Source organism: Osmerus mordax, chromosome 10 (assembly GCF_038355195.1).
Source record: "Osmerus mordax isolate fOsmMor3 chromosome 10, fOsmMor3.pri, whole genome shotgun sequence".
Taxonomy (NCBI): Eukaryota; Metazoa; Chordata; class Actinopteri; order Osmeriformes; family Osmeridae; genus Osmerus; species Osmerus mordax.
Window position 1 is genome coordinate 3,887,856 of NC_090059.1, and position 118,972 is coordinate 4,006,827.

At 41.3% G+C, this 118,972-nt stretch overlaps 2 protein-coding genes and 2 long non-coding RNA genes across 8 annotated transcripts; 3 read left to right on the top strand and 1 right to left on the bottom strand.

The window, feature by feature from the left end:
- Window positions 1-3,446: 3,446 nt before the first annotated feature.
- On the top strand, window positions 3,447-4,699 carry LOC136950436 (uncharacterized). The gene is made up of 3 exons (XR_010877490.1): window positions 3,447-3,668; window positions 4,508-4,558; window positions 4,670-4,699. It is a non-coding gene; the product is annotated as an uncharacterized lncRNA (long non-coding RNA).
- A 16-nt stretch (window positions 4,700-4,715) lies between these two features.
- Window positions 4,716-5,218, top strand: LOC136950438 (uncharacterized). The gene is made up of 3 exons (XR_010877491.1): window positions 4,716-4,747; window positions 4,911-5,101; window positions 5,195-5,218. It is a non-coding gene; the product is annotated as an uncharacterized lncRNA (long non-coding RNA).
- A 27,071-nt stretch (window positions 5,219-32,289) lies between these two features.
- On the top strand, window positions 32,290-78,591 carry si:zfos-911d5.4 (uncharacterized). 5 transcript variants are annotated; one of them, XM_067245543.1, is made up of 7 exons: window positions 32,290-32,387; window positions 32,840-32,974; window positions 33,149-33,249; window positions 33,456-33,604; window positions 35,199-35,427; window positions 35,659-35,879; window positions 67,460-68,637. In XM_067245543.1, exons 2-7 carry the CDS (start codon window positions 32,853-32,855, stop codon window positions 67,625-67,627), a joined length of 990 nt encoding a protein of 329 aa, XP_067101644.1. In that variant the 5' UTR covers window positions 32,290-32,387; window positions 32,840-32,852; the 3' UTR covers window positions 67,628-68,637. The 5 variants fall into 5 exon arrangements, with proteins under 5 accessions (XP_067101644.1, XP_067101646.1, XP_067101647.1 ...); XM_067245545.1 differs by lacking the exon at window positions 67,460-68,637 and adding an exon at window positions 78,487-78,591 and having other exon boundaries at window positions 32,318-32,400; XM_067245546.1 differs by having other exon boundaries at window positions 32,319-32,400; window positions 67,436-67,492.
- Window positions 78,592-91,307: 12,716 nt separating this feature from the next.
- Window positions 91,308-101,956, bottom strand: bub3 (BUB3 mitotic checkpoint protein). Its single transcript, XM_067244904.1, has 7 exons — window positions 101,840-101,956; window positions 100,942-101,136; window positions 100,712-100,781; window positions 99,506-99,657; window positions 97,272-97,430; window positions 97,018-97,195; window positions 91,308-91,872 (listed from the first exon to the last, which is right to left on the bottom strand). The coding sequence occupies exons 2-7, from the start codon at window positions 101,134-101,136 to the stop codon at window positions 91,652-91,654; spliced, it is 975 nt and encodes a 324-aa protein (XP_067101005.1). The 5' UTR covers window positions 101,840-101,956; the 3' UTR covers window positions 91,308-91,651.
- Between the last annotated feature and the right edge of the window lie 17,016 nt (window positions 101,957-118,972).

Sequence of the window (118,972 nt, forward strand, 5' to 3'; positions counted from 1 at the left end):
ACAGCAAATTCCCACTGCCTCCTCAACTCCTTCTCTTTGGGAAACCTTCAAAATGTGAAAAATGTTAGCTACAGTAGCCAGCTAACTACAGTCATATTCATAATATCAGTCGCCCAGCCGAAACGCACAGCAGGGATTCAAGTTTTCCCGTTGCAAACCATGTATGCTATATAATTAACGACATCCAAGTAACAGTAGATATATGTATATATATACATATATATATATATATATAGCCTATATTTTTTGTTAGGCCAATATTGTCTTCTTTTGACAAATGTTAGAATAACGTAACGTTAGGCTTGGCTCCCCATGTCTATTAGCTAATAGTCTGACTCTGGTAGCCAACTAACTGTCAGTTAGCTCTCAACATCGATCATGTTATAATGGCAAAATACAACCAGAAACAATTGTTCAGACTTACTTGTGAAAGGTTATTCCACGAATTCTTGTCGTTATTGTTCTGCTGTTTGTACAGCCCCAAGCTGCACAACACTGAGGCATCTTGACTTCATGAGTTTACGAATGTAGCAAAAATGTAACTCTACAGAGTAACGGTTTTGTGAGTGAGTTGAGTTCGTTTGTCTTTCTTTCTTTTTAAATTACCGGTCTCGCGAAATGACAGTTAAAGTTCAGATTCATAAAATGACATGAGAACACATCAAGAAGTGCACGAACCATAACTGAAACACTGTAGAACCATGAAATACCAATTTATTGCCATGTATCTTTTCCCGAAACTCCCATCCAGACACATTGTAACAAAAAAATTATTACCTTCCCAAGATGGCGGCGAGTTGACACGCAAGCCAAGGACCAATGGGGCGTCTATGTATATATGTCTATGATCATAGCTGCACCATCACCGTGGCAACGACAGACACGCACCACTCAGTCTCACGCAGGTGATTGGTATTAGCTGATTAGTGGAGACACAAGACAGAGTTTGATAGTATTTCAACTAATACAATTTACAAGAGGTGACTCTGCAGGTGCTGCTAATATCTTTTTTACTACTATTGCTAATGGAACTGTTTTATTCTACTACGCCACTGAGTGCGTTTACTTGACCATGAGAAACCCGATTACTAGCAATTGTCGGTTTATGCCATACGATTACTCCGTTTACATGTGTAATTAGTTATGCGATTACTCAATAAGCGCGTCTACATGATTCTTTTTATTAATCGTTGTATGCTCCACGGACAAAACTTGCACCATCATCCTTCAGCAACAAAGTGTCGCTGTGTCTTCCTGTATCGGCCCTACTGCTGTACGTTTCATTCAATCAACACATTGAATCCTACTAAGAAAGCCGAGTAAACGCACTCAATGCACACATCTGCTACTGCTATTACTATCCCAACTATAATTTCAGCTGTTAAGACTATAATATTCTTTTTATGACTAGCTAGCCTAGGCCTACTTCTTCTTCTGTTTAACAGTTCAGCTTTCAGCTTCTCCCGCATTGTATTTCAGCTCTTAGCGTTGTTAGATGATGCAATTCAGTTTCCACACTGCCTCTTTTGTGTGACTCACACATTTTTGACATTCATTTCAGCTTGCGGGTATTTTCTCATTTCTGTATTTTCTGCAATTTAAGAAAAATAATTTCTTCTTTCAGCATTCCAATGCATTTTCAGCAGGAAATGCCTTTAGTTCTCTCTTATAATCGAGCTAGCGCGATGGCTCTCCATAACTAAAAACGTTTCGACTTCTTTTCCACAATCGACCAAATTGGCCAAACAAGGTATGTACATTGAGTTTAAAGTGTACATAATCTAGCTAGATCGTTTTTATTTTAGCAAGTTTCACAGACATCTGCAAAAATCGAGGCTCAAGACTGTCATAGCTGACCGTCACGAACAGCCAAACCGAGGCTGGGGTAAGTGTTTTCTGCAGCTGCAATAATCCTACCAACAAACGCTTCGTAACTGGAAAGTTTTTACTTTTAATTGACGATATTGAACACAGATGTTAAGTAACTTGTCTTTACTCAAATATTTTCTCCGTTTTCAATTTGAAGCAGTAAATCTAACACAGTAGGAATTCTCCCACGACATCCGCTCGCTCTGCTTTGACTAACAAATATGTTCTCAGTCCACCATACATTAGACAAGCAAATTTTTGAGCACTTTCGATACAAGATGCAGGCCATGTTAGAGTTGATATATATATATATATATATATATATATAATTGTGTGGGCAATGTAGAACAGCAGACAGATTTGAAATATGATCTTTTGTTATGGCCATTCTAGTGACACTACTACTGTCATCATACGGCGAAACCAGGTCACATAGCTAGCTACGTTTTTCCAGACATAATATTCGTTACCTAGCTACAAACAAATGCTTTGTAACTGAAGAGTATTTACATTTTATTGGCGATATTGACAACAGCGGTTAAGGAACTTGTCTTTAATCAAAAGATGGTCTCCGTTTTCAATTTGAAGCAGTATATATGGCTTACTGTAGAAAGTCTCCTATTGCATCCTCTCTCTAGCTTAGCTTCGGCTACAGATGGACAACAATCACGATGCATGCATTATTCACACCTACGGTGTTAATACAGTCTGTAAAAATACCACTTTGACACACTTGCAAGATGATCCACTGGTTAGATGTAGCATGATCTTAATTACTACCCACAATAGTTCAGCTTTTTTTGCAGCAGCATTTTGATCAGTTAGCTCCAGCCCAGCTAACACATGACGTTGCGGCAACGTTGCCAGTAAGTGCTCAGTTGGTAACCCGCGACATTACCTTCTGGCAACGTCGTAGCAACGTTATAAAGGGAATGTTGCCAGTTGGTCCCATGGACAACGTTGCCACGACGTTGTACCTTGGTCGGCTGGTTACCTTATTTTTAGACCCGTGGACAATGTTGCCGCGATGTCGTACCTTGGTCGGCTGGTTACGTTATTTTTTGGTCCCGTGGACAACGTTGCCGTGACGTTGTACCTTGGTCGGCTGGATACATTAATTTTGGTACCATGGGTTAAGTCGCTCTTTGGTCGCAACGGATCTCGAGTGCAATATAGTGGTTTATCCAGAGATGGAGAGATCACACTGGACTGCTCTCAGTTCTGACACTTTTGCAATGTAGCCATAGTCTACATGAATTTCAATCACACACAATATTAAATGTTGCACCCAGCACGTATAAATGTAGACAATGCATGTAATTCATGTGCAGCTCAGCCCCAACATGTCATTGGTCATCAATTTTATCATATGCAGAAACATAGCTTTAATAAATAAAAGACTGAATTTGAAATAGAATTTAGTCTTTCATTCTTTACTATAAACATGTACAAAAGCAATCAATGTGTGATATGTAACATGATTAAGCAAACATTCTTAGCACACCAAAGCTGTATGACACACAATGCAAATTTGTGCTCCAATAATTTTTGTAATACAAAATTGTTAAATGTGACCAAAAGGTAAGCGACTCTTAAGAGATTCATTTCCAAAGACAAGTCATCACAGAATATTACAATTCTTCCTTAGCAAACCAGCCCCTCAGTCTGCCCCTGAGCAACAACTTTGCGCAGGCCCATTTCAACGCATCGTTGAAACTGGGGTTTCAGAAGAGATTTTGCAGGGGTTCAACACCGTCTTGTACGCATTGGATTTCAACTGGAAATTAGCTACTTCAAAGGTGAGTTTCTTTACAGAAATAGTTTTAAATATATAAACATATTTTCAGAAATTGGATGGGGCATGCTAATACGTATATGTTTGAAATTTAGGCTATTTAGCCTGTTTATGTGCTATCAGATTCACATTGTTTACGTTAGGATTTCGCTAGCTACAGTACAGTAGAGGTTAAACCCTCCAGAAAGTTATGTTGAAATACTGAAAATGCATAGGCTTACATGTTATCAAAGTTTAGCGTCTCACAAATCACCCACAAAAGAATCAGTGAAAATAAACGTTCAGAACTGTTAAAAAAACTGTTTGTCCCATAATAGTTTATTTAGCCCGGAATTTTCAAAGACTGTGGAGCTAGCGTGGCTGATCACGTTTTAATCACAGTCGGTCATGGCATGCACAGCAATGGCGTCTATAAAAGTATCATGTCAGTAATTTTTCCAATTTGTACATGACATCTGTTTTTGGATAAGTTTATTCGTTTTAACCTTTAGATGCGTGAGTTCTAAAATATTTCCAACGCTTCCACCAGTTATTTTTTCAAAACGGCAGCTAGGTAGCTTTAATTAGCTTCCGTTACCTAGCAACGTAGCATAATACTCGTAGCAATGCTACTACCTGCTAGTGTTGCTTGTTAGCCTACTAATTGTACATTTTGAAGCCATACTATAGCGTTTGTCCTATAGTTTTTGGAAAATAGTCAGTTGGAATGTTTAGAATCACACATGTGCGACGCTACGATGTGGGGCCCTGCTTTCGAACGATCACATGTGCAATGCTACCCCTTTAATATCAATATGCTAAAACTATGTACTTAAACTACATTCCACTTTCATTTCTGTACAGATTATCCTACCACCGTCACACGGCCTAGCACTGTGTCCCTGGGAAATGATGGTAAAGTAATGAATGACCGTTTAAAACAGTAACAATAATTGTATGAGCCATGGCAACCCTAAAGGCTATGTTTTGAAGCAAAAGCATGACTTAAAACTTTTGCATCACCAGATTCCATACCCCTAGATGTCAACTCTGGTCAGGTGGAGGTGAACTCATTGGGGGCCCAGGAAAACAGCTGGCAGCCAGGCAAGTGCAAATATAAGACACTCAAAAATATATATGCTTTGTATACAACCATTCAAGGTAACATTTGTTATTTACATCAATGTTACAGCTAATCTAGAAGAACCACAGTGTATGCCAATCATGCTAACTCTTGTAAACTTGTTTTAATTGTCTTTAATGACAGACACATTACAGGTTATGCTCCGGAAGATGGAGACATTGGAGGAGAACCAGCGAGAGGCTCTCCTATTCAGGCGACTACAGGGCAGACACACTGAAGAGGTGCCAGTGATGGAGCTACAGGTGGCCCAAACACAGGCTGAACTCCAAGACCTTGAGGAGCGCCTTAAGGTGCTGGAGTTGCGAAAGAGAGTGGTAAGTGTTTGGAGATGCCATGAACTATGGCTTACACGCAGCGTTCAACGTTCACATTGGTGCTGGCAATAAGTTCATGACTTCTAATTCCAGACGCTGTGATGAAGTGGAAGACAGGACTGGGAGAGAAAGCTGTGGAGCTCCTCATAGAGTAGACACTCAAACACACCCCGGCAGCACATTCAAAACAAGCCAGGTGAATGAATCATGATTGCAGGTTCCATATTCAACCTTTCACATGGCTATGTGACAAAAATCTAGAATCACATATTTTTTTGATGATGTATATTATTTTAGACGTGATTTTTTATGACTTGTATAGCGCCTTTTTACACGTGCAATTATGTTGATAGAACACTAACTTATTTTGTGCTTCATTGTCAGGGCCAACAGACAGGACCTGTAGCGGGGACTGGCAGAAGATTTTAATTCACTGTTTGGCACTTTGTCATTTTATTTCAAACAATGTTACATGGAAATGTTGCCTTGTTTATGATTAGCTGGAGTTAGGCTACACATCACACAACCATAGTCCTCCTAAAGTTGGCTACCATGTAGCCTATTATACAAGAACAAGTAGCATTTTGGGCAAATGAGGTCTGCATATGAACCGCCCCAATATAAGCAGTAGAATTGAAAAATATAGGTTACTTAGTTAACGTTGCAGTTACGGACTGGCAACGTCACAAAATTACGTTGCTAGGAGGTCGCGGTTACGGACTGGCAACGTCACAAGATTACGTTGCGGTTACCTTCTGGCGTCCCACAGATGCACGGTCCCACAACGTCGCAAAAGACGTTGGACGTTGCAGCAACGTAAGGGTATCGTAACTGTGTTAGCTGGGAGGTCCTCTCTAAAATACATTTCAGACCTTTTGAAACCTGAGCAAATGACTTTCTACTAAATTTTCAAATTCTTCAGAATTATTTCTCTTTTTGCATTTTTCTTCTCTTTTCTGTAGTTTTATGCCTTGTCCAGCTCCTGCCCCTTTCAAAAATACCTTTCGGGCGCTTTGAAGCTTCAGCTTATAACTTTCTACTAAATTTTCACTATTTTCAGCTTTTTTAGCATGGTCAGCTATCCCCATTCAGGTTTTAAGCATTCTCACTGCTGTTTCGCAGGAAGAGCCTTTTCTAGTTTCTTTTTGCCCCCCTAAATCTTTGTCAATATTTGGCCTACAAAGACAACCTAGGTGTCAAAAGTTTCGTCTTGGTAGCGATTGAGTTGCTTGTATTTTTATTTACATTCCGTTGCATGGTTTAGGCTCAAGTTAAGTTTTTGTGGCAAAAAGTGAAGCTAACAGTGGCTAATTTGCAAGCCACAGTCACTGACGTTACTAACGTCACGAAAACACGCGTGCAGGACATTCGTTTCACATCTGTTAACTTGGAGGATAGCTAGGCTAACTATAGCTTTACTGCAAGGCAGCTGCAGAAACGCCACAAGCAAAGAGGCCAGGGTGATAACTATTAACTCATTTTACTTTGTGATGTGAAACACTATTGTGAAATGTAATGTACAATATTAGCGGATATTATTAAGGAAGTAGGCCCACATCTACTTTCGAAAACGGTAGTCTACTATTTCACTGAAGCATAAGCATCATGATATTAGCCTCTGTTGCCCGGGCAACACATGCTACAGTGGTCTATGATGCATCTGTTTTCAATCGTTAAAATAAACATTCCTCACAAATACATTTTCGTTGTAGGATTTATTATGACATTACATCACAAGTAAACGATTTGTTGGTGAAATTATCATTACCTGTAGTTTCAAACCAGTGTTGCTCACTGCAACGCTGTAGCCTACGCGAGACACACTACAAAAACATCTACACAGCTGTTTAGGAAGTCAAACGGCGACAGAACATGTTCGGCACTCCCCTTACTTAAATCAAAAGTCTATCTAACTACTAACCTGAACTTCATTGCCACAGCCTAAACTTTGTCAATCTGTTCATGAAAATAATTAATTTCAGCCTAAACCGTACAACGGAACGTTAAGTCGAATTCAACCAACGCAATCGCTACCAAGACGAACACAGCAGTAGTCTAGTAATGTACCGTAGTAGTAGAATTTACCGGGGCAGCTTCTCCACACAGGGCTATATCGCATTTTGCGTTGTTACTGACAATGATCGCTACCAGTGAGCTTTTTATGAATGAGCGATTGTCCACTAAATAAATGTCAAGCTTATTTACGTCTTTGGGGGCATATTTTCAGTTAGCAGATGGTACTGTTTGAATCGCGATTCCATCTTCTACTGCCGGTAACGTCGTAGAATAATCTTAAAAGGGGGTTCTTTATTAATGAATGAATTCGATATGAGTAGGCTAAATGCCTGAAAATATCACGAGAAGGGAAACTTAAAAGGACGTTTAAGTCATAGAGATTAGGTCAATTTTTACACCGGTCTGCCAAATGTATTCGTTTTGATTCAGCTATGAGGCTGCCTCTTGCAGGGGAAATGAGAAGACATCATATTGCATTCTACACTTCACTCGTATTTTGAGTTGTAAATGAGTAGCAAAAAAAAGATGGTTTTAAATGTAATCTTTTATGTAATCTTTATAAATAATAAGTAGGCCCTATGCATTTTTATATAAAATATACAGAAATATCAGTTGTAAAAATGTTATTAAAAAACGGACCCCTGTGCAACCGACGCAAGCAAGCACACCCTACAATTTCCCCAGAAACTGTACCCTCTCTAGTTTCAAATTTCTGATCATATTCTGTCAAAATTCAACTTCTTCAAAGTCCAAAAACAGCACGGAGCAGCAACGAGAGGGTTCCCCGGAAAATCTGATTTCCTTTGTCTGTGTTGCACCTTTTATATCCAACAAATTACACCCCTGAACTTTAATGAAGTGCATTAAGGCAATCATTGAGCAAATCTTCCCTTTTTATTTATAAAAAAACATAATATTTTTTTCTCATGTAACTTTTGTTCAGTTTGGATTAAATGTAGAGTTAACTACATTTACAAACATTACATTTAAATCTATTCAATTTTGCAAAAGGCCATTGTAGTGACAATACAATTGTTGTCCTTACATCGATCAATGTACAACACGTTTTAGCCTACATCAATTCATTCCCTGTTATACACAATTTAAAAATGTCCTTTGAAAGAAAATTGCTGTTCTGCTTGTTATATTGGGGCCAGAGGATCTGTTAGAGGGGCCAGTTACATTAAACATAATTGTTGTCATATCGTTTTTTTCACTGCAGTGCAGGCATTAACAGGCAAAAGCAGTGGCACCCCTAGAAATGTTCTATAGGAGTGGCCAGATGGGGCCACTGAAATCCTGGGGTGGCTTTCCAAAATCAAAAGCCATAACTGAATTTCAGGAATTGTATTATGCTGTTGTAGTATATAGGTTAGTTGAAAACAGCAGCGGACTGGGGATGGGTGACAGGATCTGAGTGTGGAGATACGTGTATTTATATTTACATTTTACATTTAGTCATTTAGCAGACGCTCTTATCCAGAGCGACTTACAGTAAGTACAGGGACATTCCCCCGAGGCAAGAAGGGTGAAGTGCCTTGCCCAAGGACACAACATCAGTTGGCATGACCGGGAATCGAACTGGCAACCTTCGGATTACTAGCCTGATTCCCTCACCGCTCAGCCACCTGACTCCCTTTTATATGCCGGAATGTTTTATATACACAGTAATTTTTTGTGCAAAATACAGAGAGAATAGAGTATAGAGACTTGTTTAAACAATTGGAAAGCGTGAGAAGGTAAAGAAGTGAGTGGAGAAAAGAGAAGCAGAAAAGTGCAACACCCTCCGAGTACCATTATCTCGAATTCACTCTCCTGATTCTCATCTGTGTTGTATGTCTGCAAACTGCTATGTATGGGCCTACACGAAAGTTATTAAGTCATTGGACTTGTGTGGGGAGGGTTCGACAAGTGTGATGACTGTATTCCTCCATAGATACCATGGGCTTGGACATGGAGTTGGACCAGTTAATATTCACTTTGACTTGATGGGTGTGACCTGTGAAGAATGAATGGCACCATGCAATGGTGAAGGGCTATAACCCAGGGTTGATTGCAACTGGTGTTGGAAAACACATGTAGTAGGACAGAATAGAGGAACTGGGCACAAGGTACTGGTTTGGTCCCTTGTTAGTCCCCAAAAACGTGGCAGAAACAGCAGAAAATATTAGATGGCATTGCATCAAGGCCCAATTGGAGCAGAAGTCATTGGATATTTACAATTGTAGTAGGCCAATAGATCTGTTTCAAAAGTTCAGGGGTGTAATTTGTTGCATATAAAAGGTGTAGCACAGACAAAGGAAATCAGATTTTCCTGGGAACCCTCTCATTGCTGCTCCGTGCTGTTTTTGGACTTTGAAGAAGTTGAATTTGGACATCAGAACTTTGAAAAAAGTATCCACAACAGTGCCTCTGTCAGTTGTTTTTCTATGTAAACTGCAAAGGTAGCCCACATGACCTCAACTTGCTCACTATGATTGCCTCAATGCACTTAAAACGTACAACAGAGCTGAGGGTTGGGGAGTGTTTCTTGCACGGGTGTGTGATTGTCTTTTTCAACTGATACCGTCTGGCACTTTTGGCCTTGTTTGAACACACCCTGGAGCCCCGTCTTGTAATGTTTCTAATATATATTAACTAGCAACTAGCAAACGCGGTCAACATGTGCCTTCAGTTTGGTGTGTGTGTGTCTTCTACTAAAGAACCTGCTGCTATGTCGTCAAGATTGTAGGCCTACAGATCACAGGATAAAAAAAAAAGCTAGTCGATGCTGCCCTCTGGTGTTCGCAAGTAATAACACCCCCAATCATTACACGTCTCTCCCCCTCTCTCTTTTTCACTTGTGCCAGTATGCATAATACGGCTGATCAAACAAATGAGTAAATGGCTCGTTATACCGTTTGGGTTATATAGTTATTCCGTAATTCCTAAATGAAAAAAAAACAACATAAACCAAGCCTTTCCCCATAATCTGGTTCTGACATCCAAAATGGACAAAACGATATTACGAGCCTATTTTTCATTTTTTGCAGATACCAGCATAAAGGATATTCAATAATCAAACAAACGAGTAAATGGCTCGTAAAACCATTTGTGTTATATGGTTATTCCGTTATTCAAAAATGAAACAAAACAACGAAAACCACGCATTTCCCCATCATCTGGTTCTGACATCCGAAATGGACAAATCGATATTACGAGCCTATTTTTCATCTTTTGCAGATATCAGCATAAAGGATATGGAATAATCAAAACAACGATTAATGGCTCGTTATACCATTTGTGTTATATGTTTATTTCATTATTCCAAAAAAAACCGAAACAACCAAAAACAAGCCGTAATACTTAAATGTGTGTTTGAGTTACTAAAATGACAAAACGATCTTACGGCCCTATTTTACGTTTGTCATCACGGGTTGCAAAATAGAAAAACCAATGGCCACAAGGTACACGGACCCTTCTGCCTAAGGAAGGTCAAAGGTGAAGGGAGGACTGTTATCTTTAGTGGCATTAAATGCCAGACGGGGTGTGTTATGCCCATGATATGTTTTTGTTCTGCCCATAATATGTTTTATGTGTTGGGTAACTCTAACTTGAAACGTTTGTATGTTCACGTAATTTAATGTGTTTGATATGAGTGTCAACGGTGAATGGGACTTTTATTTTGACGCCCACAGAGATCGGGAAGCAAAGGATGTTTGGAAAGTACACAAACCAGGCATCGTCCACATAGCAACTGTCTACTGTCACATAGCAAACTGTCAAGTTTAATGTATTTTCAATCTGTCGTGTGAATCTTGTAGAAAGCAGTGACTGTAAGTTTTACACGATCATAATATGTATACTACTGAAATACAATGAATTATTGTTACTTTGATTATGTTTTTTTGATGTTTTAAATAGTCAAACGTAGGGCTGAACGATTTCGGAAAATAAGATAATCGCGATTAATTTGCAATTGCGATTTAATATGCAGACAACCCAACCTGCAGAGACTCATTTCATAGCCCCTCCCCCCCCCCCCCCCCCCCCCCCCCCCGGGACGCAATCCAGACGCATGGGTTGCCACCCGTCCCGTATAATACGGGACCGTCCCGTATTGAACAATACAATTTACCGTCCCGTACTGAGTCAATACGGGACGCAATATGTCCCGTATTTTCGTGCTAAACCTACGCTCATGCTTACGTCGTTTCACATGCTCCTACATGAGAAATAATATAATAAAACCAAGAGTTTCACGAGACATGGTAACAATGACGTTGAGTGACAGTGACTGCCTGTCATTCTGATACGTCTGTCTCGTGAAACTCTTGAATATCAGAATGACAGGCAGTCAGTCAAGCAACGTCATTGTTACCATGGTTACGCAGACTCGACGCGGGGCTTTTAAAAATGTCGGCTAATAACCCTACCTTCGGCCCATGTCTATGGAAGCAAATCGTTACCAAAATTCAAATGCAAATGCATTTCCAGAAATGCATTTGCATTTTAAGAATGTGGCTGCATTATTTGACTCATAAATGAAATTAGTAATCAATCATCCTATTTGCATTTTAATTTTCTTCTTCAAGAGTGCTCAATCTTTCACTTAATTAAAATGAAAAAGAAATAGACATTTGAGATTTAATTTTCAAAACATGCCCCAGCAAATAGATACCAAAATTCAATTTGAAATGTAAAATTTGAAAATTAAAATGCATTTCCAGAAATGCATTTTCATTTTAAGAACGTGGCTGCAAAATCGTGACCACAATTCAAATTCAAATGCATTTCCAGAATTTCATTTTCAAGAACGTGGCTGCAAAATCGTGACCACAATTCGAATTCAAATGCATTTCCAGAAATGCATTTTCATTTTAAGAACGTGGCTGTAAAATCGTGAACACAATTCAAATTCAAATGCATTTGCAGAAATGCAAAATGAACGAAAAAGCATTCTGAGCGGCGCAGCAGAGTGACGTCAGTAGCCGCTCTTCTTCAGCTCCCTGCTGACCGAGCTATCCATCTTGTTGGGTAGGGGGCGTTGTGCACATCTGCATTGCATTACATTGCAAATGTTCCGGGAAATTGATTGAATTGCCGGGTCTTTAGAGCAGCGTTCCCCAACCGGTGCCCACCGGTCCGTGGGTCATTTCGTACCGGGCCGCACAAAAAAGAATTAATAACATTATTTCCTTTTAATTGATTATCAGAGTCTGAAAGACGTTTTATTCTGAAAAATGACCTGATTCTCTCCTTCTCCGCGGGCCTTTTCCCCTGAGCAAAAAAGCTCTGCAAAGACGTGTGTTTACTCATTTTTTAGCAAGTTTGTGGGCTTTATTGAATGGTATCATGTGCGTCTCTTCCTCTTGACACATGACAAGTGATAGTTACCACTCAATGAAGCCTGTTTGAGACAACAACTCTATCGGTGTTTTGGATGAAGGCTATCCTGAGATCGCCACTAAAGCACTGAAAACCCTGCTTCCATTTCCAACATCAAGCGGGATTTTCTGCCGTGACAGCAATCAAACAAAATTATGGAATAGGCCTGAACTGGATATCAGAATCAGAATCAGAATCAGAAAGGGATTTATTCGCCATGAAAGTTTGCACAGACAAGGAATTTGCTTTGGCAGGAAGGTGCATACAATAAACATATACCTAAAATTTAAATATGTGGACTAACTATACTAAGGGTACATAAACTAGCAGTACTAAGTGGGATAAATATAAGTTGCCGTAAATTACAATATAAAAATACAAAAATACAAATATTACAAAAAATACAAATGTACAAGATACCATGTTGTGGTGCAGTGCAAAAGCAGTGTGTTTTAAGCAATAAGTCATTTGAGTCAGTGTGGTCCCTTGGCCTTGTTGAAGAGGCCAACAGCGGAAGGGAAGAAACTGTTTTTGTGGCGTGAGGTATTGGTCCTGATAGACCGCAGCCTTCTGCCGGAGGGGAGTGACTGAAACAGGGAGTGTCCAGGGTGGGAGGAGTCGGCCACAATCTTCCTCGCTCGCCTCAGGGTCCTCGAGGTGTGCAGGTCCTCGAGGGTAGGCAGATTGCAGCCAATCACCTTCTCAGCAGTACGGATGATACGCTGCAGTCTGCTCTTGTCCTTGGCAGTGGCAGCAGCGTACCAGACGGTGATGGAGGAGGTGAGGATGGACTCAATGATGGCTGAGTAGAAGTGCACCATCATTGTCTTTGGCAGGTTGAACTTCTTCAGCTGCCGAAGGAAGTACATCCTCTGTTGTGCTTTCTTGATGAGGGAGCTGATGTTCAGTTCCCACTTGAGGTCCTGGGAGAGGATAGTGCCCAGGAAGCGGAAGGACTCCACAGTGTTGACTGGGGAGTCACACAGGGTGATGGGGGTGAGTGGGGCTGTGTTCCTCCTGAAGTCCACAACCATCTCCACTGTCTTAAGAGCATTGAGCTCTAAGTTGTTCTGGCTGCACCAGGTCACCAGGTTGGCCGCTTCCCACCTATAATCAGACTCGTCTCCACCAGAGATGAGCCCAATAAGGGTGGTGTCGTCCGCAAACTTCAGGAGTTTGACGGACGGATGACTGGAGGTGCAACTGTTGGTGTACAGGGAGAAGAGCAGAGGAGAAAGGACGCAGCCCTGAGGTGATCCGGTGCTGATGGACCGGGAGTCAGAGACTTGTGTTCCCAGCTTAACGCACTGCTTCCTGTCAGACAGGAAGTCTGTGATCCACCTGCAGGTGGAATCAGGCACGTTCAGCTGGGAGAGCTTGTCCTGAAGCAGGGCGGGGATGATGGTGTTGAAGGCAGAGCTGAAGTCCACAAACAGGATCCTGGCATAGGATGCTGGGGAGTCCAGGTGCTGTAGGGTGAAGTGGAGGGCCATGTTAACTGCATCGTCCACAGACCTGTTGGCTCTGTAGGCAAACTGCAGGGGGTCCAGTAGAGGGTCAGTGATGGATTTAAGGTGTGCCAGCACCAGGCGCTCGAAAGACTTCATTACCACAGAGGTCAGGGCGACGGGTCTGTAGTCATTATGTCCTGTTGGCCTTGGCTTTTTGGGCACAGGGATGATGGTGGAGGACTTGAGACAGGCTGGCACATGGCATGTCTCAAGGGAGGTGTTAAAGATGTGGGTAAACACCGGAGACAGCTGGTCAGCGCAGTGCTTGAGGGTGGCTGGAGAGACAGAGTCCGGCCCAGCTGCTTTGCGGGGGTTCTGCCTCTTGAAAAGTCTGTTAACTTCACCCTCCTGAATGGAGAGAGTCGTCACTGTAGAGGGGGGGAGGTGGGAGGCCTCCTGGGTGGGAAGGGGTAGTTCAAGACTGTCCAATTGTCTTTCAAATCTGCAGTAGAACTCATTCAGGTCGTTGGCCAGGCGGGAGTCGTTAGTGGAGTGGGGGGCTCTGGGCTTGTAGTTGGTAATTTGCCTGAGCCCTCTCCAGACAGAAGCAGAGTCGTTTGCAGAGAATTGGTGTTTTAGCCTCTCTGAGTACAGTCGTTTAGCCTCCCTCACCGCCTTGCTAAACCTGTTCTTTGACTCCTTGAAACTGTCTTTGTCCCCACTCCTAAACGCGGCCTCTTTCTCTGACCTCAACCTTCTGAGTTTAGCTGTAAACCAGGGTTTGTCGTTGTTGTAGCTTACCCTGGTGCGTGTTGGTATACAGCAGTCCTCACAGAAGCTGATGTATGATGTCACAGCCTCTGTGAGCTCATCCAGACTATTGGTAGCAGTCGTGAACATGTCCCAGTCAGTGCAGTCCAAGCACGCCCGCAGATCCTCCATAGCTTCACTGGTCCACTGTTTTGATGTCCTCACAGCAGGCTTACAGCGCTTTAGCTTCTGCCTGTATGCAGGAATCAGGTGGACCATGGCGTGGTCAGAGTGACCCAGTGCTGCTCGGGGGACCGCATGGTATGCTTTGCTGATTGTAGAGTAGCAGTGATCCAGGGTGTTTCCTTCTCTGGTAGGGCATTTGATGAATTGTCTATATTTTGGGAGTTCTTGAGTGAGATTGCCTTTGTTAAAGTCGCCTAGCACAATAACCAAGGAATCCGGATTTTCATGCTCCACACTCAGTATCTGGCTGGCGAGCACACGTTGAGCCTCGTTAACGCTAGCCTGCGGAGGCATGTAGACGCCAACCAGAATGAATGATGCAAACTCTCGTGGCGAGTAAAAAGATCTACAGTTAATAAAAAATGATTCCAGATCAGGAGAACAGTGCTGCAGAATCACTGTCACATCTTCACACCAGCCACTGTTAATGTAAAAACAAATACCACCGCCTTTCGTTTTGCCAGAGAGCACAGGGTTACGATCCGCTCTCAGCAGTTTGAAACCTGCTAGCTGTAGCGCAGAGTCTGGGATCAGTTCACTCAGCCATGTCTCCGTAAAGCACAAAACGGAAGATGAATGAAAGTCTCTGTTTTTCCACACCAGTAGCTGAAGTTCATCCAGTTTGTTGCTCAGTGAACGCACGTTGGAGAGAAATATCCCCGGTAACGCTGTGCGTGCCCCACGCCGACGGAGTCGCACCAGAGCACCGGCTCGTTTGCCTCTCCTACGGCGCTTCGCTGCTAGGACAAAGCCGAGGGTGGCTTTGACTATAATTCCCACTAATTCCGCCGCTGGAAGCAGAAAAGTGGGAAATAAATCCACAGGAGTTGTAGTCCTGATGTTTAGAAGTACTTCTCTAGTTAGAGAACCCCGGAAATCTTGGCAGAACACTGAATTAACAGACAAAACAAGACAAAAAAGAGCGCACCTAACGACCGAGGCAGCCATCATCGGCGCCATCTTGGATCTATGAGGAACGCACTTCGGGTGTCACTGTCGTAGCTTATAGTCACACGCAACAGTGGGACTGACACATCGAAAGCTAGCTAGTAACAATATAACGATGGAAAACCAGGCTAAGAAACTTAAAGATGGGTCAATTGAAAAAACGGCTGTTTATTTTAGGCTACATAAAACTCCAAAAACTATTTTTCGCTCAAATCAGCTAAACTATTTTTCTCGCGCGCTCCGCGCGCTCGCATTAGCTGTGGAAGTCACTAACTAGGATCACATCAAACCCAGAATGTACATGCATTAGCAGCGCAGCTGTCCAGGGCCTATCTTTCCTCCCAGTCCGTTCTGCCTGTCCGTGAAAATATGTCTAACATGAAAGCGGTCCGTGGCGCAAAAAAGGTTGGGGACCGCTGCTTTAGAGGACGCATCACAGACCATGGCGCTCCCTCAAATTGTGCAAACACTGTTAGAATTAGCTGAACAGGTAGAATCTAATAATATATCTGAGTCTGATGCCCGTGACCGAGTAGAACAAGTCATAGAGAGCTTGGCTGCATACTCTGCCGTCACAGATTTACACATTAATAGTAGCTCTGCCACTGTTTTAGTCATTGTTTGACATCAAGTTGCTCAGTCTGTGATGCGTCCTCTAAAAACCCGGCAATTCAATCAATTTCCCGGCACATTTGCAATGTAATGCAATGCAGATGTGCACACCGCCCCCTACCGAACAAGATGGGTAGCTCGGTCAGCAGGGAGCTGAAGAAGAGCGGCTACTGACGTCACTTGCTGCGCCGCTCAGAATGCTTTTTCGTTCATTTTGCATTTCTGCAAATGCATTTGAATTTGAATTATGGTCACGATTTTACAGCCACGTTCTTAAAATGAAAATGCATTTCTGGAAATGCATTTGATTTTGAATTGTGGTCACGATTTTGTAGCCACGTTCTTGAAAATGAAAATGCATTTATGGAAATGCATTTGAATTTGAATTGTGGTCACGATTTTGCAGCCACGTTCTTAAAATGAAAATGCATTTCTGGAAATGCATTTTAATTTTCAAATTTTACATTTCAAATTGAATTTTGGTATCTATTTGCTGGGGCATGTTTTGAAAATTAAATCTCAAATGTCTATTTCTTTTTCATTTTAATTAAGTGAAAGATTGAGCACTCTTGAAGAAGAAAATTAAAATGCAAATAGGATGATTGATTACTAATTTTATTTATGAGTCAAATAATGCAGCCACACTTAAAATGCTAATGCATTTCTGGAAAAGCATTTGCATTTGAATTTTGGTAACGATTTGCTTCCATACATGTCCGCCTGTCAAACGAAAGAGGCTTTCAAAATATAGAAGTGAATGGCAGACGGAGAACGAGTGGGTGAGTCCCGTCATGGGAAACGAATTCAAGGCAAACTGTAAAGTTTGCCACAGGATATTTTCTGTCGCCCATGGTGGCCTGTCAGACCTGAAACAGCACTCAGAAGGGGACTATCACGTCAGGGCAACGCAAGGACAGAGGATGCAGAGTGGAATCGCTCAATTTATGTTACCTCAGACTTCCCCAGAGATAGATACGGTAAGTTGTGGGCAAATGTGTGTACTCTTATTAGATACATTAGTTAGTCATCATGTAATAACATTAGTTAAATTCTATTTAATTTGTAAAGCTAGCATACAAATGACAAGATTACTTTAGTATACTGGCCTAGCTAGCAGAGGGCACCTGGCTCGACCTAAAGTTGTTCATATTTGAAGGATGGTGAGTCAACACTTGACAAAAATAATTTATTAAATCACAACTGAAGAAAGTACAGCAACATAACAACTAAAAACATGGTGTGTGGAGAAGGGTCTCCCAGATGTCTGTGACCAGCACTCTCTTAAAGTGTATGGGACACACAGAGCCAGATCACAGTAACACCCTCCTCACCTCTACCCACAATTCTGCAACAAGAGAACAAGGAAAGCAGAGGATAGCAGACAGAGAGAGGAGTCACAAACAGTTATTATTAGCTATTTATTAAAACTGGCTGTATACCTAAGTCCTAGAATAAAGCCTATATTGTTACAGCAATAGCCATACATCTCTGAATATTATGAGCATACATTTCCAGTCTGTGCCTAAATATGATCATATATAAGTACAAACAATTATTTAATAATATATATTTTATATTTAATTGTTTCTTTCATACTTCCTTCCTCCCAGGTAACAGCTGCAGAGCTGACTCAGGTTTACCACACTGTAAAGCACAACCTGAGCTACAATAGTAGCGATTGTGCACAGAAGCTCACCTCAAAGATTTTGCCAGACTCAAAGATTGCCAAAAAAATCTTCTGTGGGAGAACCAAGGCAGAGTCATTAGTAAAGGATGTGCTGGCACCAAAGGCAGTGGAAGACGTAGTCAGGATGTTGAAGAAGGATGAAACACCTCTACCTTTCTCCATCCAGACAGATGCCTCCAACAAAGGCAACAGAAAGATGTTCCCAGTGGCAGTCCAATTCTTCACACCAGAATGTGGTGTGGTGAATAAGATGATCGACTTTGTCGAAAATCCAGATGAATCAGCAGTGTGGATCGTGGGGTGTCTGCTGGACTCGTTGGAAGCTGTTGGCTTGAAAATAGAGCAAGTTTCTGCTTTCAGCGCAGACAACGCAAATGTGAACTTTGGGGTCCACAACTCTGTCTATACAATGCTGAAACAACAAAATAACCACTTACTTCAGGGTAACTGCCATGCACACATTGTCCACAATACGCTCAAGCATGCTCTTGACAACCTAAGTGTAGATGTAGAAAATGTGGTTCTTAAAGTTTACAGCTTCTTCTCCATATCTGCAAAAAGAAGAGAGGCTTTAAAGGAGTTTTGTGAGTTCTGTGACCTTGAGTTCAGAGAAGTCTTGCGGCATGTCACTACCAGATGGCTGTCCCTCAACCCTGCCATCTCACGACTCCTGCAAAGCTGGTCGGCATTGAAGTCCTTGATGAGAGATGAGTGCCCCAAACAAATCAGGACTTTGCTGAAGCTCACCACTGAGGCCGGAGTACAGGAGAATGATGGCGATGTTGTGGAGGTACAGTTAGGTCCATAAGTATTTGGACATTGACACAATTTTCATCATTTTGGCTCTGTATACCACCACAATGGATTTGAAATGAAACAATCAAGATATGCTTTAAGTGCAGACTTTCAGCTTTAATTTCAGGGTATTTACATCCAAATCAGGTGAACGGTGTAGGAATTACAACACATTTTATATGTGGCCCCCCCCTTTTTAAGGGACCAAAAATAATTGGACAAACTAACATAATCATAAATCTAATTGTCACTTTTAATACTTGGTTGCAAATCCTTTGCAGTAAATGACAGCCTGAAGTCTGGAACCCATAGACATCACCAGACGCTGGGTTTCGTCCCTGGTGATGCTCTGCCAGGCCTCTACTAAAACTGTCTTCAGTTCCTGCTTGTTCTTGGGGCATTTTCCCTTCAGTTTTGTCTTTAGCAAGTGAAATGCATGCTCAATTGGATTTAGGTCAGGTGATTGACTTGGCCATTGCAGAACATTCCACTTCTTTGCCTTAAAAAACTCTTTGGTTGCTTTTGCAGTATGCTTCGGGTCATTGTCCATCTGCACTGTGAAGCGCCGTCCTATGAGGTCTGAAGCATTTGGCTGAATCTGAGCAGATAATATTGCCCGAAACACTTCAGAATTCATCCTACTGCTTTTGTCAGCAGTCACATCATCGATAAATACAAGGGAACCAGTTCCATTGGCAGCCATACATGCCCACGCCATAACACTACCTCCACCATGCTTCACTGATGAGGTGGTATGCTTTGGATCATGAGCAGTTCCTTCCCTTCTCCATACTCTTCTCTTCCCATCATTCTGGTACAAGTTGATCTTGGTCTCATCTGTCCATAGGATGTTGTTCCAGAACTGTACAGGCTCTTTTAGATGTTTTTTGGCAAACTCTAATCTGGTCTTCCTGTTTTTGAGACTCACCAATGGTTTACATCTTGTTGTGAACCCTCTGTATTTACTCTGGTGAAGTCTTCTCTTAATTGTTGACTTTAACACAGATACGCCTACCTCCTGGAGAGTGTTCTTGATCTGGCCAACTGTTGTGAAGGGGTTTTTCTTCACCAGGGAAAGAATTCTTCTGTCATCCACCACAGTTGTTTTCCGTGGTCTTCCGGGTCTTTTGGTGTTGCTGAGCTCACCAGTGCGTTCTTTCTTTTTAAGAATGTACCAAACAGTTGATTTGGCCACACCTAATGTTTTTGCTATCTCTCTGATAGGTTTGTTTTGATTTTTCAGCCTAACGATGGCTTGCTTCACTGATGGTGACAGCTCTTTGGACTTCATATTGAGAGTTGACAGCAACAGATTCCAAACACAAATACCATACTTGAAATGAACTCTAGACCTTTTATCTGCTCCTTGTCAATTAAATAACGATCTCCCTTTATGAGGGAATAACATACACCTGGCCATGGAACAGCTGAGCAGCCAATTGTCCAATTACTTTTGGTCCCTTAAAAAGGGGGGGGCCACATATAAAATGTATTGTAATTCCTACACCGTTCACCTGATTTGGATGTAAATACCCTGAAATTAAAGCTGAAAGTCTGCACTTAAAGCACATCTTGATTGTTTCATTTCAAATCCATTGTGGTGGTATACAGAGCCAAAATTATGAAAATTGTGTCAATGTCCAAATACTTATGGACCTAACTGTATATCTCCTCTTCTGCAACAACATTCTCTCTCTCTTTGAAGAGGTTGTCAAGAAGCTTGATACCAGTGTTACTACATGTGTAGAGCTGTATCCAATCATGCATTCATTCAAAGCCAAACTAAGGCAGAGGCGGGATGACCAGTTCTACGGTTACCTCACAAAAACAAAGCTGCAACGTCTCTCTCTAGTTGATGCAGGCAAGGCAAGGGAGGAGTTCACTGCATTCATCAACACTGCCCTCAGCTACATCGAGAAATGGTTCGACTTCTCTGACAGCAATTGGCTTCACTGTCTTCTACCCCTCTCTCTCTCCATGGCAAGCTCACCTTCAATGACCTGGAGAAGATCTGTGAGAAGCTTCACCTCATGGCCAGAGTGAACATGGACCACCTCTACGATGAGTGCACCACACTGAACATCGTTGTGGAGAAGTTCCTTGAGGGGGATCAATGGAACAATAAATGTTTGGTAGGCAAGTGGATGGCTGGATTTCAGGCAGCTGATCTCCCAAATATGCTCAACATAGTCTCATATGTTCTGAGCATACCAGCCTCCACAGGGTTTGTGGAGAGAATATTCTCCAAGATGAACAGCAAGTGGAGTGACGCACGGAACCGGTGCTCGGTGGATCTCATGAAGTGTGAGCTACTCGTCTCAGTGAACTTCGACCTGTCCTGCAACGAATTCCACACAGTGGTTTTAAAGGACAAGGCATTGCTTCAGGCAGCAAGGAGCAACAACAAGTACACGTGGAAAAAAGGTAGAGAGGGTGGGGGATAGGGTAGGTTATGGTTAGAACTAGTATTTACACCAACATAATGATACAGTAATGCTGGGGGTAGAACGGGAATGATTTACACAAGTTCGACTGTTATTGGTTAATTGGGGGAGATGTCTAGCCTGGTTTGGGAATAGGTGGAAAGATTGAAAGGACCAAGGGATAGGAAAGGGAGGGGAGGGTTAAACTATGCGGGCTTTTGAACTTGACGAGTAGGCAGACAGTTGGGTTTGGTTCTGAACGGGTCTCACCAACCTGGTTATTTGTTTTGGCGGACATCTCAACCCCGGGGTAGCTGTCGTGTCCGCACGAGGAAATATATCTGGGCTCTTGAGCTATCAAACTGACAATGTGATCCCTGCCTCTTTTGTCCTGAGTTCTGTCTGTTTCCCCTGCACGCTACAATACTTACATACTGATATGTAATGTACAAAATTCGTGTTTTCTGTACAAAAAACGAAACATACTTGCACGATTACAACTTGGCATTATTATATCAAGCCATATTTAACGCGACCTGTAAACGTCCAGTGCAGTTACAAACCCAGTATGATGAATTAGATAACTAGCTAACCATTAATTCCAAACAGTATGCAACACAGTATTTTTTTTACTCAATGTGGCATATAGCTACTAAGAACACTTAATACATAACATTTAACTTACTGATTGGATGCATGCAAACATTTAACTAAACGGACACATTTGAATACGGTAAACCAAAATAAGAAGTCCCACGTGTAGCACGGTCGATGATGATTGTAATGACTTGGCATTCTAATAACTGCCTCGATCTCTTAAAGGAGCCCTGCTCTTTTAACAATTGTTCTGATCGGCTTGACAGCAAAAAATATTCTGAACTTAATGCATTTATCTTCACAACTAATTGTATTGTTGATTTAATTTCACAAATAAATTAAATATCCATCATAGTGGTCTTTGGTGGTCTACCAGGTCATTTGCTATTTCTGAGTTTATCAATGGTTTCTTGCTTCTTCCAAACTAAATAGTTATTTTTGACAGACCAAACATGTCCAGGATCTGATGTTTTAATCCTTAAAGCCCCCACAAATAAATAAAAAAAATACTTTACTGTGATTCATATTTTGTTCAAGAGTAGACTTCCAGTATAGGATTCAGTATAGGACTGTGAAAGCAAACTCTTCAAACTGCACAGATGCCAGTTTAGTTACGTTTAGTCATAACTAAACTGGGGGTCAGATGGCTGAGCGGTTAGGGCGTTGGGCTATTAATCAGAAGGTCGTTGGTTCGTTTCCAAACCGTGCAAATTGACGTTGTGTCCTTAGGCAAAGCACTTCACCCTACATACTAGGGGGGAATGTCCCTGTACTTACTGTAAGTCGCTCTGGATAAGAGCGTCTGCTAAATGTAAATATAGTCAAGATCAAACATTTTAAGGCACATAAATGTAAGAAAAACAACATTTTCCATTTAGGGCGTCAGGGAGCCGCTATTGAAATGCAGGAGACTCCCCGGGAGACTTGGGATGTCTGAATATGCGATTATTATGATATATTATTAATATAGATATATACTAGCCTACTGATCTCCAGTCAGCAACATAACACACAAAGTTCAGAAAAACTAAGGAGAACATACCGCCTGTAGCCTACCTCATCGAAAATATTTTGGTAAATCAAAGCTAAACTAGAAACGTAAGCTTAAGTTGCACTTTCTTAACTAAAGCTAGCTAGCTAGCTACCGTTTCGGAAAAATTACTTGCGCTGTGGAGACAGTCGGAAATATTTAGAACTTACGCATCTAAAGGTTAAATCTTAAAAGAAAAATGTATTTGTATAGCCCTTTTTACACTCAAGCATGTCACAGAGGGCTTCACATACGCCCATAGAACTGACCCTCAACCAACCTAAACCCTCAAGGATAAACCCTCCAGTCAGTAGCCTAACAGAAACAGTATGGCACCGTCAGCCATAGTGATCCTACTGTATGTGTATCACCGAGGGGTATCATATATTTCTATGAACGCTTACTGCTTGAGTAATTTTGTGGTAGGCTACATTGAGTTAGGCTTTGAAACATTTCGATCAGTGATAATGTCGGGTGTTATTTGGCTTATTTGACACACTAGTGTTCAGAATTTTAGCTATGCATAGTACATGGCTTGTGGTGTTTTTTTTAGGGCCGAATTAGGTTGGTGGTGTTGCCCCGTGAGGTAGCAACGTTAGCCAGGCAGGTTTTGCACAATACTTGACACTGCGCAGCATCTTTTTTTTAAAGGCAAAATTGATAAAGTGACTGTAGTCTCAGGTTCTGTCGAGCCTGAGGCCATGATCGTACAGGTCAAGGTACAGTGTAGCGTGCAAAGTTGATCCTTTGTCTGCAAACTGTGTTACTCTCGCTTGTCACGTGACCAAAGTAAAATCGCAGCCTTTGCGATTACAAAATCGCGTTCTGTCCCATCGCGATATTAATCGCAAATGCAATTAATCGTTCAGCCCTAGTCAAATGCAATCGCTGCAACTGCACGATACAACTGTCGCATACGTTAGCATGTGTGCTAATAATGTCAGTTATGTAATGTATTTTATTATTACGCACTTTTTCTACTTTCTCTTTTTATTCGTAGTTTCACTCCATTTCAATGTTGTCAGCTTGACTGATAAAATAGGAAGTCAATAAAGGAGCAAGAAGGCTCGTTTTTCCTGGCTCTTGGAAAGGAGTTTGGCTCCTTTCCAAGAGCCTCCTTTCCTCCTCTTAACGCAAGGAAGCACAACACATAGACAGAGCAGTACACTCCCATTTACATTAACTGTGCACTACGCACAAGCCACCTTTTGCCCACTCATGCTGCTCATGCAAATTTGTATTCTTATATATATTTTATATTGTATTTTTTAAATTGTTTTATTTTTAAATTGTTTAGTTCTAAGAATTAGTTAAACTATTGTACTTTTTTACTTAATTTAAGATCCGTATATGTTTATTTTCTGCACCTTCCAGCCACAGTAAATTCCGTGTTTGTGTAACGTACAGTACATGGCGAATAAACCAAATTCTGATTTTGAAACTGTTTAAACCAAGGCCGTAGTCAACGGGGAACGAATTTACATTTACATTACATTCATTCATTCAGCAGACGCTTTTATCCAAAGCGACTTCCAAGAGAGAGCATTACAAAAGTGCATAGGTCAATGATCCTAAACAACGCGATAGCCCCAAAAACATGGCGGGCAGCCAAAACATGAAGCATTGTGAGAAGCAAATAAGTGCCAATGAGAAGAAACATAAGAGTATGTAGTTAAACAAATTACAATTAAACAACATGAACCTCAAAAGTGCAAGAGTGTACCTGTAGGAAAGCAAGCAACAATAATATAATTCACATAGAGAATATTTTTTTAATGATAATTTCGGACAGCGTGCGTGGTTGCCTGACATTTTTATTTTTATATCAATATATTGGGGGCTACATTTTGACCAGATTTGAATATATTTTAATAATATTTTATAATATACCGTAATATGATTACTGCCTTGGTTTAAACTATATTATAGAATTTCTCAATACTAACATGCTTGCTTGAAAGTAGTGAGTACTAACATTAGCCATATTTATGTTCATTATGATAATGTTGTGTGTGTTCTTACATGTGAATGTGACATGGGGTCATTTGTGAAAAAAAATTCTGCTGCTCTCTCTCGTTGACTAACTAGACTAGTCTCCCGGCAGTTCTGCAAGTAGTCAGGCAGCGCGTTCATGTGTTTTGTGGTATTATGGTTTGAATTGTTTGGAATAAAAGCTAAAATAGCTAGGTTAGCAAAACTGCCTATACCAGCTTTAAGTAAAATAGCAAGATTGTCTAACACATTCATTGTGGATCCCATCATTGTGCCTTTTAGGTGCTTAAAAGTGTGGACACTTTCAATGAAAACATTTCCCTCACACCTGAAACCCAAGAGGCACTTCTTAAAGAGAGTCACTTGCTATCTGAAAGCCTCCATTTAATTACAACACACAGGAAATTACCCGGTGAATGGAAGAGGTGCTGATAAGGGTCTGAGCCCAAGGGATGACAGTTATGAAACCTGAGCCCGTCCACAAAGATGACTTATCACAAAAGGGCCCGTCTGGAAGTCTGACCATCTGATTGTGCTGCCAACCTGATTCATAATTAATATATTTATCAAATTATCACAGAAAAAACCTGCCCGCTAGGTCTGGACTTCTTAACAGTTGTCAGATTCATTGGCCAGTGACTCTGTTTACTGCTAATCAGAATCAGAATCAGAAATACTTTATTGATCCCCGAAGGGAAACTCTTTGTTACAGCAGCTCGCCTTTACGTCAGTGCACACAGGAGAAAGTACTAGCAAAGATAAAATACAATACACTATAAAACTATAAAACAGGTCAGAAAATAAATTTAGTTCCAGGTGGGTAAAAGGAAAAATTAAAATAAGTAAGTGTGAAGTACCAAGTGGGTTTACCGGTTGATGATGATAATACGGTATAATAATGCAATATAATAGTATAAGTAATAAGTAGTAGTGCAACAGCAATAATGGAGGTATGAATAATAAATAGGAAAAACTAAATATTGCACAGCGTATTACACAGAATATTGCGCAATTATTTCAAGCATGGCAAGATGTAATGATCAATGTCCAGTTTAGTGACCTAGGGTCATACAGACTAACCCTTAGAGGGAAGAGTTAAAGAGTTTGACGGCCACAGGCAGGAATGACTTCCTGTGGTGCTCTGTGGTGCTTTTTGGGAGGATGAGTCTTCCGCTGAAGGTACTCCTTTGCTTGACCAGCACGTCATGGAGTGGGTGGGAGACACTGTCCAAGATGGCATGTAGCTTGGCCATCATCCTCCTCTCTGACACCACCGCCAGAGAGTCCAGCTCCACCCCCACAATGTCACTGGCCTTACGGATCAGTTTGTTGAGTCTGTTGGCGTCCGCTACCCGTAACCTGCTGCCCCAGCATGCAACAGCATACAGGATAGCACTGGCCACCACAGACTCATAAAACATCTTCAGCATTGTCCGGCAGATGTTGAAGGACCTGTCAGTGTAATGGGCCCAGGAGGGGGCCGGTGTCCTCTGAGCCATGACAGACCAATTGCTCCTCTGTGTAGAAAAATGATATGGGGAATTTGGAAGGGTTTGGGGGAGGGGGGACGATGACATGAAATGGCTTTCTCTGGAAAACCTGAATTAGGTATCTGCTGGAAATAGTTTCATTTTGTAGTTTTTAACTCGTTCATGAAAATGTTTTTGAAGAATTCCATTGCCTCTGTGATCTCAATAGCAAGCTTTGTTAAGATTAATTAATGTTAATGGAATCTGTATGTACTTATGCAAAGCAGCGTTGGAAAAGTATGACCAACATTAGTTCATGTTACCTTACTAAATGAAATTGTAAATTCCATGTTGAATACCAAAACAACATCAGTCTTCTACTGTAGGCTCCATGGCCTCCTTCAAGGGGATGAATGGTGCTCATTGAGGGGTAAAATGTATCTTTTCCACCAGTGTAAACGGTCCACCCAGTTGACCATATTGCCCCTATAAAGGCATAACCTCCTTTCAAAGGATCCTTAGAGGGCACCATAGCTCACACACATCAGAGGACAGGACATGCAATCCTGGTGAGCCCCCTTTAGGGCCCTTGGAGAAGAAAAGGTGGGGGGTCCCCCTTCCTGCCTCCCTCCTGAATCTTTGACAAGACCTCCCCTCCCCCTATTCCCATCTGGCCTCAAACGATGTCCCTTTAATCTGACCGAATGTACAACAAGCCGTTTGAACTGCTCAAGAGTCATGTAAGCTCCATGGGGGTCTAGTGTAACCAGAGGAAACAAGAACACCTGACCTCCATCCTGTCCAGGTTGTTTGTTTGAAAGAGCATCAGGAAAAATGTGTCAGTTATTTATGTAAAATTACTCCTACAAGGAGAGGGTGTATGGAGTTCAGTGTTTTCTTCTTCAAAAAACTAACTCTGACTCAGTGTACTTATTTAACCCTAGTTGAATAATTTGAAGTCTTTAGCATTGCACCTGCTGGTGATCCACTGCTTTCCCAACCACAGCCCCCCTCAAACCAGGACAAAATGAGATCACAGAATTACATTTCCCACAGCTTTATGGAGTAATGCTTCACAAAATTTAATGTTTTTGTATTCTCATTCAGCTCAGGTATTTCTTTTTGCAGCTTTCGACAGATACATGGTTGTGTCAATAGACAAATAGAGAAATTATGAGATTAAAAACTAAATTGTATTCAGTTGTTTCTTTAGGAAAGCCATCTTTGAAATACACAGAATAATGTCCCAGCATTATAACAAATGCATAATGAGTAATTGCTTATTTTTATTTTTTTACATACATGCAAAGTTTGAATTTGACAAACAAGCAATAGGAATGCATAGCTACATTAACATTCTAAACTATTTGTACTGAAAAACACCAGACCCAGAAATCTTGGTAAATTAATCTTAACAAAGTTGTCTCATACATGTCAAGAATCTCTTAATTGACACAAGAGTATGATAGTTGATTATGAATTAACATTATTCATAACCTCAGCAAAATTCCTTGGTGAATCCTCCACACAATTACCTTGTTATTATCTTGAGAAAAACTGCATTTGTAAGTAAGTATGTAAGTAAGACTTTATTTATATAGCACATTTCATACAATAATTGTAGCTCAAGATGCTTTACATAAAATCAATAAAAACAATAATACAAGTGATAAAATTAATAATTAAAATAGCAAATCTATAACTAATAAAAGTAGTAAAACCCTTCTGAGATAAAATTACTTAAATGCTTCGGTAAAAAGGTAGGTTTGCTTCCCTAATATTTATGGGTAATTTGTTCCACAGTTTTGGGGTGTAATTGACAAAGGCCGAATCACCAATCTTCTTATGACTGCTTCTGGTGACCTCTAATAGGCCTGCATTTGATGATCGCAGTGTTCTAGCTGGTGTGTAGTTTATAAGGGAGTTAGAAATGTAGCTAGGTCCTTGTCCGTGTAGAGCTTTGTATGTGAGGAAAAGGACCTTAAAGTCAATTCTGAAGGTAACGGGAGCCAGTGTAAAGTAGCTAGGACAGGACTAATGTGTTCTCTCCTTTTAGTTTTGGTTAATAATCTAGCTGCAGAATTTTGAATGAGCTGTAGTCTTTCAGTGGTTTGTGAACATAGAAAGGTGCCAATGCATAGGTCTCATTATCAAGAGGTGGAATGAGCTCTCGTAAATATGTGGTCTGTGTGAATTATGTCGGGCTAAGAATAAGTCCACTGGTATGTGTCATTTAACCCTAGTCTCCTGGCTGCTGTCAAGATTGGAGTGTAATTCCTGTCTGAACACAGAATTTCATTGACCAGGCTCTTTAGGAAGCTGAAAGAGAGTCCCACAAAGAGACATGAAATACCAGTCCTCGTCCCTATCTGAACCCGGCAGATCAATTAAGAGAGTTGAAAGTAGTATGACTGAACTGTACATTTATTAAGTGAATAGCATTGTGGCCATGAGGAATGGCGTTTAGTTGTACAGGTCTCTAAATCTGTAATTGGCATTCGATGACAACCATTTTATTTTCATATATTCTTATTTCAGTAGCATACATACTGATAATTTGAGTTATCCAGAACACCTCAACCCAGCATAAACGTTTTTTAAGGTTTTTGTGGGGCTACAACAAGATGATTCATGTCATTTTTGAGGGGAGTGAAAGCAAGGCAGGTTCCATGGCTGAGTGTAGAGAGGGGTTGCAATTCACTGCAAACAACTGTTCCAGGCTGTTAAGCGCATACTTTTCAATAGGGGTCTGTCTGCACTGGTAACAACTTAGTGAGAAGGACCTCTCTCTAATTGCAGACCAGACCATTACAACTAATGTGTGGTGGTGGTGGTGGGGGGGGGGTCAACATTATTTTCAAACAATGTGAAATGGCAGCAAGGCCTCCTCACAATGTGAAATGCTAATTGAACAATTAAACTTCAGCATGCCAATTACCTCTTTACTATTCCCGACTGTATAACTAATTACTGTGGCAAGCCTGTTAAATGAAAGGTACCCATGATTGCCCCTCTTCAGTTAATATAACTGCTGCTTTTTAACAGCCCTTTGGCATCTGTGAATTTAGTATCTGTTCTGTTCTGTTTTTGTTTCAGGGTGTCAATCAGGCTACCTGTGTGTCTGTCAGGAAGGATACCTCTTACATGGAGTTAGGAGACATGATCTGACCTCTCAGGTTGGCCAGCCGCAACCCTAATTACATAAATTGATTAAACATGATTTAATAAGTCAATCTATTTGGTTGCCCCAGCTACTTATACTCTTCACAATATAATGGGAATAAATGTATTCACTTCTTCTTGGAACATATGGTGAATATCACTCATATTAATTATTAAGGGAAATCCTTTCTGTGATCAGTGTCAGTTCAGCGATGTCACAGCGCTATGAACATTTACCTTTAGTAGTAAGGTAAAAGCCTTCCAAAATAGCCCTCAATCTTGTTGAACACTTTGATGGATACTTTTCTGTCATTATTTTATCAGTCGTAAGTTTTGATCAGTTACTAAATGTGTATATTTTCTGTTTCTGTGTATCTTGAGTTAGGAACATTTATAGACCGAACAGGGATATGATATACACACATTTACAGAACGTTACCAATATTTGGATCAATTTCTTTTGTCCTTCTTACTGCTTAGTAAGTGAATAGCCCTCAAGCAGATAAGCTTCACAAGCCCTCTTCTGATTACACCACAGAGGACACCTTCTAGGCCACACTGTCAGGCCAGATACTTAAGAGGGCTCTCCAGGGTGCATTAGGAGGAAATGACCTGACCCTACACAATAGTAGGTTACAGGCTTTGGCTGCCACAGAGGGCTTGAAAACACTGTTTTTTTTATTTAATCTGCAAAACAAGGCTAGAATGAGGAGAAAAGCACGGGATAGCCATAGGCAATGTTTCAATGTTAACCGTATTCACAATATCAGTTGTTGACCAAAAAAGGCATAGAGAGGACATTATTATTTTAGGTTGCAGGATGACAAGAGATGAGGCCAAAGTGGAAATCACGCTTAGTACCCCTCTTCATTTCCGCAACTCAATTCCATGTGAGAAATGCCTGATGTAATTAAAGACACAGTAGAAAGTCAAAGACAAGACAGATTGTAATTTGATACAGAATTCAACTGAAAAGGACAAACTAGGAACTGAGATATGAATGTGGCTCAAATGCAAGTAATTTACAAGTTCCAATACAAGGTGATTTTGGGTGTTGATAAGAAGGCTGAGAGATGAGGATGATTGTATATGTATTATGAGGTGATTGGAGTCAATATTAAATCTCAGAAGCTATTGTTGTGAATTCCTTTAACAGTTCAGCCAATATTGCCCCTGCTTTAATTTAATCTATTTATTTTACTCAATTGTTGGAGTTTTATTGAGGGTGTGCCTGCTTTATCAACCCCATCTCAACCAGAAATGAAGGTCATGAGAGCCGGTGCTTCTGTTTATTGACTTTCATTGAGTCCATATGAGCTGATTTGGCTATCTGCTTTTGATATTAAGCCCTTTCACATCATTTTGTGAATTCTGGATATTGTATATCTAGCCTGGCTCTACCCTCCTACGTACTTCCGCTCAATTTTATTTTTGCTTCTGTACATAGGTCTGGCCATGAGGTATGTAAGTCAGATTTTTCAGGTTGATTTTCTACCGGCGAATCAGCGAACAGAGGGAGTGGCTGAGAACGATGACGTTGATGTCGTGCGCTAGTTTCTGTTGTAGTTCCGTAATGGCGGCGGAGAAAGATGCGAGCAAAGCCATTCGGTCCGTTGTGGCAACGCTGCCGAATATCCAACAGCTAAAGCTGGAGCAAGAACAAGTTTTGCTGAGTTTTGTTGGTGGCCATGATGTTGTGGCCCTCCTCCCCACGGGGTTCGGGAACAGTTTGATTTTCCAGCTACGGCAGCTAGCTCTGTTACAGTAGTGGTGAAGGAATTGGCTAAGGCGAACGCTAGCGATTGGTTATGGCAGATCAGAGTGTCTCTGGGCATATCCAATAGTTTTAAACTTCAACAGAGTACCCGCCTACAAGGAAGTCAACGCTTGTCAATGGAGCGAGGCCAGACTCTCTGCAAATGCAATGTATGAGAGTCTGGTTAGGACCAGGCTATTGTATATCACCATTTTGAGACATTCCCTGTACTTACGGAAGAATTAGATATTCTGCATCCTTTTTGCAATATCCTCTTTTTGCACTCATGTAGTAATGGCAATGTTTGAGATATTCTTATTGTATGTCCTTGTGTGTCTGCAAACATAGAGCAAATTATACAGCCTACACTTTTTGTGTTTTGTGTTTGTCTCATAAAAATCTTACTGTTAATGTTAATACCTCAAAACCAACTTGTTTTGATGTAGGGCTATTGCATATTCATATTCTCATTTATGATGATTTATATCGGTGGAGCAACATGCTATTTCAAGAGTGTGTTCTTAGGATTCTTTTAATACATATCAGTCAGTGGTTGTTCATGCCACATTTGTCAGGGTAGGCTATACAATGTATTCAAATATGACACATAAACGTGGGATTATTCACACAAACATACTCATGCCTTTTCTTATGGGTCATTGTTTTACACAGCAACGTGATTATTTTTTACAAATACGTATCATGTTTGTTGATAACTTTATAGATATATTTAGATCCAAACAGCAAAGTAAATTAATTAAAAGGGCATCTCACTGCATGTCTCAAGTGACGTCTAGGTGAAGGTAACGTATTTTTGTTCTCTGGGTGAAATCTGATGCTCCACGTGGTGTGTTGTTTACTTCTTCCAGGAACACTCCGTTGGTAGAGGAGATTTGGGATTGTGAAAGAGCGTTCCCATTTATGATTTCATTGCTCAGCTGCTCAAACACAAAAATATATTTTGCTGAAACTGAGACTTCACAACGTAAGAACTTAATGTTCGTGCGCCTTTTGTTCTACAGAGCTATAGCTAGCATTTTATCTTCCGAGTTTCCTCCTATTTAGTTTGTCTTGGCTCGCGCTTTGAAACATTGTTATGATGTTTAAATAGATGCTCGACGGCTGTTGTCAAAACAAAGATATTTGACTGTAATCTTACAGAGAAAGTATAAATTATAGTAGCTACTGTTAGTAATACAGTTAAGTAAGCAAATTAGGTGTCACAAATGTTTGTCAGGTTTGAATCTTCTAAGATATAGTTTAAGCAAACACCCACTTGGCGTAGGGACGTTGTTACAAACTCAGTAGTGGAGATGTTGTTTTTATTTTTATTTTTTACAGTTAACAGACTTGTTGTTTGCATTTTGGAACAGCCTTTTTTGCTCGCAGTGAGTCTCACTTCAAGTGACTAATAATTAACCTTATTTGTTCTTTCAGACACTGTACAAAAATGTTTACACTTGGAAGCAGGCTAGCTCAGTTTCACATTGCCTCAGGTACAACTGCAGAGGATACCAAAGAAGAAAACCCCCAACCTACTCAAACATTTAATGAATTTCTGCAGTATGTCAGGTAGGTTATAAACACACTATACCATACCATAACTCAAAATCCACTTTCACTAATAGCTAAAAATAAAGGGAAGCATTGGACTAGAATGTCTTCAAATTAATTTCACAATTTGTGAGGTATGTTTCACAATTTGTGAGGTATGTTTCATGACTATCAATAATCCCTACTTCGTAGGAAAATTGGTGGGTTGAAAAAAGAAGATATTTTCTGCAACCTTCGTATCTCAAACTCTAACCATCCATCAAAAGATGACATCAGCGTCATCATCCTCACAGGTGCTCGTTCATGCACAAAATTATTTATGGCTACTGTAACTTCAACTGCCAATGCAACACAGATCTACACAGTAACACTTATGAAACACAATTGTTTTCTTTAACATGATGACCCTATGATTGCCTGATGTTTTACTGACACAATAATTACATAACGGAAATGGTCATAGATATTCCAGACACTTACAACCCTCTTTCACGTGAAGGCCACGGTGTTTTCTGCATCGACGTGAAACTCTGGAGGGGAACTGTGTCTGCACAGAACCAAAACTGGCACGTTCAACTCAAAGAAGATTACCAAAACTTTACTAACACCTGCATAGAGCAAGTGGAAGACCCCCTCAAAGCTATCATGGTAAATTGATGCATTAGGTCCCAGGGTGAATCTCAGTCTGAAATTGCTACACTTCACTCATATACGTGCATCCAGAAAGTGTTCACAGCGGTTCACTTTTTCACATTTTGTTACAGCCTTATTCCAAAATGGATTAAATAAAAAAAATCTCAAAATTCGACACACCCCATTATGGCAAAGTGAAAAAGTTTTCTTTAATAGTAATAGATTTGCCAAAATTAAGAATGAAAACACATGTGCATAAGTGTTCACAGACTTTGCTCAATAATTTATTGAAGCACCTTTGGCAGCAACTATGATGCTACAAGCTTGGCACACCTATTTTGTGGCAGCTTCTCTCTTTATTCTTTGCAGGACCTCAAGCTCCATCAGGATGGATGCAAGGTTATTATAGTTTTGCATTTTTAATAAGTTTTTATTTTTATTTCGTTTTGACTTTTTGTTTTCAAATTCAGTTTAGTTTTTTTTTTTCTTTTTTAAAGCGTGTTTTCTAGTTTAGTTTAGTTTAAATATTTTGAAAATGCTTAGTTTTAGTTTAGTTTTTATTAGTTTTAGGGTTAGTTTTAGTCTTTTGTATTAACATATTAACCAACACTTCCTCCCGTTTGTGGTGTTTCTGCGTATTTACTAACCAGCAGCTATCGGTTCGCCGGTGAAAGCACTGCTGTAGTGTTCTCTGTCCTACGGTTGTCTCCATCATGCTGCCTAGCCCTGTACCGGGGTTAGCTTCTGTTTCGGGGGAGGGAGGCTTTGTGTTGTCCTTTACCGTAAGCTAGGTTAGCATCCTTGTGCGCGCTTCTGAAATGTACTTTCAAATTCGTGGGATTTTTTCCTTTAATAAATTGTCCACATATTTCACCACCTTCCACTGCAAGGCACTTGCTTTTATCTGACACACAGTCATATTCAAAGTAATCCCAAATAGGATTCTACCGCTTTCTTCTGACTTTCGGTACCACCATGATGCCAGGCAAGGAGCATGGACTATGCTGTGTTCAATTTGACATGGAATATCGTAATTTCTGGGTTCACAGTCGGAAATGTAAACATATTTGCTCGAAGAAAGACATTGACAAAGACGAAAACTAAGGACATTATTTTATTTTAGTTTGTTTTGTGACCAGCCAATACAGTTTTAGTTAGTTATAATTGTTTTGTAATGCCTTGTTTGTGTTTTTATTTCGGTTAACGACAATGTTTTTTTACCACCTAGTTTTCGTTATTTTGTTCGTTTTCGTTAACGATTATAACCTTGGTTGGATGGGGAGTGTCGGGGCACACCCATTTTCAGATCTCTCCAGAGATGTTCAATCGGGTTTGGCTGGGACACTCAAGTACATTCACAGCGTTGTCCCAAAGACGGGTTGGAAGATGAAAAAAGTGAATTTAATCAATTTTGGAATACGGCTGTAACATAGCGTGGAAAAATTGAAGCGCTGTGAATACTTGACGGGTGCACTGTATATTTTATAATCAAATGTTCCACAAAATTGTCTTGAGGCATCATATGTGGTGGTTACTCAACTAAATGTCTGGTTGATAAAACAGAATATAGATTTCTATGTAACCAGATTTCTATTTCCCCATCCTACAGAACAAGACAGCCAACCTGTGGCAGTACATGAAGAGGAATGGAGTGTCAGTACGCCAGAACCTTTTTTTCCCCAGAGTGGTCTTTCTGGCCTCAGACTGTGAGCTGGATGAAGAACTCAGGAAGAAGAAAGAGATGGTTTCCCACAGCCAAATGGATGCTTTCTTCCATTCTTTCAGAGAAGGATATGTGACCTGGATATCAGATGCAATGACTCCCTCATGGCTGACTGGTGAGTGGGCCCCTACTGATTTTAGAGGGGATAGTAGTGTTTTAGAAAGTCCATATGTACCCCTGTAATTTTGGAATGAGATGTACAAGAAACTCTTATTAGGTGTGATGCGTGTGTGTGTGTGGTGTGACACACACATGCACGCAAGCACACACACATCAAGTTAAAATAATGTAATATTCAATTGTACTTGTAATTCATTGATAAAAATGTGTGAGGGTGTACCTGCAGGCCACCTGTCATACAGACAAATGGGGGACCTGAGGGAGGCCCTGAGGAGAGTGGGGACCTGGGACCTGGTGAAGCTGCACTGTGGAGAGCAGCTAAGGGGAGACTACAAGGGATGCCAGTACATCGCTCTCAACCGCCAGGACACTGACATGTTGGAGTTCTCCAGGGTCAAGACCCTGTCTGCTGACTCACTGTGGGCCCTTCTGGGGCATGCCCCTCAGGTCAGTACACTGCAACCATAACAGACACCACAAAACATGACCAGTGAGGGATTCACTTAGGGCTGCAACAAACGATTATTTTAATAATCGATTAATGTGTCGATTGTTTTTTCGATTAATCGATAAAAAATTTGTCTCAAGCCTACGGTGAGCACAACCATTGTTCTCTCTCATATATATTTACTATTATTTCCCCAGCCCTAAGGATCCCTCAATATTTGGACTCCATACACAACGTCGGTGTCAAAATGTTCGTCTTGGTCCCGATTGTATTGCTTGTATAGGGATACGTTCAGTTGCACGGTTTATGCTGAAATTACGTTTTTGTGGCGAAAAGTGTGCCTAACATCACAACGTCAGCACATGTTAGCAACGACGCATAGATACGCGTTTTAGTAAGACAGACAGCTATGTCAGCGAGCCCTCAGCATTAGTACCATAGCTTAAAGTCTAGGAAAGTTTGGCGTCATGCAGCCGATCAGCTAAATACTTATTTAGCACTAGCGTTTCTACCTGCAAATACCTACAGCTGGCAGCTGTGCTCAATTTTGCTCCTAGATTCAGACCTAGCCCCGATCAAAATACAAGTTGTATACAAACTACAAAACTGTTTAATAAACATACACGTTGACATGTGTAAAAACGTTTTATTATATTACTCAAAGTCTCTGCTAATCTGTCGATACGACTACTGTAGGGAGTCCCAGCCAGGCTAGCTAGTTACCCCAGTATGAAGTTGAATTACGTAATGTGACGAGACTGAATTTGAAAGTACAAAAAACCCACCAGGAGCTCCGACAACGTCGGCAACTCTGCGCCAGGCCTAATTCTTTTTATTAATGTATCTGTACAAAATACAGAGACGTATCGTACAGGACTGGATATGCAGCCACACAGGCGATTAGTTTCTCCTCCGTCTTGAAACTGAAAGCTAGAAATGTTAACCATGGTTGCTACGTTACGAGAAACAAGAACACTCATTGGCCATCGCTAGCGAAAATCGCTCCTCATTTGCATAAAGTTGAGAAAATCTCATCTCGAATCGGGTCGCGTCGCTACCCACAATGCACCACGCAAGCGATTCGCCTGGCTCCATGTTGTTGTGTCGCTCGCGTCGCTGCAGTGTGAACGCACTGTTAGGTCGTACTGATTTCTCTGCCTCCGCCATGTGTTTCAGAACAACGTTACGGGTCTCTCCGATGGTCTTTCCTCTACCTCCGCTCTTCTCTGCTCTTTTTTTTTCTTCGCTCTGCTCTGCTCTTTTCTCAACTTTTCTTTTTTTTATACTCAAACATCTCCGCGACTTAATAAGTGGTGCAATAGTCACGCGACACAATGAATCGATAATGAAATTCGTTGCCAACTCTTTTAATAATCAAATTTTATCGATTCGTTGTTGCAGCCCTAGATTTACTTTTACCTACCTTTCTGACTGACCGTAGGAAGGCAATAATGCACAGAGTAGGATTGGGATTTGGCCGAATGTCATTATTATTATTATTATAATGATGATGATGAGGATGTGGGTGATACTACAGAAGTTGTGCGAATTGGCATCCCCAATAGAAACATTTATCTAAAAAGACAAGAATTCAGTGTCCTGATTTTCAATGTTGTCTAACCAGTTCTTTAACAATTATTAACTAATACTTAAACTTCAGTCACAAGGCATGTAATATGATATCTTCAATAGGGAAGTGGGTTCACTTTTTATTATGTTTGAAGATATAGACCAATGTACTAGATGGGCACCCCTGGCCATCATTGCAACATGGGGACTTTTGAGCCATTCAATGTTATGAAGAAAATTGGGACATTATGTGACACTCTATTCTTAAGGAATAATAATATTAAGTTTAACCCTAACCATTATTTTCCCTATTATATGACTACATGCTATGGTGAATATTTATCAAATGTGAGGAAAGAAAAAACCTAATGTATGCAGTACCCGCATATAACTTGGCAATACCTAATGTCCTCAGAATACGGTTTATCGGCAGGCTGTAGAGTAACAAGAAACCAGTAGATGGCAGTAATGCTAAGTTTTCTGAAAAGCTTCTATACTGTGTGGGACTTGCACATAAACCACGTTTGGGATATAAAGAAGATGTGATTTTTGCTTTTTGAAAGACTAACCCTAACCCTAGAAACCACATTGAGGAGTATCCTGAGCAGTGAAGCATCTTGAGTTGTGCTTGTCCTACTATCACTTTTTTATCTGATTGGCTTTTTGATATAAACTCTTTGTGACAAGATCATGTGATTTACTGTAGCATCTGAGCACGGTGGCAACCCCCTGCCCCCTCCTCCTCGTGGTTCTCCCTAGCCACTTTGCTCTTCACTGAGTCTATAATTTCTCAGTTCACTTCCATTAACATTGGAATGCTGAGCACTAATTATTCATTCAGTGTTCAGGGCTGCTAGTGTCTCGTTGAGGTATAAGCATTGCTGCCCGTGCTGCCCGCTAACTAAATGCAGCTAATAGTTTTAAAAGTATTAGCTCAAGGTATTGAATTGATTTATCTAATTACATAAATGTCCTTGTAATTAAATACTTTACCATCTATGAAAATCACCGAAAATATTGTTGTATTTTATTTTGATCTGGGACTTTCTCAAACGGCATATAGTAATGGAGGACCTTTTTTTTTTTTTTTTTTTCATTACAGTCATGACTGACTTTATGGATTTTTATTCTTAAGTATTAACTTTTTTGTCAAATCAAGGCTAGACCCTACTATGCCATCTGATCCAAAATAATTATTGTTACCCCACCTTAGATCTCCCCCACCCACACACTTTCTGGAAAACTCTTTCTAAAAGGCTCAGAAGCCCATTTAAAAAGTAGTGACAACCCCACATCCCAGGGTTTACACCCCCAGCTACTGTAATCTCAATAAATGTCCAGGGGGGTATTCGTCGTAGCTCGCTAAGCGGTTTAGCGAGCTAATTTTCAGGCTAAGATAAAAAACGCCCCTCTTTTTGGTTCGTGGAAGCAACTTTCGATAAATCACCATAGTAACATATCAATTAGCACTAACCTGCTCCAGAGCAGGCTAACGTAAGTGTAGCTGGATAAGCTTGCCACACCCCCAGAAAATAACATGGCAGCTCCCTTTTTGAGAGACCCAGTTGACCAAGGAGCTATAATTTAGTTCGATTAGCTTTCCATACCAATAGAGTTCTTCACGATTGCCAAGATCCTTTATTTCACACGGATGAGTTCTTGTTTGAGCGATATCGATTCAGCCGACATGGACTCATTTATTTGCAAGACCTTCTCGGGCCGTACATTGCAAATATCACACGCCGCAGCAAGCTTTATGCTTTATTATGAGCTTATGCTGCTGTATGTGAATATGTAACGCTATGTTTTACGAAATGTCTTGTCTTATCTGTTGTGCCTGTGCTTTTTATATGTTTCACTGTGGGAGAGTGGGAAACGTCATATCGATTCCTTTTTATGTCTTGACATGTGAAGAATTGACAATAAAGCTACTTGAAACTTTAACTGTGCTTCAGACTGCATAGCCTTGAGGTTTTTTGCGTCAGGTAGGCTATAGGCTACATTTTTATACAGTATAGGCGATGCAGAAAACATTGGCAAAGCCGCAGCATGCGTTGCTGTAAGAAAAGTGTACTTGGCGCTTAACCAGCTGATGAATCAATTCATCATATTCCCTGGCCATGTCCCAGTCAATTACATCAAAGAGGGATTTACACATATGCCTACATGCATATACACATATATAGTACATGATATAAGCGCAGTAGCTTACATATATCCTCATAATTGTCTATGAATTCGTATCAATTAGATACTCTTTGGCCTTGTTTTTATTTAGCCTACTTATTCTGAAAGAGTTGAGATCATTATTTTCGCTAGCAAGATCTCATTCGATTATTAATTTCCATTAAGCCTATACCAGCAGGCACAATTAAAGAAATGTGATCTGATTGATTGGGGTAATGAGGCACTTAAGATGAGCCTATACATTTCCCCAAAACTTTCGCATTTAGCTTATCGGCAATTGTTTCCCAAGCTGCTTGTTTTGCTCTGGCAGCGGTGGCGGTGTTTGACTTAGCCATGATTATATGCTTATTGTCTAGAGACTCATTATAATAGTTTGCTCTGATGGCGAGAATAGCCGATCACCGCTCTCTCTTTCGTCTTTTCCGCCATCATACCGTTAGAAAATCACGGTTTTGGTGATCGACCTTTCCTGCCTTTTGAAGTAGGACGTGCACGTGCAATTTCCCTGATAAGTTTAGCCTGATTGAAATTAACCACATGATTTGGATGCGGATCAGCCGTTGACGAACCGATATTTGCTGTTCTCACTCATCTCGCTAATGTTAACGGGCTAAAGGGACAATTGATTAACTTAGCTTCAACCCTTACGACGAACGGGGCCCAGGTTGATCCACAGTCATACCCTCTTTGCACCAAAGTGAACGGGAGCTAGTTCGGAGCTGGTGCTAGAGCCGGTTCGGAGCTGGTTCAATTTGCGAGCCTTCTAAGAACCGGTTTGCTTTTCCACGGGCTAGAGAGCCACCACAGAGACACCACATTAGGTCACTGTATACGTCTCATCTTTCCCAGCAACGCTAGCGCGGCAGCGCCAAACACAAAGCAGAGCCCGTCTAAAGGCTGTTTATCAATCCGAAGAACGCTAAGAACGCGAGGTTGAGATGCGTGTTTTCTTGGCTATTGCGCAATACCCTGGGGGGGTGTTCCATCAACGTCGCTAACGCAAGTCGCGCTAACACGAATAAGTCTCACTTGGGTAAACGTCAACTTAGACTTAAGCCTCAAGCCGTTCCGTTCCACTAACAGGCAATGCTAATTCAAGCTAGACCTCAATAAGCTTAGACTGTGCAGCCCAGATCAGGCGATCGTCGAAAAGAGGAGTTATGTCGCTAAAAGCAAAGCGTAAACCAGAAGAGTGGTGTTGTTTCAGCAGCGTAAATAGATTTTGAGTGTTTTGGGAGTTGTCCCCAAAAAGGGCAATGTTGCCGCAATTAACATAGCAAGGGAGACAACTTGTCAAACCATTACGACTGTTAAAATCAGTGTGTGAATTATACAATGACATTCGGGGTTGTCAACTCCACTGACTGTGGAGTCAGGTGGTTTGTGGAGTCAGGTGGCTGAGCGGTTAGAGAATCGGGCTAGTAATCAGAAGGTTGCTGGTTCGAGTCCTGGCCGTATAAAATGACGTTGTGTCCTTGGGCAAGGCACTTCACCGTACTTGCCTCAGGGGGAATGTCCCTGTAGTTACTGTAAGTCGCTCTGGTTAAGAGCGTCTGCTAAATGACGCCCCCCCCCCCACCCCGGGACGAAGTTGACCCCTTTCGCGGCCCCAACCAAGTAAACGGCACGACAATGGCACACACAAACGCACTACTAAAACTACAAACACTATTGTTTGTAGTCATTTATTTCTGAATTTTTTTTTTTATCTTTACAAAATTACCAGAGGAACATATCTGACTGTTCATCACAAAATAACGTTGTTGGAAATCTCTCCAGATTCTGACAAGCAATGAGACAGACAGATGAAGCTATCTTGCTTGATATACAGCTAGCGATAGCTATCTTGTTGGTGATTAACCATGTTTCTATCATTAACATTCTTGTGAATATTCTACAGCCAATTGCCATTACAAATACATTTGTGACAGATTTTTGGGGTATTAGATAGCAAACTTGCCTTTCTTGCACTTTCTCACAACGCAGAACGCACACTTTTTTTTCCTGCACAGTAATTCATCAATTTAATACAGACACTAACCATGCTTAGTTGACTGCTGACATTGGTCGAGATTACAGGGATAGGCATATTACTATCCAAGGGATCATATAGGCCTACTTATTATCAGTTAATATCACTTTTGAGTTGCTAGCCTGCTGGTATTAGGCTAAACTAGCACGGCCCCATTATGTGGGTAGGTTAGCTTGATCATTCTGGCTTCAACAAGAACACACTGGTCGAAAGATTGAAGACGCTAGGGATAGATTTAACTGTAAAGAAAAATAGATTAAATTACCGCACTTTTTCTGTAAATTATACGTGTTTTTTTCTGTATTTCTGAATGCCAGGAAATACAGAAAGAAAGACAATGGCAAACTGTAAATTTATAATTTTACATAAACATTACAGCCAGATGTTGTTATTTAAAAATACACTAAAATGTCTGTTTTTTTGCAAATATTAATAACATTTTCACCAAAATGTTCTGTTAAAACACTTCATTTCACTTTATCAAAACTAGCTAATTTAACAGTTACTTTGCAGATATTTACCTTCATCCCACGGACAAATAACATAATTTTTGATTTAGACATAGGAACCTTGAATTGTGAACTGAGCTCGGGTAGTTGACGTCATGAAATCCCAGCATGCACCAGTCAATATCAAAGACTACAAAAGCCTTTTGGGGGCTATCTCGTTGTCCATGATCATTGACCAATGCACTTTTAGTAAAGCTCTCTCTTGGAAGTCGCTTTGGATAAAACCGGCTGCTAAATGAATAAATGTAAAGACTCGAGAGAAGGACGAAGGAAAGTTGATTAAATAGTTGTGTAGCGGCAACGTCCCTGTTACCCAGAATGCCCTGCGGCAAGCGCAAAAGCTACAGAGTTAAAGGTTTAAGCTTAGTTAGATAAGCATTGTTTGGAGTTTTGTTGTTGTGTTCTTTCTGTGATATGTGTAATGTGATGGTCTGTAGTTTGGATAAATTAAGTGTTCACCCTGAGTCTGAATGCTGTTGAGTTAGATGACGATCTAACCTGTCTAATAAGCCGAACGTGCGGTGAGCAATATTCCTCTCCAATTCGCACAGCTAGCCGGCGCTACAGTTGTAATCTGAAGCGCCGGTAATATCTGTAGCATCTGGATGCTGATTACAGCATCTGGATGCTGTATGTTGTGCACATGACCTGTTTTGAATGAAAATGTTAAATCGTTATATCTTATTTTGGCTTTATTTAATATTTGTATTTATTGAAAATGCAGTTGTTTTTTTACAGAGAAGTTCAATTAATAAAAGTCATATTTACCAGCAAAGAACAGCCTGTAATGTAATATTACAGATATATCTTGTAAATTTGGTACAGGAAAAATACAATTATTTTACGGTTAGTTAATGTAAAAACAATTTAATGTAATTTCTGGGCTTAATCTGGCGTCCTAGCTGCCAGATTGTTCCTGTTTTTTAACTAGTTTTTTTTTTAACAGTGCAAGCAAAAGTTACATGCTCTACTACACTAACAACTTTCAAAACATGTTTCCATTGTACAATGGGTGGCGATGTAAGGCTAGCAGGTTTGCACTGTGTGTGTAGTTTTCCTACTAGCTAACTAACAACGACCTTCTTGATAGCTACTTACTCTCTGGGTGGTGAAAAAACTTCTTATATCTCTTCTTTTTGGGTGACATTATCTGTAAAGCATAAAACGGTCAAAAATATCAATGCTGAGACCAAACAAAATACTAATATGAGGCTTTATGGTTTCCTGGCGTACTGCCAGCTCTCTTTCTGCAAGTCACGATTCACAACGTGTTTCTGACTCTGCCACTTCAGCCAATTAACTTAAATTATATCATCTTGTCTTGCAGGCTCGAGGGTGCATTGGTTAACTTGGAAATGTATTTTTCACTTTTCTCGGCGACGAACATAGTATAGATACTAATACGAATGAGTTTTGCAAATAGATATTTTTTTCGAAAATTAACAAAATATTGGTGGGGACGATTGTGTCTTTCCCAAACTTTGGTCGTGACTAGTCCCTATGGTCCCTATGCAAACCTACGCCCTTGTCTCAGTCTGTCAAAGAGAAAGAACTGGTTTGCGAACTGGTGGGCTCTAGTCTGGCCCAAGGGGCCGAGTACTGCTACAACATGTTATTGTATTCTCTAATAAATATTTGTGGAGGTAGGCTGAATGACCCTCCGTGATGAGTGAAAGTCCACCCTACCCATATTTCACAGGGAAACATGACACCCTCATGATCAATGTCATAGAATGAATGCCGGGAGCCCCGGTCTCGTGTGACACTTCTGTTGTGTTTACTGAACAATCTGTGCTCACTTCAAAAGCATAATGACAGACCATTGCATTCCCATGCTTACATGTGTAGTGAAGTGTGATGATGTATTGATGATAGTATTTCCTGTGGTACAATCAGATTTAGCAAAAGTTGGGTGTTTACATTATCAGGCGTTTAAGTCACAGAGAAATAACAGTTTAGCTTAGTGTTGAGAACATGTTTATCGATAATTTACAAAAAAATACACCATGTAAAAAATTGATCATTGTGCTACCAACCATGACATTTAGTTGAATGAAGGTAGGGAAAATATAAATATAATATAGAATAATACTTTATTCTTTTCACACAATGTGAACACATGCATGCGTGCAGGGAGCAGTGGAACACACATGCATGCCATGGTGTCCACCGGAGAAATTAGTCTCTGCCTCTTGTCCCATCCTGATGCTGTCCTTCTTCCCAGGACAGCCAGGAATTGTGGGCAGCCACATCAGCAGAACCTGGGGGCCAAGTCCAAGTGCTCACCGATGTCCTGGCCAGGGACATGGGAAGGAAACTCTTGGTTTAGTTTTTGTCTGTGAAACACAACAGTAAAAAAGTTGGTGGAGGGTTTATGCACGTTTGGGTCTCCCATACTACTTTGATTATGTAGAATGTTGATCATTTCTACGTGGAAAGAAAGCCCAGCTCTTAGTTAGTTTGCAGCAGCTGCTCTGAAGAGGCTTGAGTGTAGCACAGATTCTCGAAGGCTCCCCAGGCACATTTTCAACTCCCAGGAATAAAATGTGCCTTTGATTTGTTACCTTTGTGTAAACACATAGGCAAGAGGATCTCAATATGACCTGGATTTTTACTCTGGCATCTGTTTGGGTGGAGGGATTGCACCAGATGCATTCACAAAGATACCACAGTTGGTGTGTGTTCTCTCAGTCCATTCTATTATTTGTAGGAGGATTAGAGAACTTGCCAGTCCCCAAAGTAGAAAATGATGGAGTGGAGTGGTTGTAATTTATTAATTATGGTCTATGTTCTTAGGCCGCTGTTCTGGCCTCATTAAATTGATATAGATTTAGTGGTAATTGCTTTGGGCATCCTGTGTGTGTTTATGGGTGTGTCTACTTGCTCATAATGACATGGGTTAGGAAATAAGAAAGAGGTTCTAAGCAAGTTTAGAGACAGTGCTCTGAAATTTGGCATGTTCATAGACATTTTATATGTTTTCAGTTGACTGTTTTGCTATTGGCCTGATCATATGACGACCGTATTTTTCGGACTATAAATCGCTCTGGAGTATAAGTCGCATCAGTCAAAAAATGCATCATGAAGAGGAAAGAAACATAAGTTGCACTGGACTATAAATCGCATTTATTTAGAAATGTATTTCACAAAAACCAAGACCAAGAACAGACATTTAATCAGGAAAGGCAAGTTATTCAACTACACAATAGTACACAGAACAACAGGCTGAATAGGTGTCCGGTATGTTAATTAACACATTAACAGCTACACAATAGCATAAAGAACATACTTGGGAGGCTGAATAGGCTTCATTAACATAACAAGCTAGCGAGTCCAACAAGCAAGTTACCGGTAAGCTAGAGCTAGTTCACCAAGCTCCCGATCTCATTCCACATCACTGAATCTGTTGAACTCGTTGGTTCATGTCAGTCAGTATGAATTAACATTTAAAAACATGTTAAATTATATATATTTTGATATATTAATGGCATCTGACTGTAAGTTGCAGGACCAGCCAAACTATGAAAAAAAGTGTGACTTATAGTCCGGAAAATACGGTAAGTCAGTCTGGTAGTGGCAGAAGACACTCTTAGCTGAAGCAGAGTCCAATAGTAACAGCGAGCTCTGAATCACAACATTGGCTAATTGCGTATCTGAAGTGCAGCAGCCTAGTTCATTTAGCTGTAACCAGACTGCATCTCTCAGCCGGTCTGATTAATGAAGCCAAAGCTATGGGGCTAAAAACTGGTAATTCATCAAAGGTTTTCAAGAAGAAATCCGCAAGGGGAATGGCAGAAATAATCAGACAACCGTTTCCAGAGATGCATCTCATCTCCAATGACGGGCCTCAGATTCCATGCAAATTTAGCTCGTTAATGCCTGCTGTCCACTGACATTCCTCTCAGCAATGCTTGTTTCTTGGGCAGCAGGAGCCACAGACCTGTAGCAGACAAGGCCACGTGAAGAGAGTTAAGCTCAGAAAAGGCATACGCGAGCAGCATCAAGCGCTTTGTGCTGTTAACGAATGGAGGTGCACAAAAGGCAATTACTGTGGCAGTGAAGCCTGCTGCTCAAATAGATCATATTGGCAGGCAACATGATTTTTGGTTTTCTTTGTACAAGAAAGATTGAGCTATTTCGAGCAACAGCATAACCATTATAGGATACTATCATCAATAAATCATCACACTATACACGTAAGCATGTGAATGCATTGGTCTGTCATTATGCTTTGAGGTGAGCACCTATATGTTATAATGTTCATTTCTTAGCTTTAAATAAATTCTATGTTACACAAAAATCATGTGTAGGCAAATACCTGCTGTGTGATATATGATATTATTTTGTTCAGCGTTCTTTGATATTGCTTTGTTCAAATTTAGGCAGGAGAAAACTGTTCTTCAGTCATCTGTTTCACAGAGACCAGGTTAATAACACTGGCTTCCAGTACAGGAGATTGCTGTAAATTATCTGTGGTATCCAACAAAATCTGATAGGATATTTCCAGTACTACTGTTCTTTAAAAAAGTTTTCAGAAGACTTTGCAGGAATAATGCCCATCCATTTGTTCAAATATAGGCTGTTTACAAGGGAAGAAAATTGTGAAAATTACCATAGTTTTCAGGTTTCTGTAATTGGAACATAGCTCTTGAAAGGAAAATGTGATTGGGAATAATTTTCTCCAGAGCATGTGTAGGAAGCTACTGAGACAGCAACTATGCAATTACAAAGGACGAGGGTACTGCAGAATCACAAGGGTCTGTAATGAACTAGTTAAGACACTACGCACTTACGCACTTGTATGGTAGGAAGCAATGCCTTGAATTGGGAGTAATTAAACTTTGTAATTGTATTTTCTCTCTGTGGCTCCAAGTCACGATGAAGAGTTGCATGGAGTGATTTCATGTCCGTCATTATGGAGATGACTTCATGTATTTTCTCGAAATTCACCCATCGGCTGTTCATTTTCAAGAGTTTCAAGTACTCTTTTAATTTAGTTAAACATCAACACGTGGCTTTACTGTTTTACATTAGGCTCAAGAGTAGAAAATGAGTACAGTACCGGTTGTAATTAGAATCAAGTGCCAATACATTTGAATACATGTTTAAAAATGATTCTGGCAGTGCTTTAACGTTCATTACGAAACAAGGTTTTGCAGATTGAGTTATCTAATATAGACAATGATCATTGTCTAGGATATACACTACTGTTGAAAAGTTTGGGGTCACTTAAAAATGTCCTTATTTTTCAAAGAAAAGCACTGTTTTTTTCAATGAAGATAACGTTAAATTAATCAGAAATACACTATACATTGTTAATGTGGTAAATGACTATTCTAGGTGGAAACATCTGATTTTTAATGAAATATCTACATAGGTGTATAGAGGCCCATTTCCAGCAACTATTACTGTATGTGTTCGAATGGTACATTGTGTTTACTAATTGCCTTAGAAGACTAATGGATGATTAGAAGGATTAGAATTAGAATGCCAAAGGTCTGCAATGTTGTAATTGCTGTAAATGGAGCATTATTTGATGAAAGCAAAGTTTGAATAACAAAATTTATATTTCAAATAAAAATAATTATTTCTAATAATAATAATTAACCTTGTAAATGTCTTGACTATATTTTCTATTCATTTTGAAAGTTATTTGATAAATAAAAGTGTGAGTTTTCATGGAAAACACGAAATGTGACCTGGGTGACCCCAAACTTTTGAACGGTAGTGTATGTAGTACCCATGTACCATATATGTAGATTTTCTGTTCCCCGAGGCAAGTAGGGTGAAGTGCCTTGCCCAAGGAGACAATGTCATTTGGCATGGCCGGGAATCGAACCAACAACCTTCTGATTAAAAGTCTGACTCCCTAACCGCTCAGCCATCTGACCCCTTTTCTTTGAAAATATAATTGTAAAAAAGGGGGCTTCCATGCAGGACAGCATCTGTTATGCAACAGTGAAGAGCATATGCTAGTGGAAGTGCTGACTAATTGGTCACATATATAAAAATTATTTTTCCATCAATTAGTAGTAAATGGTGTTAACGTGATTATGCCGCAATGGGGCAACATATTTGTTTCTGGGCTTTTCAGCAAGTTACAGTAAAGGCACTGATGGGCATTAGATTCGTTTTTAATCAATAGGGTTCACTATTACCAAGGGCTCAGTCTAGCCAAACATTTAATTGCAATTTAAAAACACGTTTGCTTTAATTGGGAGGAATGAAAATGTCGGAGAAGCGAGAGTAGTAGAATTAGCATATCTATAAGGAATTCCTTTCTGTTAATCCATGGTATGACCACTACACATGATTGATTAGGATGTAATCTCAGCTCAAAAATGAATTGGACATTTATCATATATCAAATTTTTTGTGTTGCAGCAGGGGTGCATGTGTGTTTGTAATGATCTAGGAGAGCAGTGTTTGATGTATTTAAATGACGTCAGTCGCAAATATTTAATTAATTCTGTCAATGCACTGTAAATCCCGGTAAATCAGAAAGCTGCATTGCACAGTTCACTCTGACTCATGAATTTTAACTCACTAGCCTGCCATCTGTTTTAGTTCTGTGAAATTACAGATAAACTAGTTAGCAGACACTTTGCCCCATTGTCTGTTGTTTTGATAATCATCCTTAATAACGCCCGGCATCAATATGGTCTTTAGACCAGATTTAGAACTTAATGGAGTCAGATAGGGGCAGTCATTGGATGTTCTTGGGTAACATCATTAGAGATGTTTGTGAAGAACAAATCAGCCATAGATTGTGCTCTCTCAAGTCAACCAGACAACCAGACCCATTCAAGAGGGGGGAAAACGGGGGATTCATATTTTAACGTCTCACAAAAAATGCACTTACATGGATAGAAGTAAAGTCAGGGGCTCGAATGGATGTTATGTTGCCGTAGCTCTAATAGCTTCCCTTTAACAGGGTTGGAGAAGCAGAAGCTGAGCCATTATAAAGTCAACTGCTGGTTTCTAGTCATAGCTTCAAAGCAAACACAATTATTGAGCTCAGTTATTAATGTTTAAAATGTTATGATGGCCAAAGTGTAACCAACATCTTAGAGTACTATTATCATATGATGTGTCACAGAAGGCCTGTATGACATTGCTAAATACTATTGCGGTCGCAGAATACAATGCCATGCCACAATGTTAGCAATATGCTCTTTTTTCCATGAAATACTTGCGTCGGTGCTCTGCACACCAACGGGGAACTCTGCTCGTCATGTTATTGAGTGTGTTATTGAGCAATTTTCTATCTGCTTCTGGTTTGACATGAGGTGGTAGCAAAGAAGCCGTCTCTGCCTAGTATGGCATTACAGAACACTTACTTACGTGTTCACCTGAAACACAGCACCCATGGCTCCAAGTAACACTGCTACCTACCTGATCTCCCCCCCCCCCTCCCAAGGATCCTCTCACTAAATCATGTGAGGAATCCGTATTTACTGAAAGGAGGCTATGACATGTCCGACCCAAGTGTGTTTCAAGTAGTTAACATACAACAACACCCAAAATTAATGCTGTCTCTCTGGCCCTGGTTGAGAAATACTTGGCAGGCAGGTGGAGGCGTAGTGGATCATACTGAACTCCCTTGACATTCCTCTCAGACCAGACTTGGTACCAGAGAATTACAGGCCCCAGCCGTCTCAAAACCCCCCCATGGAGGATTGTTGATTTAACTCCTGAGTTCTCCAGTTGTTGTGTCGGGCTATGATTTCCCAGCAAGACACATTTCATCCACTATTGTTTGTAGTTCAGTCAAGACAATCACGTATTAGATTTGAGCATTAATTGATACAATGACATGGACATAGGTAGATCAGAATCAGAATGGGATTTATTCGCCATGAAAGTTTGCACAGACAAGGAATTTGTTTTGGCAGGAAGGTGCATACAATAAACATATAGGGACCTAAAATTTAAATATGTGGACTATCTATACTAAGGGTACATAAACTAGCAGTACTAAGTGGAATTTGAATTAAATAAAATATACAATAAAATAAAATATAAGTTGCCGTAATTTACAATATAAAAATACAAATATTACAAAAAATACAAATGTACAAGATACAATTTTGTAATGCAGTGCAAAAAGCAGTGTGTTTTGAGCAGGAAGTCATTAGAGTCAGTGTGGTCCCTTGGCCTTGTTGAAGAGGCCAACAGCGGAAGGGAAGAAACTGTTTTGTGGCGTGAGGTATTGGTCCTGATGGACCGCAGCCTTCTGCCGGAGGGGAGTGACTGAAACAGGGAGTGTCCAGGGTGGGAGGAGTCGGCCACAATCTTCCTCGCTCGCCTCAGGGTCCTCGAGGTGTGCAGGTCCTCGAGGGTAGGCAGATTGCAGCCAATCACCTTCTCAGCAGTGCGGATGATATGCTGCAGCCTGCTCTTTTCCTTGGCAGTGGCAGCAGCGTACCAGACGGTGATGGAGAAGGTGAGGATGGACTCAATGATGGCTGAGTAGAAGTGCACCATCATTGTCTTTGGCAGGTTGAACTTCTTCAGCTGCCGAAAGAAGTACATCCTCTGTTGTGCTTTCTTGATGAGGGAGCCGATGTTCAGTTCCCACATGAGGTCCTGGGAGAGGATAGTGCCCAGGAAGCGGAAGGACTCCACAGTGTTGACTGGGGAGTCACACAGGGTGATGGGGGTGAGTGGGGCTGTGTTCTTCCTGAAGTCCACAACCATCTCCACTGTCTTAAGAGCATTGAGCTCTAAGTTGTTCTGGCTGCACCAGGTCACCAGGTTGGCCGCTTCCCACCTATAATCAGACTCGTCTCCACCAGAGATGAGCCCAATAAGCGTGGTGTCGTCCGCAAACTTCAGGAGTTTGACGGACGGATGACTGGAGGTGCAGCTGTTGGTGTACAGGGAGAAGAGCAGAGGAGAAAGGACGCAGCCCTGAGGTGATCCGGTGCTGATGGACCGGGAGTCAGAGACTTGTGTTCCCAGCTTAACGCACTGCTTCCTATCAGACAGGAAGTCTGTGATCCACCTGCAGGTGGAATCAGGCACGTTCAGCTGGGAAGGCTAGTCCTGAAGCAGGGCGGGGATGATGGTATTGAAGGCAGAGCTGAAGTCCACAAACAGGATCCTGGCATAGGATGCTGGGGAGTCCAGGTGCTGTAGGGTGAAGTGGAGGGCCATGTTAACTGCATCGTCCACAGACCTGTTGGCTCTGTAGGCAAACTGCAGGGGGTCCAGTAGAGGGTCTGTGATGGATTTAAGGTGTGCCAGCACCAGGCGCTCGAAAGACTTCATTACCACAGAGGTCAGGGCGACAGGTCTGTAGTCATTATGTCCTGTTGGCTTTGGCTTTTTGGGCACAGGGATGATGGTGGAGGACTTGAGACAGGCTGGCACATGGCATGTCTCAAGGGAGGTGTTAAAGATGTAGATAAACACCGGAGACAGCTGGTCAGCGCAGTGCTTGAGGGTGGCTGGAGAGACAGAGTCCGGCCCAGCTGCTTTGCGGGGATTCTGCCTCTTGAAAATTCTGTTAACTTCACCCTTCTGAATGGAGAGAGTCGTCACTTCAGAGGGGGGGAGGTGGGAGGCCTCCTGGGTGGGAAGGGGTAGTTCAGGACTGTCCAATTGTCTTTCAAATCTGCAGTAGGACTCATTCAGGTCGTTGGCCAGGCGGGAGTCGTTAGTGGAGTGGGGGGCTCTGGGCTTGTAGTTGGTAATCTGCCTGAGCCCTCTCCAGACAGAAGCAGAGTCATTTGCAGAGAATTGGTGTTTTAGTCTCTCCGAGTACAGTCGTTTAGCCTCCCTCATCGCCTTAAGTATAGTAGGGATGAGTATTGATAAGATTTTAACAATTCCGATTTCTTATCAATTCCTGCTTATCGATTCGATTCCTTATCAATTCTCTTATCGATTCTTATTGGGCAAGGAGGGGGGGAAAGAGCACAAACGGGTTTATTTACATAAATTTTCTTTTCTATAATTTTTCTATAATTCTGCACTCCATATACAGTATGCATATACATACACATTTACATTTTTTCTGTTGCTCTTCTTCTACAATTCTATTAGCTACGCTAGCTTAGCTATAGAATCATCCATTTTCAGCCAAGGTCAAATCATATAATATGACTAGGGATGGGTATCGAGAACCGGTTCTTGTTTAGAACCGGTTCCCAGTGAATCGATTCCTTGGAATCGTTAGCAAAATTCCTTAACGATTCTCTGTGCCGTTAAACAATTAAAATGCTAAGTTTGATAATGGATTAAAAATCGATATACTCAGTTTAATAATGGGACACGTCTGAAGTCATAGTTGAGACTTGATGGAGATAACTTGCTCAGTCTCATTAATGGCTCACTTTGTTCTCATTGGGAAAGAAAATGAGCAGTACCAGAGCTAATATTGAGCAATATATGAGTCATATATATTTATATATTAATGAAAAAAATCAAGGAAACTTTCAACAAATGCATGCAAATGGACCCTTTATTTAATGTTAAACAAAAATTATCACTTTGACAGAAAGGGCCATCTCTGTAGGGATCCTTATATAGATATATACAGTATATCTGAGCAAAAACAAAACTTTTAGTGGACGCTGAACATTAGCAGAAGAAAAATCTGAACTTAACATCGAAAGAATGTATATCTATTAGGGGTGGAACGGTACACTGAAGTCACGGTTCGGTTCATACCGCGGTTCAGACATCACGGTTCAGTACGAGTTTGGTACAACGAAGGGAAAAGCAAAACAAACCAGGTTCCTCTATGAGTGAATACGGGCGCATTGAAGATGACATGTCAACTCCGATTGCGTCACTGATTTTTTGGGCCCTATTTGTATGTGTATCTAATGGCTGGTTAAGCACTGTAGGGAGAAGTAGGAGAGTTTTTTTTTTGTCTCGTTCCAGTGATTGGCACACCTGGGTGATGGCGTCGGATATTTTTAGTCCTTTAGCACACGCCAGATGCGTTATATGCGTTACCATGTTAGATGTATTTCCACTCACATACTCCACAATCAGTGACGTGCGGTGATGTCAGTCTGTGATATCGGCAGACACCGCTGCTGTCATTTTGACTTGAATTACGCTTACAATGTAGCTGGTGTAATGACGTTAGCTGCGCAAATGTCCAGTAATATCTCGATTTTAATTGGTCCATGTTGGATACGTAACGTAGGTGATTAATGGCATAACATACTCACGTGCAAAGGCACAGCAGAGTTGTGCTTTTCAACGTACATGTTGAAGAATACAGGATGGAAGTGCGCAAGTGAGTTTTTCGCTTGTCGTCCGCAGTGAACGGACAGTAAAAGCACTGCTTATTCTACAAATTTTTTTTGTATTTGATTATGCGTAACTGATACATTTGTCATCAGAACGTCTTAACAATTGGAATAACACACATTATATATATATAAATATATAAATCACAAGTAGGCAGTGCCTACCTTGCCTACCCAGACTGCATGTCACTGCCCACAACTTCTGAACAACGCAGACACACAGTGCTTGTCTTATCCACCACTCTCTCGCCTGTACTACTGTAACTGAATGGGAAACCAAACTTTCCCAAACTTTAACTTAAAGAGGCTGGCGGGTCCTCTATCTCTCGTGGGTCGCCACCACTCGCCATACTCGTCCTTAGTTCTGCTAGCTATCTCTGACTCACGGCGGCGCCAATCAGAGCTACAGATTAGATGTCCCTAAAGAACACGAGTATCTAAAAGTAGTTCCGTATTACATTAATTAATTTGCACGCAAGTTTTATTTATTTTTATACCGTGTATTCTCCGTGTTATTTCATGCACCGAACCATGACGCCCGTACCGTACGGTTTTATACAAATACATGTACCGTTCCACTCCTAATATCTGTGTATTTTCGACCCTCAGACGGCGTTTGTTGATGAAGGCTTTTTTGACCCTGGCCTTCTCCACAGGTGTCCATCCGTCGAGAGTTCCACAGCGCATGATGTAGGCTGCAAGAATAAAAGAAAGCACAAATTAAAGATAAATTCCCCTTGCGTACTGTAACCATGGTGTGGAAAATCCTGACTTAATTGTTACCAGGGAAATAGTCAATGTCCAGTTTTTGCCCTGATCACACACAACACCCCTCCTTTTAGGGCTCAACAACTAATTGCATTTGCATAATATTGCGATATGTTAAAACATGGCAACGGCTGCGATGGCAACGGCTGCGATTTGGTCACGTGACTCGCGAGAGCAAAGCAGTCTGCACTCCGCAGAGAAGGCATCAACTTGGCATGCTAACGCTACGCTGTACCTTGACCTGTTGTACAATGGCCTCAGTCCCAAAAAGGAAGCTATGTGGGACTTTTTTTGGTTTAAAAACCCCCAGACAAAACCGTTGCAGGGCGGAAGGTAATGTTTTCTCTCCCGTGTGTGTGTTTGAATGTTGGTCTGTGTGTGTGAACAGGATTACGCAAAAACTACCAGCCCGATTTGTATGAAACTTGGTGAAGGGGTTTAGCATGGGCCTACATAATTCTGACCATAATTCATCATTAGGCTCCTTAACGATCACTGCAAAAGAGCTGTAGTTCCTGTACAGAGACAGGAGAACCTAGCAGATGACTAAAAAATGACTAAATGTAAATGTAGCAGAACAACCATCTCTCCAGCTCTCCATCGTAGCCAAAGCCTACCTGAGAGGTCACGACAGCTAGTCAGACTCATTAGATCAGAGAGGTATATTAACATCGCATCGTTTGAGTATCGTAAAAGTCGAGACTTCAGGACCCCGGGTTCTGGACTGGATGGAGTGCTACAGAGAAGGCGTTCTGTCAGAGTCTCCCATGCATGCACAGGAACACTGAAGCTATGTAAAAGTGTCTCTTTTTAGTACAGGTTTACTGTGCTACACTAGTTCACTCCAATGTTAAAACTTTGCTATAAAAATACCACTCCAAGAACCAAAACAGTCAAAATAACATACAGAATACACCATCGTAATTATGAACTCATGATTACCGGGATCAGATGTTTTTCACCGCCATAGGTTTTGTGTTTTGAAATACATTCAAGTGAATGTCTGAGACAGAAAGAACCTCCATCAACGGTCTTGACATAAACAGTCCACACAACAATAATGGCAATTGCAACTTCATGTAATACTCACCACAAAAACTTGAGCCCACGGTTACAGAGCTGACGCCAGGTGACAATGTAGAGTGGGAGAAATTTTTTATCTGCTGCAACAGAAAAACACTTGTATCATGCATGCAATTAATACATTGTGTAGCCTAAGTTCTAGAGCAGGGTTTTTTCATAAATATATTTAGTGGAACGACGTTAGTCTCCACCCACTCTGAGGCGGCAACGTCACACAACAACGTAAATGTAATAACAACAGAAAACGTTTGGTAAAAAGAATGTACCTTCATTTGTAGCATTTTGTTATGTCGGTTTAAAATGTTGTTGCTAACTTTGACGATAGCACTGCAATTCCCCCCTCAACTGGGGTGCATGAGTCTCCGACCATCTAATTGATTTTACAGTAGATCGAATTGTTATCATCATATCCGGCATCGCCTAGCAATAATTTCAGGCTTGCCGCTCAAATTGCTAATGTTGCTGATTTGAGGTCTATTTATACAACTAAATAAGCACATGAAAGCTGAACATTTGGATTTAGACTGTCTTTGGTATGTATTTGTATTTGTAGGAAAGTCACATCGCGTGGTCGGAGACTTATGTGGGCTCCACATGGTCGGAGACCCATGCCATGCACATTCGCCCAGGTGGCCCGCCAGTTTCATGTGAGCACCCCCACATAAGTTAAGGGGGCTAACACAAACAAGTATTAGTTACACAAGTTCAGACAAACCTAATCGGTTCCCAGGTTTGACACAAGATAGTGTCACTAGCATGTAAATTATAGCAAGCTAGTCTCATGGTGTGTCGGCTATCTAAGATGGTGGACGAAGGTTCGTAGCTAGTTGCCTTGCATGTGATAGCCAAAGGTAATCCTAATGCTAACATTAACTTATTTCTTTAGAAAATTGTGAAAGTCAAACCCCAAATCATTTAAATACCAGGTAGCTATTGTTAGTCATGCATACTTACATAGTTGAGATGAGTGATGGCTGGAAACACATGGATAAACGACAAATTTCTTCCACTAAGTTGAGCCATGGAGTGAGTGATGACTGAACCGTTGAGTGAGTGATTTGCGCGCAATGCGCGATTGCGTGGCTATCGCGAGACAATTTGAAAGCTGATAGGTTACTTGATTGATTCACTTTATCACAAAATGACCTAAATAATTTCATGTAGGCCTACACTTTCTGCAGTCTACGCAATGCGATCTCATTTTGCTAAAGAACATGAAACAATTGTGTAAAATACACAAAAGATGCTTAGTTTAATCCAATCCAGGCCAGTCTAATTGTTTTCAGTGTATATTTAACCAGCATTTTTTGTGCTGGCTTAAAATTGCTATTACACACATGTTCTTGTTGACCATATCATTGTGATGTATTGTGAAAAAACAAAAGGGCAAAACAGTTCTAACCGCATGCATCTGTAGTAGGCTAAACACAGTGATTTACCATTTAGGGTTTTTGTGTAGGCTACTTTACCGTTGTTTTCACGCTAAAACAATGTAGTTTTTACAAAGCAATAATGCAAAAGTTAGCAAACTTTCTTGTATTTACATTACAGTGTTTCCGCTATGTTGATTTTTCCGTGGCGGCCCGCCACGGCTAAATGTCTGCCGCCACGGTATCAGAAATAGGGCTGTACAAAATTTTAGGCCGTCTATCAGCAGTGATTGTTAGAAAGCGTATCGGAGGATTGCACGGACACGCGCTTCACAGCGCAGTTGAGATTGCGTGTGTGCGTCCTTGAGAACTGTAGAGCTAAGTCGTATAACTTATGTTGTCAGTTAATCTAAAGCTGTTATTGTATAAGTCTATAGTTCTTGCTCATTTAAATGAAGTTAACTGGTGATTTTCGTTGTTTGTAGGCTATTCTTCCCCTGCTAGCGAAATTGCACGTCGATTCGATAGCGATTGCTGCCCTTGCGCACGTTTGTATTTTAGGTGCATTATTATGCTGAAGTAGTTTGAATTAATAAAGAGTGGGTATATTGTTATTATTAGCTACAGAATGCTTAGCCTATCAAGATCAAATGAAGCAGACAGCGTACATGCTTCCGAGCGGCCCCTTAATCGATAGGCTAGGCTACTGACCATTTACAATAAGTTACGTCAATTATTAATTGGCAGCATTTATGCCATTTAGAACATACTTTATGACTGTAAGGTGTCATTAAGTAGCCTAACTTTATTTCTTTACGGAAATAGGACAAAAATATGTGCAAAATTACATTAGCTATTAAACTATTACATTAACCTGCTCCTAAGTATAGGCTTAGGGTTAGCACTTTGTTTCGGCCGGGGGGGGGGGGGGGGGGGGGGGGGTCGGACCCACTGCAAAAAAAAAATCCTAGAGGAAACACTGCATTAACAGTACTTATCTGTTAATTCAACAGTTATTTCATGTTTTATAATGAACAGTTTTTTACTGTTGCTACTTTACTACCTTTCACCGTTAAAATTACAGATTTTCAGTGTGGTTATCCTCTCTACTGTTTTCCATTTCTATTTGTCCTATTCAAGTGCAAGTCATATTGACAGATTATTGATTTTGAAATATCCTGTGAAAAATATTGTTAAATTTGCTTTTGTCTGCATTATGTTAACCCCAATTTTCGCCATGTAAATATCAAAACATCTGTTTCAAATGTCATGGGAAATTGTTTTTCGTCATGGACAAGCATATAAACAACATTACAATGGGCAAGTTGAGTTAATTTTTTAAGAAAACAATGAATCTGGATGAGAATTCAGAGAGTGCTTGTGGAGAGCTCTTTGTTTGTTGTGTCTGAGCTCAGCATGAGATGCATGAATGAGACTAGGATGTGAATAGATTGAGATTATAAAGAGAGCTCTCTGATATCTCTGCCTTAGATAAAAAAGAGGCACACAACTTGAGAAAATCTGAGATTTATTTCAGAGCTTGATGAGATCTATTATGAAACCCAAAAGGAGACTAATTTGAGATTTTTTGAGGCTTTTTCTCAGGAGAAAAACATGAGCAACAGGAGAAATAAGCCATAATCTCGTTTTGGTTTCATACATACCTCATTCTTGTCTACGAGAAATGCATGAGACATTTTTGAGAGCTCTTTGCTAGTTTTATTTTCCTCTGGGTAGCTGACATTTCTTTAGCTCAATTAAATTCATACATATTATGTTTTCTCTCAAATAGGGTATGCTAAAAAAGTTTTTTCTTAGTTTTTCTTGAATAGTTTGTAAATCCATACGCTGTAAACATTTTCGTTATCGCCATCCCTCCAGTTAGAGACATGATACATGCCATGGCTCAAATCAACACATAACGAAATAGATTCTTTAGTAACAAGTTCCTCATGTGAATTTACATAACCCATCAGTTTGGTGAAACTTCTTGCATATCTCTCAAGACAGTCTCATCCACATTATACCTTTCCTAATGTTAGGACATCCTGTATGGCTGCCTCTTTTGCCGCCACATCTGCTTTAGCATTCCCAGAAAAAATAAATCGATGTTATCAGTATGAACTTCTAGTAGAGCAAACAAATTCTTCATAATCGATATCCTCCCTTGTAAAGGTGATCATTCCCTTATTTATCCATTGTTGAGCAAACACATGTAAAACTAGACAATACATCATCATGTATTATCATACATTCAATATTCAACTCCTATTAGTCATGCCTAGAAATTACAATCCGTTGCTTTGTTCCCTATTCAAACAAAATCAACTGTTAGTCTAGTTTCTTTCACTCCAAAAAAACTTTTCTTTAAAACTACTGTTATAACATTGAAGCACACATGTAGCTGCATATGGTACCATGGATGTCACTATACTACGGACGAGGAAATAGGTCACCCATCTTTTCTACCTTTCCCTGCTTACTGTCTCCTATCTTTTTTGCCTATTTAGTCTACACCCTATGTCTCTTTCTTGGCCGGTCGGTTTCTTCACTGAGGTTGAGAAGGCCTTTCAATAAAAGAAAGACTCCCCTTTGTAGTCAGACTTGTGCCTCAAGAGACGGTGGTGTGTAACTAATCTGACCCTATATCAATGTCCCTTACTTTCTTAAAGTGTAACAAGCATCTCCAAAATGTCCTCTCTGCTATTTTGACTGCAGAGGGTGTGGTGATTAGTACCTGATATGGTCCTTCCCACCTTGGGCTGGACCAGTTTTTTCTTTTGATAACTTTAATCAATACCCAGTCTCTTCGTTTGATTTCTCCACTCTTTGGTTTACTGCTTCACCTGGAACAGAATTTTGCAGAAGATATCTCTTTTCTAGTTAGCATTTTTTATCAAATCGGTTAACGTTTTGATCCGCCTCTTCATCATGCTATGTGAAAGGTTTAAGTATGGAAGATCAGTAAATGATCTTCCATAATTCAATTCAAATGTTTTTATTGCATCTGGTATCGAACTAGGAAAGACTTCAATCCACTATGTAAACATGTCTATAATTACCAGGCAGTATTTTCCCTTCACATTTCTTATTGTCAAAGATATGAAAAACCATTTTCATTATCCCAAACCAGAATTTTATCTGTATACTTCTCAAATGAAATATAGAACAAATAATGTTCTTAATGTAGCTATTAACCAAAAATTCTTCTCCAACTATATTTTCTATAAAGGTCAGATAGGTAGAACTTCATAACTCGTTTTGCTGCAGTTCAAAACGAGCCAATTAGCCCAAACCATCATAACCACAATTTATCAGACTTGATGAGTCTTCCCAAATTATTTCAGAACTGAATGTTATAATAACCCTCTTCATGCAATAATACCATTAATTAATACACCGTTATCACAGCCTACCTGTTTATCCCAAACAGTATGCCAGGCTCTGATAAAACTCTCAAATAAAACTTAAAACCAAATTACAATTAAACTCCAAATAAAAGTACATTTAGTTCTTTTCTCTTTCTTATTTTTAACCAAATTACATCTAATACCTTTATCAAAACTCTTAAAAACCCTAGATTTTACTATTTTGACTTACAAAGCAAAGCATACCATGCGGTCCCCCGAGCAGCACTGGGTCACTCTGACCCCGCCATGGTCCACCTGATTCCTGCATACAGGCAGAAGCTAAAGCGCTGTAAGCCTGCTGTGAGGACATCAAAACAGTGGACCAGTGAAGCTATGGAGGATCTGCGGGCGTGCTTGGACTGCACTGACTGGGACATGTTCACGACTGCTACCAATAGTCTGGATTAGCTCACAGAGGCTGTGACATCATACATCAGCTTCTGTGAGGACTGCTGTATACCAACACGCACCAGGGTAAGCTACAACAACGACAAACCCTGGTTTACAGCTAAACTCAGAAGGTTGAGGTCAGAGAAAGAGGCCGCGTTTAGGAGTGGGGACAAAGACAGTTTCAAGGAGTCGAAGAACAGGTTTAGCAAGGTGGTGAGGGAGGCTAAACGACTGTACTCAGAGAGGCTAAAACACCAATTCTCTGCAAACGACTCTGCTTCTGTCTGGAGAGGGCTCAGGCAAATTACCAACTACAAGCCCAGAGCCCCCCACTCCACTAACGATTCCCGCCTGGCCAACGACCTGAATGAGTTCTACTGCAGATTTGAAAGACAATTGGACAGTCTTGAACTACCCCTTCCCACCCAGGAGGCCTCCCACCTCCCCCCCTCTACAGTGACGACTCTCTCCATTCAGGAGGGTGAAGTTAACAGACTTTTCAAGAGGCAGAACCCCCGCAAAGCAGCTGGGCCGGACTCTGTCTCTCCAGCCACCCTCAAGCACTGCGCTGACCAGCTGTCTCCGGTGTTTACCTACATCTTTAACACCTCCCTTGAGACATGCCATGTGCCAGCCTGTCTCAAGTCCTCCACCATCATCCCTGTGCCCAAAAAGCCAAGGCCAACAGGACATAATGACTACAGACCCGTCGCCCTGACCTCTGTGGTAATGAAGTCTTTCGAGCGCCTGGTGCTGGCACACCTTAAATCCATCACTGACCCTCTACTGGACCCCCTGCAGTTTGCCTACAGAGCCAACCGGTCTGTGGACGATGCAGTTAACATGGCCCTCCACTTCACCCTACAGCACCTGGACTCCCCAGCATCCTATGCCAGGATCCTGTTTGTGGACTTCAGCTCTGCCTTCAACACCATCATCCCCGCCCTGCTTCAGGACAAGCTCTCCCAGCTGAACGTGCCTGATTCCACCTGCAGGTGGATCACAGACTTCCTGTCTGACAGGAAGCAGTGCGTTAAGCTGGGAACACAAGTCTCTGACTCCCGGTCCATCAGCACCGGATCACCTCAGGGCTGCGTCCTTTCTCCTCTGCTCTTCTCCCTGTACACCAACAGTTGCACCTCCAGTCATCCGTCCGTCAAACTCCTGAAGTTTGCGGACGACACCACCCTTATTGGGCTCATCTCTGGTGGAGACGAGTCTGATTATAGGTGGGAAGCGGCCAACCTGGTGACCTGGTGCAGCCAGAACAACTTAGAGCTCAATGCTCTTAAGACAGTGGAGATGGTTGTGGACTTCAGGAGGAACACAGCCCCACTCACCCCCATCACCCTGTGTGACTCCCCAGTCAACACTGTGGAGTCCTTCCGCTTCCTGGGCACTATCCTCTCCCAGGACCTCAAGTGGGAACTGAACATCAGCTCTCTCATCAAGAAAGCACAACAGAGGATGTACTTCCTTCGGCAGCTGAAGAAGTTCAACCTGCCAAAGACAATGATGGTGCACTTCTACTCAGCCATCATTGAGTCCATCCTCACCTCCTCCATCACCGTCTGGTACGCTGCTGCCACTGCCAAGGACAAGAGCAGACTGCAGCGTATCATCCGTACTGCTGAGAAGGTGATTGGCTGCAATCTGCCTACCCTCGAGGACCTGCACACCTCGAGGACCCTGAGGCGAGCGAGGAAGATTGTGGCCGACTCCTCCCACCCTGGACACTCCCTGTTTCAGTCACTCCCCTCCGGCAGAAGGCTGCGGTCTATCAGGACCAATACCTCACGCCACAAAAACAGTTTCTTCCCTTCCGCCGTTGGCCTCTTCAACAAGGCCAAGGGACCACACTGACTCAAATGACTTATTGCTTAAAACACTCTGCTTTTGCACTGCGCCACAACATGGTATCTTGTACATTTGTATTTTTTGTAATATTTGTATTTTTGTATTTTTATATTGTAATTTACGGCAACTTATATTTATCCCACTTAGTACTGCTAGTTTATGTACCCTTAGTATAGTTAGTCCACATATTTAAATTTTAGGTATATGTTTATTGAATGCACCTTCCTGCCAAAGAAAATTCCTTGTCTGTGCAAACTTTCATGGCGAATAAATCCCTTTCTGATTCTGATTCTGAAGTAGTCCCATATACCCTATAAGTATATTCATAGTTTCCACTTCAAAACATCAGTGTTTAAACCAATCATCTCTTCACATCCACAAAACGTTCTCTTGTATCATTTCATAACCTTCCATGATCCCATCTAAACCAATCTTTTATGTAACTTTCTAATCGCTTCCTCATAATTTTTCACATACAGTTCCACAAACCACTCTTAGTTTTTACTCAATGAACCAACTCAAATCAGCTTGTTTCTTTTCAGCGCGCATTTCAAGCTTGAATCAAACAGCGCACTCTGGGACAAAGCAAAAACTCGAAACTTTTTTTTTTTTACCAAAACAGCTGGTTGGCATTTACCGTCTATTCACTAAATTTCGCTCTACTATAACTCTTCCAATTGTATTAGAACCAATTTATAAACCAGGGGTTCAATTTCTGCATTTTTACTGAATACCATCACACATCACAGATTTTCCACCTATAAATACAAGTTCTGGTCAGAAAGGCTTCAAAAAACATCTCGGTTTGGCTAGGAATTATAACAAATGTTGATCACGCATTTGTTAACCACCAAACTTGGAATTCATCTAAACGAACACATCTCTCAGCATTAATACTTAATACTACATAATTATGCAGAACTATACCCTCTGGGATCACCTTTGTAAGATCTCAAGTAACGGGACTCTTTTAGCCCCCATTTTTCTCCATCTCTCCTCGGGATGTCTTTAACTTCTTGGTCAAAGAAAAAAACACACCACACTCCTCTTTATTTTTATTCAACTCAATCTGACTCCACACAAATATTACTTGTTTAGGGACTCTAACTCTTTTGAGAACACCTAACCTCAGGGACTTTAACTATTTTGAAGACACTTAACCTCAGGGACTCTAACCCTTTGGAGGACACTTAACCTCAGGGACTGTAAACTTTTTACATTTACATTTAGTCATTTAGCAGATGCTCTTATCCAGAGCGACTTACAGTAAGTACAGGGACATTCCCCCTGAGACAAGTAGGGTGAAGTGCCTTGCCCAAGGACACAACGTCATTTTGCACAGCCAGGAATCGAACCGGTAACCTTCAGATTACTAGCCCGACTCCCTTACCGCACAGCCACCTGACTCCCTTTTTGAGGACACTTAACCTCAGGGACTGTCACCTTTTTGAGGACACAACCTCAGGGACTCTAACCCTTTTGAAACATAAAAACGGTTGATTTACCACCACTGTTGGTTTGACTAGGTACGATGAAACATAGTAAACGTCTAAATTTGGTTCTCAGTTCCGAATAGCAGTCTGCCTCCTCCTACCGGTGTATGGGTCTCTCTCCCGGTCGGGCCGGAACCCTCTGGACTCCCTCTTTTCAGCGTCGGGGTCACCATTTGAAGGACTTAAATTACTGTGTCTATTCCAATATGTAATGATGGTATTCAATGACACAAGTCTGTGTTCTAGAAAGAGTGGTCTGGAGTTGCAGAGGTCCGATAATATCAGCTTTAATGCAGCAGTTGGAAATCAACAAGTACAGAGCTCTCTGGGGTTGTCTACGTTTTCCTACCCGCAACAGAGTTTGGGTTGGTTCACAAAGTCCAACTGGCTATCTGTCCCTGCCCCAGCATATTGTAAAACAAAAAGATGAAAAGAGGGTTGAGCTTTCTCGTGCATCAGGGAGTTGTTCTTGCTGGCGCGTCCCACCTGGTCGGGTGCAGTCTCAGCCCGGTTTCAAGGTTGCTTCTGAAATGAAGAGATTAAGACACAAAATACAGCCTGTTCCCCACACCCTGTGTGAGACACAATGTTTAAGCCTGAACAAGCTTTTAAATTCATAAGACATAACTTTAATAAGCACAATACATAACTTTAATAAGAAAAATATATTCTTTACAGGTTCAAAATTATAGGGCTGCAGGCGATAATACATATTGTGGTTCTTGCCACCTCTTCCTCATCCCAGTCAGTCACCATAGTTCTTGTACTAGGCTGAGGCTACTCTCCTCCACGACCCCCCAACGTGACGTCATCACCGAATTGCGCTAATATGCTAATGCTAACACCAAAAACGTCAAAATTTGGTCTTTAACACCATTTGGAGACACCATTTGGAGACACCATTTGGAGATATTTTAAATGATATACATATCTTGAGTGCTTTATGTAGCCATTAATCAACAGTGGTGTTTAACCTGTAATATGGCCTTTAAACTTTTATCGGAGCATTAAATTTTCCATGCTTCGCTTGTTGTTAGCTTGTCGACTTTCTCACTCACGAGCGTTCCAAAAGGCCTTCAAAATAAAGGCATTGTACTCTTACCAAATAAAGTCACTTAATAATACTGAATGCATTTATATAATTCTTAAGTATTACATTGGTTGAAAACAAATTATACATTATAATACTGTAATTGTGACAATTACATGTAGCCTACAATATAGCGAGGTAGCTGACTTCACCACTGGCAAATTCGCCTTTTCATCAAACAAGTTTGCGTGCTACAGATCTGTTGCTGCTGGTGAGTGCTTTCTGCACAGCTTTCTGTTTGAAAGCTGAGGTGTAAAAATGTTTCGGCATGCTGCTTCAGATTTCTACACAATGTAGACACACGCGCGGCTTCAATTTTATACTAGGCTTTGTGTTTGACCTCCTTCTCTATTCTTTGTTTGTCTATGGCCACACTGCAGCTGCAATTCTCGAAATCTCTGTTACTAATTAATTAAATGAATAAACGCCGCCCTCGAATAAACACCGCACCAAAAATGATCATTGTGTAATAAACGCTGTGGCGTTTATTCAAAGAAATACGGTACATTCAAGGGCATAGGTTTGGTTTGAACGTATGGTCGGGACACAGTTTTACAAAATCCACAACAAACAAACAAACAAATCCTTTTACAAGTTTGCAGGTAATTTACATTTACATTTAGTCATTTAGCAGACGCTCTTATCCAGAGCGACTTACAGTAAGTAAAGGGACATTCCCCCCGAAGCAAGTAGGGTGAAGTGCCTTGCCCAAGGACACAACGTCATTTTGCACGGCTGGGAATCGAACTGGCAACCTTCAGATTAGATTAGCCCGACTCCCTCACCACTCAGCCATCTGACTCCCTTTAGATTACCCTTTAGGTAATCAATAGCATAGCTTCGACCGCAACTATGGCATAGTCTCCATTCAAGACAAATGAATGTCCGATAGCTAGCAAGCAGACAATTCCGTAGTTGTGTTCCAGAGCTAGCAAAAGCTTGTTAACGTTAGAAATAGGCCTACCAGGCTATACATTTTCAACAATAATACACAGGAGTGTAATATAATTAGATTTTATAGTTTATTATTCACTCAATGTTACTTACAGGAGTAAGATCTGCCAAAAAGCCAATCATTAAATCTCTTCTCACAGTCCCGCTTCGACGCTCACCGGACCACTGTTAGCTGACAGGCTGGTACACATTGTGTTCAGCGCTCTCCTGCCAATCAGGAGTAACGCTGACCTTCAGAGAGTTAACCAATTGTGGAGCAGAAAATGTTAAAAGAATGAAAAAAATATGTTTAGACTCGCAATTATTGGTGGGGACAATTACATGTTTCCTTAACATTGGTGGGGACATGTCCCTACCGTCCCACCCTAAATTTAAGCCTATGGGTACATTTACAGGTCTGGATCCATTGTGAGTTTAGTATCTAAAGTAAATGACCAAGGGTTTGAAATTGTGGGAGCCTTTTGTTGCAGTGAAATTAGGTTAGCAGATAGGGTGTGCAGGTGTTGAGGGTGCGCTGTGTGCTCGAGATGTGTTATCTGCCTGCTCATATTCCAAGGGCCTTGGGGTTGAAGCACTTCTCAGTCTATCAGCTCTGGAACCCACCAACCTCTTCACTATTAAAATGATCACGATCTACAGCAGACAAAGGAAAGAGGGACCTAATCTCATATAGGGTGTGTGGGTGTGTGTGTGTGTGTGTCCCGCGCCTCCGATGCTTATCTGGCTTTTGATGTTTGAGAAATAAAAGGCCTAGTGGACATCCAGTGACCTGCACAATAGACAAATACACTGGACACTAACTGTCGCAAACATTAACTATTAACAGCATTAATACAATTTGAAAGAATCTTAGAGGTGAAGAATGCTGAGTAAAAAAGATTGGAAAAATGGTCTATAAAAGTACATAAATGCCAGAAGGCATCATAATGTACTGCTATTCTCCTTACCAAATGCAGCCAAAGAAGATACGTTAAAATGTATTTTAATCGACTAGTATTCAACATATGGAATACTTCAATCAAATGGTATTTAGTCATGGGGTGCCACATGGATATGTCTTAATCTTCTGTGATTAAAGTATATTTGCAATAGTTTTTCAGAAAAGGGAATACAGATTTGCTTTACGCTATTTGGATGAAGAAGTACACATTGTAAGACCATTTTTGTCCAGCACGATTCTTAGAAGGATCACGTAAACTTGACATATTAAGTTAAGGATCTCACTTATATTGGAGTGATTTTCAAAGATATGTCAATGATAAATTAGTGGAAAGGAAATCTTGGCTATCAGTAAACCCAGTCCATGTGTGGAACGGAAGCTTTCATTAATCTTCAACAAAAAATAAGTAGCTTGTATAGGAAGAGCTCTGAGGTGTAGGCCATGAGTATCTGTAGAGTTACAGACAAAGGTCAGGAGGTCTCAGTCAGGGCCATAAACCCTGAGAGGCCAGGGAACGTGAATCTACATATTATGGCCAGGGAAGTCCAGAGAGTTGGACTTCAGTTTTAAGTGGCCTTTTATCGAAAATATAAAGTTATTTACTAATCTCCTTGCACTTGTATCCTGTGGGAGGGGCCCTTCTCTGTTCGCCTGTAGGTCACAGTGAAGATGTATAAGCGTGGAGCCCAGGGCTGGCTGGGCAAACCTCTGAACGCCACCACCACCATCCCCTACAACACCCATGTGATCTTCAGAGTCAGTGGAGAAGAGGAAGACTTGAAGATCCTGGCCAACACCATCTGCAGCATCACACTTAGCATATGACTCAGCATAGCCAGCAGACGAAGTGTATGGAGCTACTCTTGGTTCTCTATTAAAATTGTTTTGCATGCAAATGGTTGAATATACAGTTCTTATCAGATTTTATTAATATGAGTAATTTTAGTATTGTAAGTTTTTGTAATATTTGTTTGTGGTTTTGCTACTCAGACTTTTATATATTTTACTACTATAGCTACTTTGTCCTATAAAGTATATAAAGGTTTGGCTGAATATTGTGGCATGAATATTTCTAGTCCCCCTGTACACCAAACTCTTCTCTGTCATACTCAATGACAATATTATGTTGGTGAAGATGATTCAGCCAATTAGCCAGATCAACTTTCTCTTGTTTTGAATTACAGTTGTAGTGCCTGCCCACACTTAAAACTAACTTAAAAATTTGTTTGACATCTATTATGTCCGTCAATTGTGTCATAGTCGTTCAGCTTTGGAGTGTAATGCGTTAATGATCATGATGGAAATCAGTGGCCTGGCCTCTTGCATGATGAGCATTGTCTGTATTGGTTTAATGGCCTGTGATTTAGGGTGTGTTTTTGACTGGTCACTGCAAGGTGCTTTATTAACCCACTGGGGGAGAGAATGATCACGAGCTCATGTGTCCAACCAGCAGCGTCATTCAGCTCTTGTTTCTGTTACTTCCCATCTCTACCCTACAAGAGCTGCTCTAACAACTAGAAATTATATTTACTGTGCCTGGTATTGGCCGAAATGAAGTTATCTCCACCAATATATCATTGCCTGAAGCTATTTCAAGAGAAAATGCACTCTGTGGTTGCATGGTATCTTTCTGAATGACTTTACCTGAAACTATATTATACTGTACACTAGTTCCTCACTTTTTCAAATGTCCATTTACAAATGGGCCTTGGGCACTAAACAATTTTAATACACAGTATGTATCACTTGCATGTAGGGCTGTCACGATAACTACTTTTTGTTGTGCGATATATGCACCAAAATGTATTGCGATAAATGATATTATTGTAATTTTCCGACCATTGTATGCCACTGATTACATAATGACAATATGACAAAATAATAGCATAATAATGGAAGTACACTCTTTCAAAGAACAAATCCAATTTTATTCTTCAGAATATTTAGACATAGGAATCAGAATGTGAAAAGATATATCCTAAATAAATAAAACAAATAAATAATAAATACACCTTTGTTAACAAAAAAGTGCAAGGTACTAGAACTAGATAAAAACAAAGTAACATGTTTAACAAAGTCAGTTTAGACTTGTAAAGTGTCTCACACAAAGGCACAGATGCATCAACAGGCCATTTCTGCTGCCTTATCAGTTTTTTAAGTGTTACGCAGATTCCGAGAAAGGAACACCAACATGTTTACCTTGTGGGGCTTAACGCCTGGGACACACTGGCTGCGAAGCGCCTGGACGCGCCGCGCAGCGCCACGATCGGCTACAATCGGCTACGACTGAGCAAAAGCTGTTCACACCAGACGCGCATTTGTCCGCGCCGGTCACCAAGCCTTTCTGCTACTCTGAGCTTTCCTTTACGCTGACATGGTACATAAACATGGCATTGGCTATATCCCAGCATTTATCCTTATCTACGTTGTCCTTGTAAAATTGTTGCTGGGGGGTCATACAACAACTCCCTGTGCTTTTCAACTTCAAGAATTCATTTGATGCTGATTTTAGAAATCGACTTGGGGGTTCTCTCTCGGTAGGCTATGTCTGCACGCGTGTGCGTTGTGTGCAACGCATGACAACTCGTTTCTCTCAAACAAAACAACTACGGGCATGCTAGCTCAATGGATCAATCCGTTTATTTTCATTCGTTTTCATCAGGGTAACCACATGTAAAGGACGTTCGTTACCAACATTGTGTAATTATAAAGTCTACTTTACAAATGTTCACCGTAGTCTACAATTAATGTAGTAAAATCTTAATAACACGTTTTTTTATTCAAATATATCAACTAATATGGTGTATTTCATCATCCTGCAGCCAATTTCGCAAGCGTCTCGCGAAAAAATTCGACCAGAGAAGGATTCAAAATCTTTGTGTATTCCAATATGTAATGATGGTATTCTATGACACAAATCTGTGTTCTAGAAAGAGTGGTCTGGAGTCGCAGAGGTCCGATAATATCAGCTTTAATGCAGCAGTTGGAAATCAACAAGTACAGAGCTCTGGGGCTGTCTACGTTTCCCTACCCGCAACAGAGTTTGGGCTGGTTCACGAAGTCCAACTGGCTATCTTTCCCTCCCCAGCATATATTTATACAGTGCAATTGAAACACAAGTATTAAAAAAGGGTTGAGCTTGTTCTCTTTCTCTCGTGCATCAGGGAGTTGTTCTTGCCTACGCGTCCCACATGCTCGGGTGCCGTCTCCACCCGGTTTCAAGGTTGTTTCTGAAAATGAAGATAGAGACACAAAGAACAGCCTGCTTCCCACACCCAGTGTGAGACCCAATGTTTAAGCCTGAGCACACTTCTAAGTTCATAACTTTAATAAGCACAATGCATAACTTTAATAAGCACAATATATTCTTTAATCCCTCTTTTGATCTCTGAAAACACCAGAGATCAATCAACATAGCCCGGACCAACTACCGTCTCCTCGTCCTGGTCAGCCAGCCCCAGCAACGGCATTTGGAACCCCGTCTTTGGGTTCTCCACAGCCGAGACAATGATTCGGTTTCACAGGGACCTGATACACGGGATAGAGCAACAATCATTGTGCAAGGTTCTCTCGATGACCTTGAATGGTCCTGTCCATAAATGTACAACAGGCTTCTCCGAACATCGGATGATGTATTGGGGCAGGTGGGGCAGGGTCTTCAAGGGGAAGGGGGGGGGGGGGGCAGACCACTCCTAGGTCTGATGGGGCATAGGGGCAGATGGGGCAGGGTCTCCAAGGGGAAGGGGTAAATAATCCAGTGAGAAGGGGGGGGGGACAGGGTCTCCAGGGGAATGGGGCCTTAGAACAGGGGTTAGGTAGTCAGACCCGCCGGTCTGACTTGTCCTGAAGCAGAAAAGAGTTACAGTCCCAGCATCACCTTATCTCCCATGATCCATGATCAAGCAGTAACTGAGTCAAATGAGATGCGAACAGTCGAACACCAATGATTAAACACAGATATTGAAATCAAGAACCCATTCGAGAATTTAAAGTGGATATTTTTAAAGTTCAAATAAATCCCTCCTTTCACACCCTTATAGGGTGTGACAACAAACACAAATTAAAAAATATCCCATTACTGATTACACAATGTTGGCATACAAATCAACAATAACGATGAAACTATGCAGCGTTATGGCCAAGTGGTGAGGACACAGTGGGAAAACCCTAATGATGTTATAGGGGAAAACCCACCATCACGCCACAGAGTGGACATTCGACATCCATGTATCCACGGCAGACCTGGACATACTCACAGGCCCCCTTCACCACATACATACAACTTTAGCCAAGCTTTTAGAATTGTAATAAAATAAAATAAATTTGAAACAAATAGAAAAACCAGAAATTAGACATGATATTTTAAAGTTCTCATAAGATCCCTCCTTTCATTGATAACTTTAATCAATACCCAATGTCCTCGTTTGACTCCTCCACTCTTTGGTTTACTGCTTCACCTGGAACAGAATTTAGCAGAAGACATCTCTTTTCTAGTTAGCATTTTTTTATAAAATTGGTTAACCATTTGATTCGCCTCTTCATCATGCTATGTGAAAGGTTTAAGTTGTGGTATTACATATGATCTCCAATAAATCAATTCAAATGGTGTTATGCATCTGGTATAGGACTGGGAAAGACTTCAATTCACATAGTAAACATACTGTATCTATAATTACCAGGCAGTATTTTCCCTTCAGTTTTCTTATTGTTGAGCAAACACATGTAACAGCATCTAATAAGACCATACATCATCATTTGATATTCAACTCCTATTAGTCATGCCTAGAAATGACAATCTGTTTCTTTGTTCCCTTCTTTAGAAAATCAACTGTTAGTCTAATTTCTTTCACTCCAAAAAACCTTTTCTGTCTTTTAAAACAGTTAAGTTTAAGACCAATATTGTTTTAGATTCTCTATTTTACCAAATCACAGCTCTTTTTATCAAAGATATGATCAAAGCAATTTTCATTATGCCAAACCAGAATCCGTATGCTTCTTAAATGAAATATAAACCAAATAATGTGCTTAATGTAGCTATTAACCAAACATTTTTCCCAACTATATTTTCTATAAAGGTCAGATAGGTAGAACTTCATAACTCGTTTTGCTGCAGTTCAAAACGAGCCAATTAGCTCAAACCATCATAACCACAATTTATCAGACTTGATGAGTCTTCCCAAATTATTTCAGAACTGAAAGTTATAATAACCCTCTTCATAATACAACATTATCACAGCCTAACTGTTTATCCCAAACAGTATGCCAGGCTCTGATAAAACTCTCAAATAAAACTTAAAAACAAATTATAATTAAACTCCAAATAAAAGTACATTTAGTTATTTTCTCTTTCTCATTTTTAACCAAATTACATCTAATACCTTTATCAAAACTCTTAAAAACCCTAGATTTTTTACTATTTTGACTTAAAATGTTATCCCATATACCTTCAAAGTATATTCATAGTTTCCTCTTCAAAACATCAGTGTTTAAACCAATCATCTCTTCACATCCACAAAACGTTCTTGTTTTATTTCATAACCTTCCATGATCCTCTCTAAACCAATCCTTTATGTAACTTTCCAATTGCTTCCTCATAATTTTTCACATACATTTCCTCAAACCATTCTTTGACCAACACAGCTGTTTAGCGTTTACCGTCTATTCACTTAATTTTGCTCTAGTATAACTCTTCCAATTGTATTAGAACCAATTTATAAACCAGGGGTATACCCTCTGGGATAACCTTTGTAAGATCTCAACGTAACTGACTCTTTAGCCCCCACCTTTCTCCAACTCTCCTCGGGATTTCTTTAACTTCTTGGTCAAAGGAAAAAACACACCACACTCCTCTCTATTTTTATTAAACTCAATCTGACTCCACACAAATAGACAGTGTTCAGGGATTCTAACCCTTGGAGAGGACTCTAACCTCCCTCTGGACAAAGACAACGAGTTCAGGGACTCTAACCCTTGGAGAGGACTCTAACCTCCCCTTGGACAAAGACAACGAGTTTAGGGACTCTAACCCCTGGAGAGGACTCTAACCTCCCCTTGGACAAGGACAACGAGTTTAGGGACTCTAACCCCTGGAGAGGACTCTAACCTCCCCTTGGACAAAGACAACGAGTTAAGGGACTCTAACCCCTGGAGAGGACTCTAACCTCCCCTTGGACAAAGACAACGAGTTTAGGGACTCTAACCCCTGGAGAGGACTCTAACCTCCCCTTGGACAAGGACAACGAGTTTAGGGACTCTAACCCCTGGAGAGGACTCTAACCTCCCCTTGGACAAGGACAACGAGTTTAGGGACTCTAACCCCTGGAGAGGACTCTAACCTCCCCTTGGACAAAGACAACGAGTGTAGGGACTCTAACCCCTGGAGAGGACTCTAACCTCCCCTTGGACAAGGACAACGAGTAAACACGGTTGATTTCCCACCACTGTTGGTTTGATTAGGTACGATGAAACATAGTAATCGTCTAAATTTGGTTCTCAGTTCCGAATAGCAGTACTTTGAATTAACAGGTGTCTGCTTACCTTTTTTTATGTTGAGGCCTCTGACGATTACGTCTGTTTCCTCGCACCGGTGTATGGGTCTTTCTCCCGATCTGTCGGTCGGGCCGGAACCCTCTGGACTCCCTCTTTTCAGCGTCGGGGTCACCATTTGAAGGATTCATATATCTTTGTGTCTATTCCAATATGTAATGATGGTATTCTATGACACAAATCTGTGTTCTAGAAAGAGTGGTCTGGAGTCGCAGAGGTCCGATAATATCAGCTTTAATGCAGCAGTTGGAAATCAACAAGTACAGAGCTCTGGGGCTGTCTACGTTTTCCTACCCGCAACAGAGTTTGGGCTGGTTCACGAAGTCCAACTGGCTATCTTTCCCTCCCCAGCATATATTTATACAGTGCAATTGAAACACAAGTATTAAAAAAGGGTTGAGCTTGTTCTCTCGTGCATCAGGGAGTTGTTCTTGCCTACGCGTCCCACATGCTTGGGTGCCGTCTCCACCCGGTTTCAAGGTTGTTTCTGAAAATGAAGAGATAGAGACACAAAGAACAGCCTGCTTCCCACACCCAGTGTGAGACCCAATGTTTAAGCCTGAGCACACTTCTAAGTTCATAACTTTAATAAGCACAATGCATAACTTTAATAAGCACAATATATTCTTTACCAGCTGCCGAAACGATCGCTGCAGATCGCAGGCAATTGCAGGTCCCATTTGATAACATGGGCGCCGAAAGAAAAAAGGAGGCGCTTCCAGGCGCGTCGCAGCAGATCGCAGCTGATCGCAGGCAGTGTGTCCCAGGCGTAAGGCAGGATCTTTGTGGGGTAACAATGTTACCAGGGCCCCGTTCGTCGTAATGGTTGAATCAATTGTCCCTTTAGCCCATTAACATTAGCGAGCTGATTGAGAACAGCAAATATCGGTTTGTCAACGGCTGATCCGCATCCAAATCATGTGGTTAATTTCAATCAGGCTAAACTTATCAGGGAAATTGCACGTGCACGTCCTACTTCAAAAGGCAGGAAAGGTCGATCACCAAAACCGTGATTTTCTAACGGTATGATGGCAGAAAAGACGAAAGAGAGAGAAGTGATATTCTCGCCATCCGAGCAAACTATTATAATGAGTCTCTACGAAGACAATAAGCATATTATCATGGCTAAGTCAAACCCCGCCACCGCTGACAGAGCAAGACAAGCAGCTTGGCCAAAAATTGCCGATAAACTAAATGCGTTAAGTTTTGGGAAAATGTATAGGCTCATCTTAAGTGCCTCATTACCCCAATCAATCAGATCACATTTCTTTAAATGTGCCTGCTGGCAGTAGGCTTTTTGGAAATTAATCATCGAATGAGATCTTGCTAGCGAAAATAATGATCTCAACTCTTTCAGAATAAGTAGATAAAAACAAGGCCAAATAGTATCTAATTGATACGAATTCATAGACACATGAGGATATATGTAGGCTACTGAAAGTGCTTATATCATGTACTATATAGCCTATGTGTATATGGATGTAGGCCTATGTGTAAATCCCTCTTTGATTTCATTGACTGGGACATGGCCAGGGAATATGATGAATTGATTCATCAGCTGGTTAAGCGCCAAGTAGAATTTTCTTACAGCAACGCATGCTGCGGCTTTGCCAATGTTTTCTGCATCGCCTATACTGTATAAAAATGTACCGGACGCAAAAAACCTCAAGGCTATGCACAGGGCCGGATTAAGACATTTTGAGGCCTGGGGCTAATTACCAGGATGAGGCCCCTATATCACCCCGACGCACATGATGACACGCACACAAACTAACGCCAGGTGCACTGACACATCAGTGCTTTAAAGTCCACAGAGCCACTCTATAAATATGATCAGTTTAAACATGTGACTCACCATCATCACATCAGTGATATTAAAAGGCCTGTTTTTGCTAATTCTTAATGCAAACTCATCAATGAGCTCTTCAAAGTCCAGTTGGCGCAGTATGTCATGCTCTATTGACTAGGCACCGAATCCAGGATTTGGTTTCGGCCGAATATTGGGCTTTGTGACGGGAGTCGGTTTCGGCTGAATCTTAGATTTTTTTTCCACCGAACCCGAACTCTACGCATGCACTACGCTGGTCGAAATAGTGGCGCCGCCGTTGATTACGGGAAGGTGTTTACGTAGGTGGTCCGTTCAATGCAGTAGGTTGAGAGAAAGTGAAAATGGAACTCGTGAGCAGAAAAAGTGTTGTATGCAGTGGCAATTTCTTTAAGACTGCCCTAAAGTATAAAAAAAAATTATGGTTGAATATTTACTATTGTGTTAACATTTTAAATGCGTTAAGAACACGTTCATCTCGAAGACGAGTACGTTCAGAATCAGCTACGAAGCAGGTCGACTAACTGATTTCCTTCTCATACAGTCCAGTAGCATCACAGTGCATTTCCCTGTTGAAGCCCAGCTTCAATGGACTTCAATGGGGCTGCTTTGAACAGTTTTAGTGCTTCGAAACTATACGGTCATTGGATAAATGCTGCGATTATGTCCCGCCCATGGACGCTCAGCGTCTCTGGGGGTGAATGGAGGAGTGGGCTGGCCTGGACGCTGGGCTTCCGCATTAGTATTGGAGGGTCTGTCGAAAGACTGCATCTCCTTTTGATTGACAGCCATTTTGTACTATAAAAAGTCGCCGAAGCTATTCGATCTCAGTCCTATCGCGGATTTTGGCCCCACTCTGGTGCTTTCTTTGACCGGACATTTTCGCACATTATTTTTGTCTTCACTCTGAATGTTTCTAATGTTATGCGCGGTGCCGTTGACTCACTCGACATCGGGCAACCTGAGGCCCCCCTGGTCGCAAGGCCCAGGGCTGCAGCCCCTAAAGCCCATTGCCTTAATCCGGCCCTGGCTATGAGTCTGAAGCACCATTAAAGTTTCAAGTAGCTTTATTGTCAATTTCTTCACATGTCAAGATATAAAAAGGAATATGACGTTTCCCACTCTCCCACAGTGAAACATAAAAAGCACAGGCACAACAGATAAGACAAGACATTTCCTAAAACATAGCGTTACATATTTATATTTAGTCATTTAGTAGACGCTCTTATCCAGAGCGACTTACAGTAAGTACAGGGACATTTCCCCCAAGGCAAGTAGGGTGAAGTGCCTTTCCCAAGGACACAACGTCATTTTGCACGGCCGGGAATCGAACCTGCAACCTTCAGATTACTAGCCCTATTCCCTAACCACTCAGCCACCTGACTCCTATATATCCCATATTCACATCAGCATAAGCTCATAATAAAGCATAAAGCTTGCTGCAGCGTGTGATATTTGCAATGTACGGCCCGAGAAGGTCTTGCAAATAAATGAATCCTTGTCGGCTGAATCGATATCACTCAAACAAGAACTCATTCGTGTGAAATAAAGGATCTTGGCGATCGCAAAGAACTCTAGCTATTGGTATGGAAAGCTAATCGAACTAGAATATAGATCCTTGGTCAACTGGGTCTCTCAAAAAGGGAGCTGCCATGTTATTTTCCGGGGGTGTGGCAAGCTTATCAAGCTACACTTACGTTAGCCTGCTCTGGAGCAGGTTAGTGCTAATTGATATGTTACTATGGTGATTTATCGAAAGTTGCTTCCACAAACCAAAAAGAAGTGCGTTTTTTATCTTAGCCTGAAAATTAGCTTGCTAAACCGCTTAGCGAGCTACAACGAATACCCCCCAGCTGTGCTAAACATTCTTTCTGAGCTTGTTGCACTAATGCACATGTATATTTGGTGGTATTATTATTATAATGCTGGTTCCATGGGAGTCAATGGCAGCCCCTAGACCAGGCATGTTTAAACTGTAGAGCATTAGTCACTACCATACCAAACATGTCCCACGTGAGACAATAGGTGGCGCTACAGGCCACGCCCCAATTTTCAAAGTGATGATATTTGCAAGCCATGTCCCAGAATTCTGAAATTGAGTACATATGCCTTACTGCTCATGAGGAACAAAAAAGCCTCAAGAACCTATAACAGCTGTCATATTGGATATTTTTACAATAAAGACTGTCCAAAACTACACAAATCTTCTCCTCATGAACCGTATCCGATTGACTTGATTCTGAGCCCTGCGTGTGTAGGATACATGCTTTTCTATAGTTTGCAAAGGAATAAGGAATATATTACAGAATTGCCTAATTATTTACATTTACTTATGTTTATAAGACTTTACACATGTTGCACATATTTCATGTGTCCATAAATAAGTACCAAATTGACCTAGGGACTTGATCTGTTTCACACCTGAGGAAGACACTACAGAATGTTACCATGTGCGAAGGCAACTTCATACCTCCAAAACTTATTAAATTAAAGGAATTCAAATTTAGTGCTAACGCTAAAATAATGCTTTACACATCCGCCGGTCAAAAACTGATACTCTGATTCAATCACAAGTTCATATGAAGACTCTTGCGAATGTTTAGTACACAAATCTGAGAAATAGTTGAATGTAAGATTAAAAGTAGATTTATTGTGAATATTTTAAATATGCATGCTTGGCTAATTGCTATGGCTTCTTCCAATGAACGGTCTCCCTTGCTCCACAGCGCGCGCAATCCAAATTCTCACAGACACATCCTGGCTCCTGAAACAAACTTAGGAAGACACACACACACATCCAAGGCTTTCTGAAAAGGGTGAGCTGACCAAGCCCCCACCCTCACTCCTTGGCTTTTAAGCAAAAGCCCCTGTGGATCTTGGTGTTATTGCATTTCCTATTTTGTATGCAATGGTAAAAAGTTCTCCAATTCCTGAAAATTTGATAGTATAGGCCATGAGTATCTACCACACCACAAATGGCCCACCATCGCCCATAGGTGGTGCTACAGGCCACACCACAATTGTCCATTTTCAAAGTGATGACATTTCCACCCCATGAGTCTAAAATGTTTGAAACTATACATGCCTTATTTATCATGGGAAACCATACAGGGGTGACCGATACAGTCTGCCATGTACGGTGAACATTTAGAAAAACTTACAAATATCTTTGTATGAACCACGACTCCAATTGACTTATAATTCGGTATGTAGTATGTGTAGGACTACTAGTATGGGCCTACACAAAAGTTATAAAGTCATTGGACTTGAGTGGGGAGGGTTTGACAAGTGTGATGACTGTATTCCTCCACAGATACCATGGACTTGGACTTGGACATGGAGTTGGACCAGTTACTATTGACTTTGACTTGATGGGTGTGATCTGTGAAGTATGAATGCAATGGTGAAGGACTATACTGTATTTTTTGGAAATAAAGCCGTGGCCTGTACCCCGATTTTGCAGTTTTCTTGTGGTTGTACGGCTTATATTTCGAAGCGGCTTATAACCCGGTTTTAGAACAAAAAAGTGGCTTTGTCCCAAGATCTCTACCGACCGTGCAGCTAATTTAATGCACTTGAACGGGGGCTTATTACTTGAAAGAAACATATTATTTACTGTGTCGTCACAGTTACACTATCAGGGCTTGGAAATACTGTGACTTGCTAAAGTAGGCAAATGGCTAGTAGAACATAACATTTCATAATAATTTCAGTAAATCAAACAACTGCAAGACCCAGTGAAATGTTATATACAGCTAGCAAACTAACATTAGCTAGCATCACATTGCTAGCTAACATTGTCTAATTCAACTTCGGTAGTGTAACCGAGCTCTTTGTAGGTCGTTTTAGATATAATTTCATATGGTCTTGTGGACAATAAGACACGGACGCGGTCTCTTTTCACAACTTGTACTTTCCCACTTCTCTTCCTGACATCGCCATTCGAACCATAGATATATATAAAGACTAGATGTCTTACAGCAGAGTAAGATATCTAGTAGACATCAATGACATCACTGACGTTGATAACAAACCAAACCGTTTAAAAATCGGTTGAAAATTTAGCAAGTTATGGTCATTTAAAAAGTACATGTAGCACCAACACAATGTTATGGGTGAGCGAGTTGACTGTAGCAAGATGGCCGCCATGTGCGGACGTTCGACTCCGTTGTCCGTATGGCGTGAAATTTGTGCAAGGAGAGCGAGCTCTGTAAAAACAATTTGTAACTTGCAAAAAAGATTTGTCTCTGTAGAAAATGATTTGTGTACTTGCAAAAAAAAGTTTTGTGTCTCCGTAGAAGAAGGCAAGATTTGTGTACTTGCAAAAAAGATTTGTAACTTGCAAAAAAGATTTGTGTACTTGCAAAAAAGATTTGTAACTTGCAAAAAAGATTTGTGTACTTGTAAAAAAAACAATTGTGTCTCCGTAGAAGAAAAAAAATTGTGTACTTGTAAAAAAAGTTTTGTGTCTCCGTAGAAGAAAAACATTTGTGTACTTGTAAAAAAAAGTTTTGTGTCTCCGTAGAAGAAGGCGGGAACAATGCTCCCAAAACCATCTAAGCCAATCAAATATAGCCATTTCTGTGTCTAGTATCATTGGACATTTTCGTCTGTCTATCACACAAAGAACGTCAGCGAATAAGAACAAAACTAGAATGCTGATGATTTCAATGGCGAGTCATTTGGTAAGTAGTTCAAAATATCCATGGGCATGTATCTTTAATGCAACATTTAAAGATTATTCGGTTAGCACACTCTTAACAGTATAAATTAATGGATAAGAGTCGTAGTAAGTTGAATAGTTTTTTTATGTAAATATGTATTCGGATATTTAATTAGACGACCAGTCATTAAACCTAGCATTAGTTGGACAATGTGCAGTTTGAAATGGCTATATTTGATTGGCTTAGATGGTTTTGGGAGCAGTGTTCCCACCTTCTTCTACGGAGACACAAAACTTTTTTTTACAAGTACACAAATCTTTTTCTTCTACGGAGACACAAAACTTTTTTTTACAAGTACACAAATCTTTTTCTTCTACGGAGACACAAATTTTTTTTCTACAAGTACACAAATCTTTTTTGCAAGTTACAAATCTTTTTTGCAAGTACACAAATCTTGCCTTCTTCTACGGAGACACAAAACTTTTTTTTGCAAGTACACAAATCATTTTCTACAGAGACACAAATCTTTTTTGCAAGTTACAAATCGTTTTTACAGAGCTCGCTCTCCTGGCACTAATTTCACGCCATATGTCCGGCAACGCGGAAGAGACATCTACCCTTTATATATATCTATGATTCAAACAGCCCTCACTGACTTCACGTAATGCTTACATAAGCATCATGCCTACGGCAACTCCAGAGGGACAAAACACCCTTTTCCGTTGAACATAGAAAGGTCTGCTACAGTAGGCTATCCTCAGGATTTGCAAGCTAGCTAAACTTATACTATATCTAAAATAATTTTGTAGACATAACAATGGCTTTTGCCACTAAATGAGTGACTTGGGTTTATTTCTGGACATACTATCCACAACCGAAGTGTGTTACACAATGCTGTAAGATCGCCTATACTCATGCATTGCTTGGTATTGTAGCGACAATGCTATTGGTACCCAGAATGCCCTGCGGCAAGCTGAAAAGCTAAAAAGTTAAGGCCATTAGCTTAGTTAGATAAGCATTGTTCTGAGTTCTATTGTTGTGTTCGTTCTGTTTTGATATGTGTAATGCTATGGTCTTTAGTGTAGATAATTTGAGTGTTCAGTTGATTGTGAATGTTGTCTAGTTAGATGGCTATCCAAGCTGTCCAACATGACAGCTATCTATGCTGTTCCTGAGTAATTTAAACAGTCGGCCTATATTCCAGTGTGGCCAAGATTCCGATTTACAAACACAAAGTTTCCATTTTGGTTTATAGAAAATGTGACCTATTTTCCGTAAAAGACGGTAATCCAGGGTTGATTGTAACTGGTGTTGGAAAACACATGTAGTAGGGCACAATAGAGGAACTGGACAAAAGGTGCTGGTGTGGAAAATCCCCCAAAACTGCGCAGAATGTGTGCAGAAAATATTAGATGGCATTGTATCAAGGCCCAATTGGAGAAGAAGCCATAGGATATTTAGAATTGTAGTAGGCCAATAGATCTGTTTTAAAAGTTGGAGGGGTGTAATTTGTTGGATATAAAGCCCCCACCCGCCACCCCAGAGACAGTTGTTGACAGAGAGGTGCAGACATTAAGTTAAACATAGTCATGCGTTAAGGGTAGAGTAAAAAATACAGATTCCCCCCTTTCTGAATAAAGTTCGACTGATCTGATTTGTTGATTTCTGTTGCTATGAAAACCAGTTTAGCCAAGCTAACTAACATTGTTTTTAGCTAGCTTGCATTACCATTCAATAGCTAACAAAACATTAGTAAAAATAGCTTGCTAATCGAGCAGAACTTGTTAATGCAGGAGACTCAGAGACCATAGCATGTCACTAGCATCTTGTCATATCACGCAGTCGGAGCACAGCTAAATAATCAGCTGTCAGCGCTCTTGAGTACCCAGCTTGCAGTGCGGCATGTCAAAAAACGCAAAGACTTGTGAAAAATAGTTCGGTTACAACGGCCATGCGAGGGATTTCAGTTGTTGTCTTCGTTCAGTTGGATGTTTGTAATGTTATTGTTTGTTAATATAATCTTGTTGGTCACCCTGAGTGTGCATGTCGTGTAGTTTAATGTGGTGATATCATTCTGATGTACCATGCGCAATTTTATGCAATTTTACCTTGAAATGTTAACCGTTTCTTAAACTTTGTCCCAAAGCTGACCAAAGCTCATACTCTGCCCTTTCTACTCATACAATCTCAACAGTTGTTGTGTAGCAGAGAGGATAGAGAGACTGACTTGTGACCTTATGCTCATGAGTTCAAATCCCCATTCAGCCTATTGTTGTTGGCCAAACATGAAGTAGTTTTGCTCTCTTGTTGTCCAACTCTCCATCTTCAACAGTGTACATGTTTATAATATTTTGCGGAGGAACCCGCATCGCTGCTTGCAGCTATATTTACATATTGGAATAGACACAAAGAATTTAAATACTTCATTTTCCAAACTGTCCTCTGTGAAATGGTTCAAGCAAATGTGTAATTGAGGGTCGAACTGCACAGGGATCTTCTCATAGACAAACATCACAGCCAGTCGAGTGTTTCGTTCCTTAGGAAGCCTCTGAAAAGTGTCAGCATTCCCTGTACAGCCTGGAACACTGCATTTACCACCGTAGTCCATTGTCAATATGCTAGAAAAACGTTTTTTCAAACGACCGTTTTACAGCAACATTTTTTTATTTTGAGATTTGCAAAGGATAGTATGGAACACCGAGTTAGTCACAATTAAATAACTAAATCGGTAAATAAATAGATAAATACATCAATAAATAAATATGGCTATGAAATAAACCCTGAAATTAAAAAAGATGGCAATAAATATAGCATCATATAATTATATAGCTGAATCCATTTACCTTCATCAATAAATAAATACCTTCTATAAATAAATGTCTATTATCGAACACTTTATGAAGTACACTGCAATACAGTGCACTTACTCTGTAGTCTGTAGTGCACTCCGTCGCTGATTAGTGCTGTCTCAAATGGAACACTTACGTTAACCACTTGGCAGAAGTGACGGACGCAAATCTGCTCGCGGCACCCACGAATCTAAGGCGGAAGTGACAGACTCAAATCTGCTCGCAAGTCATTTAGTCCGCCATTATTTTAGAAATTAAATGAAAAGCTGCCGAAAGGGCTCCTCCTCTTCCGCTACGTAGCCAAGATGGCGCCCGTTTAGGGCGAGTAGTGTCCATCGTTGTACACTGCATTTTTTGACCGTTTGCAATGCGCCATCCGGGTACTTTCAGTGCCCTGAATTCTGCTGGTTCTGTCAGTGTAAGCGCCCTAAGCACTGAAAGTCAGTGCTCGAAGTGCACAAGTGCTCGGTCGTAGACACAGCCCTAGATTCGATAGATGATGGAAGACATAAGTCGTGTCAGCGATCGCATGCTGGCCCTTATAGATCAAATTGATCAGTATGGCTTGTCAGGATATATTATTTTGTCACATTGTAGATTTTGTAGAGGTTCGGTGGATAAGTGGTCTACAGAACATAAACATTGACCACAAAGTCTTAAATGGTTTGAGACTTATTGAGCAACGTGTTTGTGTGCAAGACGGCAAGTGTAGAAAGCCACAACAAGAATCTTCCTTTAGGGTTTAGCGTATTTTGATCGTAACCTATTGTCTGGGTTCACAGAGACGATTTAAGTTATTTGTAAGATGTAGTTTCATAAGGGGCTGTGGTATCGTGAGAAATTTGGCTATTGCCTCAAGACAACCCCAAATACGCGATTAGCCTACACATTCGGGTATTTTCTGGTGTGCCCACGATAACAAGTTGTTTTCGATCAGCCCAGGCCATACAAAATGTTGCCTAAATGCCAATAAATTTGTGACTAAAAGCTCCTTTCATCCATGAGCCTGAATAGCTTGCTTTGTATAGCAACAGACCAACAATCATCTGTTTTTGCTCTAGTGTGATCGAATCCCACTTCATGCCAGCTTGCAACTGTTTTATTTTCTTAGCCTACAGCAGCAAATATGAGATGCGACTTGAAATTCGCCCCCCCCTTGAACGAAACCTGTGTCGCACTTGCCAAAAGACTCTGATGTGTCGGGGTATAAAATGAGGCAGCAAAGCCAAAGGTTTTGAATGCGTGAGAACTTGGTTGAGACAGTTTGAGACCGTTTGAGAGACTTTGAGGCAGTTAGAATGAGTTTGGGAGAGTTAGAGAGAGTTTGAGAGAGTTAGAGAACCTTAGAGAAAGTTAGCTACTTCTGTGCCATTAGCGAAATCCTGTTTGTTCATTTGTCTGTTTGTGTGCTGTTGTATGTATAGATATTATCAGTATTAGCTTCAGTGTAGTTATTTATAGTTTATTGCTGCCTTAGTTAGTTAATTGTGTGTTTCCATAGTTTGTTTATATTCAGTATTAGTTGATAGATCGTTTGATAGATAGTTCAGATAAATAGTTTAGATAGTTTGTAGTAGGCCTAGTGCTAGCTTGAGAAATGGAGAATAAGGCCAACAAGAGACAAAGGTCCCTTGTGTGGGAGCACTTTGATCTGGTCTCCCCTAACAAGGTGCAGTGTTTGCAATGCCCTATGAATTTGTCATAATGTAACAATACATTTTCAATGTTAAGGCATCTGCGTGCTAAGCACCCAGGGCTGGCCAACCCACCTGCACCCAATGCAGAGGATGCTGCTGCATGAGCTGCTGTTGCTGCTGGGAGTCCCGCAGTCATAGCAAGGCGGTGAGGGAGGCTAAACGACTGTACTCAGAGAGACTAAAACACCAATTCTCTGCAAACGACTCTGCTTCTGTCTGGAGAGGGCTCAGGCAGATTACCAACTACAAGCCCAGAGCCCCCCACTCCACTAACGACTCCCGCCTGGCCAACGACCTGAATGAGTTCTACTGCAGATTTGAAAGACAATTGGACAGTCCTGAACTACCCCTTCCCACCCAGGAGGCCTCCCACCTCCCCCCCTCTACAGTGATGACTCTCTGCATTCAGGAGGGTGAAGTTAACAGACTTTTCAAGAGGCAGAATCCCCGCAAAGCAGCTGGGCCAGACTCTGTCTCTCCAGCCACCCTCAAGCACTGCGCTGACCAGCTGTCTCCGGTGTTTACCTACATCTTTAACACCTCCCTTGAGACATGCCATGTGCCAGCCTGTCTCAAGTCCTCCACCATCATCCCTGTGCCCAAAAAGCCAAGGCCAACAGGACATAATGACTACAGACCCGTCGCCCTGACCTCTGTGGTAATGAAGTCTTTCGAGAGCCTGGTGCTGGTACACCTTAAATCCATCACTGACCCTCTACTGGACCCCCTGCAGTTTGCCTACAGAGCCAACAGGTCTGTGGACGATGCAGTTAACATGGCCCTCCACTTCACCCTACAGCACCTGGACTCCCCAGCATCCTATGCCAGGATCCTGTTTGTGGACTTCAGCTCTGCCTTCAATACAATCATCCCCGTCCTGCTTCAGGACAAGCTCTCCCAGCTGAACGTGCCTGATTCCACCTGCAGGTGGATCACAGACTTCCTGTCTGATAGGAAGCAGTGCGTTAAGCTGGGAACACAAGTCTCTGACTCCCGGTCCATCAGCACCAGATCTCCTCAGGGCTGCGTCCTTTCCCCTCTGCTCTTCTCCCTGTACACCATAGCTGCACCTCCAGTCATCCGTCCGTCAAACTCCTGAAGTTTGCGGACGACACCACCGTTATTGGGCTCATCTCTGGTGGAGACGAGTCTGATTATAGGTGGGAAGCGGCCAACCTGGTGACCTGGTGCAGCCAGAAAAACTTAGAGCTCAATGCTCTTAAGACAGTGGAGATGGTTGTGGACTTCAGGAAGAACACAGCCCCACTCACCCCCATCACCCTGTGTAACTCCCCAGTCAACACTGTGGAGTCCTTCCGCTTCCTGGGCACTATCCTCTCCCAGGACCTCAAGTGGGAACTGAACATCAGCTCCCTCATCAAGAAAGCACAACAGAGGATGTCATTTAGTCATTTAGCAGACGCTCTTATCCAGAGCGATGTACTTCCTTCGGCAGCTGAAGAAGTTCAACCTGCCAAAGACAATGATGGTGCACTTCTACTCAGCCATCATTGAAACAGGGAGTGTCCAGGACCAATACCTCACGCCACAAAAACAGTTTCTTCCCTTCCGCTGTTGGCCTCTTCAACAAGGCCAAGGGACCACACTGACTCTAATGACTTCCTGCTTAAAACACACTGCTTTTTGCACTGCATTACAAAATTGTATCTTGTACATTTGTATTTTTTGTAATATTTGTATTTTTATATTGTAATTTACGGCAACTTATATTTTATTGTATATTTAATTTAATTCTAATCCCACTTAGTACTGCTAGTTTATGTACCCTTACTATAGATAGTCCACATATTTAAATTTTAGGTCCCTATATGTTTATTGTATGCACCTTCCTGCCAAAGCAAATTCCTTGTCTGTGCAAACTTTCATGGCGAATAAATCCCATTCTGATTCTGATTCTTACACAATACTATCATGTAATGGTCAGCAGTTGTACATACATAAGTACATAAGTTACAGTATATGTATGAAAGTTACAATACAATTAATCTGTTAAATGGTAATACATATTCAAACGATTTGTTGTCTTGACAGCAAGGAAACAAGCACTTGATGATGCACTGGTGGAGATGGTGGTGAAGGACTTAAAGCCGTTTTCTGTAGTGGAGGATGAGGGCTTCAGAGCATTTGTGGGGAAGCTGGATCCAGCCTACACTCTTCCAACAAGAAAAGCATTAAAGATCATGGTGTGTGAGAAATACCACACAACCAAGGAGAAGGTGGAGGCTGAGTTAAGGGATGCAGCAGCTTGTGTCAGCCTGACATGTGGACCTCCAATAACATGGATTCATACCTGGATGTTACATGCCACTTCACCAAAGAAGATAAATTATGTTTATCTTCGTTATGTCGCTAAGTTCACTGGAACACACACAGCAGAGCATATTAAGGATGCAAAGGATTTGCTCATAGCAGACTGGGGTCTGCAAGGCAGAGTCAGGTGTCTTGTTACCGACAATGCAGCAAATATGCTTCTCTGTGCCTCACTCATGAAAATCAGTAATGTTTCATGTTTTGCCCATACACTGAACTTAGTGGTGAAGAAGGCCCTTGATGATACTGCTGATCTGGCAACGATCCGCTCAAAAGCAAGGAGGATTGTGACATTATTTAGAAGTAGTTGTACAGCCAAGGACAGGTTGGCAGATGTCCAAAGACAGATGGGCAGGCCACAACTGCAGCTGATCCAGGAAGTGGAGACACGATGGAACAGCACCTTCTCCATGTTCCAGCGTCTGCACGACCAGAGGGAGCCAGTAGGAGCTGCTCTTTCTAGTCTGAGGACTAAAGTGACAGCAATGTCAAGTGCAGAAAATGACACCATCTGCCAGGCACTCTCCATCCTTGCCCCCTTCAACCATGCAACTGTGGAATTGTCAGCTGAGAGAAATGTGTCAGCCTCCAAGGTCAGTTTAGTATCTATCAGTCCAACAGCACTTACAATACAACACACGTGAAAACAATGAACATGTAAATATCTCTCTTATATTCCAGGTTATTCCGACGGTGAGGATGATTCAGCACAGCATGTCATTGAAGCTGACTGATATGAGCAACCCCACAGCAGTAGATTTGGGGGAAAAGCTGATGCGATGCTTGAGGGCCAGGCAATGTCCAGAGACTGTTCATTGCCTACAGGCTGCAACTATTTTGGATCCACGGTTCAAAACTCTGGGATTTGGCAACCCAGATAAAAGCAAGGATGCACTAAGATATGTCACGGCAAAGTGTGCAAAACTGATGAAACAGCACCAGCTCCCACGCCACTTCCACCTTCACCAGCGCTCACGCCACCTCCACTTTCACCAGCTCCCATGCCACCTCCACCAGATAGACCAACAACATCAGAGGTGCTATTCTTGGATATGTATTTGTATCTTTAACATTCCTTAGAAATGATTTATACTAATTATTTATTTCCTTGACAGGGACACCAGGGGAGTGTCAAAGAAAACACTCCTTGACAACCGAGTGAGTGACACAAGGAGAGTGCAGAGCACTACTGCTAGTGCTACAATTGAGGTACAACGGTACCTGGCAGATGCCTACCTGGACAGAGTGGAAGACCCCTTGGTTTACTGGGCCAGAAATGCAGGGGTCTTCCCTCACCTTTATAAACTGACAATGGTCCATCTGGCCATCCCTGCAACCTCGGTGCCATGTGAGCGCATTTTCTCGAAGGCTGGTCAGGTGGTGATAAAAAACGTAATCGCCTGAGCCCAGGCAATGTTGATAAGATCCTGTTTCTGAATAAAAACCTGTAAATGTACCTTCTCCCTCACAAGTCTTATTGCACAAGCACTACTTCATGACACACATCCACCCGGAATCCATGTACTGCAGTAACACTGAGAAGATATATTTTTGGCCTTTATTTTGTTTTGGAAACACTTCAAGATGTATAAGTAAGGGATAATGCCCGACGAGGTGTCCAATATCACCTGCTAATGGACGATGCGGAGGCGTGAACCGTCCGACGCGCAGCGGAGGTTTTGCCCCAATTGTATTTTTAGATGAAAGCCATCGCTCCCGTATTCGATACCACACCATCTGTTTCAGGATGGCAATAATTCCGTTCAACCACAAGGACCCTTAGAATTACAATGTGGAATTAGCGATAAGACTGTTGGGTATGCCATACTCGTAGCTGCCAGCAGATGTTGCTGTTGAGTAAAGGTTTCGAGCGTGTCAAAGGCCCCGACTCAAATGTTTCAATTGTATCTGTGTTTCGAAAATACTCGATTTGCCCATCACTAACTTCAGGTCTCGTCTCACTAAATGGTAATACCGGCATGGCATAATGGTGAGGCTAGATATTTATAGCTAGGTGCCTTATCGACCTAGATATCCACATAATGGCAGAGCGATTACTAGCTGTGTAAGCTAACATTACCTGGCACTAATCACCCCCCACTACCTGTACATTTTGCACACGAACAGTGCTCGATGAGTCTCAAACTATTTAAGACTTCAATATCTATGTTCTGTAGAGCTATTATCCACCCAAGTACCTCTACAAAATCCACAATGTGTGCCAAAATAATATATCCTGACATTACAGCACAAAAACAGTGCGATTTGTCACTCATACATTTGCAGTTTATGGCTAATAGCAGAGACCTGATGTAAAAACTAGAGCCTCAAGTAGATAAACAAGAAGCTAACGTTCTACTGCTAACAATGTTAGCTGGTCGGTTTTGCGGGGGAATCTCAAAATACATGTACAGACTGTAAAATGAATCACAGGACTGAATTCTAGGAGGACCTAAGCTTTCAAACAAAGTATAGCAAATGCATATGCCCTGCAGCGAAATCATTAGAACATCTTATGTTTGTGGCTAATGTCACGCCTGCTTATCGCAGCACAGCAGAGCAGCGATCTGACCAGCAAACGAATTATATAAACACTTAAAAGTCATTTTCAAGCCATCCAGTGAAAGGGTGTGTTGACTTGTTGTAGCACACGAACATAGGACATCTGGCACAAATCCACCTAATTATTTAATATTTTAGCAGCGGGACTTCTCGGCAGTTCTCCATTGAATTGAATGATATATTTATTGATGTAGGATAATGGATTCAGCTATATAATTATATGATGCTATATTTATTGCCATCTTTTTTAATGTCAGGGTTTATTTCATAGCCATATTTATTTATGTATTTATCTATTTATTTAGCAATCTATATTTATTTAATTGTGACTAACTCGGTGTTCCATAGGAAAGAGGTGTCAATGGACTTTGAGGTTCACTGACCATTTTACCCACTGAACTTTCGTTATTCAGCTGTGACAAGTTAAATTCGGTTCTCCAATCAAAGACCCCTTTAATGTTAAATAACCTCCTAAAGTGAAGTTTTTATGTCATGGGACCTTTAAGATTTCCAATTGCTTTACAGCTTCTGCTTACATTATACAGTTAGTTTCTCCTCATACAGTGAGGGAAATAATTATTTGATCCCCTGCTGATTTTGTATGTTTGCCCATTGACAAAGAAATTATAATAATTAATGGTAGATTTATTTGAACAGTGAGACAGAATAAAAACAACAAAATCCAGAAAAACAGATGTCAAAATTGTTATAAATTGATTTGCATTTTAATGAGTGAAATAAGTATTTGACCCCCCCCCCTCAATCAGAAAGATCTGCAAGAGCTACAAGACCATCGCCAAGCAACTTGGTGAGAAGGTGACAACAATTGGTGTGATTAATCGCAGACGGAAGAAACACAAAATAACTGTCAATTTCCCTTGGTCTGGGGCTCCATGCAAGATCTCACCTTGTGGAGTTGCAATGATCATGAGAACGATGAGGAATCAGCCCAGAACTACAAGGGAGGATCTTGTCAATGTGATATCAAGGCAGTTGGGACCATGGTCTCCAAGAAAACAATTGGTAACACATTACGCCGTGAAGGACTGAAATCCTGCAGCGCCCGCAAGGTCCCCCTGCTCAAGAAAGCACATGTACAGGCCCGTCTGAAGTTTGCCAATGAACATCTGAAGGATTCAAAGGAGAACTGGGTGAAAGTGTTGTGGTCAGATGAGACCAAAATTGAGCTCTTTGGCATCAACTCAACTCGCCGTGTTTGGAGGAGGAATGCTGCCAATGACCCCAAGAACACCATCCCCACCGACAAACACAGAGGTGGAAACATTATGCTTTGGGGGTGTTTTTCTGTGGGGGACAGGATAACAGGACAACTTCACTGCATCAAAGGGACAATGGACGGGGCCATGTAACATCAAATCTTGGGTTAGAACCTCAGCCAGGGCATTGGGACGTGGATGGGTATTTCAGCATGACAATGACCCAAAACACACAGCCAAGGCAACAAAGGAGTGGCTCAAGAAGAAGCACATTAAGGTCCTGGAGTTGCCTAGCCAGTCTCCAGACCTTAATCCCATAGAAAATCTGTGGAGGGAGCAAACGTCAGCCTCGAAACCTTAATGACTTGGAGAAGATCTGTAAAGAGGAGTGGGACAAAATCCCTCCTGAGGTGTGCAAACCTGGTGGCCAACTACAAGAAATGTCTGACCTCTGTGATTGCCAACAAGGGTTTTGCCACCAAGTACCAAGTCATACTTTGCAGAAAGGTAAAATACTTAAGTTCACTCATTAAAATGCAAACCAATTTATAACAATTTTGACGTGTTTTCTGAAATTGTTGTTGTTATTCTGTCTCTCACTGTTCAAATAAACCTAGCATTAAAATTATATACTGATCATTTCTTTGTCAGTGGGCAAACATACAAAATCAGCAGGGGATCAAATCATTGTTTCCCTCACTGTAGCTCTGTCTCATCACAAGTGTACCTAAATGTCTTCCATCTGTGGGAGCAATAAACCTCAATAAGGAGAACCTCCAGTGTTTATAACATTAACAATGACTATAATAAAGCTGTATTTTAAATCAAATTTATTGCATTGTTGCATAAAAAACGAAAATATACATTGTATTCACAAGATTATGAAATGTTACTTTACTTCTACTTTTAAAAACAAACTATTTATTTTAGGAAATCAAGAATGTTGAATTATACACGTTCCAAGACAATCATCAGTGTAGGGATGCATTTTCTCAAATGGTCATCTGCCTGTAAACAGTCGGATATTGGAAAAAACGGAAGGGAGCTAGATACAGACGAGTGAGTGCCACAGCTGCACAATCTCTTCTTGACTGTTGTTTCACAAACACGAGGCAAAAGCGTAGTCCAGACACCATCGCGAGGACGTCCTGCTGGACTTTACTTGGGCTTGGTCTCGGCATCTGTTACTTGGCGGATAAAGATGGCGTCCTCCGGGTGGCTAATGTCTCCCTGCTCCTGCATATAGGAGGAGGCAATGGCCAGCGTGGAGCCGTCATTGCTGAAGGCCAGTGAGGCGATGCTGGTGGGATAGCGGTGGAACTGGCACAGACGCTTCTTGTTGAAGGGGTCCCAGATGTTCACGAACCCGTCTGAGCCACCTTATTACAAGGAGAGGCTTAAGGTCAATGCTGCAGCTTTACACTGGTTCTTTAAAAAAAAACATTAATAATTGAGAACAGCTATTATAACTTTCCCTACACAAATCCAACAGGTCACATATAAGTAATCCGCAAAGGAAAGTAATGGGTTAAAAATGATATGGATTGAACCTTAAATCGAGCTGCAACAAACGATTATTTTGATAATCAATTATTCTAGTTTTTTTTTGCTGTGTTCTAGCTGGTGTGTAGTTTATAAGGGAGTTAGCAATGTAGCTAGGTTCTTGTCCGTGTAGAGCTTTGTATGTGAGGAAAAGGACCTTAAAGTCAATTCTGAAGGTAACGGGGAGCCAGTGTAAAGTAGCTAGGACAGGACTAATTTGTTCTCTCCTTTTAGTTTTGGTTAATAATCTAGCTGCAGTATTTTGAATGAGCTGTAGTCTTTCAGTGGTTTTCTTGGGAAGACCAGTGAAAAGTGTGTTATAGTAGTCCAGCCGGCTGGATATAAAAGCATGAATTAACTTCTCTGCATCATTTTGGTTTATGAATGGTCGTACCTTTGCTATATTCCTCAGGTGAAAGAAACCTGTTTTGGTCACTTTATTAATGTGAGAGTTGAAATTCAAATCTGAGTCCAGGATTACACCGAGACTTGTCAGCTCTGGTTTAAGACAGGGGGTAAGCCTCCTAGATTCTTAGTAAGCATCTCTCTTTTGGATTTGGGGCCACATAGTAGGACTTCGGTTTTGTCTTCATTTAATTTAAGAAAGTTATCATTCATCCATTTGTTTATTGCCAACAGGCAGTTGGTAATGGAATTGATGGCCGTTGCATCTTTGGGTTCAGTGGATATATATAGTTGTGTGTCATCCACATAGCTATGGAAATCTATGTTATGTTCTCTGATTATGTCGCCGAGTGGTAACATATAAAGAGAAAAAAAGTAATGGACCTAAGCAGCTTCCTTGAGCAACCCCGTAGCAGTTCTCATGTTTCTTGGACCTATGGTCTCCTAAACTAACATAAAACTTCCTTCCTGTGATATATGATATCATCCAGTTCAATACACTATCCGTGAGCCCAATAAGCTTTTCCAGTCTATTGATTAGGATGTCGTGATCAATGGTATCAAATGCTGCACTGAGATCTAACAGGATAAGGATAGAGCCTTTATTTGCATCAGAGTTTAGTCTGAGGTCGCTAATTATTTTGGTGAGAGCAGTTTCAGTACTGTGATTTTTCCTGAAACCTGACTGCGAGACTTCCAGGATGTTATTTTCTTCAAGAAAAGAATTTAAGGTTGTCCCGCAACCCTTGTGTATCGAGGCATGCATGCATATTCATATTTTCATAAATCCCCCCCCCCCCCGCGCATTAGGCTAGTACTCGGTCTCTGATTTCGCATTTCTCACTCAAGTGAAGGAGCACAGTACCACAGCATTTAACTTAACATTAATAAGTCAGGACAGGTATGCAGCTGAGTTAACGTTGATGTAACATAATTTTATATTCATCATTAGCTACATAGCTTTATGTGGCCAGGCTCGTTATCACAAACAAAATCTGGCAAGCAATTGAAACTAACTCCCTGAAACATACAGTATGTTACATACACTATAGCTAATACTCGCTAAATCTCTGTGTTAGGGATGTCACGAGAACCGATACTACTGACACCTTCCAGTTCCAAAATGACAAAACACTGACGATGCCCATTTTTTTAAGCACCGTAGGCACCGTTAGCGACGATGCCAGTGTTGGCAGCATCGGTGCTGCGCCTCTTCCGGAACTGATGGGGGCAGCATACGCTTCAGTGTTCCAGTACTTGTTGCACTATGAGCATTAATTGCACTTTATTATGTTGTTCTATGCTATATTGCACATGTTTTTATGTCTTATGACATTTTGATATTTTTCAAGTATTTTAGATGTGTGAGTTCTAAATATTTCCGACGGTCCCCACAGCGCAACTTATTTATCCGAAACAGTAACTAGCTAGCTTTAGTTAGCTAAATTAGCTAGCATAATACTCGTAGCAATGCTACTACCATGCTAGTGTTAGTTGTTAGCCTTCTCATTAGTACATTTTGAAGCCATACTACATTTACATTTAGTCATTTAGCAGACGCTCTTATCCAGAGCGACTTACAGTAAGTACAGGGACATTCCCCCGAGGCAAGTAGGGTGAAATGCCTTGCCCAAGGACACAACGTCATTTGGCACAGCCGGGAATCGAACTGGCAACCTCATCCTTACTGGCCCGATTCCCTCACCGCTCAGCCACCTGACTCCTAAAGCGTTTGTCGCATAGTTGTCTATCGGAAAATATTCAGTTGGAATGTTCGAAATCGCATGCGAGACGTTACGCTGTGAGACCCGCATTCGAACGATCACATATGTGCGACGCTACTCATTTACGGGTTAATAAAGAAGTTCAAGTAAATGGAATCTTAGAAAAACCTTTTTTTTATGTGGTATCGAAATCGTCATCGAGAATCGTGTTATTTTACTGGTATTGGAACCGACTACTGCATTTTTGATATCGTGACACCCCTACTCTATGTGTAACGGGGGAAGAGATTTCGGAAGAGTTTTGGTACAGAAAAAGATTGCAAACGTTAGGTAGCTAGCTTTGCTAGCCTTACGCCTAGCTTACCTTTTTTAATGTTTTCTTTCTAAATGCCGGTAAAAGTTTGATGTAGGCCTAGTCCCAGTCGTCTCAGTGAGTGTCTCTTTACACAAGCAGTGTGTTTTCTTTTGAACATTATTGTAAACTCTTTGTGGTTCAGGTAACCAAATATATTTATAGATGATTTGGCCAACATCTTCAGACAGCCACTGTTTCACCCATCTTCCTCATTCACTTTTGGGGTGCGAGGAGGGGTGATGGGTAATTTCAAATTAGAATGACGTTTTACATCCAATAACAGTAATGATATTAAAGGCCATATGGCAGGTTAAACACTACTGTTGATTAATGGGTACATGAAGCACTCAAAATATGTATCATTTAAAATATCTCCAAATGGTGTCTCCAAATGGTGTTAAAGACCAGTTGTCGTTTTTGGTGTTAGCATTAGCATATTAGCGCAATTCGGCGATGACATCACGTTGGGGAGTCGTGGATGAGAGTAGCCTCAGCCTGGTACTAGAACTATGGCGACTGACTGGGATGAAGAAGAGGTGACAAAAACCACTAATGTGTATGATAGCCCGCAGCCGTATAATTTTGAACCAAGTAGACATGAGAGGGCAAATGAGGAATTGCCGAGACCTGATGGCCATCAAAGCCAATTAAATGGATGGTCCGAGGAGAATGAGTGGAGAGTTGGTGAAGTGTCCTTGTGAGTTGCTATCATTTAGCAATCCAGCAACGAGCTCTGGAGCTAGTCTACGAACAGCAATGCACATATACAAAACATTTTTACTGTCAGTGAATAGCACCGAGTGAAAGTCAACGTTTTCTTTATCTAGTGACAGTTATCATTAAGGGCCTGACATTAACTTTTTGAGGCACTTCCTACATTTACGTTTCACTTTTCCATGCACAAAAGTCACGTCCGGGTAAAGATTGTGCCTTTGACCAACGAAGATGAGCTGTAATATTATACAAATGATAATAATTGAGGTGTTATAAAATATGTTATTTGTTACATTAAACATTTACACAATTTCTGCAGAATGAAACACTTATGTACTGTATTGCAGCTTCGTCCCAATATCTCTACAGACCGTGCAGCTAATTTAATGCTCAACACTTGAACGGGCGCTTATTACCTAAAAGAGGACTTATTTACTGCGTCTTCTTAGTTACACTATCAGGGCTTGGAAATACTGTGACTTGCTAAAGGAAAAAAACAACTTGTCCCGGACAATCATGTCGTTAGCTGTAGTCAGAATCAGAAAGGGATTTATTCGCCATGAAAGTTTGCACAGACAAGGAATTTGCTTTGGCAGGAAGGTGCATACAATAAACATATACCTAAAATTTAAATATGTGGACTAACTATACTAAGGGTACATGCTTTCCAACGATATTAAATACAATACCAATTGGTATTATTGAAGGGGAGGAATAATCAATCGAAATAACGTTTCCGAACTTTTTTTGAGTTTAGATCTAGAAATATAAGACATCATGCTAGCTATGGGCTAACTTGCCAGTCCCATCTGTAAAATCCCCCCAAGATCATCCCAAATTAACTATTTTCCCCAACGTAAACACATTTCCGATTAGATGTCCCACGTTTTGATGGTACTAGCAGAGCCCATATTAGACATTCTCTGGTACTAGCCTAGTGTTTATTTCTAATCGATTTCAATGGTCTCAAAGGGGGCTTTGGTCTGTCATCTCCCCAACGTGATGTCATGCAATGCATTGTGGGGTAAAGAAGAATCATTACAAAAAGTTGCAACTTTTTCGTATTATATTCCGTTTTGTGACACCCAACAACATCAAATACAACGGATAACAGTTTAAATTAGTGCTGTCAAACGATTCAAATATTTAATCGCGATTAATTGCATTAATGTCATAGTTAACTCGTGATTAATCCCAATTAATCACACATTTTTTAATATTCTAAATGTCCCTTGATTTCTTTTTGTCCCATTATTTTTTCTCATTTTAATGCTCTTATCAACATGGAAAAGTGGATTGGAGACCGGTCTCGAGTACTATAACAATGATGTCATATGAATATGGAATAAAGTAAAGGCAAGTTCCGCCCTGCGTGTATTACAAACGAAGGCATTTTTGGGTTGAAGTTTTGTAAAACTTTCCCACACTCTGCTAGTTCGGCTGTTTGCACTATGACATTCTCATAGGCACTGTGTCGTCTTGTCTTCTATTGGATTGCATATGGGAGTGTTACAGTCTAGCGCTACAGTGCCACACTGATCCAATTGCGTTATTGCAAGCCCTTAAAATAGGTCATATGAGATCAAACAACTTGTCAACAGAAATATTTGTTGACAATGTTTTATTATTTATTATTTAGTTATCGATAACGTCGACAAATTAGTTCAGCCCTAAACTCAATTAAGTCTATTATGGCTGAATTGAAGCCAATAAAGGCTGCATGCATAAGCAAAACCATTCCATAGCAGAAACATACATTCAGAACAACCAGCAAGATGGTGTACCTGTGGCAAATGTGTTGTGGACACTGTGAAATGAGATGGCATTGACAGGGTAAACCTGTTCAATTCCATTCTCCTTCAGCCTGTGGCACTTAAAGGCATACTTCTTCTTTTGAACCTCCTGGCTTGGGTCCAGGTACTCCACGGCCACACGGCCTTCGATTGAACTCAGAACATAGCCCTACAGCAAAGGCAGAAGACTTTTCACAATATGCTCAATTAAGACTAGACAAACTCAGGAGACAACTGGGGTTTACCTGCTTGTTGGGGAAGGCTCGAATGCAGCGTGTTTGGTACTTGAGACTGGACTCTCTCCTCTGCTGGACATAGCCCATGTTCCTGAGGTCCCAAACCAGTACCCTTCTGCCTGCAGTCCCCACAATCACCCTGTCTCCCGCCACAGATAGAGTATACACCTTTGCACAATGAAAAGATGCACGTAACACATTACATTCATAGGTACTCAGGGTATCTGCAGGTTTAGGACAGTTGGATTTAAGACCTTTTTAATAGCACGCAGAATTACATTTAAGACCAGTTTGATTCTGCAAAAATTGTCAAAAGCACACAATACCAGTTACCATCCTTAAGGGACATTGTTTATTGAAAAATGTATTGCAACATAAGTCTTTGAGCAACTGACTAAACATTAGGCAGTAGTGGCTGCACTGAAAGCTTTAATCCCCATCGTTCAGTTTTCAAATGTTCTTACAAAATGTACACTTGTACACACTGCCACTAACTTGTTTTAACCACGGTGCAAAACTGGGTTTACGCCTATGTAACCAGTTCAGTAGTTGAACTTCCCCATGGTTAAAGCGCAAACTTTTCTCCTTGCAGGGCCCAATCCCAATGTCCCCCCTAAACCCTAAGCCCTGAAACCCTCACAGACTTACTTGTCGTCACCTAGTAAGTGATTGCAAAAAGCTGCAAGGCCTCAAAATGCTATAAATTGGAATGGGACTGAATTTTGCTGCATTATCGGCAAAATAGTAGTCTAAATTTGTTGGATCAAATCTGATGAAAGCATATTTGGAATTTATCAAAAGGACAAACTACACACAGTGTTGGCTATATTAAACATCAATGAGCTTTGTGTTTAAAGTTAGATGTTAACTTTCATTTATAATGTTTACATCAGGGTTGGTTGCTCCTTCCATGCTTGTTTGTTTACCGTTCTTGTCTTATGCGGTGGGTTTGTTTTCTTTCGCTTCCGGGCTTCCCCAGGTAACCCGTGTGTTTCACGTCACAACGCTGTGAATTGTTAGGCAGTCGGCAAAAATGCTGACTTATGAAAAGGGTGGGTAAAGGGCTCAAAATGTCTGGGAAAGAGCCCTTGTGCACTTGACGATTTGACCGTGGGACAGCCCAAAGCCTTTACTGACTCAGCGAGAACGTGCCTCAAAGTCTGTGAGGGTGGACATTGGGATAGTCATATTCAGTTTGTGCACCCTGTGACCGCCAACAATCATCTATTGTTGGTTCCGCTTTTAGTTTAGTTTTTTATAAACAGAGGAACACATTTTTGTAACATGATTTCAAAACGAAACCAGTGAAAATAAAATAATCTTCGTTATATCAGCTCAGTTGAACTTTTAAGGCCTTTAACACATGAATTTAAGACTTTTTAATGCCAATTATTAGGGGTGGGAATCTTTTGGTACCTCACAATTCAAATCGATTCTTGGGGTCACGATTCGATTTTTAATCAATCAAAATCGATTCAATATATGCTTACATTTGATTCCAGTTTGCTGTTTAGTGTTACTTGTTTCTATTTGACTGTGATAGGCAGTTAAGTGTTGAAGAAAAAACTATTTTTGAATCGATATGAATCGCTAGAAGACTGAATCACGATTCAAATGTGAATCGATTTTCCCCCCACCCCTACTAACAACAGCCTTATTTTTACATTAAGGAATTTAAAACTTTTAAGGATCCGTGGGTACCCTGGATACTAATACCTGTTCAACCTGTCCAGGACAAGCACATTTTTCAAGTGGATGGGTCAAGGAAAAACATTTGATGAAATGCTCAGCATAACTCACTTAAGTGCAGGGTTTCCAGCAGCACTTTTCAGTTAAGGTGGCCAACTAAGCAACACACGCCTGCCGCCCTAACTACGTCGTCACAAAAAAAACTAATAGCGATATCCGCCCTTCCATTCCAAACCGTGACCAACACCAGTCTCCCTTCTCTGCAGAACGCATTAGTCTATCTCACAAACTCCTCCCCGGTCTGACGGCAAACCCCACCCTACCACCTTAACTAACACATTTTCTACGGGAAACCCTGAAGTGTAAGTGTACCTTGGGATGGCTGACAACTTATTTACAATGACCAAACAAGCCATGCAGTGTGGCGTTATTGTAGAAGACAATGCCTTCAACCGTTTTTTAACTCTTGATATAGTGATGATAAATTAGTTTAGCTCACCTATAATCATTTTGCTATACTTGTTTGATGGGAAAGCTTGTAACGATTGCCTTACCTTTTCAGGCTGGCTAAAGGTGCCAGCATTACATGGTGTCCGAGGGTCCCACAGCCGAACTGATCTGTCCCAACTTCCTGTTACCATGACGTTGACCTCTGGGCAGTACTCTACACAACGAATGGGAGCATCATGTGTCCCAACTATAGTATCTGTTTGAAGAGGTAAAAGTACAATACAATCTCATTATGTGCAGGAGATCAGCATGCATAGTGTTATACCATTAAAGGGGTCATTGACTTTTTGGGGTGGATTTCACACTGTTCCTTAAGGTCTACGAATAGGGTATGTAACATTGGTTGGGTGGGATCGACTTAGGTGGGTAACGTTACAGCTTAGCAACCAAACTATCGCGATTCAACTCAGCTTCAGTTAGCCATCTTGCTAGCTCTAACTAATAAAAAATACCTGTCAAAGATCTGGACAAACATGCATCGTGAATTGTAGATTTACATGACAACACAGGTTATTTATTCAAATGAAACACAGTCAGGAACATGAAATAACATTAGCCCCATTGTCAATAAACTAAATCATCACACATTCTACCTATGATATATACAGGATACATTAGCATTGCTAATAACTGTTAGCGACAAAATCATACTACATTTTGCGGTTGTGATGAACATAAGGTCGGAAGAGCACCTCTTTTCAGCAACAGCTCCATAGCAAATCCTGCTTTACCCAGGTTTTCAAAACTGTCCTCTGTGAAATGGTTTGAGCAAATGTGTAATTGAGGGTCAAACTGAACAGGGATCTTCTCATACACAAACATAACAGTCCGTCGAGTGTTTGGTTACTTGGGAAGACTCTGAAAAGTGTCAGCATTCCCTGTACAGCCTGGAACACTGCATTTACGACCGTAGTCCATTTTCAATATCTTTGAAAAACGTTCTTCTTTGTAATTCCGTGGAAGTACACAGAGCATGCGCAGCAAATTTGGGTGCGTGACAAAAGTACAGACCAGAGCCAAAAAAGGTGGACCCACCAAACTGACGTCAGTTCAGTGGCTTTTTCAAAACTGACCGTTTTACAGCTACATTTTTTTATTGTGAGATTTGCATAGGAAAAAAAGGTGTCAATGGACTTTGAGGTTCACTGTATGTCCATTTTACCCACTCGTCGTTATTCAACTGTGACATGGTAAATTCGGTTCTGCAGTCAATGACTCCTTTAATCAATGAATAGATGTGGCAGACATACCTTGATCTGTGTTAAGATCATGGGTTTTCAGCTGAGTGTCTAAACCTCCACTCCAGGAATGTGTAGGATCCTGAAACACAGAAAATGTCTAAATGTTCCTTCATGGTCAAAAGTGTGTGACTATAATGATGGTGTATAGACCTGCAATGGTTGCCAGGTTTAAAATAAGACATTAAGCAACTATAGCAATGTTCTGTTTTAGTATACTTATAAACAGTCTTCATGCTTACATAAAAAGCACAATCTAGAACAGGCGCTGAGTGTTGATACTTCATCCTCATGGAGTTCCCCCCAACATCATAAAGGCGGACAGTAGAGTCCCAGGAGGATACCAATAGAAATTGGGCTGTACTAGGGCTGAACTTCACAGCAGAGATGCTGTCTTCTGGGCCCTGGTTAAGCTTGTACTCGTTTGAGCCAGTCATCTGTGGAAATAAGTAACAATGACACTTAAGTAAATCAGACAAACAGGCAGACTGGCTACTTGTATCCTAACACGATACACGTCTAGTCTACTATCTAGTTATATCCAATAAGTGAGGCCGTTGAACTGCAGAACGACTCAAGTTGGCTAGCTAGCCTAGTTAAAAATAAACAAAAACATGTTTATGCCACATGCATGGTGACGTTGGCCAGAAATTCAGATAGAGGTCATACTGATGCTTTAGGTAGTTATCTTTTTCCACGTAGAGTTAATATATAGCTGAATGTGGAACATTAGATATTTTGACAGATAGCTTGTTACCTAGCTACATACTAGGTGGCTAACATTAGGATGCTAACAGACTGCGAGGCGAGTTAACTTGCTATGCTAGTTAGCAACCCATATTCGCTACAGTACCGAAGACGGCGAGCTACTGGTACTAGAGCTACGCAAGCAAAATGTTAACTTAACATGTTAGCTAATCTGAAATAAATGACAAACAGAACGTTGGTAATGCATAAAAGTTTCGGAATGTTTCAAATCAATTCGTTTTTAGTACTACTGTAGCTAAAAACCGTCTACTACCGCAGAATCCATGCGAAGCCCACCTATCTTTAACCTCCTCCCGCCTAGCGCGCTAAACAGCACGTCATTACTAGTGTTGGTAAGAGATGGCTATATTCATTGACGGAATCTATACTCACCGTTTTTGTTGTAGAAATGTAACTTTGCTTACGATCTTTTTTCTAAACGATATTCACTTGCTATGGGGCACTAGCTTCACACGACCGTGTGCTGTTAGCAGCATTGGCTAGCCTAGAGTTGCTCTGTTGCGATATGTGGGATTTGATTGGATAAAACGAAAAACCCATGTTCCCGCCTAAGCTTTGATTCGTCGTTATTCCATTACACTTCCGTTTCCGAATACAACACTGTGGCTGTCTGGAACATAGACGCAGAGCCTGTTTAAGGAGAGCCAGGCCACTCCCTATTAAGCCCCGTTGTACCGAATTTGGTTGCAGTTCCACCAGAGTTCCACTGGGAGTGATCGCGGTATACTGCAGAATGAATGGGAGTCTATGGAGCTAAACGGATACATTTGTCTCTTTCGCCTGATTGTCGTTGAGAAATCTCAGATTTGATTGTAGTTTTTGCATGTTCAATATGGATTATAGGTCGAAAGTTGAATGAACGAGTACTTTTGTCCTTTCGATTTCTTACAGGGTAAGTCGTTGTTGCCCATAACACGCTAGCATTCTGCTAACAAATTCTGATTGGTTAGTGAAGGACTGACTACGACCAGAGATCCCGCTTGATGGCATCCGAAGCAGAACCAGAATGTTAGCAACATTAGCAACAACATTAGCAAACCAAAACTCTTTCTAGCATGTGTATTGACAGGGAGAGCCTAACCTGTCAGCTGTGTTGTCGATGCCTCGAGAGAAAAGTGGAAGTAACCAGAGCTTGCCGTCAAGTAGTATCTCAGGCCGTACAATGTGTTTGACGTCAATGACATTTTAAAAGGCTTTTTAGAACAGAAAGGCGACTTTTAAAAAATCTATCACCCAGCGGTGTGTATTTTTTTGCCTCCCCTTTCGAATTCAGAATTCAAATTACTAGACAAAAAATTATATCCTGAGAAAAGTGGATTTTGAGGGGTATAGCTCCATAGACCTCCATTCATTCTGCACTCGACCGTTAGCGACCTCATATGGAACTAGAGTGGAACTGCAACCAGTTCAGAACCCGGAAGTTTCCCGAGAGTGGCAGTTCTCTCTATATTAGACATTCTTTGATAGACGTTAGTAGACACAGCTACTTTTGTCTTCCAAGATGGCGTCCCCATTCATTTCTATGAAAAGTGCTCAGTGGCGCAGTTAGGTGGTGGGCCGAAGCTCAAAATCGTGCATTTGAACGATCCCTGGCGATGGAGGAGCTGGATTTTCCTGTATCGCTTTTTTTTCTACAACCCTTAAAAAATGTGTTGGCATGTCCAGTTCTTGCACATTTTTCAAGGAACAAACATTTTGTTTCTTTATCGACACAGGCAAAGAAGAGCTGTCATGTAAATAAGAGCTCATATACTGACACCTTCATAAAATCCACCAATCGTATACCCCGATATTCAAGGCCAGTAAAGTAGGAAGTAAACATTCACGTGCATTTTGGTGAGCCGGTATATTGTCAGTGGTCGACTGGGATTCATATGTATGGAAAAAAGTAAAACAAATGGCTGATTCAGGTATTCTCTAAAGAAACATTGCAACATTCCAGTTAAGCGAGCGTATTTGTTATATTATTGCGCTGCTATTAGTCATCAGAGCAGTTAACAGTTAGGTAATAATGAAATGTGCAGAACATTGTTCAAATGAATGTACAGTATTGTTTTATGTGTGTGTTGCCTAAACATATAATAATGACATGAATCAATGACATACGTAACTAGAGAGGGTACAATTTCTGGGGAAATTGTAGGGTGTGCTTGCTTGCGTCGGTTGCACAGGGGTCCGTTTTTGAATGACATTTTTACAACTGATATTTCTGTATATTTTATATAAAAATGCATACTTATTATTTATAAAGATTACATAGATTTTAAAGCATTTTTTTTGCTGCTCATTTACAACTGAAAATACGAGTGAAGTGTAGAATGAAATAGATGTCTTCTCATTTCCCCTGCAAGAGGCAGCCTCATCGTTGAATCAAAACGAATACATTTGGCAGACCGGTGTAAAAATGGACCTAATCTCTATGACTTAAACGTCATTTTAAGTTTTTCCCTTCTCATGATATTTTCAGGCATTTAGCCTACTCATTGCATTCATTCATTAATAAAGAACCCCCTTTGAAGATTATTCTACGTTACCCGGTAGTAGAAGATGGAATCGCGATTCAAACAGTACCATCTGCTAACTGAAAATATGCCCCCCAAAACGTAAATAAGCTTGACATTTATTTAGTGAAAAATCGCTCATTCATAAAAAGCTCAGTGGTAGCGATCATTGTCAGTAACAACGCAAAATGCGATATAGCCCTGTGTGGAGAAGCTGCCCGGTAAATTGTACTACTACGGTACAGTACTAGACTACTGCTGTGTTCGTCTTGGTAGCGATTGCGTTGGTTGAATTGGATTTAACGTTCCGTTGTACGGTTTAAGCTGAAATTAATTATTTTCATGAACAGATTGACAACGTTTAGGCTGTGGCAATGAAGTTCAGGTTAGTAGTTAGATAGACTTTTGATTTAAGTAAGGGGAGAACTGAAGGATTCAAAATCTTTGTGTCTATTCCAATATGTAATGATGGTATTCTATGACACAAATCTGTGTTCTAGAAAGAGTGGTCTGGAGTCGCAGAGGTCCGATAATATCAGCTTTAATGCAGCAGTTGGAAATCAACAAGTACAGAGCTCTGGAGTTGTCTAAGTTTCCCTACCCGCAACAGAGTTTGGGCTGGTTCACGAAGTCCAACTGGCTATCTTTCCCTGCCCCAGCATATAATATACAGTGCAACTAAAACAGAAAGATGAAAAGAGGGTTGAGCTTGTTCTCTCGTGCATCAGGGAGTTGTTCTTGCCTCCGCGTCCCACCTGCTCGGGTGCCATCTCCACCCAGATTCAAGGTTGTTTCTGAAAATGAAAAGATAGAGACACAAAGAACAGCCTGCTTCCCACACTCAGTGTGAGACCCAATGTTTAAGCCTGAGCACACTTCTAAGTTTCATAACTTTAATAAGCACAATGCATAACTTTAATAAGCACAATACATAACTTTAAGACATGCCTCCTTCATAAATCCTGTTGTTATATTCACTCGTGCACAGTGCCCGTGATGCATTCAGTGATTAAAATGCCACACATATTAATAACTGGGATCATAGTTAGTGCCGTGCCTGATATGCAGCTGGTGATTACAGTTCTAGAATATGTGTTGTAATGTATTATACATTCTTTAATCCCTCTTTTGATCTCTGAAAACACCAGAGATCAATCAACATAGCCCGGACCAACCACCGCCTCCTCGTCCTGGTCAGCCAGCCCCAGCAACGGCATTTGGAACCCCTTCGTCGGGTTATCCTCAGCCGAGACAATGATCCTGTTACACAGGGACCTGATACATGGGATACAGCAACAGTCATGTTGATATTGATATAGCACACTCTTAAGTAAAATAGCGGAAACCTTCTTAGTCCAGTACAATTCTAGTGTGGTCAAGCAGTATCACTCTTGGCCTTGTCGTAACCCTCTTTTCCGGACTCTCACATTCGTAGCAATAGCAAAAGGTTCACTGGCCCTTCTCCACCAACTCCTGCAACGTACAACTGGATTCTGGAGCAGCACAACACATGCTCCAGTGGTACCACGTACTTCCTTTCCCCAGCACCCTTAGGGCGTGCAAGGTTCTCTCGATGACCTTGAATGGTCCTGTCCATAAATGTACAACAGGCTTTCCCGAACATCTGATGATGTATTGGGGCAGGTGGGACAGGGTCTTCAAGGGTAAGGGGTAGATCATCCAGTGAGAAAGGGGGGGGGACAGGGTCTCCAGGGGAACGGGGCCTTAGAACAGGGGTTAGGTAGTCAGACCCGCCGGTCTGACTCGTCCTGAAGCAGAAAAGAGTTACAGTCCCAGCATCACCTTATCTCCCATGATCCATGATCAAGCAGTAACTGAGTCAAATGAGATGCGAACAGTCGAACACCAATGATTAAACACAGATATTGAAATCAAGAACCCATTTAAGGATTTAAAGTGGATATTTTTAAAGTTCAAATAAATCCCTCCTTTCACACCCTTTTAGGGTGTGACAACAAACACAAATAAAAAAATATCCCATTACTGATTACACAATGTTGGCATACAAATCAACAATAATGATGAGACTATGCAGCGTTATGGCCAAGTGGTGAGGACACACTGGACACAGTGGGAAAACCCTAATGATGTTATAGGGGAAAACCCACCGTCACTCCACAGAGTGGACATTCGACATCCATGTATCCACGGCAGACCTGGACATGCTCACAGGCCCCCTTCACCACATACATACAACTTCAGCCAAGCTTTTAGAATTGTAATAAAATAAAATAAATTCGAAACAAATAGAAAAACCAGAAATTAGACAGGATATTTTAAAGATTTCATAAGATCCCTCCTTTCATTGATAACTTTAATCAATACCCAATCTCCTCGTTTGACTCCTCCACTCTTTGGTTTACTGCTTCACCTGGAACAGAATTTAGCAGAAGACATCTCTTTTCTAGTTAGCATTTTTTATAAAATTGGTTAACCATTTGATTCGCCTCTTCATCATGCTATGTGAAAGGTTTAAGTTGTGGTATTACATATGATCTCCAATAAATCAATTCAAATGGTGTTATGCATCTGGTATAGGACTGGGAAAGACTTCAATTCACATAGTAAACATACTGTATCTATAATTACCAGGCAGTATTGACCCTTCAGTTTTCTTATTGTTGAGCAAACACATGTAACAGCATCTAATAAGACCATACATCATCATTTGATATTCAACTCCTATTATTCATGCCTAGAAATTACAATCTGTTTCTTTGTTCCCTTCTTTAGAAAATCAACTGTTAGTCTAATTTCTTTCACTCCAAAAAACCTTTTCTGTCTTTTAAAACAGTTAAGTTTACAGTTTTTCTCCATTGCCTCGGCTCAACTCCCGAAACAGAAATGACACTCCCAAAGCTCTAAGTGCATTTGACAAAATAGCCTATATGGTTCAGCACAAATACATAGATCACCTTCAAAAGGTCATATCTCACCCAAAACAGTTAACTCATGCTTCAAAACCAAATCATTTTCTCATATAAATAGTCAGTGCCCCCAAAATGAAAAGTTCCTTCTCGATTGATTTGGCCCATCTCTCGAGAAAAAAGTGGACATTCTCAAAGCTTTAAATACATTTGCCAAAATAACCTAGATGGTTCAGCAAAACACCATGGCACACCTGCAAAGGGTCATCTTTCTCCTAAAACAGACAACTCATCAGTCAAAACTAAATCCTTTTCTCATACAAATAGTCAGTGACCCCAAAATGAAAAGTCCCTTTGGCATTGTGTAAACACTGCAGGTCAAAATGATTAGATGTTTTGTCAGTATGGCAGTGGACCTTAAAAATATCCCTCATGTGCACTGTGTTACAGTTACTGTAGTAGATGTTTTCTTTCCAGAATACTATGTGTCTTCAATCTACCCAGACGCTCCCATGTTACCCCGCTCCTCATCTCCCTCCACTGGCTTCCCATCACGGCCCGTATCAGATTCAAGACCCTGGTACTGACCTTCCGAGTGGTGAATGGGACTGTACCCGACAACATCAAGTCTCTCCTCCAGCCTTACACCCCCACCCACCACCTACGGTCTTCTTCTGACAACCGTCTGGTGGTCCCACCTCTCAAGAGTGCCCGCTCCCAACCCAAGCTCTTCTCCTGTCTGGCCGCCCAATGGTGGAATCACCTCCCCACCTCCACCTTCAAGAACTATGTTTCTTCCCATTGGCACTTATTTGCTTTTCACAATGTATGCTTCATGTTTTGGCTACCCACAATGTTTTTGGGGCTACCTCATTGTTTATGATCATTGACCTTATGCACTTTTGTAAAGTTCTCTCTTGGAAGTCGCTTTGGATAAAAGCGTCTGCTAAATGAATAAATTTAAAATGTAAATGTGTATCTAACAGAAAAAACATGACAGTAATTCAAAGTAGCCTACAAAGTTTCACATCACATACTGCACTCACACTGCTTTGGAAATTGTTACTGTAATTGCCATACATTGTGGTTACTGTAACATGAAATGTGTACAGCACAATATAATGTCATACAATAAGCACATCAAAACATAACATAACATTATGTATAACCTACACTACCAACACATACAGTAAGAAAGTAAAGCAAAGCTGGAGTTTCACTAGTTGTCGTCCTCACTTTCCTGCTCATCCTCACGCTCCTGTCTGTCTGGCCACAGATTTCATCGACATCACATCTGATGTTCTCCCTTGCGATGCAACAGGAGAAGAATCATTGTGCATGCCGCAACCATCCCCTACACTGATCTGCTGTGACATGATCACAAGCAGCATCCATTGCCTGGAGCAGGGACCTCTGGTTTTGAGCCCAATGCTCATAGACCCTCCACCTACATGCAGAAAAAAACTCCTCGATAGGATTGAGGAATGGGGAGTAAGGTGATGAGCACCATAAGCATTCTTGGATGGGCAGTGAACCTTGATGAGTGGGCCACGGTGGAAGCTTACATTGTCCCACACAATGACAAATGTAAGCAAGTGAGGCCCTACCAAACCGCTCTCATGTAGAGGGATAAGATCGGAGTGCAGGTGGTCCAAGAACACCAGGTGCTTCTGGGTATTGTATGGGCCAAGACTGGGAATGTGGGTGACTACACCATTCTCTGAAATGGCAGCACACATGGTGATGTTGCCCCCGAGCTGGCCTGGGACAAGCTCTATATATTTGATGGAAGCATTTATACTCCTGGCTAGCTCCTGTCAGCTAACTAAACTTACTGTGTGATTGGTGATCGGATGTGTCCCCTTGTTTAGTAAAGTTCTAGTTGCACCTGACAATGACTGTAACCAGTTGATCCAAGAGATCCATATTACAGTATATACCATGATGTTTTTCATGGTATTATGTGCCTGAAAGATTTTGACAGTGGAGTGAACTATTGTGCAGGTGATGATGTACACAAGGACATTATGCCAATATGTTTTGCAGCGAATAACCACTTGACTGAGAAGCAACAGTCAGTTTAGACCAGCAAGATATATTCAATTGGTAATTGGCCTAACTGAAGGCAATTGTACTTAACCATTTCAAAGATGTGCTAAATCATTTGAAATGTGTGCAAACTGTAGGCAATTGCACTTGTCATTTACGAGGATGTGCTAATACAATTTCAATTTGATTAAAGGAATGAAAAATTCCAATCGTTTGTGAACAACTGCCCAGTGGTTTGGAGGTTTGCACGTGTTGTTTTGAGAATGTCATTTCTGCTCCGCGAAACGAGCCAAAGCAATGGGGAAAAACTGCAAGACCAATACTGCCTTAGATTCTCTATTTTACCAAATCACAGCTCTTTTTATCAAAGATATGATCAAAGCAATTTTCATTATGCCAAACCAGAATCCGTATGCTTCTTAAATGAAATATAAACCAAATAATGTGCTTAATGTAGCTATTAACCAAACATTTTTCCCAACTATATTTTCTATAAAGGTCAGATAGGTAGAACTTCATAACTCGTTTTGCTGCAGTTCAAAACGAGCCAATTAGCTCAAACCATCATAACCACAATTTATCAGACTTGATGAGTCTTCCCAAATTATTTCAGAACTGAATGTTATAATAACCCTCTTCATAATACAACATTATCACAGCCTAACTGTTTATCCCAAACAGTATGCCAGGCTCTGATAAAACTCTTAAATAAAACTTAAAACCAAATTATAATTAAACTCCAAATAAAAGTACATTTATTTATTTTCTCTTTCTCATTTTTAACCAAATTACATCTAATACCTTTATCAAAACTCTTAAAAACCCTAGATTTTACTATTTTGACTTAAAATGTTATCCCATATACCTTCAAAGTATATTCGTAGTTTCCTCTTCAAAACATCAGTGTTTAAACCAATCATCTCTTCACATCCACAAAACGTTCTTGTTTTATTTCATAACCTTCCATGATCCTCTCTAAACCAATCCTTTATGTAACTTTCCAATTGCTTCCTCATAATTTTTCACATACATTTCCTCAAACCATTCTTTGACCAACACAGCTGTTTAGCGTTTACCGTCTATTCACTTAATTTTGCTCTAGTATAACTCTTCCAATTGTATTAGAACCTATTTATAAACCAGGGGTATACCCTCTGGGATAACCTTTGTAAGATCTCGACGTAACTGACTCTTTTAGCCCCCACCTTTCTCCAACTCTCCTCGGGATTTCTTTAACTTCTTGGTCAAAGGAAAAAACACACCACACTCCTCTCTATTTTTATTAAACTCAATCTGACTCCACACAAATAGACAGTGTTCAGGGATTCTAACCCTTGGAGAGGACTCTAACCTCCCTCTGGACAAAGACAACGAGTTTAGGGACTCTAACCCCTGGAGAGGACTCTAACCTCCCCTTGGACAAGACAACGAATTTAGGGACTCTAACCCCTGGAGAGGACTCTAACCTCCCCTTGGACAAGACAACGAATTTAGGGACTCTAACCCCTGGAGAGGACTCTAACCTCCCCTTGGACAAGACAACAAATTTAGGGACTCTAACCCCTGGAGAGGACTCTAACCTCCCCTTGGACAAGACAACGAATTTAGGGACTCTAACCCCTGGAGAGGACTCTAACCTCCCCTTGGACAAGACAACGAATTTAGGGACTCTAACCCCTGGAGAGGACTCTAACCTCCCCTTGGACAAGGACAACGAGTTTAGGGACTCTAACCCCTGGAGAGGACTCTAACCTCCCCTTGGACAAGACAACGAATTTAGGGACTCTAACCCCTGGAGAGGACTCTAACCTCCCCTTGGACAAGACAACGAATTTAGGGACTCTAACCCCTGGAGAGGACTCTAACCTCCCCTTGGACAAGGACAACGAGTTTAGGGACTCTAACCCCTGGAGAGGACTCTAACCCCTTGGACAAGACAACGAATTTAGGGACTCTAACCCCTGGAGAGGACTCTAACCTCCCCTTGGACAAGACAACGAATTTAGGGACTCTAACCCCTGGAGAGGACTCTAACCTCCCCTTGGACAAGACAACGAGTTTAGGGACTCTAACCCCTGGAGAGGACTCTAACCTCCCCTTGGACAAGACAACGAATTTAGGGACTCTAACCCCTGGAGAGGACTCTAACCTCCCCTTGGACAAGACAACGAATTTAGGGACTCTAACCCCTGGAGAGGACTCTAACCTCCCCTTGGACAAGGACAACAAGTTCAGGGACTCTAACCCCTGGAGAGGACTCTAACCTCCCCTTGGACAAGGACAACGAATTTAGGGACTCTAACCCCTGGAGAGGACTCTAACCTCCCCTTGGACAAGACAACGAATTTAGGGACTCTAACCCCTGGAGAGGACTCTAACCTCCCCTTGGACAAGGACAACGAGTTTAGGGACTCTAACCCCTGGAGAGGACTCTAACCTCCCCTTGGACAAGACAACGAATTTAGGGACTCTAACCCCTGGAGAGGACTCTAACCTCCCCTTGGACAAGGACAACGAGTTTAGGGACTCTAACCCCTGGAGAGGACTCTAACCTCCCCTTGGACAAGGACGAGTTTAGGGACTCTAACCCCTGGAGAGGACTCTAACCTCCCCTTGGATAAGGACAACGAATTTAGGGACTCTAACCCCTGGAGAGGACTCTAACCTCCCCTTGGACAAGGACAACGAGTTTAGGGACTCTAACCCCTGGAGAGGACTCTAACCTCCCCTTGGACAAGACAACGAATTTAGGGACTCTAACCCCTGGAGAGGACTCTAACCTCCCCTTGGACAAGACAACGAATTTAGGGACTCTAACCCCTGGAGAGGACTCTAACCTCCCCTTGGACAAGACAACGAGTTTAGGGACTCTAACCCCTGGAGAGGACTCTAACCTCCCCTTGGACAAGACAACGAATTTAGGGACTCTAACCCCTGGAGAGGACTCTAACCTCCCCTTGGACAAGACAACGAATTTAGGGACTCTAACCCCTGGAGAGGACTCTAACCTCCCCTTGGACAAGGACAACAAGTTCAGGGACTCTAACCCCTGGAGAGGACTCTAACCTCCCCTTGGACAAGGACAACGAATTTAGGGACTCTAACCCCTGGAGAGGACTCTAACCTCCCCTTGGACAAGACAACGAATTTAGGGACTCTAACCCCTGGAGAGGACTCTAACCTCCCCTTGGACAAGGACAACGAGTTTAGGGACTCTAACCCCTGGAGAGGACTCTAACCTCCCCTTGGACAAGACAACGAATTTAGGGACTCTAACCCCTGGAGAGGACTCTAACCTCCCCTTGGACAAGGACAACGAGTTTAGGGACTCTAACCCCTGGAGAGGACTCTAACCTCCCCTTGGACAAGGACGAGTTTAGGGACTCTAACCCCTGGAGAGGACTCTAACCTCCCCTTGGATAAGGACAACGAATTTAGGGACTCTAACCCCTGGAGAGGACTCTAACCTCCCCTTGGACAAGACAACGAATTTAGGGACTCTAACCCCTGGAGAGGACTCTAACCTCCCCTTGGACAAGACAACGAATTTAGGGACTCTAACCCCTGGAGAGGACTCTAACCTCCCCTTGGACAAGACAACGAATTTAGGGACTCTAACCCCTGGAGAGGACTCTAACCTCCCCTTGGACAAGACAAAACACAAAAACGGTTGATTTCCCACCACTGTTGGTTTGACTAGGTACGATGAAACATAGTAATCGTCTAAATTTGGTTCTCAGTTCCGAATAGCAGTACTTTGAATTAACAGGTGTCTGCTTACCTTTTTTTTATGTTGAGGCCTCTGACGATTACGTCTGTCTCCTCGCACCGGTGTATGGGTCTCTCCCCCGATCCGTCGGTCGGGCCGGAACCCTCTGGACTCCCTCTTTTCAGCGTCGGGGTCACCAGTTGAAGGATTCAAAATCTTTGTGTCTATTCCAATATGTAATGATGGTATTCTATGACACAAATCTGTGTTCTAGAAAGAGTGGTCTGGAGTCGCAGAGGTCCGATAATATCAGCTTTAATGCAGCAGTTGGAAATCAAGACGCACTTGTTCCGGGAGTACAACGGTACTTAGGAACGGTTCGCTTGACCCGATGTTAGTTTCCTCAAGGATCACAATGACTCTTGCTTAGAGACTTGTTGCTCTTGTGGTTAGTGGTAACTGATTTAAATTTTTGGTTCTCGCTGTGATATATTGTTTTATTACTGTTGCTTGCTTTTTCCCACAGGTACACTTGCACTTATAGCTGTTCATGTTGTTTGGTTGTGACTTGTTTAACTACATGCTCTTATGGTTCTTCCCTTTGGCACTTACTTTGGTTGTTCACAATGTGTGCTTCATGTTTTGGCTACTCGCAATGTTTTTTGGCTATCTTGTTGTTATGATCAGTGACCTATGCACTTTGTAAAGCTCTCTCTTGGAAGTCGCTTTGGATAAAAGCGTCTGCTAAATGAATAAATGTAAATGTAAATGTAAATCAACAAGTACAGAGCTCTGGAGTTGTCTAAGTTTCCCTACCCGCAACAGAGTTTGGGCTGGTTCACGAAGTCCAACTGGCTATCTTTCCCTGCCCCAGCATATAATATACAGTGCAACTAAAACAGAAAGATGAAAAGAGGGTTGAGCTTGTTCTCTCGTGCATCAGGGAGTTGTTCTTGCCTCCGCGTCCCACCTGCTCGGGTGCCATCTCCACCCAGATTCAAGGTTGTTTCTGAAAATGAAAAGATAGAGACACAAAGAACAGCCTGCTTCCCACACTCAGTGTGAGACCCAATGTTTAAGCCTGAGCACACTTCTAAGTTTCATAACTTTAATAAGCACAATGCATAACTTTAATAAGCACAATACATAACTTTAAGACATGCCTCCTTCATAAATCCTGTTGTTATATTCACTCGTGCACAGTGCCCGTGATGCATTCAGTGATTAAAATGCCACACATATTAATAACTGGGATCATAGTTAGTGCCGTGCCTGATATGCAGCTGGTGATTACAGTTCTAGAATATGTGTTGTAATGTATTATACATTCTTTAGAACCGAACAACGTTCTGTCGCCGTTTGACTTCCTAAACTGCTGTTTAGTGTAGATGTTTTTGTACAGTAGTGTGTCTCGCGTAAGCTACAGCGTTGCAGTGAGCTACACTGGTTTGAAACCACAGGTAATGGTAATTTCACCAACAAATCGTTTTCTAATGTCAGAATAAATCCTACAACGAAAATGTATATGTGAGGAATGTTTATTTTAACGATTGAAAACAGATAACGCTACATCATACACCACTGTAGTATGTGTTGCCCGGGCAACACAGGCTAATGTCATGATGCTAATACTTCAGTGAAATAGTAGACTACTGTTTCCGAAAGTAGATGTACTTCCTTAATAATATCAGCTTATATTGTACATTACACATCACAATTGTGTGTCATATCACAAAGTAAAATGAGTAAATAGTTATCACCTTGGCCTCTTTTCTTGTGGCGTTTCTGCAGCTGCCTTGCAATAAAGCTATAGTTAGCCTAGTTATCCCCCAAGTTAACAGATGCTAAACGAATGTTCTGGCAAAGGTAGTCACGCGTGTTTTCGTGAACGTAACGTCACTGACGTAACGTCAGTGACTGTGGCTAGCAAATTAGCCACCGTTAGCTTCACTTTTCGCCACAAAAACATAAACTTAAACCATGCAACGGAACGTAAATTCCAATAGAAGCAACTCAATCGCTACCCAGACGAAACTTTTGACACCTACGTTGTCTATGTAGGCCAAATATTGACTGAGTTTTAGGGGGGCAAAAATAATAATAAAAATAATAATAATAATATATATGTGAGAGAACAAAGGTTGTGCTCTCGCCGAAGGCTTGAGCACACCCAATAATAATATATATGTGAGAGAACAAAGGTTGTGCTCTCGCCGAAGGCTTGAGCACACCCAATTATAATTGGTCAAGAGTGTACTACATCTGTAACACTTATCAATACATATTGACATCTCTGCACACTTGGAAAACGAACCTCATTAGCATAATACGCGCATGTGCACAATTAATTGTCTTGCTAGCAGTGTATTCAAGGCCACGAGTAGTTTCAATCATGCTGTATGCTTGTAGGTAGCAAACCAAAAGATTTAATCTACCCATTTACTGAAGCTAGTTTGTCCAAGTTTGTTCAGAGTCCATTGCAATTGCAAAATTGACAGCAAGGAAAGCATTCTTGCAGAAAAAGCAGTGGAAAGATTCAACTTAAATTCAGCACCTCAGAACCATTATGCTAGAATGCTGGATTTCACAGGGGTGTTACAGTAACTTCACCAACACAACAAATATAGCTAAAGCACGTAAGAGTGAAAATGCAGCTCTGGAGAAGGTTTTCTGTATTTTGTATGGCAAGATGTACAGTGGGGTCAGTGTATACAAATAATCTACTGCAAAATCAATTTTGCTGTTACAATCTTAAGTGCACCATATTTTATTTGAAAATTAGAACAGACATAGCATGCTTATTAAAAGCACAGACAGGACGGGCAGGGTGGAGGAGAGGATGGGCAGGACAAAGAAGACCTATAATCTGATGTGGAATACCATGCCCTTCTAGTCATCAGTGTCTGCTCCCATGTTTTTTGTACAATAAAGGCTATAGAGTGAAGAGATTAAAAAACATAATCTTTAGATGTTTAAGGACAGAGAAAGAAAGACAATGACGAAGGTTAAAGGTCGGGAAATAACTTTTAGAGCAGACCTAGACCTATCGCTCGTTTGATTATGTTGACACAGCTCAGTCTCCCATCACCAGCCAGCTCAGTCTACCATCTCCAGTCAGCTCAGGGTCCCATCACCAGCCAGCTCAGTCTACCACCTCAAGTCAGCTCGATGTCCCTTCACCAGCCAGCTCAGTCTACCATCTCAAGTCAGCTCGAGGTCCCTTCACCAGCCAGTTCAGTCTACTATCTCCAGTCAGCTCAGTCTCCCATCTTCAGCCAGCTCAGTCTACCATCTCCAGTCAGCTCAGGGTCCCTTCACCAGCCAGCTCAGTCTACAGTACACTCAACAAGAGGTAGACACAAGACAGCTTACACCCTCTACCTGGAACACATTACTTTTACAGGGTTTTTGGGGATCACTTGCAAGGGCTACCCCATTCAGGGTCAGCCAGTGTCGATTTTAAGTCTCCACTAAACACAAGAGGAAGAGCCAAGACTACATAAACACTTTCAACATGCTACATATTATGGTATTCGTTGTATAAAAACGTCTCAATAATGTTCTCATATTTCTTTGTGTTTTTTGGCTATCCTGAGCTCAGCCAGCTAAATCTCCAGGTCAGTGAGTGCCCAACAGTTTTAATCACCGCCACTGATGTAAAAAAATGAAAAATGAAATTGTTTTTACTATCAGCTGATCCTGTTACGAACCATTCGATTAGCTAACAAGATGATACACAAGTTCTGGTTGGTTGGAGAGTTAGGTAGTTGAGACGATTGCCTGATAAAGTTGCTAACTTTGAACTAAGCTACAGAAAAAATTTGCAAGAATTGGATGTGCCAACAAATGAAAATGTTTTAAGAAACAAACAACGTTGATAATATCAAAAATCCAGCTCCTCCATCGACGGGGACAGGTCATTTAAAAAAAATAAAGCAGGTACGCGGGCTCGGCCCACCACCTAAGTGAGGCAAGCGAGAGAGCTAAATGGACCGCGCCAGGGTTTCCAGGTCTGTGTGACAAAACCAGCCCAATGGCCACAGCATTGCTATCATTGCCAAATGTATTGTAATATCTACAAAGTAACACCAAATGTTTAGTGTGCCAGCATTAAAAGCAATTTCAGGAGGTTTTCTCAGGAGACTGAGAGCATTAGGCACGTGTGCACACGCACAGTGCGTGTGTGTATGTGGGCTTGTACGTGCTGATCTGGAGTCAGTTTGGTAGGATTTGGGTATAAATACATTATTTCATTTAACCCTTGTGTTATCTTCGGGTCATTCTGACCCATCAGTCATTGTGACCCACCGTCGTATTGCGACAACTTTACCGCATACAAAAACAAAGTGAAGCATTTTCTTTTAACCGTTGGGCTGTCTCAGACCCCCCCCACATTGCGAAGGTTAAAAGAAAATTATTTTTATTTGTTTTTGTATTGGGTAAAATTGGGTAAACATAACGATGGTTCGTTATGAACCTTTGGGTCATGTGACCCGAAGGCAGCACAAGGGTTAAAATATGGATTTTTATTTAAAGATATTCATGTAATTTGCATGCAAAATAGGTGTACCCGAACCAGCGCACAAAAAAATTCAACCTGCGGCAACACTTCAAAGGTAGCCCAATTCCGCGGGAAAACCGCGGACCTGGCAACACTGGACCGCGCCATCTTTCCAGTTCCGGTCTAGCGTAGAACCAGAGCCTGTTTAACCCTTGTGTTCTCTTCGGGTCATTCTGACCCATCAGTCATTGTGACCCACCGTCGTATTGCGACAACTTTACTGCATACAAAAACAAAGTGAAGCATTTTCTTTTAACTGTTGGGCTGTCTCAGACCCTCCACATTGCGAAGGTTAAAAGATAATTATTTTTATTTGTTTTTGTATTGGGTAAAATTGGGTAAACACAACGATGGTTCGTTATGAACCTTTGGGTCATGTGACCCGAAGGCAGCACGAGGGTTAAGGAGAGCCTGTCCACTCCCTATTAAGCCCCATTGTACCGAATTTGGTTGCAGTTCCACCAGAGTTCCACTGCGGGTGATCGCGAGCGAGTGCATGCTGAATGGGAGTCTATGGAGCTAAACGGATACATTTGTCTCTTTCGCCTGATTGTCGTTGAGAAATCTCAGATTTGATTGTAGTTTTTGCATGTTCAATATGGATTATAGGTCGAAAGTTGAATGAACGAGTACTTTTGTCCTTTCGATTTCTTACAGGGTGAGTCGTTGTTGCCCATAACACGCTAGCATTCTGCTAATGAATGCTGATAGGTTAGTGAAGGACTGACTACGACCAGAGATCCAGCTTGATGGCATCCGAAGCGGAATCAGAATGTCAGAGCATTAGCCTCGTTAGCAACAACATTAGCATGCCAAAACTCTTTCTAGCATGTGTATTGATAGGGAGAGCCTAACCTGTCAGCTGTGTTGTCGATGCCTCGAGAGAAAAAAGGAAGTGACCAGAGCTTGCCGTAAAGTAGTATCTATGGTCGTACGATGTGTATGACGTTATTGACATTTTAAACGGCTTTTTAGAACAGAAAGGCGAAAATCTAACACCCAGCTGTTTTTTTGCCTCCCCTTTCGAATTCAGAATTCAAATGACTAGACAAAAAATTATATCCTGAGAAAAGTGGATTTTGAGGGGTATAACTCCATAGACCTCCGTTCACTCTGCACTCGCTCGTGCCTTCATATTTACATTTAGTCATTTAGCAGACGTTCTTATCCAGAGCGACTTACAGTAAGTACAGGGACATTCCCCCGAGGCAAGTAGAGTGAAGTGCCTTGCCCAAGGACACGTCATTTTGCACGGTTGGGAATCGAACTGGCAACCTTCAGATTACTAGCCCGATTCCCTAACCGCTCAGCCACCTGACTCCCTTTCATATGGTTGAGTGGAACTGCAACCAGTTCAGAACCCGGACGTTTCCCCGACAATGGCAGTTCTCCCTATATTAGACATTCTCTGGTAGAACAGTGGCTCGCCTTTTTCCTAGCTCCAAGACTCGTGCACGCTTGCAACTAGCTATACACCACATACTTTGTGACAACCAGTTGCGAGCGTGTGAGCTAAGGCATTGCATTGGAGTTAATGGGGTACAGGCCGATCAAGATGCAGATAGCCTACATCATGTGAACTTTACGAAAATCAATGCTATTATTACTGTATAGTATTCCTTTCACTAGGTTTTTAGAAATATAGGCCTATTCTAGATGTAACATACGTTCCACATATGACTCATACTCACCAAATAGCCTATACATTGTTTTTTTTGCTTTGTCTTTTTAGGGTTAGGGTTAGAATATCTGGCTCCGTTGTTCTAGCTCGGCAAAGCAAGCAAATTAAATAAGCCT

Bases quoted from the DNA above. Each gene is read 5' to 3' on its own strand.
- bub3 (XM_067244904.1), bottom strand. From the start codon at position 101,136: ATGACTGGCTCAAACGAGTACAAGCTTAACCAGGGCCCAGAAGACAGC. The intron at 99,658-100,711 runs GTATGTCTGCCA...CTCTTCAAACAG, and splicing joins TGATCTTAACACAGATCAAG to ATACTATAGTTGGGACACAT. The intron at 97,196-97,271 runs GTAAACCCCAGT...CCTTTGCTGTAG, and splicing joins GAGCCTTCCCCAACAAGCAG to GGCTATGTTCTGAGTTCAAT.
- si:zfos-911d5.4 (XM_067245543.1), top strand. From the start codon at position 32,853: ATGTTTACACTTGGAAGCAGGCTAGCTCAGTTTCACATTGCCTCAGGT. The intron at 32,975-33,148 runs GTAGGTTATAAA...CCTACTTCGTAG, and splicing joins GAATTTCTGCAGTATGTCAG to GAAAATTGGTGGGTTGAAAA. The intron at 35,880-67,459 runs GTCAGTACACTG...GTTCGCCTGTAG, and splicing joins TTCTGGGGCATGCCCCTCAG to GTCACAGTGAAGATGTATAA.